This window comes from Mirounga angustirostris, unplaced genomic scaffold (assembly GCF_029215605.1).
Source record: "Mirounga angustirostris isolate CCGP_5_RB_7025 unplaced genomic scaffold, mMirAng1.0.hap1 SCAF_1, whole genome shotgun sequence".
In the NCBI taxonomy this organism is placed as follows: domain Eukaryota; kingdom Metazoa; phylum Chordata; class Mammalia; order Carnivora; family Phocidae; genus Mirounga; species Mirounga angustirostris.
This window is the reverse complement of record NW_026991709.1, coordinates 160,492,246-160,634,772: the sequence shown is the minus strand read 5'-3', so window position 1 is coordinate 160,634,772 and position 142,527 is coordinate 160,492,246. Positions and strand designations below refer to the sequence as shown.

The following is a 142,527-nucleotide window of genomic DNA, read 5'->3' as shown; positions in this document are numbered from 1 at the left end:
AGGAGAGGGCCGGCATGCAGGCCCCATGGGCTGTGTTCAGGTTTCTGGCCGCCCAGTGAGCCATGGCTCCATCCCAGAGTTTTCTGCAGGAGAGTAACATGACTTTGACAGATCAGCCAGTTGGGAGGGGGCCAAGATAGGTGTGTGTGTTAGTCAAGAGAAGTTAATCCTGTAACAAAGAGCCCCGGAGTCACAGCAGATTCAATAACTGAACTTTATTTCTCATTCATGCCACCTCCAATGCACGGTGTTGAGGGTTCAACACCCCCGGAAGTCATCTGTGCACATCTCCACTTCCAACACATGGCCACCAGCATCACCTTGGCAGCACCCATGAAAACAGAGGACATGTGGAAGATAATGCAGGGTTTGGGGAGCCAAGCATCAGGGGTGTGCATGTTTCTGCCCACATTCTTTTGGCCATAATTCGGTTACTTGGCCAGCTGACTGCAAGGGAACATGGCCTGTGGAGTGCCCTGGAAGACAGGAAGGGACACAGATGACTTTGTACACTTAGTAGTCGCTGCCATAGCCTGCCCCTTTGGCCAACACATATCCATGAATGTCCCTCCTACACGTAGAAAAAACTCACCCTCCCCTCAAGGAGACAGCCCAAGGTCCCATCCGATCACATGGTCTATGGCCCATGAACTAGAGAGAAAACATATTTGTTGCACACACACACACACACACACACACCCAGAGTGTGTGTGATGATGGAGCAGGGGTGAGATAACCCCAGTGAAAACTCCCATTCAGAAGAGAGAAGAATGGAAGACACCAGAAGCAAATGGTCCACTGACCAGTGTAAGGCAGGGATTGCCACAGATGTCCCCTGACTTGACACTGGCTATGCTTTCTTAGAGAACTCCTTGTCCATCTTTCTCTGTGTCCCCTGGATCCACCCTGTAGGGGGTAAGGTAGAGCACCCTGTTGCCCACTGTAGAGTTTCCAGAGCCCTGCTTCCTGTTCGTGGAGAGCTGGGGGCCCAAAGGATATATTAAACTTCAAAGACTCTTTTTCGCCCCGGATCATTGTTTCTTTGGCAATGTAATTCCCTCCAATCCTAAATTTCTAATCTACTGCTTCTAGTCTATTCTAAGAGCCAACAATCATGCCCAGAGCCACATTTATTTTTCTCCCTCTTCTTGCCTCTTCCTCCCCACTTAATCATGACAACCTTGAGGCTATTGTAATTGAGTGGCAATGTCACGTCCTTCACCTGGGCTTCACAGCGGCCTGAGGTTTTTCTCAGTCTTAATCTCCTACTGTTGCAGATCCAGATGCAGTTGGCTTTTCCAGCCCTGAAAATAAATCCTTCTTTATTTCTATTGTTTCTGCCTCAAACCAGCTGCTCCTCTCCTGAGCTCATCTCTTTCCTGTAATACCTTGCAAATGCAGCCTGTAGAGGCCAAGATGCTTCTTTGCAACCACCACCCCTAGAGCTATAGGCTCAGCAGCCACGTGCTCTGCCTCCCAAGCCAGCCTAGCCAGCAGTCCTCCCAAGGATTTTGCCACTTTATAACATGGACCAGCAGATTTCAAAGACTCTTATTATCAGTTTCCACCCAGTCACTCAATAGCAAAGCCAATGCCATGTATTTAGGTTCTTATGCTAACACTGCACTTCAAATGACCAATTTCTGTATCAGTAAGGGAAGACAGAGAGCTGTAACAAACAGCCCAAAGTCTCCATGGCTCATCGCCATAAAGGTCTATCTCTCACTCTTGTCATGGTTCAAGGAGGTTTAGCCATGGAGCTAGGCTCCACACAGTCACTCGGGGCCCCAGGTTCCTTCTGTCTTGTGTACCACCAGCATCTTTGTGGCCTGGAGTCTGCCCTGGCATCATCCAGCCAGTGAGCTGAGGCAAACCATGAGAAGGAGGAGGACAGACCTGCAAGTGGCATGCATCACTTGTGCCCCCCACCCAGGGGCTGGAACACAGTTGCTAACTGCAAGCTGGCCTAAGAGATGGGTCTGTCAGTGTGCCCAAGAAGAATGGGAGCATGCTGGATTTCAGATTTGGAGGGTGGAGGGTAGCCACAGTCACCCCCATCTGCGCTCCCTCAGCCTGGATGCCTGTATTCTCCCTGGAACACAGTTATACCTCCTCTAAGGTTCTGATCCATGCCCCCTTTGTGACACTTCCCTCCCCCAGGATGTGACAAGTCCCTGTGCTGTGTCCACTGTGTAGTCTGTATAGGCCTCTTCCTGACATTGCTCACTAAGGATGCCGATTGTTCCCAGAATTGTCTCCCAGAATTGTTTCCACACACCTCCATGTGCCCAGGAAGGTAAAGCACAGAGCCTGGCATGGGAGATGCACTGGTCACTTCGGTCAAAAAAATGAATGTCAGCAGGGATTCTGGCTCCCTGAAGCAGGTGGTTCCATTGGTTATAACTGGTTGCCAGCTTGGAAGGTGTATAGTCCACCCATTGTCACCCACCTGCAGAATCGGGCTCCAGTTGTCTACAGCAGTGATTAGTTCAGGAACAGCAACTTAGACTGGCTCTCCTCCTTCTCTGCCTCACTCACCCCAGTCTTCCATTCCTAGTCCCTGGGATCACACCCCAAAATAAATCACCAGGTCCCAAACCCTTGCCTCAGGCTCTGCTTTTGGGGAGAACCCAGGCTAAGAGTCAAGTGACTTTCCCTATGCTAGAAGACCCATCAGGCCCTAGAAAACTGGCCAGCATGAGGAGGACCCCACACTTGAGTCATGTGTCACTAATGAAAGGGAGGGTCATTCCCCAGACACCCCCGGCCCAGTCCAATCCAGCTGGCACCAGCCTGGTTGGCTCCAAATGGCTTTTGCATGCTAGTCTCCCTGCTTCGGGGATTGAGGCATGTGTCCATCACATGGTAGCAGACCAGACCCTCAGCTTGGCATTCAGAGCTCCCAGAATCAGGCTTTCCCCCACATCCCCTCTTACTTCCTCATCCACTCCTCATCGTCCCCACTGATATCCACATGACAATCTCCACTGTTCGGGGTGAGTTGTGTTCCTCCAAAATCCACACATTGATGTCCTAAATCCCAGTTCCTCAGAATGTGACTATCTTTGGAGATAGTTTTGAAAGAGGTTAAAGTTAAAATGAGGTCACGTAGGCAGGTCCTAATCCAACCTGATGGTGTCCTTCTCAGGAGAGGAGATTAGGACCTAGACACAGACAGAGGGGAGACCAGGTGAAGACACTGGGAAAAGATGGTTGCCTACACACCCAGGAGAGAGCCCTCAGATAAAACCAACCCTGCCATCACCTTGATCTCTGCCTTCCGGCCTCTGGCACCATGAGACAATAAATCTCTGTCGTTGAGTGGCCCAGCCTGTGGCACTTTGCTGTGCAACCCTAGCTCACACACCCACCTCCGCAGCTCTGTCCCCATGCTGGCATGCTCTCTGCGGGCCTCCTGAGCTCCCAGGATTCTACCCTTCTCCTGGCATCCACACGCCGCCACCTCTCGGTGGACCTCTTACCTGGTGAGGAGCAAGTGACTTTCTCCGGACCTGCAGAGTTGCAGAACCATACTGGGGAGCATAGGTAACGTATATAAAGTACCTAGTAACTCTAATACAGGCAGTGTTTTCCACTACAAAGACTGTCTCAACAGCTCTGCTCAGAGAACCTTCTGGTTGGCTCTGAGTATGACTCTTCCTTCCCTGGGCTCCCCACTCCGCCCTCTCCATTCAACCCAGCCCTGTGTCTGAGCCTCACACCCACCTGCTGCCCCTGCCTTGGGAAAGCCTGACCAGGACACACACTCCGCCACGGGGCCCCGGCTGCCTTAGCCCCTCCGTCAACATACAGCACGATTTTGACGCCCTTTGATTCTGTCAAGTCGGGTTCTGGAGACAACACATGCACTGTGTTGGTCCCTGTTTGGGGAGAACCTAGAAAAATGACTGTATATGCAAATGGCATGCAAATGACCTGCTTCAAAGCAGAAAGCGGTCCCTTTGGCATCCTTTCAGGACCTGCTTTAGTGAGTGGAGGAAAATGCCCGCAAGGGGCACAGCAACGGTTGGCATGGAAACAGGGCTTCTAGGGTGCTCGAGGAGACGTCAGACCAGCCCTGGAGTCAGCTATGCCAAACATCCCCTCCCTGCAGTCTTGTTCACACTCGAAGTTGGCACTTCAGCTGGAGAGAGCATTATCTTGGCCACTGGAGATAAGCTTCGGATTGTGAGCTCCCAGTAGGGATTCAAGAGATTTGCCCCTGAATAGATTGCTGCGCCCCCAAAATGAACTTTCAAGTTACACAGCTCTGAGTTTGAATCTTGGCTCCCAAATGCCCACCTGTGAGACTTTGGACAGGCTCCCAAATGCCCCGGAGACTTCTTTTCCTCATCTGTGAAATGGCTGCATGCAGGGGGCGCTGCCCGGAGGGTTCAGAGCCAGAGGGGGGGTAGCCCCCCTCCCGGTGCTGGACGGAAGCTGCCGAGGCCAGGGACCCGGCGGGGGGTGTCAGCTCTGTGGGCCCAGAGCCAGGCCTGGCACACAGTAAACGCTCAGCCAACATTCTGCCCTCCTTCCTTCCTTCCTCCACCATCTGTACATCTCGTGGGCTATTTTTATTCGTGTTCCGGGTGAAATAAAACAAGTTAAAGCAGAGCATGAAATTCAAGGAGGATTCCACCTTAAGGGGAAAAAAATCCACCTTTGCAATAACAAATAGTTGGAGCTGGTGCATCACTTGGGTGAAATTGCTACCCCTCAAGACAAGTCCAAACTTTTCAGCATTATGAAAACTTGGAGGATTGCTTTGCTACCGAAAATTTATGGCCCCCAAATCATTCCTAAAAGACAGCGCACATTCCCAAGCGAGCATTTCCCTCTGGTACGATGGGCTCCGCTCTCCACGCTGCTGCATGCAGAGAGCCCTTCTGCCTCGAGTGTCTGCTCTGGGGGGCCCGGGGGAGGCCCAGTGCATACTACACACTCAGCCCACATCCCGTCTGTGCATTTCTGCCTTGTGGCAGCATCCCCAGACAGCTCGGGAGGGTCCCCTTCTCCCGCTCCTCCCAACCAACCCCACAAAGAGAATCACAGTTCAAGGCACACACTCACCCAGTAGGGGTGAGGCAAGCAGCCCCGCACCCCTCCTTTACAAAATGCTTTCGCCCTTGAAGATGAGAAACTAGAATAGGCCTGCACTGAAACGAAACTTCAAAACTTCTAGATACTGGGTCCCCCGTGAAGTTTATGGATGAGGAAACCAAGGCTCAAAGAAGTAAGTGGGTGGAAAATTCTGCCAGGGCCACACAAGGGTGGAGCTGAGATCTGACTCCCAGTCACTTTCACCCCAAAGGCCTGGCTCCTTTCTCCCCAGCAGATCGTAGGAAGCACTTGACATCCAGGGTGGAGCAGGTTGGCAAGTGGGGATTTGAGTTCAAAAGACCCAGACCCAATTTACAATGCACAGCCCTGTCCATGGACCCCCAAGAGTATCTTTGAGAAGAATATTGCCATCACCCCTCCCCCCAAAACTTGGGGCATTACGGAAAGTGCATACTCTTGCGTCACAATTGACTTCAAAGAAAGACAGGTGTCCCCTTGCTCAAGAACATCCATGGCTCCCCATTGCCATGGTTTGGTCTGCATGCTTCAGGCCACGTCCTTGGCCCCTTACCAGCCCCTCCCCCTTCACAGCCAAAGGCGCTCCCTGATGAGCTGTGGTCCAACCAGGCACCTCTTTCTCCTTCACATATCACCCCCCATTCTGCTCATCTTTAGAAACTCCTATCCAGACACTCCTCAACTTCCTGACCTCCCAGGAGGCCCTCTTAGGGCCTGGCCCTCCCTCTTTCGGGCCCATAACTTCCCTGATACTCACCCAGCACCAGCTGTGTGCCAGGGGCTTTCCCACATGGACCCCCTCACATCCTCACTGCCACCCTGTTTTTAGGCTTTGAGAGATGAGTAGCCCACAGAGGGGCTGACCTGAGAGGTTAAGTAGCATTCCCAAGCTCACACAGCTGGAAAGTGCCAGGACAAGGGCTCAATCCCAGGTCCCTCTGGCTTCACACCTCACAGCTCAAGCTGTCCCCAAGGACCCACTGCCTCCCTCTGACATTGTTTCCTGTGTTTAAGCTCATCTCCTGCGTGTACTTTGAGGGTGGGGCCCTGAGCTCTCCAACCGTCCCCACCAATCCCAGCTGCCATCAGCTGTGATGTCCCCTAAGCACAGACGAAATGCTGAGAAGGTCTGTGCTGAGCTTTAGCCCACTCTGAGCCTCAGAGAGGTAGTGACTTGCCCAAGGTCACACAGCAGGTTCGAAATGGGGCAGGATTTCCAAAGCAAATCAAGTCAGGCAAGTTAAGGTTCTCAAACTCAGGTGCTTCTGGGGCCCAGGCAGAGCACACCAATAAGGGCACTGGTGGGAAGGGGGTGTGGGGGCTGCAGAGCGTGTCCTCCACCTCATGGGGAACCCTCCCAGCTCCGGCTGGTGGTGGTGGTTAGCAGCTAGGAACGCTGGTATGAGAAAAGTTTCTGGTTCTCTATGAGAAGGTGGAAATCAAGATTTTTATGGTAGACGTAGTTTTGAACATTGACTGACACCCGCCCTGAATGTTTTACGTAACTCAGGGCGCAACAAAGAAAGTGCCTCCCAGGTCTGCCCCAAGCACGAAGGCCGCTCACTGCTTGAGATTCTTTCCACATCAGATGCCAGAGCACTAGCATGCAGCTCTTTTTACAGATGGGGAAACTGAGGCCCAGAGACACAGGTTGCCATGGCAGAGCCCGGGCCAGCCAGTCCCTCAGCAAAAGAAATGAAAAACTCAACAAACAAACTTCCGACTCAACTGCAACCGCAGGGGCACAAGCCATGGGGCAGGCCTGGGGAGAGACCAGGGACTGGGGCCGAGGCATCTCTGTGTGCTTAGGAGGCAGACCTAATGTCTCTGGGCCTTAATTTATCCACCAGCAAAATGGGGGTAACATAAGAATAAAAGGAGTGATGGGTTAAAAAATACAAGAGGTGACAGGTTCCCTCTCTGTCCTGAACAGAGCTTACGGGGCTGAGAGGCTGAAACAGAGCCTGGGGATCACAGCCCCAAGCCTTTAAAACAAGTGCAGGACTCCATCTTCCGACCTCCTCTCAGGGGCCCAGTGGCAGGGACCACAGTTTTCAGACCAGGAGGCTGTGGCTTGGTAAGCTTTGGTGAGTGGCTGGCAGACCCAGGACCGGGAGCCTCTGGGACAGATCCCAGGGCTCAGGCGGCTCTCACTACTGGCCCGGCTTCGCTCACTGCTCCCTTTGAAGTTCAAAGAATGGGCCTCGCCCCTTCGAAGCAGGCAGTAAATCAGGCAAGAGAAAGGGAACTGTCCACCTGGGCTGAATTATGGTGGCCACGGCGAGACAGCCCTCACCCTCTGGGACCGTGGGCCCCAGCCTTACCTGCCTCTCTGGCGCCCCTCCTGCCCCTTACCTGCCCAACCAGCCCCTTCATCACCCCCAAGCCCATCACCCAACCCAGCTCCGTCATTCCTGAGCCCCCAAAAATCAGAGTCGAGAGATTGAGGTCCTCTACACTTTCTCCATTAAGGAGTGGCTTAGCCCATGCTTGCACACTCCCTGTGATGGAGAGCTCACTTCCACGCCCAGCCAGCTATGACCTAGGCAAAGCTCTCCCTCCCATAGGATTTAGGGTTGGCTTCCCAGTGGCTTTCCTACCTTCACTCCCACCTTCACTCTGGGTCGCAAGCCTCCTCCTCCCCCACAAGACAGCCCTGCAGAGATGGTGGGAGGCAACACAGCCTCCTCAGGTGGCTCTCATTTTCTCAGAGCTACCTGGGGTGGTCACAGGGGACCTCTGGGTTTGCAGGTGTGAACTCAGGGACGAGGGTGCATGGGGGTGATTTGTACTCGGGGCTGTGGACTTGTGTGAGATGAGTGGGTCAGGGACAGGGGAGAGTGTGGTGTGTGAGACCCCAGGGCAGCCATTTGCACGTGAGAACATGGATGTGAGAGAGTGTCTGTCCAGCAGTGTGTGTGCGTGCACGGGAATGAGGATCAGAGGGTGGGTGCCTGGGAGTGTGTGACTGGGTACGGGTGCACTGGGGGTAGGTTAAGTAATGGGTGTATCAAGGGGATGAAGCACAGGTGTGGGAGGTTGTGGGCCTCCAGGGTATGTGTGAGAGAATGTGCACATGTCAGCGTGAGAGTGAGTGTGTGAGAATGTGTGTGAGAGGGAGTGTGTCTGTGGAGGTGTGGGGTCACGAGTATGTGGGAACGTGTGTGTGTGTCGTAGAGAGAGGTTGGGGGTGTCTGAGGGGGCGGGTGGGCTCTATCCCACAGCCCTGGGGGACAGCCCTGGGCAGGGTGACATCACTGGGCAGGAATAGCACTTGAGCTCATCTCCTGGATGTGGATCCGAGAAGGTCGCTCAGGAGAAGCCAAGTCTGGGCTTCGGGGAGGACACAGTCTCTTCAGAGAGTGCCTCTGCCCACAGACACCAGGGCCCGGGGGGCAGAGGGAAGGGGCCTGACTCCTGACACCCCAGGGCCGCAGGGGTCTTGGATTGGGGGGGAGGGGGCGCAGCACAGAGGGTGGCAGTCATGGCTCAGACTCAGAGCCACGGCCCCTGTGCCCACCTCTAAAGTGGGGGCCTCACACCCTCCTCCAAGGCTGCGTGCGGGCTCCAGTCTGGCTCAGCAAGCACTCTGTCCCCGCGGGGGCTGAACAAGGCCAGCCAGTCCAGGGGACAGTGGGTGTGACGCCTTCTCTCTCTGGGACCCTCGCGGGCTTCGCGGCAAGTCAGCCAGGGACCCGGCTGACACCTGGAAGCCACACTGACCTGCCCACCCTCTCTGGCCCCATATGCAACTGCCAGCAAGCCCTCTGGGGTCTCTCCCCTCCATCTCTGCAATCCATCCCTGGTTCTCAGTCGCCATGGCAACCACTTGGGTTCAAGCCACCATTATCTCCTGACTGGACCACCACAGCAGCCTCCTTCCTGGTCTCCTGCCCCTGTCTTGCCTCACTGACACACTCCAATAGGCCACTGCATGTGCAAGCCCTCCGGGTCTTCTACCAGTCACACTTACACACATCCCTTCCCAAGCCAGCTCCCCTCTGGCCTTGTTCAGGCCAGGTTCCTGCGTCCACCCCCAACCAGCCCCAAGCCAGGATGGGAAATGGAAGACTATGTTATTTGGCCCCAGCCGGCCCGGGCCCAGCCCCTGGAGTCAGGGAGGAGTCAGCATCCCAGAAGCCCAAGAGCCAACAGAAGGGACAGTGCTTGCTGAAGGCCCACACGGCCCCTGTCCTCCCTCCCTGCCGTGTGGGTTCAGCCTGGATGTGCTGGGTCTGAGGCACTGATGACACTTCACAGCGAGGGTGAAAGAAGACTGAGGACAGGGGTGTCTCCAGAAAACACAGTGGCCCAGCTCTGCACAGCACTAGGGCAGAAATCCAGGGAGCTCTCCACCTGCCCTCACAGCCCAGGTCCCAGGGAGCACAGGTGCAGCCAGGTTGGTGAGGGTGGTGATGCTGTTGGCACCAAGCTCAAACCGCCCTCCCGGCCCCAATGGGTGGGGGCACCCATTCCTCCAGCTACTGTGAGGGTACCTACTAATAGCTCACAGCCATGTCTTTACCGAAGAAGTGCCCTTAGCATCTGGAAATAAATGTCAGGCAGGTTTATGCTCCATCCCAAACAAACGCCCAAGAGTAGTCATTGACCAGTGATTGACCATTACAAGGTCCAGTCCCCTTATCCTGAGGAGGGTAGCTCTGTAGTGTCCTTTACTCTCCAGTGCTCCCCGTGGGATTCAGGCTGAGACCAGACTTCTCCTAAAACCACACCTTTGCTTGGTTTCTCCCCCTGTCTGATCCTGCTTCCTTCCCTCTGTTCCAGATTTCCCCTGGAAGTTCCCTCTGTAAATCACAGGCACCGAATCCCTGCTTCAGGCTCTGCCTCTAAGAAGCAGCCTAAGCAGTGAGGGCGGCAGCAGGAAGGCTGGGTGGAGACAAGGCAAAGGGACCCAGAGAACGACAGAGGTCTGAGCCCATCTGAAAGCAAGAGGAAGGAGACTGGGGTGTGCAGAGAGGGGAGCTGCTGCGGAGAGGGCTCTGCAATGGATTCATGCCCTTCACTCCCCATAGTAAGTGTCAGAAGGCACCAAGTGACATTCAATGTCAACCTGGAGAAAAATCGGGGGCAGTCATCATCACCATCACCCCCTAAGAAAGTGCAGAGCCAGTCAGTCAACAAAACTAACCACGGGCCCGCTGCATGCCAGGCCCTCCTCTGGGTGTGGAGTGCTGCAAGGAACACAGACTGGTGAAGGCCCAGGTCCTTCAGCCCCACCTGCCTGCCTTGTTTCCCTTCCTTCCCTCCCTCCTTCCTTCTGTCTGTCTTTTCTTTCCATATCACCTCTCAGCCTCTACATCCTTCCAGATCCTGTGTACAGTAGATTTAACAGAACAACTAGACATTCTTGGAACTCTAAGAGAGGAATAGAAGGCAAAGAGCTCTGGAAAAGCCCAGAAGAGGGAGGTATTGAGTCAGACAGCAAGTCTGAGAAGGTTTCGGGGAGGGCACCTCAAAGTTGTGTCCTGAGGGAGGAGGGCCACAGGTGGAAGGGCATCTGGGTGTGGGTGAGGGGAAGGCTGTCATTTTTGGCTGGCAGCATCTGGAATCTCTCCTAACGCCCCCAGATATTTTTCAGAACCTCTCCTTTCCCAATCCTGAGGCCCTCTTGGCAGAAGGAGGTGCCCAGCTCCAACCACAGAAGTCTAAGACACCAGCTTCCCCTCTCTCTGCCCTAGGGGAACCCCAGACGGGCATAGATCTGAGCTGGGCTAGTCAGATGCTCTAGCCTAGGATCTGGGGTCTTGAGAGGCACCCACGGGCTGAGGAAGGGTACAGGAAGGAGTAGCTGGGAGGCACATGGCCAGGCAGGTGAGCACATGGTCTCTGATGAGTCTCCAGAGAATCCTCCAGATCACCTCTCCCCCTTTTTAATAAACACAATGCAAGATTTGGTGCTTGTCAAGCCCACTCATATTTTCTGTCCTATAATCTACAGACATATATCTGTGGACTATGAACAGAATTGTTTTGACTGTTTTTGCCTTTTATACATGTGTATCAGCCATAAGTATCCTTTTTGTACCTTGCTCCCTGGTTCCACATTATATTTTTTGAGATTTATCCATGTTGACATTTGTAGTTCAATTTCATTCATTTCCACAGCTGTATGATTATTCCAGTGTGAAGACTTCACAACTGCCCAGTTGAACCACAGATTCAAGAGCAATGACACAAGCTTATGCTTTAAGTGATGGAGTTTGGGGTGGTTTTGTTACACAGCAATAGCTAGCTGACACAGGTGCAGGTGTCTTCAGGATTTTGCTACTACAGATGGTATGGCAGAAACCCATCTTGTGTGTCTCTTGGTGCCCATGAGTATAAGCAATTATGAGAATTTCCCTCAGAGGTGGTATCACTGTGGAGTAGAGTTTATGCATCATCAGCTTGCCTGGATGTTCTGGCCCACTTTCCAGACTAGGTCCCCCCGACTCCAATGATTCTGTGAATTCCCATGGTCTCTTCAATAAATTCCCTTTTTCTCAAGTCACTCAGAACTGAGCCTGGCCTAGATGAGAACCATCTGCTGACCACAGACTTGTAAGTGATAATAAATGGGTATTGTTTCGAGTTGCTTTGGGGGTGGTTTGTTACATGGCAATCACTGACACAGACAGGTGTCTCAATGTAGCCGCCAGCCGAAAGCATCCATCCAGCTCTTTAGATACTAGCTGTTTCCAATGACAGAGGGAATATGGAATAACAAAAGGACCACACCAGGACACGTTAGTTAGAGCATTCTCATGCCAAAAAAAAAAAAGTGGCTCTCAGAGCCCCTCCAATAACATCACTAAACTGGCTCAGAATAACTGGCACATGCTCCCCACCCCCTACTGGATTATCATGAGGCATAGGGCATTTCCATTTCTGAGTTTCACTATTCCTGTCCATAAGATAGGGTACCAACCCCTAATTCACAGGCATATGGTGAGGAGTAAGTGAAATAATGGGATTTGGCAACAGTTGGATTTCAGCTCCTCTGCCCCTGCTGGGTTGAGTGACTCAGAACAAGCCCCTGGCCCTTTCTGGATCTCTTCACCTGTATTTTGGGAGTCATCATCACTACTTCAGATGTTAGAGTAAATGACAGAATGGACGTCAGATCTCTGCATCAGAAAGGATGCTTTAGGTGGCAAGTAAGAGAAAAGTGGATTTTAAGTCTAAACTAAAAGGGGTATTGATTAGATGTATTAATTCACATAACAGAAAATTCCAAGGGTAGATGACTTTAGGCATGTTCGATCAAGGCTCCAGCTTTGTTTCTCTGTGACTCTTCTCTACAGTCCTTTGGATGTTGGTTTTGCCCTCAAGGTAATCTGTCCCCATGCACTGGTTGGCTTAGGCACTCATGGACCCACCACTATAAAAGGGATGGGATTGTGCCAACTGGCTTGGACCAAACCACATCTATGCTAGAGCTAGAGTGGAGACCTCCAAAATCTCATGACCACTGCTCAGCAGGGAGGGGGGAGGAATGAATGTTGGGGTTGCCATAACGAGGGCCTGGCAAGTACCTAGTCCTATGAAAGAAAGACACAGTGCATAAGATGCCACCTCAATAATCACTAGTCCCTGTCTGGGCCTTAGTTTCCCGTGTAGTAATACAAGGAGCTACCTGGATGGTATCTATAGACCTCCACTGCGCGCCCCCCTGCCCCCCAGCAACTCACAGAGCCCAGGCTTTGATGGACCAGTCTGAGTCTTAGGCGGGAGGCTAGAGCCCACCACCTGCCATTCACGGGGTAGAGTGAGTGGACTCCACGGGCAAATGCTTCTGAGCAGGACAAATTGCTAGACCATTGTTTCTCTGTCACTGGGTGAATGATTTCCAGGAGCTTATTGGGGCAGGTGAATGATTTCCTTGGCCTGCCAAGCCCTCTCCAAGACTATAATTGCATTTCTGGGGACAAATTCTTGACTGGAGCCCCCAAGCAAGGGCCAGGTTGTGGCAAATTCCAGTTCACACATTTCTGAAGTCATCTATCTGCTGCCCGGTCACTTCCTGTCTGCATCCGAAGAGCCAGACATGCCAATCCTGCATCCAGCACTCTATCATCTCCTACCATGCAGTTGCTAGCCACATGTAGCTACTTCAATTAAAATCAGTCCTCAGTCACACGAGCCACATTTCAAGCACTCAGTGACCATATGGCTCGGAGGTACCATCATACAGTGCAGACATATAAGCTTTCCATCACCATAGAAAGTTCTACTGGCCAGCCTACCTCCAGTAGAATTTCAGTGGGAGACCTCAAGCCAGTCCCTCTCAGTGTCTACCCATCCTTTCCAGCTCTGAGCCTCAGTTTCCTCCTCTGTCAAGTGGGGGTGATGAGACAAGCCTTAGAGGGATAAATTCATGAGATAAGAGCTGGGGAATGCTGAGCCAAGATCCAGTAGCTGCTGGAACATGTTCTGGGGCTCGGGCTCTTGCAGAGTAAATGTGACAGGGGAGGGGAGATTTGAGCACATGTGACACAGCAGATTTCGTTGAGTCTTTACACAGTAATCATCCATTCTTTGTTTATTTATAAGATCCTCATTTTTCACTGGGGCTAAAATGCATAGTCTGGGAGAATGAAGGATGATTGATCCCGCTAATCTTGCCACCCTCATGATCATTTGCCCGGAATGGTCAAGGGGTGACCATGTGACATCAGGGAAGTCTGCTGGAGGCTTCTGGGAAAATGTCTCCTGTCTGATAAGAGACATGCACAAGAGAAGAAAGTCCCATTATACCTGGCTCTCACTTCCTGCTGTGACTCCACGGTCCTGGTGCTTTGGCAGCCATTTTGGAACCATGAAGCACAACCCTGAAGAAAAGTGAACACATTGAGGGGGTCACATGGGAGAACGGGGTCCCTGATGTGTTTGTTGAGCCCCTGAACCCACACTGCCCCCCTCACCTCCAGACTTCGAGTAAGGCAAAAATAAATGTCCTTGATGGATAGACTTTTGTAGCCAAAGGCATCTTGAGTGAATCTCATGCAGGGATGAGTCAGGTTGGCAAGAGGTACAGGTTTGTTCCCAGCAGAGAGAACAGTATGTGCGAGGGTGCTGAGGTGCGGGAGGGGTGCCACATCCCCGGGAGTGGGAGAACCGCCTGTGGGCGAGGGCTGTAGCTGCCTCCGCAGCTGGAGGAACCCATGTGGTTGCAGGTTGGTGGGGCAGGGGGACAGTGGCGCATTCTAAGGACCAGCTCCTGAGTTACAGGCTGAGTTATGGGGAGGGGCGGGAGGGATGGGGGAGCCTTGGGGAGGAGGCCAGGGAGGAGGGGGGGTGGGAAGATAGGGAGGAAGTGAAAGGGAGGATGGGAGGAGGTAAGAGGTTTGAGGGGGGCAGTGAGCAGGTGTTGGTGGCTGAAAGACTGAGCTGAGGTGCAAAGGAGGAGCTGAGGATGCCTCAGGAGGGAGAGAACTGAGGACAGGGCCCTGGGGACAAGGACACCTAAGAGACGGAGGAAACAGGGAGCTCTGAGAAAAGACCAGAGATAAATGCAGAAAGCAGGAGGGGAGGGCACATGCAGCCTCCCTCGTTCCACAGCAGGAGGGAACCTGACAAAGCCTAAGCTGGACCGCATTCCTCCTCTGCTCCATACCCTCCCATGGCTCCCATCTCCCCAAGGGAAGAAAGGGTCAACATCCTCGCAGCCTCCTTTGATGCCCTACAACCCCCGCTCCCCACCCCACCTCTCCAACCTCGTCTTCCACCACTGTCTCCTCACTGTTTCAGCCACGCTGGCCTCCTTGCTGTTCACGGAACAAGCCAAGACTTACCCTGAGGTATCACTCTCCAGATCCCATATGTGTGGCACGCTTTGTGTGCATACACAGTTGACCCTTGAACCACACGGCGATTATGGGTGCCGACCCCCCATGCAGTCAAAATCCGTGTCTAACTTTTGACTGCCCCAGACACTTAACTCCTAAGAGTCAACTGCTGACCAAAAGCCTTATTGATAACATAAGCAGCCCATTAACACATTTTCTGTATGTTCTATGTATTATACGCTGTATTCTTACAATAAAGTAAGCTAGAGAAGAGAAAATGTTACTAAGAAAATCACAAAGAAAACACATTTATAGTACAGTCCTGTATTTATAGACAAAAATCCACATATAAGGGGACCTTCACAGTTCAAACCCATGGTGTTGTTCAGGAGGTTGACTCTACTATGGATACTTTCATATTTATTAGCTCGAATCAGCTCCATGGGGACAGGGCTTTGTAAAGTCTGTTCTGTTGGTGGCTGTACCCCCCAGGGCTCAGAAGAAGGCCTGGCCTAGAGGAGCAGTGGAGGATAATTAGTAGAGCCAATGAATGCACGAGGATCCAGGACAATCAAGACTACAGAACAGTCTTTCTGAGTCTGGCAATGACTCCAGAAAGTGGAAGGTGAGGAAGTCAAGGCAGCAGGTAGGGACGAATCAGCGGTGAAGGGAGAAAAGAAACAGGACAAGGGCAGCGTGGGGAAGGAAGCGAGAGAGGCCTTCTTTTCCAGGTACAGGTAGGTGACGCAGGTTTAAATGCTGATGGCAGGAGCCAGGAGATAAGGGGGAACTCAAGACACAGAGGAGGCTGGCCAGGGGAGGTGGGATGGAGAGGGCCCCAGAGCCTTGGGCGGCTGTGCCGGCAGGAAGAGGAACTAGGGTGGGGTGTAGGAGGTCTGTTTTGTTCCGTCCCCCTGAAAGTGGTCCCCGTAATGGGAATAAGCAGGAGAGTTCATAATAACATGTGGCATTTATCAGGTACCTACTTGTGGCCAGGCCCTGGGGAAACTCTGCCCTACAACTAAATACCAGGAGAAACTGAGTCTCTCTTTGCAAAACTCCCTCTTTAGGGATAATGAGAATCTTGTCAGTGTTGGTGTTTCCTCCTTTACTTGGCTACTAGGAAGCTCAAAGCCAAACTTGAAGGGCAGCTTTTAAAACTAGGTAGAGAATTCTGTGGCCCACATAGTTGCCTTCTGACTTCCTTCCTCGCTTGATGGCTAGTTAGATTTTTATCTTGTCTTGCCTGAAAGTTTTTGCTTGTCATTGCATGTTTGTGGGGGCTGCAGTTCACAGGAAATCTAACAGTGGATTAAAACATGATAGTTATTTGTCTTTCTCTCTCATAACTGGAAGCCAGGAAGTATACAGATCATGCCCAGGCCCATACTCCACACTACCCTCAGGGGCCTGGGCTCCACCTCACTCTACTCCACATTCTTTCAGGTGTGCTCCTCGTCCTCATGCTTACAAGGTGGCTGCAGAGTTCCAGCATCAAATCCAAATCCCAGACAGAAAAGAAAAGAACTGCCAGAAGATAAACAGTAAAATGAGTTGCCTAAAAGCTCCTCCTAGCAAGTTCTGCTTAGAATTCATAGGCTAGGACCGGTTCCCATGCCCACTTGTACCTCAAGGGAAGCAGAGAAAGGTAGTTCTTTACCCTGACATAGTGCAGCTCTGAACAAAACCGGAGTTCCATTACTGAGAAAAAGGGGAGATGGATACTGGTTAGGTAGATGGCAGTATCTACCATGGTTACCTATAGTTTTCTCTTTCATCCCTTATAGAAGAAAGAAACATAGGAATGTTGCAGTGGAGCATAAAAGGCCTACTGTTTTTGCAGGTAGCCATAAACCCTCTGTCTCATCCGTGGTCGTGTCTTCAGTTCCTTGAAAAAGAACCAAGTGACCAAGACATCTCTCCCATGGAGATGTCCTTACTCCCATTTTATAAGAGAGGAAATAGCTCTTCAGACCTCAATGAACATCAAACCACACAGTCATTGGGCTTGAGGTTATTATTCTGCAGAGGAGGAGATGTGGTCCCTCTGGGGGGATGACTTGCCCAAGATCCTACAGCAAAGTCACAGCAAAGCCTGCAGGCCAGGTCTTTGGAGATATAGTTCAGATGGAACCTGGTCTGGACAGAATTCAGCCCTGAAGGTTGTCTAAGACAAGATTTCTGCATTCCCCCAAGATACTGAAATTGCATTACCTATGGTTGGGTTAGACATGGGTCCCGGTGAACTGGGACCCTATGAGTCATGCAGCTGCTGTAGGGTCAGGGGAATGAAGAAAATAATTAATAATAACTTTCAACCCAATTCAGGGTGAAACCGGTAAACAATGAACTTGAGTGATGGAAAAAAAATTGTTTTCAACTAAAAATCCATTTCCTTGGGTCAAAAGCATTTTCAGCAGGATGGTTTTGCAGTAGACCATGAAGACCTGAACATACCCAAAATATGCAATCCCTTAATAAGTGCAGGAGAAACCCTATGTTGGCGCCCTGACAAGCTGCCACCCGAATCACAATACAGTTTCAGCCCCCAGAGAGGAATCAAAGTCCCCATTATTAAAATGTGTTATTTATGGCTTACAGAAAGTCTTCCAGACCCCTGACAGCTCAGGAATGAGCTCAGACATTAACTCTTTGATATTATCAGGGTCAATCCATCTCTCTGGATTCTTTACCCCATGTTCTTCTTCTTCCCCCCCCCCCCCCGTTCTTTTTCCTGAAAGGCACGTACTGAAGAAGAATTTCATTCAAGGCACAAAGGAATGACGAAGCTGGTTGGGGAACTGCCTGAGTCCCTTCGCTGATCAAACCTCTGATTCATCTGTCCTTTCTGTACAGACAGAAATGACTTCTCACTTAATTGAAGGTGGCCTTGAGGACGGGAGAGCAAGGAGGTGGCTGGGGATGCACAGTATGAAGCTGGAGAGCTCCTGGTAAACCCCCTTGTCCCACGGAGGCTCAGATGGGACATAAGACCTGGCTGTTGTCACACAAGACTGCACACCAATGCTGCGGGAGGTGGCAGGAAATCAGAGCCCCAGGGGCCAGTGCTGCCCTCCTGAAGGTCCTTGGCACAGTCCCGACTCTACTTGGACCCTCAGTTTTCTTATCTGTAAAATGGCTGTGGACATGAGCCCAGTGTATTTCAAATTTTTTTTGTGTTTGAACCCCTATTTATTTTTCAAGCAAAACCATTCAAGGAATCCCCAAAACATATTTTTAAAAAATGAAAAATGCAGTTGTTTTCCTCCTGGAAAACCTAGATGCCAAAGGACCCCAGGAAGTCTGTGATGCCAGGAAAGACTGTTTGAACTTCAGGCATGAGCTGAGCATTGAGACACTTCCAACGTGGAATTCTGGGTTCTGCAGTTGAGGGAAGCTATTCTTCCACCCTTGAACTGAATTCTGACCATGTTGGCCCTCAGCAACATCAGGGCCCCCTTCCCCTCCCTCCAGCTCCATCCAGTGCACACAGGGCTTCCCAGTAAAGAGATGGGCCCTTGCTGGCTGAAGGGAGGTGGCAGAAAAGGGCCTGCCTTGCCTGATGCTGGGGGCTTCGAGCCGCCTCCCAGCTTACCCTTCCCCAGGGGCCATCCTAACCAGGGTAAAGCATAGGAAGCTTTGAGAAGCAGAATGCTGGCTGGCGGCCAGGGGGCTTTAGGTTAGGTACTATGTCTGTTACCAGCTCGCTGGGTGACCATGGGCAAGTCATTTCCCTCTCTGGGTCTCAGTTTTCCCTACAGGCGGGACGCCAGAGAATATATTGGTCAGGATTATTTTAGGTGCAAAGGTTGGCCAATTCAAACTTGCTTCCAAAACGAGAAAAGTGGGAACCCGTGTGCACTGTTGGTGGGAGTGAATGCATGGATGGATGGATGAGTGGGTAGATGGGTGGGTGGATGGTGGGTGGATGGGTGGACGACTGGGTGGATGTGTGGGTGGTTGGATGGATGGGTGAGTGTGTCAGTGGTTGGATGGATGGGTTGGTGCAGTCACTATGGAAAACAGTATGGAGGTTCCTGAAAAAATTAAAAATAGAGCTACCATAGGATCCAGCCATCCCACTTCTAAGGACATATCCCTAGGAAATGAAAACAAGATATTGAAGAGATACCTGTGCTCCCATGTTCATTGCAGTATTGTTCGCAAGAGCCAAGACGGGGTAACAGCCTAAGTGTCCATCAAAGGATGACTGGATAAAGAGGTGGTGTATATACACAATGGAATACTATTCAGCTATGAAAAAGAAGGAAAACCTGCTGTTTGCAACAACATGGATGGACCTTGAGGGCGTGATCCTAATAAACCTGACAGAGAAAGACAAATACTTCATGGTATCGCTTATATGTGGAATCTAAAAAAAAAAAAAAAGAATTCAAACTCATAGAAACAGAGTAGAAAACTGGTTGCCTGGGGCTGGGGGTGGAGGAAATAGGGAGAGGTTGGTAAGAGGGTATAAGGTGAGTAAGGTCTGAGGATCTAGTGTACAACATAGTGACATAGTTGATAACACTGTATCGTATAAGTGAAATCCACTAAGAGAGTAGAATTTAAATGTTCTCACCACACACACAAAAGAAATATGTGAAGAGATGAATATGTTAATTAACTAGACGGGAGGAGCCCTTGGAACAATGTATAGGCATATCGAATCGTCACATTGCATGCTTTAAGTACATTGCAATTGTGTCAATTATACCACAATAAAGCCGGAAAAAATGGATAATTTTAAATGCTTAAAAATTAAATTAAAAATGCCTGGAGCTCCCAGATTGCAGTCATGTGGCTCCACGCCTCTAGAGTGCAAGAAGGCGCTCCTCTGATGGTGGCAAGCAGAATCTCAGGACTGAGGTTAGTTGGCCTGTCGTAGGTTATGAGACCCCACCATCACTGTGGGGAGGGCATACTTTTGTCTGATTGGCCATGCCTGGGTTATATGCTCCTGTCTGAAACCTAGAGTGATAATCCACTCCCCTTCCAACCCATATTATTCCCCAAAAGATAATAATAAATCCCCCCTAAGAAAGCCAACTGAGTGTAGGAAGGCCAAATCCACAGAGGACCACTAGAGAGAACAAGGGTCTCCAGCTCAAACTATATCTATTGCAGCACCCAAGACCTAATGCAGAAGAAAGTGCACATTGTTTTGTTGAAGGAATTGGGTCATCCAGAACCCCATTCACACCCTGCCTTTCCTTTCTCTGTGGATCCCAGCTGGGATGTTGGAGGACCCATCCAGCTTCCTAGAAGAAAGGTTCTGATGGCCTCTGGAGGCTAGAAATCATGGTCTATGCTGCCAACAACAGCCTGAGATCAGGGACACTGTGCCAAACTGCCCCTTCCTGTTGACAGACCCTGAGGTCATCTTGCCTAACCTCCCATCTGACACCTAAATCCCTCTTCAAAAAGCAGTCTCTCCACCCTCCTTCACGCCACCCTGGTCAGAACCCTCACTCACCTGGCAATTACCACACTAGGTGTTATTGTCTGTTTAGCCTTTACTCCAGCCTATAAGCTTTGCAAGGGCAGAAGCGGTGCCTGTTTTCAATGTTGTGGCCCCAGCCTAGTGCAGGAAGGCTTGGTAAATATTGAATGGATAGGTAGGTGGGTCAATGAATAGATGGATAGATGGATGGGTGAATGGATGGATGGATGGATGGATGGATGGATGGATGGATGGATGGATGAGTGGGTGGGTGAATGAGTGGGTGGATGGGTGAGTGGTGAATGAGTGGGTGGATGGGTAGGTGGGTGCATGTGCGGGTGGTTGGATGGATGGGTGTATATGTGGATGGATTGATAGATGGGTAGGCGGATGAATGCATGGATGGATGGATGGAAGGATGAGTGGGTAGATGGGTGGGTGGATGGTGGGTGGATGGGTGGACGACTTGGTGGATGTGTGGGTGGTTGGATGGATGGGTGAGTGTGTCAGTGGTTGGATGGATGGGTGGATATGTGGATGGATGGATAGATGGGTAGGCAGATGGATGCATGGATGGATGGATGGATGACTGGGTGGGTGACTGGGTGGATGGTGGGTGGATGGGTGGATGGGTGGGTGTGTGGGAGTTGGATGGATAGATGGGTAGGTGGATGGATACATGGACAGATGGATGGATGGATGGAATACATATATCCTGAGATAACCATCTCTTTCGGAGAAACTAGGACTAGGCAAAGCAGTTATTCCAACAGAGCTACCAGCTTCTCACAGTGTCATATATATATAGAGAGAAGGTCCTGTCCCCTGCCTTCTGATCCACAGACTTGCCTGAACCGTCCCACACCCTTCATCATTTCAGGATAGCCCTGAAGACACTGGGGGAGGTAGTGACTGGGACTCCTGGGGCTGCCTCTCTAAGTTGAGTGGCCCAGCTTCTCTAATGGCTCCCCATGAAGTGAAGTCTCTAGTGCCTGGCTGCCCCCTCAAGACACACCTCAGCCTATACCTGTCCTTTTCTTAAGGATCTCCGCTATAGCACTTAGGGAATTCTGAAGGATGGAGGCAGCAATCACCTTCCTCCTAGGCTCTATGCCTTTAGTAATATGGTCTGGGCACATTTGCTTGTCTGTACCACAAGGACTGAGCTCCTGGCTACCATGGACAGTGCTAAGCCATCCCTTGTGGTCCTAGCCATGCGTAGCTTGCTTTTTGGACCCAAGTCCTGGGATTCACATTAATTTCTAGTCAGATTCATTTTGCTTAAGTCCTGACAGTGGGACAAGGCCATTCTGATTCCTGAGTCAGTTTGTGGCCTGTCCACAGCTTTGGGCCATCTCCACCTTGGCCCAGGCTCCGGTCTTTGAGCAGCCATGGGCAGGACACGGTGGCATTCCCCCCTGGAGAAGCTGTGGCAGAGGAGGAGGGAGGTTAGAGGGAGGAGAGTAGTGCAGTGTCCTTGCAGTGAGTGCCTGAGTCAGACTCTGACCCTCGACCCTGCTCTAAGCATTTTCTTTCCCATCCTTTGCTTTCCCCCTTATCCTGTGCTCGGTATTGCCATCCCCCTCCTGCCAGAAGCTTCCCAAAGACTCAATCCGACTTTCCCCCAAAGAATCACTGACAAATACATGAAACACAAGTGTGCTTTTTACTTTACAGATGCGGAAACTGAGGCCTGTAGAGAAGATGCGCCTTGCCCAAGGTCTCCCAGGGCATCAGGAGCCATATTGGACTCCACCTCTGTTGACTTACTGCCACCACTTAACATGCAGGACTGTGCAGTGGTAGGCAAGGAGGCCAAGTTTCCAGGATGGAATCCCAGCTCCAGCCTCCATGAGCCAGGCAGCCTTGGGCAATGACCTCTCTGGGCTCAGTTTGCCCGGTTGTAAAGTGGGGATAACACAGGACTTACTCCACACTACACAGGTGTTATGTGGAGTAAATGAGATAGTCTATGTCAAGTGCATGAACAGTGCCCCAGGCACAGAAATGGCAAGAACTCTGCATGTTTTCTCCATGATGAGCCAGATGCAGTGCTGGGCACTTTCCATACATCATCGCCTTTTTCCTCACAACACACATGCTGGTTAGAAGAGACTATTCCCATTTTACAGCTGGGGAAACTGAGACTTGGAGAATGAAGACAAGTCTGCTTCTCTGCTCACCCCTCAAACTGCCCAGTGTGTATTCTGTTGAACAAGAGGCCAAGAGCATCTACTCTTGGGTCACTGCACACTTGCTTCCAAGTTCATGGTTACTCTAATTCTGATTTCCAGGCACGAGCCTGGGCTTGAAGGACACTGCAGAGAATGGCAAAGGGGAGGCTCCTTTTACCCCCATTGAGAGAGACCGGGGCTGACCTTCAGCCTGTATCATCGCTACTTCCGCTCGGTACCCCACCGTCCCCCCAAAGAGCTGGGCCTCAAGCAAGTAAACCAAGATACAGAGCAGATGAATTGCAAACGTGACAGTTCTATGGTAAAGAAAAACAGGCTAATAAAGAGAGGGGGGTGGGCAGGTACATATGAACTAGGATGGCCAGGGGAGACCTCTCGGGAAATAGAATATGGGTTCTTGAGAAAAAGATGGATCGTGGCTATCTAAAGGAAGAGATTCCAGAGGGTGGAAACGGCAGGCGCAAAGGCCCTGAGGCAGAGATATTTGCCATGTCTGGGGAACAGTGAGGTGGCCAGCGTGGCTAGGAAGCACACAAAGAGGCACAGAGTGGGAGGAGATGAGGCTGATATTAAGGATACCCAAGAAAGCAGTCTGCCTCTCTGGGTGGTATCAGCTCTTCCAAAGCATGCTTGAAAAAGGAAACAAACATAGCACAGATCATTTTCAAGCCCAGAACATTTTGCACGCAAACAAACACACAGCTGCTGGGAATATGAACTGATATCAAGAATCAAACATTAAAAATGCACATCCTTTGACCAGGCAGTTTCAGCTGCAAGAGTGATGGGGCATATTAATTACAGCCAGGAAAATCTAGACAACACCCAAATGTCAGTGGAGGGTTGGGCTGTGTGTGTTGTTATATCACGTCAAGGCCTCAAGCTATGACGCGGCCGTGTGAAATGGTGTTGTAGAGAAACATTCACCAACACGGGAAGATGAGCGCTCTGTACCATTAAAGTGGAAAATGGCATGGTCCCTTCTCTCTAAATATAAATCAGCATGCATAGCCACAGTGCAAGAGGCTAGAAATGCAAAGGACCATCTCTGTGGATCATCTAAATGCTCAATGGCCAGCTCTGTAGGTGGAAATTGCAGGCAAGTTTTCTTGTCTTCCTTTTGTTTATCTGCGGTTCTTCCCCCTAAGGTTACTTCAAGTTCCCTGAGTTAAAAGGGAAACTTTAAAAAGATTCATGGCTCTGTGGTCCTGTAGCCAAGATGGCATCCCGGGCTGGTGGGTGCTGGGCTGTGGCTCTGGGAGAAGTGGAAGATAAGGTGGTCACCACCACCATCTGCAGCCCTCTGGTGACACGCTGACCCACAGCTGAGTGCTCTAACAGGGCACTCTCCAGGGCCTGGGGGAGCCCGTGCTGCCCTGGGCTGAGCCAAGGGGAGGGGAGGGGAGGTGCTGGGCAGGGAAAGGCCAACCAGGCAGCCAGGACATCAACGGCCAGCATGCACAGGGCCGGACCATCAGGGGCTTGCCCCACACAGACTTCTTTCATGTCTCCAGCAACCCACTCTGGGAAATACTGCTGTCCCTGCTTTACAGATGGAGAAACTGAGGCTCAGTGAAGGGGGCCAACCCACCCAAGTTCTCATAGCTGAGCAGCACTAAAGCCAGGACCCAAACTCAGGCCAGGAAGACTCCAGGGGACCTGTTATGGCCAGGAGTCCACCCGCACACTCAGCATCTCTCAGCTCTTACCATACACCAGGCCCTACACAGGGCAGCTCGGTGCATGCCCTCGCCACAGCCTCATGATGGGCAACTAGGCACAGAGAGAGTAAGCAGCTTACTAGAGGCCACATAGCCTGGAGGTGGCAGAGCCTGGGGCTCCAACTCCCCACTTCGCACTCTAGCTTCCACAAGGGGTAATTCCAGAGAGAGCTAAGAAGAAAGCCACCTCCTGTCCCTAAGGACTAGGTGGGGAAACTGAGGCAGTTGTGGGTGGTTGCTGGGAGCTGTTGATGACCCCCTTCCCAGGTACCCATGCCTTCCTGCCTGACCCTCCAGAAACTGAAGATTTCAGGTGGGGACTGATCAAAGTATTCACTGGAGGTGCCCCCAAAGCCATGGAGTCCCACAAGGACACCGACAGGGGTCGTGACTTGCCCAAGGTCACACAGCACAACAGTGAGGCAGGGCCCATACACTTCCCCTCTCCTGGTACTCTGGGCTGGAGTATGGGGGGTTGTCAAGGAGAAGGAAGGAGAGAGCCTGCATCTTCCAGGCAGAGAGAGATTCCTCACGTCTGGCGATCACGTCATCGGCCGGGACGCCGCGGCCCCCGGAGTCACTGTCCCCGTCCTTCATGACCTCATCTCTTGGCTGGGCCCCAGCGCAGTGCTTGGTGCCTGGAATCAATACCTCTTGGCAGGGCCCAAGGCCCCCTTGTCTTCCTGCCTGCCCCTCCCAGGCGGCCCAGCCCAGCAGCACATCGACCCACTGCCTGCCTCCCACTCCCAGACAAAGTCCAGTCGGAGCTGCCTGCCTCCACTCACCACAGGCTGGAAGTGAGCCCCGGAATCTTCAAGGAGCTCAGACAGATTCTCCTCCTGGCTCACCTGGGCTGTGCCACTGCAGGTGGGAAAAGCAGCCTGCATTCAAATCCAAACGCCTCCCCGCACTTCCCACCCCATCAGGACAGCTCCCAGGGCCTCCTTGAGCCTCAGTTTCTTATTGTGATGAGAGGGTGATGAATCCAGCTTACAGAGTGGTCTTCGGGATCCACCGTCAAACACAGTGCCTGGCAAACAGTAGGTGCTTAATAAATGCTAAGTCCTGGGGCTCCTAGGTGGCTCAGTTGGTTGAGCATCCGACTTTTAGTTCCAGCTCAGGTCATGATCTCAGGGTTGTGATCTCAGGGTCCTGAGATGGAGCCCTGCATCCATCTCAGTGCTCAATGGGGAGCGTGCTTGAGATCTGCTCTCCTCCTCCCTCTGCCCCTCCCCCCACTTGCACGCGCGCGCGCTCTCTCTCTCTAATAGATAAATGAATCTTTAAAAAAATATAATAAATGTTAAGTCCCTCCTCCCTTTCATCTGGATGCTTACAAACGCATGTTCAGGGCCATTACCATGCATAAGAGCAACGGCATTCAGGAGGCTGGGTAGGACAAAGGAGCTGGGGAGGGACCTTCCCATCTGTAAAGTGGACATCCAGGGAGGGTCATGCGGAAACAGGTTTAGAACCCAGCACTGTATGACGTCAAAATGCAGCTCAAGGCTGCAGCTCAGGGCCTGGGCTGGAAGGCCCCTCAGAGAACGCGTCACCCAGCCCGCTTTCCGCTCACAGGTAGGAAAACCCACCACAGCCCGAAAGGTGAGGGCACTGCTGAAGTTCACAGAGCAAGTCAAAGGCAGAGGCAGACAGGGGCTCGGTGGCCACCCTTCCAGCCCAGTGGGGATGGGCCGTCTTCAGGGCCCAGGCCTGGAGGGTACCATGACAGGATGGGGCCCTCCACCACGGTCACATGTGACCTTCAGCCAGTGCCCCATGTTCACTGGGCCTGTGGGGAACCCATCTCCCTGGGTCATGCTTTGCCAGGAAACGGTGGCTTCTCCGGGGCAGGTCCCTGCTGCCCAGGCCCCACCAGCTTCGGGGCATCGGGACAGGGTGGGAGGGGCAGGGAGTAGTGAGGACCTGACAAGGCGTGGATGTAAAATCAAGGCCCAGGCCCCACAGCAACAGCAGAGATGAGAGAAGCGGTTCTGGCTGGGCAGACTGCAGGGAGTGGTGGGGATTGAGGTGAGCGGGACAGGAGGTGCTCCATCCAAAGGGAGGGGGGCTCAGTGCCAAGTGGAAATGTGGGCCGTGGAGGCTTCTGGGTTGTTGTTAGAGTGTTGTCACGAAAAGCAATAAATACAGATTTTAATTTAAGATCTCCTCATTGAATCACTGAAAACATGGTCTCAGATCGAACGCGTGTGCTGGCTGAAGGAAGGCCCTGCGGAGTGGGCGGGGGTGAGGGCACACAGGACTAAGCATGATGCGCACAAAGGCACCTGGGGAGCGGCCAAGTGGAAGGCTCAGTCGGGGGAGGTCACAGGGAACCCGGAGACCTGTTTAGGTCTCCCCGTGGGGCCCCAGGGCCAGCTTCCCTGGGTGATGGTGCGCACGCCTTCTGGGCTCTCCAGAGCTCCACACAGCCCGTTTCGCTGTCGCCTTCCTCCAGCTGCGGGAGGGGAGGAGTCCCTCCGCGAGTGGCCCAGCCTGCTCTCTGCAGGATGGGGTTTAGGTCTGGAGGCAGCACTGTGGGACAGGGACCCTCCCCGGCACCCTGAGATTCATGAGCCCCCTGTGAGCCACACTGGATGTGTGGTGATGGCTGTGGGTTGGGGATAATTCCTGGTGTCTTTGCTCTCCCAACCCAGAAAGCAGAGATGGGCTGCTGAGGGGTGAGAACCGGGATAGCCTGGAATGTGCTCTGCCCTGGGGGGTGGTGAAAGCAAACCCCCCCCCACCACCTTTAATTCAGGCATAGCCCACTCCGTGCAGCTCACTCGCCTGACTCCAGACTCCCCCAGAGGACCACAGTGAGCAGGGGCTGCCATGTTGGCCACGTTGTAGGCAAATAATGTGCCCCCCAGTGTCTACATCCGAATCCCTGGAGCCTCTGAATGTGTTACCTCGCCCAACAGAAGAGACTTTGCAGATATGGTAACAAAGGATGTTAGGTGGGAGATTGTTCTGCTTCTCCAGGTGGGCCCAACATCATCCTAAGGGTCCCTAAAAGGTGGAAGAGGGGAGGCAGAAGGTCAGAAAAACCCGAGGCTGCTGGCTCTGAAGATGAAGGATGAGGCCACAAGCCAAGGAAGGCAGGTGGCCAACCGAAGCCAGAAAAGACAAAGAAATGCTTCTCCCCTGGTTAGTCCAGAAGGAATACAACCCTGCTGACACTTGGATTTATCCCCATAAAACCCATTTTGGATATCTGACCTGCAGAACTGTTAGAAGAGTGAGTATGTTAAGCCACAGGGTTTGTGGTAATCTGGCAACAATAGCAAATCATACAGAGGCCAAGCCGGCTAGAAGCAGGGGGAGTGGGACAGTGCTTACAGCCCCAGCCCCGGGCATGCATCCCCCGGGACAGCATTCTAGCCCCCAGAAAGGCCACATGCCTCTCCTGGGTGCAGTCGTGGAGAGAGGGGTGGCCTTGCCTCACCCAAGCTAAGCTGGTCTGTGGCACCCCACCCACCTCGCATTAACCGCTGATTCAGATAACCCAGGGCAAGGCCAATGGGAGCATGGCATCCTCCTCCCTCAGGGGCTGACACAGAAATGGCCCAATCCCGGCAAAGGCCAGAACCTCCCCTGGCTCTGCTAGAAATGCTGCGAGTGAGGTGTGGAACCACAGCAGCCCCTTTGCCATCTTGAAGGAGTTAAAGCCCAGAGGAGACAAGAAGCAAGAGAATGACCAGTGAGAGCTGAGGCCTGAGCCCCAACAATGGCTGTGGAGAAGGCAGAGGGCCAGACCGGGGAAGCCGGAAGCTCCGTGTCGCTGAGGAAGGGAGGACATCCTGTGCGGACACTGAGCCACCAGCATCTTACCTACATTCTCCCCGCGGCAGCCAGAGGCATCCCATGAAAACCTGGATCAGATGACGAGCCTCCTCTGCTCAGACTTCCTGGGGCTCCCACCCCACCCCCAACAGGGCCAAGTCCTTCCTATGGCTACAAGGCTCTGTCCCATCTGGCCCCGTGACCTCCCTGACCTCACTCCCTGCCTCCTTCCCCTTCACCCTGGCCCTACTCTGGAACTCAGCCACACCAGCCCATGCCTGCCTCAGGGCCTTTGCCCAGACTGTGCCCTCTGCCTGGCTCGCCCTCTCTCAGATGCTCACTGGGCTCACTCCTCCCTCTCTTTCAAGCCTCGGCCCAAGTGTCACCCACCCCCGCAAGTCCTTCCTTGACCACCAGGCATCTAGAACTGCAGCCCCTGCCTCACTTGCCACCCCAGCTCCTGCTTGCTTGGCTCCCTAGATCATTTATTCACTGATACCTTTTGTTAATTGACCGTGGCTCCCCCAGGGCAGGGACTTTCTCTGCCGCACGCCCAGTGCCTAGATCCCTGTCTTACACAGTGTGGCCGTAAAGCACACACCTGAATCCCAACCTGGAGGCCGCCCGCGGGGAGCGCCTGCGCTCAGACCCCGCCCCCCCATCCCCACCCGGCGCCCCGGAGCCTGCTCTCGGGCGCCCCCCACTGCCCGAGCCGGCCCTTGGCGCCAGACCTCTGCCGACGGCACAGACGACTCCGACTTAAAAAGAGCAGGCATTCCTGGGCGCCCCCCTCCCGCCGCCCTTGGCCCCGGGCCTCCCGCGCACGCAGGCACCTGTGCCGACAGGCCGCGTGAGTAGATTCCAGGAGCCGAGGGAGCAGCCCGCCGGGCCCAGAGAGGTTGTCCACCGTGGGGCACCACCTGCCCCTGCCCCGGGAGAGCCCCAGATCTGCTACCTGAGCGGGGGCCCTGCTTCTTGGCACCCAGGCGCGCACACACAGGCACGCACACTATATTTAGAAATTCTACAATCTCACAATCTTAGGATTTTGAAAGCTTGTTTATTCCAATTTAGCCTGCATTCTATTCTTTAAAGTCTGGGACATAGCAAATGGTACATTTCCAGACCCTCAGACCCTTCAGAAGTCAAAGCAGAAAGGCCCAACAAAATCATTCTGAGGCAGAGTCAGCTGGTAGACCCTAGTACCATCCTCCCCTTCTTTCTGATCTTCAGCTGGGCTCCTAGAATAAAGACCTTATTCCCAGCATCTCTCCCATTTAGAAGTGACCATGTGACTAAGTTCTAATCATTGGGATGTGTGAAATAGTACCCAGCATCAATTTCTAGGAGCCTGTCTTAAGAGATACCTAATACCTACACTTTGTCCCTTTTTCTTCTTCCATCCTTTCTCTTTCTGCTTAGAACTCAGACGTGATGGCTGGAACTCCAGCAGCCATCTTGGACCATGAGAACCAGATCTCCTTGGTTGGTTGGTAGGCTGGTCTCCATGTCAGCACTGTACCAACTACCTGTAGGCTTAAATATAAAAGAGATAGAAATTTCTCCCTCATTTAACCCATCACTCTTTGGGGTTTTCATTTACAGTCCAACCCTCTTGTTGTAAAGATGAGACAAGTGAGGCCCAAGTCAGGCACAGACAGACCTATGCAACACCAATGAGTCAGAGCAGGACCAACACAGAACTGGAGGCACCTGCCTTGTCTTCTTGTGATCCCCTGGGGGGGTTCCTCATTTCTGCTTGAATGGGTCACAGAATCCTCTTCCCTCAAGGTCATGCAGGGCATCCCCCTGCCTCATTGCCACTCATGCAGGTCCCCAGGCCCCCAGAGGCAGCCCTGGGTGGAGGCAAACTGAAGCCTGGGCTCTATCAGAGGCACCTGTGTGAGCCTGGGCAAGGCCCTCCCCCCTCTCTAGGCCTCATGTGTGCTTCATCAGCCCCAGCCAACTTTCTTCCATGTCTTCCTTCCCTAACTTCCCCCAGGACCCAGGATTCTTGGGTTCTGATTTATCCTTAAATCTCAAGACCACACAGAGGTCTTCAGGGGTCCCCCAGCCCAACCCCTGTCCCTTCCCTGGCATCCCTGGTAGATGGTCACCCAGGTGCTGCTTGGACCCCTCAGGTGCCAGAGAGAGCACTTTCTCCCTGACTATCTACCCCCACCCTGCTGAGCTCTGACTGGAACACCGGGGCCCCCAGCCCTCAGTCCTGGCCCTCCTCCAAAAGCTGACCTGGGGCCAGGGGCCAGGACCTGAGGCAGCTCCTCTCCACGCTTATGGGCATTTGCCACCCTGCTGCCCTCTGCATCCTGCATCCCCAGAAGTTCAGACAGGACAGTGGAGAGAAGGGAATGCAAACTCACCGGGGTTCTCCTTGAGCACCTGCCGGGTCTTATTTCCACAGATACGGGGCTGCAGAAGCCGCCCCAGGCCCTGAATGCTGAGCCTGGGCTGTTCACCCTGCAGAACACTGAGTGCTTCCCGTACCTGATCTGTTTTGGTTTTCATAACAATTCTCTAAGGTGTACCCAATCATGAACCCCATTTCACAGATGAGGAAACTGAGGTGCAGAACGGGTTGTCCACGGTTGCGCCCCTAACAAGTCCAGATTCAGCCTAGGTGTGCCCGCCTCCAAGACCTGGGCTCCCTCTGGGACCCCGCCCACCTCTTACCCCCGGAGCAGACCCCAGCCCCGGGGTCTGAGCACTGGCCCACCACCTCTGGCGCCCCTCCCAGGGCCCTCCCTCGGCCCACGTCAAGACAAGACTCCAACTTGCAGGAGAAATTATAAATAAGGCGAAAGAAAGTTGTCCTGGCCTCTGTGCATGCCTTAAGTATTTAAATTCTTTTTCATAATTATCTCAAATAGTAATTATTGCAGGAGCAGATGCTCTTATCGCAGACAAGAAACCACCTGCCTTCCCATTTTTGTCAAAAGTGGAAACACTGACATTATTTTTGCGATTTGCTTCAATAGCTGTTTTCACTGTAAATACCACCTTAACCACAAGAAAAATACCCTGGGAGACGCTGGAGGTATTCGAGGTTTTGGAGGAATTATTCCAAGAAGGTTGTGGGTGTTTCACAAGGACATGGAGAGAGAGGGGCACAGAAGCGTGGCCTCCCCTCCACACCAAGCGAACAAGGACACCACTGACAGGAGGTTCTTACCCTGGCGGGAGGGGGTTCACACAATATTCCCCAACACTCCTTCCTCCTCCCCGTACCCTGCTAGCTCCCACCCCTACCGCCACCTCCAGCTGCCTGCCCATGCTGCCCACCCTCCAGAAACACCTCCCGCACCCTAAGGACATCAAAATCAAGGGGCTCCCGGGGCGCCTGGGTGGCTCAGATGGTTAAGCGTCTGCCTTTGGCTCAGGTCATGATCCCAGGATCCTGGTATCGAGCCCCACATCGGGCTCCTGGCTCAGCGGGGAGCCTGCTTCTCCCTCTCCCTCTGCCTCTCTCCCTGCTCATGCTTTCTCTCTCTCCCTCTGTATCTCTGTGTCTCAGATGAATAAATAAAATCTTTTTAAAAAAATCAAGGGGCTCCCTTCCAAGCTCTGTCAGAAATGAGGGGGCCCCCATCTGATGGAAAATCTAGGAATTCAAAGACTAAAGGACCAGGTTTCCGAGCATTTAGCATTCTAACATTTGCAGCTCTCTCCCCTCGTGCACTTGGGCACAGGGAGAGCTGGGGAAGAGAAGGGACATGGGGGACACAGCCTGGGATGCTCCCACCCTAGCAAGCTCCTTCCTCCCTCTGACACAGCTGGCTCGTCAGGGAGGGACGGTCACCTCCTGGGCAGGGGGTGCTGTGCAGGCAGGGCCTACATGGTCCTGGAACATCCAGTGCTGGGGGAGAGGCTGGGGACAGGGGCCTTGAAGGGGCATGTGCTACAGTGGGGCAGGGTAAGCTGCGGCCAGGAGGCTGCCATCTCAGATTCTAGTCCTGTGTCTGCCGTAGAGGGGCCTGGGCCAGGCTGACAACCCTTTTGGGGTCCCCCATCTGGCAACAGGACAGGGAATCTTGGGGGGTCTCCTGGCCTTGTTCCTGGTGGGTATAAGTTAGGAAAATCCCTCCCCTTCAATGTTCCCATCTGAAGAGCCCATCTCTCTCTCTCTCTCTCTCTCTCTCTCAGCTCTACACCCCCAAGTCATTAATCGTTGTCATTACAAACGATCATCATTGAGCAGTTACTGGTGCCAGGCACAGTGCTGAGGACCTGGCATGCCCCATGTGTTCTATCAATTTCATTGCACAGGACTCCCACGCCATAGCCCTACCATCATCCCCATCTTACACATGGGGAAACTGAGGCTCAGAGTGTAAGCGAGATGCCCAAAGCAAGTTAATCAGCTGAGGCACAGATGATGGCAAACAACGTTTCAGAGACCTACGCCATGCCCCAGAGAGATGGAACTGCGAGTGTCCCCAGGCCACAGATGCAAGCGTCAGGATTTTAGCAGGCACTGTTCTGACTGCCGAGCAGAGAGCTGCAAGGACGGGTACAGAGGAGCAGAGTGAGAGGGTCCGGTCCGCAGCCGCAGCTGTCAGAGAGCCCCCCCAGTGCTCGGGGTCAGCCCTTAACCTCCCCACTCCTTCCCAGGTGTGTTCTCTGCTGCCCCCGTGTGGCCAATAGAGCTGCTGCAGCCTTTCCCTGCTGGGCGGCTGGGGGATCCTGAGAGCGGGCTGGAGGGAAGAAGGGGTGGCGGGACTGGGAAAAAGGCAGGGGAGGCCTAGGGCGTGGAGCACAGTCCTCTTGAGTCTCTCCTGCCCCACTTCAGCCACTCCAGCACATTCTTGCTGCCCGGCCTTCGCCCGACAGGCCACTCTGCCTTTCACGGGGCAGCCACCTCCTCATCATTCAGGTTTCTGGCGCTGTGAGGCCGCCTCTATCTAACCCAGGCTCCCGCTGTTGCTCTGCCCCGACTCTGCTCTCCTGTCCATCTTCCCACTTGTCACCCCCTGCCCTCACATTCTAAATTTGTTTATCTGTTGATTGTCCTTTTCTCCAGCAAAATAATGTCAGCTCCAGCGTCTGGCACACCGTAGGTGCTCAGTAATGACTTCAACTAATGACTGCCTGAACATTCCCATCCAATGGCCATTCCAACTTGCTCACCCCCAGTATAGGGCAGCTGTGACTAAAATGGGGGCCCTTACTCACAAGCTTAGGTCCTGTCTTCCTAAGGGTCCCAGCCCTGCCCATAGACCTACTGGCCCCTCCTGTCCCTCCTGCCCTAGGACAATCATGCAGAAAATTAGGGACAGTAGCTGGAACCCCTGAGGCTGCACTTGTCCTGTCTGAGCCACTCCTCACAGGAAGGAGTCTCCAGGGGTCACTGTACATCTCAGAGTCCACTGAAGGGTCTGGACCTAAGCATAGGAACCAGGGAGCTCAGAGAAGAGCAAAGTTGAGCAGAACATCCCCTCCCTCACTGCACGCATAGATCTTTGGTAATGTGGCCTGATAGACACAGTCATTCACTCCACAAACACATCTTCATGCTGTTCCATGCTGGTACGGAGAGGTCTTTAGATATGAATCCGGCCTGGATATTGATCATGGAAGAGACATCTAGGCTCAACCACCTGCATCCCACCCACCTCTGTCTCGCCATGTGACCTGCGGCAAGCCCCTTAGGCTCTATGACTTCAGTTTCTCTTAGGTACGGTGAGGGGCCAGTGAGAATGGCCACGGAGTTCCTTGGCACCCTGGGAGCCCCCATGTCATTCTGCCCAGTCTGTCGCCCCTCTGCACCTGAAGCACCGCCTCTAGTAGGTGCCCATCCTACTGCCCATCCTCGCCCTGCTGCTCAGGGGATGGCAGACTCAGCAGGGAAGAGGGATATATGGCTGGGAGAGGGGCTGTGCCCAGGCCCAGAGGGTCAGCCAGGGGCATTGAGAGCTACTGTCCACCCATCCAACACCCTTCCAAGATGGCCTGATGATGGCTGTCATTGTCCCCTCCTGAGTGGTGGGGCTGCGCTGTCTCCGGCCTCCCCATCCAAGCCTCTCTCAGGTGATGAAGCTAGGGGAGGCATCCCATTTTACAGGTGGGGAGACTGGGGCCCAGAGCGTTCAGCCGCTGCCCATACCACCCACGGTCACGGTCATGGCCAGGCACAGACTCCACCTTCTGCAGTTCAACCTGCTGGGGCCTCTCATTTTCCTTTTCTTCCAGAAAGGAAAGCCTGAGCCTGATGTCTCCTGGACGCTCCCGCTACATTTCTGCACTTCCTGATGCTCTGCTCCGCCGCCTGTGAGTGGCGGGGTTTCTGAACCCGTGAGGCAATACTGAGCGACCATAATGACCACTGCAGAGACGCAGAACGGGCACTGCCTCCTTCAGTCCTCAGCAACCCCGCGAGGCCGGGCCTGTCAGTAACCCCGCCCCACAGGCCGGGAAACAGAAGCACAGAGAAGTTAAGGGAACGGCCCGCAAAAAGCTGGTAACTGGCAGCGTCGGGATTGGAACCCAGGATCCAGTGCCAGGGTCTGCGCTCCTCGCCCCTCTACACCGCACTAAGACTGAGAGCGCATCCAGGCCAGAATTCGGAGGCTGAAATTTGAAAAGTGCCGTATCAGACGCAAGAGTGTAAGCTCCTTAATCCACGGTCCCCGTGATCTCTGCCTTTGCTCTCTGGGAAAACGGGGGCGCCCAGAAATCTCCGGGTGCCCATGCCCTGCAGAGAAGTGGCCCAAGATGCCCCAAAGTCTCTACGTCTGGGCAGCTGCTTCCGTGAGAGGGGGGACCCAGGGCTGGCTTGGGGCCTCGGCCCTGGCTCCCTCCAGCCCGGCTCACATCGGCGTTACTGGGGGGAAGTGGGAGCCGACCCCATCCGCCCCCTCCACCCCCGAGCCAGGGGCAGTGGTGAGTGGCCAGGCCGAGGGGAGGGTGGGGCCCCACGTGACCCAGGCGTTTGGGAACTGCTGCGAGACCCTCAGGGCCAGGCCCGCCGCGCACAGGGCCCGGGCTCGGGGCACGCGCGTCCCACGGCGCCGCAGCGCCCCCTGGCGGCGTCCGGCTCCCGCGGCGCCCGGCTCTGGCCTTGGACGCCTGCGGCCCTTCCTGCGGAGCGGCGAGCGGGGAGCCGGGATGCCCTGGGCGGTGGCGGGGCAGGGGCACGCCCCGGGAAGGGAAGAGGCGCCCAAGGCCCGGCTGGGAGCCGCTCAGGGCCGGGGCAGCTGGCAGGCGGGAGCAGCTCCCTGGAGGGCTGGGCCTCACCACCTGCTGGAGGGGGACTGACCCTTCAAGAGAGGCCTGGGCTTCCTGTCCTCTCCCCCTTCCCCGCCCCCCCCCCCCCAGGCCTGGGCAGCAGCCAGGCGGACCGGAAGAGAGCGACCACACCCCTGAGCCGGAGGTCACGGACCTTCCGGCTGCAGCTCTGTCCTGGGGAGGCACGGGCAGGGGTTCAACCTCCCCACCACCCAGTTGTGCCCAACAGGCGGGCCCTCCCTTCCTGCAGCACCCGAGGGGACAACTGGAGCCCCGGGGATGTCCTCGGTTGCAACCACGCTGACAGCTGTCACTGCGGCCAGTGGCCCACCCCAGCGGAGCCCACATTATGCCCCAGTGGGCACGGGAGCAGGGAGGTGGGCTCTGCATTGGTTTTCTTAAAGCAGAATTGTGTGCAGATGGAAAGGCCGGTGCTACGGGCACGGAGAAGGGCGGGGCCATGGAACAGCTAAACAGAGTGGGGCGCTGACCTGCGGGGGATCCAGACGCCCCGGGTCTGTGCGCGCCTGATCCTCCACCACTCTGCAGTGAACTCTGTCCTTTAACCCGGCCCTTTCAGCATCTGCCTCACCCACGAGACAACACACAGGCTCAAGGGTAAGAAGGATGGACAGACTGGAGATCCCCAGTCTTGGCCACTGGCCCTTCAACAAGCTCAGAGCGCAGGCTGTGTTCTTTCCCAAAGCCCGGCAGCAGGTGCGGTGGCCCCCAGAAGGCAGTCCTCCCCAGATCTAACAAAGGGAGGTTAATGCTCCCTCTGCTGGAGCCTAGCGCCTGTGTTTCCATGGCAACCTCTCTTCCAGGACAAAGCGAGGACTCAGAATTACCCACATCTCGTTAGCAGGCTGCTGAGGAGGGAGAGCCCAGGCCTCTGGGGGACACTGAGGCAGGAACTTGTTCTGAGTCCCCCGCAGACTGCTGTGTCTTCCCCCTCCCAGGACTCATCACACCACCAGGTCTGTCTACCAGTGAGCCCCAGATAATAATCGTACAAATATATAAAATAACATCAGTGCCCATGCTTTGAAGAAATTATAAAAGGGTAAGGAGATGAGGAATGATAGGTGGTGGGGGGGCATACTGTAGATATGAGGTCAGGGAGGACCTCCATGAGGAGGTGACAGTTGAGAAAAGACCTGATAAAAGGAGGGAAGGAGTCTTATGAAGACCCGGGAAACAATGTTCCAGACAGAGGGAACAGTAAGTGCAAAGGCCCTGAGGTGGGAACATTCTAGGTAAGTTCAAGAACAGTGAGGAACACCACTGTGGATGTGGAAAGAGGGAAGGAGAGGAGGTCAGAGAGGTGAGCCGGGGCCAAAACTCAGAGGTCTTACAGACCACAGTAAGGAATTTAAATTTATCCTGGGTGTGGTGGGAAACCATGGAGGGTGGGAGGAATTGAGAACAGGCAAGTTATTTACAATAAATGTTCAGGCAGCTTTGAAGAGAAAGGTGAGGACAGGAGGGGTGTGGATAAGGGAGGAGGCAATCACAATGTTTCAGGTGAGACATGGTGGCTGGAGCCAGGCTGGTGGCAGCAGAGGCAGGGGACATGGTTGGGTTCTGAAGTGTTCTGAGGGCTGATTATGAAGGGATTGCCTATGGTTGGATGTGGGGGGGTTAGTGAGAAGTAGAAGCTAGAGAAGAGGTTGGGTTCTAGAATGTTCTGAGGGGCCAGGAAGCCAGACTCACTGATGGTTGGGATATGGGGGGGTGAGAGAGAGGAGTCCAGCTACTCCAGGCTTCTAAATGAGCAACTAGGTGACCCATGGTGCCACCTCCCCCACATCCCAGATCCAACTCAGGTCTGCCTGTCCCTCCCCCACCCCTGTCCTTCCCACTATAACTTCTGGAACTCAGTTTGAGACCAGCAAAACCCCTAAAACCGCCTCTCCCCTTACTTCTTGCCCATCTGAGCTGCCACTCACTCCTGAGGAGGCCTGCTGAGGAGGCTCCGTCTTCGACTCCCAGTGCCTGGAGGGACAGGTAGGAAGGTGTGCGGGGAGACAGTCCGGCTAAGAACATGGGGATGGGGGAGGGGAGCTCCCCCAAAGTAAACAGAGTGTGGAGGTGGCTGGCAGGACAAGAAGGGAAGGGCCCGCTAGGCAGACACAAACAAGTGATGCCCCCTGCAGATGGCACAACATAACACTGCCCGAGGGGCCCCGCAGGCAGCTGCTCCATTACGCCATTCACACTTGAGGAAACTGAGGCCCATGGAGGCAGGATGTCCTAGCCAATGTCCCTCCGCTGGACGAAGGCTGGGCTGGCCTCAGGCCCCACCTGTGGGGTACTTCCCCTTCACCACGGCTGGTGGGTGGGTATGCCCGGCTAGGTCTCATCCCACAGGTGACGGGGTGACTTGTGTTCACTTGGGGACCAATCTGCAGGGGGCTGTTGTCTCAGGACACCTCTGTGCCTCTGCCCCCCTCCTGGCCGGCTCTCGGTCCTCGGGCCCTGCCAGGTCCCCTGCAGGGATGGCTCAGCTCTGGCCCAAAGGCGTCGGCCTGGTGACCAGCTCCTGGGGTGGGAACATCAAGGCATAAATCCTGACATGGCTGACAGCGCCCCGGGGCAGGCTCAGAGACCCGCTGTCCCCTTCCTGTCCCCACCCTTCCTGGCATGTTTTACAGGGTCAGAGTGGCTGGGGTGGGGAGGACAAGCTCATAAAGCTTGGCCCTGGTCAGGCCGGACCAGCCTTGAGCTTCCGACCCGATACACGAACAGAGGAGAGGATGAGGCCTAGCCCAGCACTGACCTTTGAGGGCAGAGGGAGAGAGCCACGGAGGGCTTAGCCCCACTGGGGATCCTCAGGGGCCTAAGGGGAAGCAACAGCAAAGCAGTCCCTTCCCAAGGTGCTTGCAGAGAGGAACCTAGGGCAGATGCTTCAGGTACTGGGGGGCAGTGCAGCTCACAGACAAGCCCCAGCCTAGGACCCTGCACCCTGACTGTTGCCGTCACCACCTGCTCCTCCCTTCAGCCTGGACAGTTGGACAAACTCGGATTTCCACCTGAATAGCTGGAAAGGGCCCAGCCTTTTTCTCAAGCAGCTCATGCGGGGGTGGGGGCAGGGGGCAATGCACAAACAAGTTCGTTTATTCACTCAACAAACATTTATTAGTGCCTACTTTATGCTGCCCCTGGTGCTAAGTGCTGGAGATGCAGAGTGATGTTTATCTGTGTAAATCCTGAGATTTATAGGCTCCCTTACAAGGGTGTGTGAAGGCAGTGGGGGCCACAGCAAGGAGGTGCCAGCTCTGTGTGGGCGATCAGAATGGGGCACCACAGGATGAGTAGGAGTTTGCCAGGCACTCCCAGTATAGGAAACAGAATAGCAGAGGCATGGGGGTGTGAAGGTGCTTGGAGGGGCTTGGGAAGGGCTAGCAGCTGGGATAGCTGGAGCACTGAGAACCGATGAGGCCAGAGAGGCCAGGGTCCACAATGCAGGACTGGGGAACTGGGACCTGTGCTTTGGGGAATGGGGAGTCATGGTGGGAGTTACACAGGAGAGACCGAAGTTGAGGGTCTCTTCTGCTAGGTCAGCCTCAGACATCTTCCTGTCACCTCCTGACATGGCAGGTGAAACTACTGAGGCTCAGAAAGATCCAGGCATCCTACCCCTCCATCATCCATGGCTGGACAGCCTACGTGGCCCTGGGCAAAATATTCTACCTCTTTGGGCCTCAGTTTCCACATCTGTAAAATGGGAGTGATCACAGAAAGGAGGATGAGTTTGGTGAGGCAAGAAGGCTACACTTGTAGCCCGCCCTATCTCTCTCAGAGGAGGCAGGGCAGGCCCGCCCTCCCGACCACTGGCTACCCCTGGGAACACCCGGGCAAGGTCTCCTCTGGGGGCCAGGATGACCAGGCTGAACCAGGGGCAGTAGGCCAGGCTGTAGGTCTGGCAGGCACCAGAGATCAGAATCCCCCATTCACACACTCCCACCCCCGCCATCTGCACAGCGGTGCCCCCCCCCCATGAGATGCACACTCATGTTCACCAGCCCACAGAAACAAGCCCAGACACAACCACGGATGCCCTGTAGGCCCCAGACGTAGGGTAGCCCTTGAGCTTGGTGTGCTTGCGAGAGTCTGTGGACACCTGCCGTCCCAGCCTATTAGTGGTGCCTCTTTGTCACTCAGGTGGACAGATCTAGATGATAAATTATATGGACAGCCACTTCACGCTGGGCACTCCTCACTACAGTCACCTTTCTTCTTCAGAGGGTTTCTCCACCAAGTGTGTGTGTACACGTGCATATTTGCATGCCCATGTGTTTGTGTTCACACGCACGTTTGTGGGTGCATGTGTACACATGTTTGTGTGTACCTGTAGGCACGTTTAGGTATGTGCATGCACACATATTTGTGTGTGCGCGTGGCAGAAACCTCTTTGGCAGTCTGGGTGAGTTTTTAAATGCCAATGACACTGAAATTATAGTTATCCAAATACTAAAAAGAAATTGGTACGATGGCACTGTGTGGGCTTCTGTCTTAACACAATGAATAACACGGTCTGGTGGCAGGTCGAACGCCCACGATCATTTGAAAGTACTAACGAGCAGAAATGATATTGTGAGATATCCGAAATGTAGTGTGAACACAGCTAAAGCTGCCGTGGTTTGTTGTCTGTGTGAGGAATGAAAGGAAACACTACAGTTCCACGAGAGGTTAGTGACAGGCAAAAGATGTCGTTTTTGTGCATCCCTAGTCACAGACCCCCCTGATTTCTGCCCTGGGATGCGGAGCCCCACCCGGCCCTGGCCAGCACAGACGCTCCCTGGTCGGCGCCGGCGCGGCCGCCTGCAGTGCCCCTCACCACCGCCAGGCGTCGCCGCATACACCCTTAGCCGGCAGCAGCCTCCGCGAGCCCACACCTCGCTTCAACCTCGCTTCAACCTGGGCCGATCCGGGAGGCTTTAAGGAGCGGCGCCCAGGGTCCACGGGCCCGCCTCTTGCGACTTAACTCCGCTCGGGCGCATCCCCACTCTGCACCTGAGAACTTCCGCCGCTCCCCCCAATACCTTGCACTTCGGTGCAAGCTGGTTCCCTCCCTGGAATGCCCACCCTGCTTCTCTACCTGGGTAATTTGCTGGAAGGGCAAAACCCATTGGAGGCAACACGTCCTTCAGGAAGCCTTCTCTGATGCCAGCGTAATAGCCCTTCTAAGAGTCCACAGCCCCCTGTGGCTTCCTCCTCATTGCAGTGACTGTCCAGATGGTTGTACCTGTTTCCATGTCCAGCTCCCCACCAGACTGTGAGCTTCTGGAGCCTGGGTAGGGCAATGCAATGAAGTTTTTTTATTTGTTTATTTTTAATAGACTGTTTTTCAGAGTGGTTTTTGGGGGGGGGGTGAGGGGCAGAGGGAGAGGGTACTGGGCATGGAGCCTGACACAGGGCTCCATCTCACAAACCTTACATCATAACCTGAGCCAGTATCAGGAGTCCGATGCTTAACCAACTAAGCCACCCAGGCGCCCCTCAGACCAGTTTTGGACTCACAGCAGTATTGGGTGGAAAGTGCAGAGTTCCCACATAACCCCTAACCCTACACACGCAGTCTCCCCTACTATCAACACCCATTCATGAACTACATGGACACATCATCATCTCCCAAAGTCCACACTTCACCTGATGGTCCACCCTAGGTGGTGTACATGCTATGGGTTTTGAAAAAATATATAATGACATGTGTCACCATTATAAGTAGTTTCACTACCCTAAAAATCCTCTGGGTCCCACCTCCTCATCCCTCCCTCCTTCCAATGCCTGGCAACCACTGATTTTTTATGTCTCCATAGTTTTGCCTTTTCCAGAATGTCATATAGCTGGAATCATACACTATGTGGCCTTTTCAGACTGGTTCCTTTCGCTTAATAATACGCATTTTAGGTTCCTCCATGTCTTTTATGGCGTGGTTGCTCACTTCCTAGCACTAAACAATTCCATCGTCTGGATGGACTAGTTTATGTACCCATTCACCTACTGAAGGACATCTTGGTTGCTTCCAATTTTGGGCAGTTATGAATAAAGCTGATAGAAACATTCCTGTGCAGTTTTCTGTGTGGATATATATTTCCAGGTCCTTGGGGTAAATACCAAGGAGTGTGACTGCTGGATTATATGGTAAGAGCGTGTTTAGTATTGTAAGAAATTGCCAACCTGTCTTCCAAAGTTGCTATATACGATTTTGCATTCCCTCCAGCAATGAGTGGGAGTTCCCATTATTCTGCATCCCCAGCAGCATTTGGCATTGTCAGTGTTCTAGATTTTGGTCATCATACTAGGTGTGAAGTGGTGTCTCATTTTAATGTACAATTCCCTAATAATGTATGGTGTTGAACATCTCTTCACATACTTGTCATCCATACATCTTCTTTGATAAGGTGTCTGTTGAGGTCTTTGCCCATTTTTAAATCGGATCATCCATTTTCTCATTATGTTTTAAGAGTTCTTTGTATTTTCTGGATAACAGTCCGTCATCAGTGATGTCTTTAGCAAATATTTTCTCCCAGCCTGTCACTTGTTTCATTCTCCCGACCACTGAGCTTTTGCAGGCAGGTACACCTGGGTGTGAATCTCTATGTGAGCTTAGGAGTCACAGGCTCTAAGCCTCAGTTTCCACTTCTGTAAAATAGGAACAGAAGCCCACCCTTCTGGTTGGAGAGGGGTGGAGTGAAATTTTAGCAATGAGGGGCCCCCAAGCACAGAGGCTGAAACCTGGCAGGTGCTGCCAGGTAGACGCTGGTGGAACCAAGACATGTCGGTTCTCTGGGTGGTGAGCTTGGCCCGCAGTTCCACCACCATTAAAGCACCTGGCCACCAATGGTGGTCACGTGGCAGCACAGGTCAGGCCAGGTCAATAAGTCCCTTTGCCAGGAAGATCCTTATGGGTGAGAATTCGTGGTCCCACAGGTGGGGCAACAGAGCAGACCCCAGGGAGACCACAGCCTTGCAAGGGACACACCTGCTGTTCAAGGGAGGGTTGGCCACTCTGCCAAAGTCAGGGCACCACCCAGGCCACATCCCCTTGAGGACCATCCCCCACTCAGCATGCAATGCTCTTCGCACCCAACTTCTCCCAGATTTCAAGCCTCTGCTCCTAGTACCCCCTTCCCTCCAGCCACAACGGCTCATGAGCAGGGCCTCTGTGTGCCCCATGAGGCGCCATGGTCCTCCTTACCATCAAAAATACCTTTCACTCAAATACAGATCAAACACAATGATACCACCTCACACCTGTCGGAATGGCTAAAATTAACACCAGATGTTGTTGCTAATGGATGTTAACAAGGAGAAAGGGGAACCTCTTACACCGTTGGTGGGAATGCAAATTAGTGCAGCCACTGTGGAAAACAGTATGGAAATTCCTCAAAAAGTTAAAAATAGAACAACCCTATGACCCAGCAATTGCACTACTAGTATTTACCCAAAGGACACGAAAAACTGATTCAAAGGGGCACATACACCCCGATGTTTATAGCAGCATTATTGACAATAGCCAAACTATGGAAAGAGTCCAGATGTCCACTGACTGATGAATATATAAAGAAGATGTGGGGTGTATATATTATATATATAATACTACTCATCCTTCAAAAAGAATGAAATCTTGCCATATACAATGACATGGATGGAGCTAGAGTGTATTATGCTAAGCGAAAGAAGTCAGAGAAAGACAAATGACTTCACTCCTATGTGGAATTTAAGAAACAAAACAGATGAACATAGAGGAGGGAAAAAGAGAGAAAGAAGCAGACCGTAAGAGACTCTTAACCATAGAGAACCCTTTGAAGGCAGATGGAGGGGAGATGGGTAGGGGATGGGCTAGATGGGTGATGGGGTTTAAGGAGGGCACTTGTGATGAGCACTAGGTGTTACATGTTATAAGTGATGAATCACTAAATTCTACTCCTGCAACTAATATTACAGTATATGTTAACCAACTAGAATTTAAATAAGAACTTGAAATTAAAACAACACCTTGCCCTCATACCCACCTGTCCAAATCCATCCCTCGCCATTGGTGGGGGATTAGCTTAGGCTGGGGCTGCAGCCACAAGGGGGCACCACTGCCCCACAGATCCGCCCGAACTCAGCCAAAAAATAAGGAGCCGCCTCGGTAGCCCTGGCTGCAGAGCAGCGGAAGGGGGGAACGTGTGCCTAACAAAACCATGGAATCTTGACAAGACAGACCTTCAAGGGCTCCATCCCATGTCCTGGTCTTCCTGGCCCACCTTGCATACCTCCTGTGATGGGGCACTTAGTACCTCCAGCCAGGCTGCCTGGCCCATTGTAGGATGGCTCTTCCCCTGAGAAAAGTGCTCTGCAGGGTCTGTTTTTCAGATGCCATGAGATTTTGAGGGGCCACAGGGGCTACCAAATCAAAATATTTTAAAAGAACCACTTTTCCTTGGGAAACCATAAGTTGATGTGAAGCGTTGGCTCAAAACTTTTCCAAATATTGTGCCAGCCAAGCGATGGAGCACAGGGGACCTCGGCTCGCTGGGTGGGGCCCTGGTTTGTGGTGTAGCTCAGTGACTCGGATAAAGCAAGCCTTGGGTGCCCAGTGGGGTGCTCAGACCCCCTCCCGCACAGGGGCAATGGCACTGCTCGTCCCCCAGTGTGGCTTGTGTCATCTATGGGGACAGAGGTTACAGGAGGCTGACATGCTGCCTTTCTGGAGGGCAGCCTAACAAAATGTCACAGAATAGGGATACAGGGGTGCCTGGGTGGCTCAGTTGGTTAAGCGACTGCCTTCGGCTCAGGTCGTGATCCTGGAGTCCCGGGATCGAGTTCCGCATCGGGCTCCCTGCTCGGCAGGGAGTCTGCTTCTCCTTCTGACCCTCCTCCCTCTCATGCTCTCTGTCTCTCATTCTCTCTCTCTCAAATAAATAAAGATCTTTAAAAAAAAGAAGAAGAAGAAGAAGAATAGGGATACAGACACCCCATGACCTGCAGTTTGCTCCTGGTTTCATGTCCAGAGAAGTCCTGAAACAGGCCCCAAACGCACGAGGACATGGACGCTCCCCATGGCAGGGTCTGGGGGGTTGGTACCCGGGGGCAGCCTGGGCATCATCACGGGCACCCCCAGAGGACTCTGCAGCCACAGACCAGACCCACATAGCAACAATGGTAACAGTTTAAAACAGTGCCAAGTGCAAAGCAATGAAGAAACTGAATGACCACTGTAACATGGGACCGTTAAAGAATTAAAAGTAGGAGCACAAAGGAAGCAGGAGGGGAAGAAGGAAAAAGAGTAAGGTTACAATCAGAGAAACCTCACCGAGAGAAACCTCAGCTAGGTGGTCAAGGTCAACACCCACAATGATTTGTCACACTGACAGCTTGCAACCTTGATACGGTGTGACATCTCTGGGGTCTTCCTCCCCCCAGACCACGATCCCAGTCTAATCATGAGGAAAACACCAGACGAGTTCCAGGAGGGAGCAGCTTACAAGGCACCTGACCAACACTCCTCAAACAGTCAACGTTGTCACAAAGAAAGTCTGACAAGCTATCAAGGCCAAGAGGAGCCATGACTAATGGTAACAGGGTGTCCTGGGTGGTGTCCACGGATGAAGAAGGACACGGATTCAAGGAAATCTGAATGAGTGGTGGACTTTAGTGAATAATAGTGTATCGGTATTGGTTTGGTCATTGTGATGAATGCAGAGAATAGTGTAAGGGGCTAACAATAGAGAAAACTGGGTGGGTGGGGGTGTGCAGGAATTCTCTGTACTATCTTGGCACTTTTTCTACATATCTAAAACTATTCTAAAGTAGAACGCTTATTTAAAAACTACATCCAGGGCGCCTGGGTGGCTCAGTCGCTTAAGCATCTGCCTTCGGCTCAGGTCCTGGGATCGAGCCCCGCATCAGGCTCCCTGCTCAGCGGAGAACCTGCTTCTCCCTCTCCCTCTGCTTGCTGCTCTGCCTACTTGTGGTCTCTGTCAAATAAATAAATAAAATATTTTTTTAAAAACTACATACACACCCAGTCATAGTACTCATTTTCTAAAGCTCCTCCTAACACAGAGATACACAACAAAGTGTCCGGATGGGGCCTGGGGGAGCAGGACGGGGACGCTGACCCAGACCCCAGGGACAGTTGTGGGGGTGACTGCCAGCCTTCTGCCCCAAGGTCTGAAAACCAATGCAACAGAAAGGCCAGCGGCCCCAGGCGCTCCCTGCACGACCCTCTGTGCATGGACACACTGGCCATCCCTTGTGGGTCCCAGGAGGGAGGCCTGAGCACTGGGATGGGGCACATTGGCACAGACAGCCCCCAACCCTGCCAGTGCAGGGGCCCTGCCTCCAGTCGACTCTGCCTAGAGAGGGCAGGCCCCCCAAGCTGGGCCCCAGAGGCACCAGGAAGCTCAGCAGGGACAGCAGCAGGCAGGCTGGGGCCTGCTGGAAGATGTGGAACTAAGTGCACACGCACGTGTGTGTGTGTGTGTGTGTGTGTGTGTGTGTGTATGGTGCTTGGGCTCCACCTGACACACGGCCATGAACTGCGGCCCATCCCCAGGGTCTGGAGAGCAGAGGGCACGCAGAAGGGCAGAACGCATAAACATTAGAGTGAATGTCACCAGTTTGGGTTAAGATAGTTCCAGCAGGTTCGTCCAGTCTGATGAGTGAGTCAGTCACTGGCTTGCCCCCGAGATAAGTAAGAGAGGGGCCTGGACAGGAGATAGGGCTGGAGTGATAAGACCAGGTCCAAGGGTCCTAACCCAATAAGGTGCTGATATCCCCCAAGGGGTCAACCCCTGTAGGGACCTGCCTTCACCCCCTGTAATCCATTCTCCAGACTGCAGCCAGAGGGACGTCTGTAAGACACAACAGTGCCCCTGTCCCCACCCCGCCACACTCCCCACTGCCGAAAGGTTAGATCAGAGTCCTATCTGAGGCCTCCCTGCCCGCTCCGGTCACACCCCAAACTCCTCACCAAGTCTCCTTCATCCCCATCCCGGGAGCTCTGCACGTGCCGTTCCCTTCCCCTGGCACACCCTTCCCCACTTTTTACTGCATCCTGTTGGGTTGTCCTGTTGCATTTGACAGAAAACTCAACCAAACTAGCTTACACAGAAAAGAAAGTAATGACAGAAAATTCAAAGGCCACTGTGACGGCAGGCCTGGCGGGGCTCGGGGCCCAAGCACTGCCATCAGGACATTTGTCACCTTTGACAGTGCTGGCTTCGGTCTCAGCTTTCCCCTGCAGCGACGTGGGGGCAGCGGCTCCAGGCCTGAGGGCCCTTCAATGGCCACTCCCCCTACAGTCCCACCTCAAGCCACTCCTCCTTCCACGCAAAGTGGATGAGGGGCTCACTGCCCACAGCACCACCCACTGGGAAGATGTCCCCTCTCCACTGTCTTTCAAGGTCACTTCTGGATGTGGCTGTCACGCAGGTGCCGTTCATTTCCAACCTGCACCTGTACGGAGCTGACCCTTCATTAACCAAGCTCTGGCATCGTCTTCCTCTTCCAGCTGGTTCTAGAGAAACCTCCACCTGGCAAAAGGGGATAGGCTTGGTACAACAGCCCTGGGCGACCCAGGAGTGTATACCACCTGCTCATGAAGCCCCCTCATGCCTCCGGTCCTGCTCAGGCTCGATCCTGGACCTGTTTCCATCTTACGATGGACCGTGATGGATGCGTCCAACTCTAGGACTTGGGGGGTCTGGCGGACGCAGCTTGGAGTGGGTGGCTGTAGATGCACAGCCACATGGCGCCCGTGGTCAAGTGTGTGGTCTCCACGAGGGCCCAGCAACACACCACAGGCCGTTTCTCAAGCGGTGGAGGGCATGGCCTTGCTCTAGCACCCCAGGGGCCCGCACTGCGAATCCCCCCTCCCCGGGGCTTGCCATGAGCTCCCCTTCAGGGCTGAGTGTGTCTAGCCCAAGTAGCAAGCCTGCCTGCATCGCGACCTACACCCGCTGTGGACCCCTTTCCCGCTCCAGCCCCACTCCAAGCTGGCAGCTTCTGGGACAACTTAGAATCAGCCATCATTTGTGTCCAGGCCACGAAGCGCCACTTTGTCAGTGAGTAGGCCCTATCCCCTGGGTTCCTTGCCAGGACACGGTGTTAAGCCCCGTGTCCCCAAAAAAGTGCCCCCGAGTCAGTGAAGTCATGTTTATCCAGACCCTCATTCCGGCTGTGCTGGTCCAGCACCGTCAAGATCCATCTCGGGGAGCTCCCCTGGCTCTCGTCATCACCTGCCAGATCATTTCTGCAATTCTTGGGTGTAGAGTCTCTTTCCTTCTTTATCAAGCCCAGCACACCTCTTGCCAGCTTATGCTGGGCTTTAGCCCTAGTTATGGGCCTGGCAGCCAGGAGAGGCGGCTCGAGCAGCACCCAAGGGGCACCTGGGGCCCTGCAGGGTAGTGGCAAGCCTCCTCTGCGTCTCCAGATGTTCCCCTCCATTTTCATGGTCTCAGGTGTCTCACCCTGGGGCCCTTACGTTCCCATGACTGACCCTGGCTGAGCAGCAAATGTCCCTGGAGCTCCGTGACTCCCACAGTCAAACAGGTCTTCGGCCTGCCCTCAGCCGTTTCTGCCCTTCCCCTGCAGGAGACAGGTGCCTCTGTAAGCTGCCACTGAAGGGCTCTGCCCCGCCCTCAGCCACTACCTGCTAACAACCCCAGAGCTCTCACTGTCTCTCTGCAAGTCAGCGCAACTTAGCGGTAACCACGCACTTCTGTGTCTTTGTAAGCATTGGTCCCTCGTATTTTTCAACTGCGTGCCTCACCACCTCTGCTGTAGCATCCCCTCCGCTGGGACAACCCGCTCCGGGTGAATCCGGGTGAAATCGTTAGCGACTGTGCTGCCACCTGGGGCCAGGCACCGTGTGCGCCCCAACCACCAACCAGCTCCACTACAGACTCTGGACTCCAAAGGCGCAGGCGAGCCTCCTGTTGGGTGATCCTTCCGGGGGGATTGTCACACATCGAGACTGGGAGGAGGCAATGCCATCCGGGACTCCACGGTGAGAGCGTAACTGGAAACCACATTTGGACCCTCCTGGATTCTGCCCTACGTGTCTCTTCCCTTGGCTGATTTTGATCTGTATCCTTTTCTGTAATAACTGTAAAAATACGTAAGACACCTTCTTCAGTTCTGTGAGTCTAGAGAACTACTGAATCTGAGGGTGGTCACGGGACCTCAGAGTTTGCAGCCAGTTGATCTGACGTGTGCCTGCGGTGTAGACGGGCACAGTGGCCGAAGCTAACGTCCCTTCCAGAGGTGGAAGAACTGGAGTACAGACCGAGAGAAAGGGAGTTGTAGCTGAGGGTAAAGAAATGGGTGGGTTATGCAATGAGACAAACCCGATATTCTATTTATCCGGCATTACATTAACATCTTGGGAGAGGCTTGGAGGAAGAGATGATATGGTCTCTTAGCTCGATGATACCAGATGGGGGGAAGCCAGGCCCTCCCGACGCTGCCTTTGGAACCTGACAAGGTTGAATGGAAGGTGCAAACCTGCGCGGGCCACCCCAGGAGACATTTAGTCATACAAGAGACAATGGGCTGGACGAGGTGCTAATGACAGCATGGGACCCAGTCTTATTCTCCAGGTGACCCCCACCTGCTGCGGCATTGTGGGTGGGTTTCCATGCTGACACCGATGGCCATGGCCTTGAGTAAGTTGCAGCACTGAGCTCCAGCCTCCTCAGGATGCACTACTGCTAGAAAAGCCGGCCTGAGAAAGAACTGGATTTGGCTGGATTTGGCTAACCACTAGCTCATTTCTATGCTAAACAGTCCTGCCCAAGTTTATCATAAGGTACACACAGCAGCACATCAGGAGGTGAAGCAAGTTAATGCTAAACACAGGTGCCCAGATATGATCACTCCACTATCAGAAAGCCTGGGCCAGGGGCCAGGGGGCTGGAATTCAGCTTTAGGACCTAAAGGCAGAGCTGGCCTTTGCCCTCAACTAAGGGAGGTGAGCTCTAGGCCCTTGGAAGGTCCTGACAGGACTGGCTTTGCCTGGGGACGTGGGGCAGTGGACAGTTTAATAATGTGACTGAGGAGGCGGGCTTTGGGACATGCCGTATCAACTCAGACCTGCAGGAGGGACTGGACACTATAGGTCAGTCAGGCTGCAGTATGAGCAAACTTGAATGAAAGTGCTGGATACTGAAAGCTTCCTGGTTGGTCACACTTTGCACAAACTGTCACCCATCACGCCAGGAAAGGGACACATCCTGGGGACATGCACCCCTCCTTTCTGCCCTATGCACCATTCCCCTTGGATGATTTCAGTTTGTATGCTTTTTATCCTAACAGAACTGTCATCCTAAGTTTGGCGCTTCCCTGAGTTGTTCAGTTAACGAACCTGAGGGTGGTCGTGGGGACCCCCAAGTTTGTGTCTGGCGTCCGGAGTGAGGGCAGTCTTGTAGGGCCTAGTCCCTCAAACTGTGGCTTGCCAAACTCCTTGTAGACACGGAACTCTAGAATCAGCGAACCTTAGAACCTCTGAAGTCAGAAGGAAAACTCGTTTTCCAAGAGCCTCCAGGCACCCAGCTGGATGCTGTAGGTATGTTGCTCGTTCTAGTGGCATCGCGGCCCCGTGAGGGAAAACTTGTGGACACCCCCCTCCACTGATGAGGCGAATGAAATCCAGGGAGGTGATGTCACTCACTCGAGGTCCCACAGGGAGTAACCCCTGAGCTGGAGGAAGAAGCCAAGCCTGTGTAGGCCAGGGCCAGCTGCCGCCAGCCAGGTGCAGCCCCGTCCCCTGCTGGTGTCCCTAACCTGCCTGTAGACTGGAGGCCCGGTCCCCACTGGTCCCCGCCTGGTGAGCACCAAGCCTGACATCGTTGCTGGCTCCGGTTTTCCCCACAACCAGGGAAATGGAAGAGAGATGGCCAAGGCCGCGAGAAGGAAATCCTGGCTCCTGCTACGTGGCCTTGGGGACGGAGCCAGGGAGGGGCAGGGAGGGGAGAAAAGGCCACGAGACAGAGAGGCCTCCAGGGGAGGCTTACAGCAGCAAGCTCCGGGGCTGGCTCGTTCCTGCTGCTACAAAGTTTTAAATAATCACCACATCTTAAATTGGAAGATTTTACATCAAAATGCAGTCTGGGAGCTTGTCTGGAAGAATGAGAGCATCCCGCCACGCGGGTGCGCGTTTCCAGAAGGCGGGATGGCTGGAGTTGTGTCCTGCCTCCTCCTCCCAGGGCATGCGCTCTCAGTTCACCACCGTCCCCCTCGGGCCCGCTGCACTCTGTGTCCCAGCACCACCCACCAGAGCTGGTGGCACACGCGCACGTTCTACCCACTGTGTCCTGACATGTGCCCCCCCCCCCCCCCCCAGGTGCGGAGCGTTGTGAGACTGTCCGTTCTAGCCGGGCGCTTCAATGGCGGCTGCTGCCCACCACATTCAGTTCAAGACCCCCAGGGTCACACACTGCCTGCACCGGAAATCCACTGGCTTAGAGAAAGAGTCAAGGGGACCGGCAGCGTGCATGTGGTGGGGGGGCTCAGACTGGGGCCCCGGCGCCGCACCTTCTCAGCCCTCCTGGTCTGTTGCAGCCTCAAAGCCCCAGAAACCTACACGGGGCAGCGAGGAAAGATGAATTCTCTCAGCCTTCGGGGGCCTGTCCGAGTCCTCTGTCTGACCTGATGTTTTCAGGGCCCAGTGACCAGGACCAGGACTGCAGTCTCCAGATGAAATCCAGAGTGACAAACCCGTGGGGGGCCACCTCTGGGGAAGGAGGAGGAGGCAAAGTTGTAGTAAAATATGAGGAAAGGATCCCAAAGCTAGCACTGTTTACACTGTGATCCCTTCACCCCCAAGAAAAGAACTCCCGGGTGGGGGCTAATGCCTTGAATAAGACATCAAGGACCATCATGATCGACAAACCGGCCTGAGACATGCAGATACCAACATCTAACACAAACACTTTACAAAATAAGGGTGTTTTTCTTTTTTTCATTTTTTTTTTACTTTATAACCCTTTGGTACTATTTGAATATATTTTTTGCAATGTGTGCATACTACTTTTATAATTAAAAAACACTCAAAATGATTTTTTTTTTTTTAAAGTAAAGAGCTAATCACAGTGGAATATGAAATGGAATATCAGCTTTGGGGACAGGCCACTCAGTTAAGTCCAAACACCCCAACGTGGTCGCTGGGTTTCCAGTCTTCGGCCCTCTAACTCCACCCACGGAGCACCTACTGTGACCTTGAACTGCCCTCAAAGTCTAGGCACACTTCCTGTTGCTAAGCGCCCTCCGGCGGGGCGGGACACAGGAGAAGCCCAGGAATCCAGGAGGAAATGGGTCAGCAAAATTAAGTTAATTTACAGAGTTATAGTAAAACCCACCACCATAACCCGGCCCTGCATATGCTGCGTTCAGCGACCGCAGAATGGCGAGCGCCTGCAGGTGGCCCAGAGGTTGGCGCGGGGACACTGCGGAGGGATCCCGGGGTTCCGCGGCTGCCGCAGGGCGCTCGGGCAGGCACGTGTGCCTCACAGCGCGAAGGTGGTAAAGAAGATGTGCATCTTGGCCAGGAAGGTGGTGACGGAGCCCTGTCGCCAGAGCTTCATCTCCACGTCCAGGGCGAAGTCCCGGGGCTCGCGCACCAGCCGCTGCAGGTACACCACGCCCGTGTAGGCATTGAGCGGCCGCGTGCCGAAGTAGCCCTCCTCGTTGCCCTTGGTGATGGTCAGGGAGATGGTGTCGCCCGCGAAGACGGGCACCGGGCTGATGCGGAAGATGTGCGCCGGCACCAGGAGGCCTGTCTGGAAGTTGAGCTGGTAGTAGGTGATACGCGCCGGCGAGTTCTGGCACTCCATGAAGTCGTGGCACGTGGTGCGCTCGCACTTCCTGTGGGGGGCACGGGGGACGTGGTCAGCGGGCCCGGGGCGGGGGGGTGGCGGGGGGGGCGCTCCCACCCCTGACGGCCACCAGGCCCGGACATGGCGCAGGCCTCAGCGGCAGGCTCAGGGCCAAGTGGCCCGGCTCCGTCGCCAGCTCTATTCTGCTAAGTCGCCTTAACTCTCTGGGTCTCAGTTTCCTCATCTGTGAGGTGGGATAATAGCCTGTGGTCTCGCCCGTTGGTTGGGGTGAGTTAATGGGCATGCAGGGCTTCACACGGCGCCTGGGACGCTGTGTTAGCAGCCCTTAGCCACACGTTCCTCCCTGTCTTCTTCCTTCCTCCCTTCATTCTGACCCGCCTTCCTCCGTTTTGTTTTCACCTGCACACTTCCCATTTGCACAGATTCCCTGGGCATGGTGTTTTGATTGTTTCACCATTTTCCAAATTCCTTTTCTTCCATGACTGACTCTCCTTTGGAGCTGTCTCCATTTCTGACTCAGGGTAGCCTGCCCTTTCCCAGGGGAAGCCTCTCTGAGTACCAGGGCCGCTGGCCCACCTGGAGCTCCAAGTCACCCCCTCCCTAGGAAGCCTCGAGACTCGGCCATGCTACAGGACAATGACAATGAGGAGGGAACCTCCACCAAATCCCACAGGGGGTCTAAGAGCTTGATTTCTGAGCACAGCATCAATCTGTCCCTTCTTGGCTCTCAGAGCCACTGTCACCCCTACCTCATTAAGTCACTCTCCACAAGTTCACTGATTCCAAAATGGACGCTGCTTAGGCGTCAGGGCTCAGCAGCTCTAGAGGATCCTCTGAGCAGAGTCCCCACCTGGTGTACCACGGCAGCACAGGGCCACACGGGTGCCACGACGACAACCATGCCACCAGCAACGAGTGGAAGTGACACGGTGCTTACGTCACGCCATGCACCGTGCCAAGCCCATGCATCCCTTTACTCATCTCGTGCGCACACCCACCCCAGGCTGGTGCTGCTCTCACCCCCATGTTCCAGACGGGGCAGCTAAGACCCAGAGAAGGGAGGACCTGTCCAGGTCACCTAGACACACTCCCCTAAATGTCCCGACATGCATGCACATGGACGTCAGAGGGTATGTGACAGTGAAACAGGGCAATGTGCCACAGGGCAGCCATGAGGTAGAAGCAGCAAGCCGGGCCCAGCTGAGCACATGTGTGACCGCAGAGTCACCAGCACCTCGTGCCAGCGTAAAAGGGAAGGTGAGCGCCCTCCGAGGCCGTCACATCCAGCTGGGGGCAGGGGCAAGAGCTTTTGCTTGACCCACTTTTGTTATGGAAATATTTTTATAAGCACGTGTCCCATTTGCAATTATAAAAACATGAGTATGGAAAATACCTTACAAAGTAAAATAAAGTGGAAGACAACTGAATTATAGGAAACACGAAAGTGCTTTATGAAAAAGTATGTTTAGTAAAGGACAGGAAATACGGCAAAATGCCAAGAAGTGATCAGTAAGAAGTGTGGTCACCGGTCTGTAGGATGGTCCTGGGTGTCCCACCTCCTGGTGGCCACACCTTGTGTGGTCAGGGTATCCTCAGGGTACCCCCCACCTCTCGCAGTGCTGGACTGTGTGCCCGTGACACAGTGTGTCACTTCTAACGTTAGGTTAGGTTACAAAGGACTGTCACCTGCTCTCCTGATGACCCATGCCAGGGAAGCCACATCACCAGCAGCCTCACGGAGAGGCCCCCATGGCAAGGAGCCTGCTGCCCAGAGCCACGTGGCTGAGTGACAGGGTCCTGCAGCCCCACTCGAGCCTTCAGATGACATGTCTCCAGGAGACTTGAAGCCAGAACCACCCAGCTAAGCTGCTCCCAGCTTCCTGACCCTCCAAACCACAGGGGGATAATAACTGGTTGTCATGGAAAGGTGCTACGTGTTGGGATAACGTGTTACACAACAATCGCTAGCTAGTATATTGTGTGTGTGTGCGCGTGGAAGGAGGGAAGGGGATGGAGATTTTCTGTGAGTTGTCTTCCCTTTGTTCCCTTTGCTCTAAGCTTTCTGCAAGGTGCTTTTATTTGTACCCTGTGTGATCAGACCACAGACCCAGCCGTGTGGACCTGTGAAGAGCAGGAGGGGTGAAGACTGGCAGCCCAAGAGGGGTGCAGGGGTCCCTGGCCCAAGGCCGGGCAGGGGTACTCACGTTTCGGAGACCCGGACGTAGTTTGGAGGGCACTCGAAGCGCAGGCAGCGGAAGCTGCCCCGGATGTTATGGCAGGTCTCGGCCTCAGAGCAGTTGTGGGTGCCCAGTGCACACTCGTCCAGGTCTGGGGGGGTAGAAGAGGAGGGTGATGATGGGGACCCCTCAGCTGGGGGCATTCGTCCAAACCACCACAGCCCACGCTGGAGGCCTGGGTCTCAGGGCAGCTGGTCCTGGCTGCAAGCACACAGCTCCCCACCACCCTCCACCACACACACCCACCTTGTCCACTCCACACCCAGCAGCTGAGGACCTCGCTTTAAAATAAATCATCTGTGTCCCCTGAAGGCTTCCCACGCTCCCAGAATAAAAGCCGAGTCCCTTCATGCACACCCCTCTGGCCCTTCTCTGAGCTCCTCTCCTTCCACTTGGGCTGCAGCCTGTTGGATGTCTCTGCGCTGCTCCAACACCCCGATGCCCATCCCACCCCAGGGGCTTTGCACATGCTGTTTCTGCTACTGAAACACTTTCCCCACATCTTCCCATGGCTGGCTTCTTCTCATCTTTTAGGTCTCAGCTCAGGGTCACCCCCTGCAGGACGCCCTCCCTGACCACCCTACAGTGGTCCCCCTCCCATTTTATTCTCCTTCTACTGCCTGTCCTGCTTGGAAACACACGCTACTTCGTATGTCTGTTCTGTGTCCAACCTCCCCTTCCTCAGTGTGAGCTCCAGAAGGGCAGGATGTGTGTCTTTCTTGGTCCCGTGGTGTCCCCAGCAACTAGCGGAGTGCCTGGCACAGAGCAGGTGCCCCACACATACTGCTGGATGGAAGTGTCAGACCCATCACTTGTAAGTACGGACTCTGAGATGCGCAGCTACGAATGCCCCCCAAAGCTGCGCAGACCTGCTCCCACCTCCTGTGCACGCTCACACAGACAGGCATGAGGTTAAGCACGCCCCTATGCTCAAGCATACGCACCCAGGTACACAGAATCACAGACATAAACGGATGCTGACACACACCCACACACACACACAGAGACATATAGGTAAGAATCTGACAGAAGCTCAGAGAAGCAAACTTGGGGCGTGTTCGTGCACAGGCAACCTGCAAGACAAGTAAGATCAAATAAATGGGTTCCACAGACCCTTTCCGTGAAGACTAGCGGCTCAGCTGAGGGAGGCGCCAGGGGCCGTTGCTGGGGTGAGGTGGGGCAGAGCCTATCAGGAGCTTCCCTGGGAGGCTTCTGGTTTCTTGCTCCAATCCTCCACACTGATCCAGTTTAGGGGTTTCTCCTCACTCAATCCTCATGCCAGGCCTGTAGGGTGAGGGCCACAGGCCTCCCCGGACACAGGAGGGAACTGAGGCCCAGAGAGGGGCACAGGCTCGCTCAAGGTCACACAGCGGTCAGCAGGCAGCTAGGGCTGGAAGCCAGGGACCCAGTCCCGATGCCACACGGACTCCTTAGAAGAGCAGCGTGACAGGAACGCCAGGAAAGTTGTAACAACAGAAGCCAACTGCATCCCAAGTCTACGCCTGATGTCCATCCGATGCTCGGGGCCCTCTCCGCTCATTAACTCATTTGTCCTCACAACCCCACGAGGCAGGAACGGTGTCACTTCCCATCCTCACATGCTGACTCCAGGCAGTTGGCCACCACCCTCTGTGGCGACAGACCAGCTGACATTCATTCACCTCTCCAAGCCCCCCTCCCTTTCCTCCTCTGCAAACTGGGTCATGATCCCGATTTCCCAGGGTGGCACAGAGGCGAGTGGGAGAAAACAGGGCAGGAGCCAGTGGGGCCAGGATGGGCGCGGTTATTGTCCTGATGGTTCATTAACTGAATCCACATGAAGGGAGGGCCCCTGCTCTTCCCCCTCTGGCCCCAGTGATACTAAGGCTGCCCACACTGGTGAGCAGGAAGTCCTGCCCCTGATCCTGGGCAGGGGTGTGGCGGGAATGGGGAGGGAGCTGCTTCTTGCTGTCTGCCGGCCCAGTGCTGTAGTAGGAGGGAGGAGAGCCAAGGGTCAGCACCCCTGTAGCCTGGCCTCACCATGCTGTCACAGGACTTCCCTATGACCCCAGAGTCCTCGCCCCTTGTGTCTGTGGCATCCTCATCCCTGGAGCCTCTCTTGGAGAGGTCAGGCCAAAGGGAGAGCTGGACAAGGCCATATCCTCAGGGGTGTCACTGCAGCCCCAGCTGAGACAGCCAAGTGCCACCCACAACCCAGATGGGGGAGGAATAGGGGACAAAGTCAGTGCTCAGATTAATAGCGTTGCTAAGAGCTAGCCCATTGTGAGTGGACTGCTGATAAGGGCTTTACATATATTCAAAACAAAACAAAGGCAGAATTCAAGGTTATTTTCCGCATGACCTTAACTCCTATTATATCGTATATATACATACTGTATGTATGTTGGCATAACAAGGTACTGGGAAAAGATGCATCCAAGTATCAGCAGAACTTGCCGCTCGGTTCAGTCGAGGGGTTGAGCGTTCAAGAAGCACCTGCTACGCGCTGGACGCTGCCCTGTGTGCTGATGAATGAGGGTCATGGCCCTGCCTGCACGGAGTATGTATTCTAGGAGACACTGCCAAGTCTCAATTCCTTCACGTTTTTCTGTCCCCACTTTTTTTTTTTTAACCACTGAAGAGGGGCAGGATTTACTGTGACATGTTAACCAGAACCCTCTGTTCTCCCACGGCTGTCCTCCCATCCTCCCGTTGGAGCCACGAGACCTCCGTGGTTGGCCTGAGTCAGAACAGGACCACGGAGCACAGAGAGGGCCACCACTTAGCTCTGAAGGTCAGCGGCTGCAGACGTGGGCACCACAGGTGACTCAGGAAGTGGACACGACCAGGCAGAACCACCCTGCCCGCGCTCTGTCCTTGACCACCCTGTGACAGCGCAGAGACTTTTCCAGCAAGACAGTGTGGAGGGGCAGCAAAGGCATCACATGTACCTCGCTCTCGCCTGACCTCCTGATGGGGGCTGCAGCAGGAACTGGAGAGAGGGGACCTGGGCCTCGCGGGGGGGGCACCCCTGGGAGGAGGATGCAGTGACCAGGGATGGGGGCAAGCACAAGCAGCTGCAGGGGCCACAGCCAGAGATGGGTGCTGAGGGTCAGATGCACCAGGGCCAGTGAGAGCAGCCGTGCACCCGGGCCCAGGGAGCCCTCTCTGGTGGCAACAGAGACGCTGTCAGCTGGCCAGGCAGCCCACAGACCCCAGCGGACATGGGCTGGGGAGAGACCATCCCGGACTCGAACAGGTTTTCAAGAGCAAAGTCACTGCAGGGTCTGACTGGACTTCTGAGAAGGGACCCCACCTGTGTTCTGCCATCAAGTGGAACAGAGCCTTGTTCTCTAAAATGAAATCCTATTCTAGGAACATAAAGCCATGTGTCCCATACAACTCAGCTGATGGAGGGCAAAATCCTTACCTTTGATGGAGCCCATACTTACTCTTTTTTAAACTAAAAAGCAGAGGGCTTTGCAGCCAGGGAGGTCAGCTTCTGTGAGCCTACCAGGCCTCCACGACCATGATTTACCTACCCTCACTTGGGGTTTTTTATTTTTTCTTTACATCAACCTATGGTAAAGAATCCTTTTGCATTAGACTAAGTATACATATATGGACTGGAACAGTCTGCACAGGTATGGTGCTCCCTGATCTACTCTGTCCACTGCACCCTAGCTGATCCTATATTTTGTTCTTCACTAATTAAAAAAAAAAACAAAACCCCAAAACCAGCCAGCTGAGATCTACCAAAATGATCTCAGGACCCATTTACAGGTAGCAACCACCAGGCTGAACGACACTGGTCTAACTCTGTACCCTGCCCAGGACCGATTCTGACCCCTGGGCCTGTAGGAATACGAGTGCCTGCCTTGGTGGACCAAAGCTGCAACCCAGGGGACTCTGTATTCTTAGCCCCACCACCCAGGGAAGAGTCAGTCACGCAGGCCAAGAGGAGGGCAGGCGGGCTGCGCTGTGAAGCCCTGAGTGGTCACTTCTTGTGTGGGGGGGAGGGGAGGGCGCGGATATTCCTGTGTCCTGCCCAAGTGAATTCTAGACCCCTCCACCTTCCCCGGGTGGCTTGCCAGGCCTAGAATTTGGTGGCCTCAGTAAGTCCCAATGGAACTGAACTTAGTATCGTGACTCCCCAGCATAGAAGGAAGATTAGACGTCACAGAACCCGGTCTCCATCCAGGAAAGTAGTTGCAAACTGCAAAAATAGGTGACTGCCTAGCCAGTTTGTATGCCCTTAGTGATGGGAAGCCCCGTGCAGCCCTACCCAGCTCTACACAGCTCTGGCTGGGACAATGTCTTTCTGCATGCAAGGTTAGCAGATGCAGTGCTTGGGGACAGACCCTGGGACCCCGGAGACCTCCTCAGGTTCTCCACTGGACAGGTCTCCTTTTAGGATCCACCCCTCAGGATCCCTGTCCCTCTCCTAGGAGAGGGCTCACAGCTGAGCCCAGGCTGAGTCAAACAGCAGAAAGACTGTCTCCTTCTTCAACCCAGGCACAGACCTTGGTTAATATACCCACTAGGGGCATCGGCCATTCCATGTTTGTGTCGTAGGTGTCAGAGTTCCAATCACACAGCGAGCTGCTCAGAGCCTGCCCGAGACTCTGGTGGGGCAGGGTCCTCCTTGCTTACCCTTGCAGGACCTCCCATTGGCCGTCATGGTGTAGCCCCGCTCTGGGCACGCACACTGGTAGCTCCCTGGCACGTTGACACAGCGGAAGGTACAGAGGATGCCGGCACCTTGAGCACACTCGTCAATGTCTGTCAGAAAGAGGTTCGGCCCCTGGTGAACCCCTTGTCCCCACAGGGCCCAGCCGCGGACAGTCATGCCAGCCCTGCCGCAGCCCTGGAGCCTAGGGGCCCATTTCAACGATGAGGACGACAGGGCTCAGAGAGGGGAACAGAGTTGCCAATGGCCACACAGCAAAAGAGAACTCCCATTCCAGTGCTCACTCCATGATTCCTACTAGCAGTGCAGGGCCCATAAGGTATCAGACACAGGCCTGGACAAGGTATGTAACCTCACCCTTCATCCCGCTGAGGCCAGGACCATCACCTCCACCTTACAGAGGAGGAGCCTAAGGTCACACAGCCAAGGACATCGCAGGGCTGGGAATCCAGTTCTAACATGAGGCTGAAGCCTCTGTGTGTCCTGTGTCCGTGGCCCAGCAGGGAGTCTCTGGGAAGCGGGCACACGGGCAAGGGGTGCCTCTCGGGCAGGGGGCCCCTGGGCAGAGGACTTGCCTGTGCAGGTGTGCCCGTCCTCGGCCAGCTGGTAGCCTTGGCGACAGTAGCACTGGTAGGAGCCATAGATGTTGGTGCACTCCTGGCTGCAGCGCCGGGCCTCACATTCGTTCACATCTGTGGGGACACTGGCCTGTGGTCAGGGCAGAGGCCTCCCAGCCCAGCGGCGAGGGCTGAGGTCCCAGCTTACTTAGAGCCGTATCTTGGGAAGCCATTCGTTCCAGCCTCTCTTAAGGGCCAGTGGGGAATTAGAGGCCCAGAAAAGGGCAAGGAGCCCACCTGGGCCATGCAGCTGGGGCAGGGCCAGGGCTGGAGCTTGCTGGTGGGGTCTCGGCCTGCTGCCTGGAGGAGGCAGCCCCAGATCGGGCTCAGATCTCCCCAGTGGGGAGCTAGATGCTGCCCCGTTGAGAGGCCATAACAGCTGGTAGAGATGGCTCTGGGAGGCATCATCTAGGTGCTAATAAGGACCCCCTCAAGCTCTGGGGCCTCACCAGCCTGCCCTGATCCTCACGCCTGGCTCTGCATGGGGCTGGGGGCGGGAGGAACCAGAGCTGCACGTGTGGGCACATGAGCCAAACGGTGTGCGAGTACGTGAGGGGAAGGTCAACTCATGGCTCAGATGGAACATCCACTGGGCTCTGAGCTCGGCGAGGGCTGGCACTTGGCTTTCCCTCATCCAACCAAGAAATGCTGAGCTGTTACAATGTGCCGGGCCTGTGCTGAATTTGGGGACTTAGCCACGAACAAGACAAAATCTCCACCTCGTGGAGCTGCCGTTGCCATGTGTGTTGGGAAAGGAGGGGGAGGGCTAATTGAATGAGTCAAATAACTAGTACGTCCAAGGAGCAAGCACTGTGGGGAAAGAGTAGAGAGGGGACAGAGAGAGTGTCTGGGAGGCTGCAGCTCTGTAGTCATGTGGGCAACTGGGGGAAGCGTTCCAGGCAGAAAGCACAGCAAGAGCAAAGGCCCTATGGTGAGAGTGTGCCTCGTGACCTCGAGGACAGCAAGGAGGCCAGTGTGGTCAGAGCAGAGGGGGCCAGGGGAGAGGAGCAGGGGAAGTGGGTCACACAGGGCTTGGTGGGCCGCCGTCTGACTCACGTCCAGATCCCCCTCAGAATTTCCCAACACACGTGGCGTTCACATAAAATGAGCCATCATCTTCTCTACTGGGCTCTGAGCTTCTGGCGCCAGGGGCCACACTGGCTTCATCTCTGGGTCTCTGACCTCCAGCCACAGAGGGTGCAGAGAAGCTGCCTGAAGCAGGGATGATGGCAGCAAAGGCAGAAGGGCCAAGAAGCGAGTGAATGAGCCACACCATTCGAGACCCATGCCCGCAGCTCGCTGCACCCAGCCTGGCCTGGAGGAGGGGCTCACAGGTGATCAGAACACAGACGAAGGAATGAATGTGGCGAGGTCTATTCTGGGGGGCCCTCCATATGCCCTCTGAGGCAGCCGGTCCTGGTCATACTGCCCTGCCCCTGGGCTGGTGCTGTCCCATGGGAGGGCCAGCTCAGGGGTCTCCGCAGGCTCCCCTCCCCAGGAGGGAAGTAAAGAAAGCACCTCCAGGCTAGGTGGGGCTAGAGACCCACATCCTCTTCCCTCACCTACCCCCTGACCCGTGGGCAGGGCCCAGCCCATTCATATGCTTGGTGTAACTCACGGTGTGTTTTTTAGAAGTTTAAATCTATCGTAACATGTAAAAACCAGCAGCTTTTACTTAGAGAGCTACATTTCTAGCAACTGAAAAACCAAGATCGGCTCAGCCTGGACTGTCACTGCTGGGCAGGACCATCTCCAGGTGCTGTGTGGCTGCCACTCCCTCTTGATGACCACTGGGCTCTCCAGCTGGCCTGAGCCTGATGTCATGTTTCACTCGCTTCTGTTCCTTGCCTGGACCCCCGGGCTGTGCAATCATGACCAGGATCAGAACCGACTAAGGGGCCGAGGCTGGGCTGTCATCCCTGCCTGAAAGGAGCTCCTGTGTGGGGGTGCAGACGATGGAGAAACCCAGCCCCTCTGGTGTGAGATGGCCGGACCCTGGGCCCTCTGGGAGGGCTTCGGCAGAGGTAGAGAAGCGGTGTGAGGTAGGGATGGGGCCGGGGAAGGTATGAAGCTGGGGGCTGGCAGGGCTTTGGGCTTTTTACATGGTGGGGGCCTCTGTGCGGGGTCAGAGGTCGGGTCAGCAGTACCTTCACAGCGCTTGCCATCTGCAGCCAGCAGGAAGCCGATGGCACAGGAACAGCGGTAGGAACCCAGCGTGTTCTCACACGTGTGCTGGCACAGGCGGCCCGGCGAGGTCCAGCACTCGTTCACGTCTGCGGGCGGGCGGGCGGCAGGCAGGGGGTGGGCGGCCCGCAGGGAGGGCAGAAGGGGCCTGGGAGCCAGCTCCCTCCACCCCCAGGTAGAAGCGGGGTTGGGTGAGGACGGGGACACAGAGACCCACAGGGAGAGACAGGGAGGAACCTGGACAGGGAACAGGAGAGGCAACAAGACCAGGGGCCGGGGAGAAACGCAGCAGGAGTGTTGGAAGGAGGCTGGAGGCAGAGACAGAGGGACGGACAGACACGGCGAGAGGCAAGAAAGGAGGGTGACGGCCATGCTGAGAGGAGCAGAGGAGACCAGAGCCAAGAGGAGCAGCAGAGCAAGGCGGAGGACAGGGCCGCAGGAAGGAGGAGGAGGCTTGAGGGCTGGCCCGGCGCAGGGCCGGGGCAGGTGGGCGCCACAGAGGGGTTCCCGGCCACCAGGGCCCACCTACCGACACAGGCCCGACCGAAGGCGTCCCGCTGGAAGCCGGGTTTGCAGTCACAGTGGTAGGAGCCAGGGAGGTTGAGGCACACCTGGCCCTCGCCGCACTGGTGCACCCCCGTCTCACACTCATTCACGTCTGCCAGGGAAGGCGAGCAGGGCACCCTGAGGCCCAGGCTCCCCCTCGGCCAGGGCCGCCCACGGGCCGAGGAGCCCAGGAAGCCCCAGGCTGGGTGGAAGGCAGGCAGGGAGGTGCTGGGCCTCACCCACACACTTGGTCCCATCCTGGTTGGCGTGGTAGCCACGCCCACAGAGCAGCGGGTTCCTCTGGCACGTGTAGGAGCCCACGGTGTTGATGCAGCTAAAACCTGGCCGACACGGCTCAGCCAGCGACGTGCACTCGTTGATGTCTGCAGAAGGGATGGAGGTGACAGGGAGCCTGGCACGGCCCCTCCCCGCATCCTGGCTTCTGAGTCCAGGGCCACACCCAGAGGTGGCCATTTTGGGGATCCAGATCAGCCTTGGACAGGGCTGTGGGATGAGAGTGTCCCCCTCCTGTGTCCTATGACCCCAGGGCCTTCTCCTCCAAGAACCTAAGCACCTGCCGAGCTCTTCCTACATTAGTCTCACAGCTGCCCTGATGAGGCGGTTAAAGGCAGTGGCCCCCCTAGAACTTGAAGCTGAGTTCTAGGGTAACTACAGTAAGTCACGCCCCTGCTCTGGCTCTTCCTGCCAACCTGTCAAGCTCATCCTCCATCTCTCCCTCACACTTTGCCCCAGCCTCACTGGCCTCATCATCTCAAGATGCCCCCAGCCCACCACAGGGCCTTGGCGTATGCTGTCCCCCCTTCTCAGGCACACACTGCCCTCTGATATTTGCATGGCTGGCTCCCTCTCTTGCTCAGGTCCCTGCCCCAATGTCACCTCCTCAGGGAGGCCCCCAACCATTCTAGGTAGATGAGCCCCCCTTTAAGATTCCATCCCCTACTTGTTTTATTATTTATCAAAGCACCTTTGAATAACTGCCACTTCTATAAATGTGTTTGCTTAGTCCCTCCTCCTCCAAGATGTCTCAGTGAAGTGCTATAACTCCCTGACATCTAGAACCAGGCACATAGTAAGTGCTCTGAAAACACTGTCAATGAATGAATCACTGAAGAACTGCTGGCATTTGGGCAGACCCCCACCCCCACATTTCCCTGACCCTGGCTGAGGATCGCAGGGACCCTCTCGTGCCCACAGCCCTCGTGCCACTGCCAGAGTCACATGGTGAGGAGCTGTTAAGGGGTATCCCAGAAACAGCTCCAGCTCCCAGAATGGCTAGAGGGACCCCCCCAGAGTCTTGAGAAAGGCTTCAGATAAAGCCAACACTCCTCTTGTCCCTAAGTGTCTCCCCTGTAAGATGGAGACACCTGTCCCACCAGCTGCCCGCGTGAGGGAAGGGTGTGCGATGGAAGCTGTTTCTAACACACCCCAGTTTCTGTCCACAGCCAGCGGCTGGCCTTGCACACCTGCCTGTCTTTCCACCTCTCCTGCATCTTTCACCTGCCTCCCCCCCCACCACACACAGGGTTGAGCGCCGCCTTGACCATGCCTGCTGCAGATGCCGTCAGTCCCGCAGGGGCTCTGGCGCCCCGCCTCTGGACCCGACATCATCAGCAGCTCCGGGAAGGTGAGGCTGCAGGCCAGCAGTGTTGTGGAAGGAGGTAAAGAGAGGTGGGGAGAGTGTGAGATCTCAGACCCACGCGAGGACAACTAGGCCACCATGTGCCAAACTGCAGGTCTTGACCCATGAGTGTGGAATGAGCTCGACCCCATATGTCTCACTAACATTATCTGCAAATAGAAATTTTAGCTAGGATCCCATGTAGTAGGGTAACGTTTTGTGGAATCTCTGTTCCAGCTGTGTGTGTGTGTGTGTGTGTGTACCAGGTCAAGATATAAAGATATTTTGCGGAATCTCTGTTCCAGCTGTGTGTGTGTGTGTATGTGTGTGTACCAGGTCAAGATATAAAGATATTCCTTACTGCTAGCTTGGTTAAAAACCTCTGATAGACATTCATACCATCCAATCCCAGAGAAGGGTAAACTGAGGCCACAAGTGTAGGAACTCAGCCAAGGTCAGACAGGTCAGGATTTCAAGAGTTCTGTTTCGCAAGTGCATCCCGGGGCCAGGTCCCAGCGAGCCCTCCCAGAGCCCCCCCGGCCAGCGGCCACAGCCCCCGCAGCCCCTGCTCACCCACACAGTTGCCCTCGGGGTCCTGCAGGAAGCCCTCCATGCAGCGCTGGCGCGCCTGGCAGTAGAAGGAACCCTTGGTGTTCTGGCACGTGAAGCCTGCCTGGCAGTTGTGTGTGCCCAGCTCACACTCGTCCACATCTGCCACACAGAGACGGGGTGTCAGGGGCCGGTGGGCTGGCAGGCCCCTGCCCCCACACCCCACCGTGACCTTGACAGTTGCAAAGGTCTCCTCCATCATGGGAGGGCAGCAGAGCAAGTTCGCTGCTGGGACCCAGGCCAGTAGTAATGATGCTGTCACCACAGTGCCTGAGCATCTCTGCGGTACCAGGCACCTTGCCCGGCACGCTGACGGGGCTTTCTTTACCTGGTACTCCCAACAACCCAGCAAGTAGGGGCTACGACAAACGCCTTCTTAAACAGGGGGGATGGAGGCACGAACATGGCTGACGGCTCGGGGATCCTGGGCTGGGGCCTGCTCCAGGGTCTGTGCTCCCGGGGCAGGCAGAAATGAGGACGAGGGCCCAAGTCCCCCAGGGCCTGTGTCCAGCCTTCTCGGGAGGTGGCACTGAGGGGGAAGCTGCCAGATCTGGAAGGCACCGCTGTTCCCACCTGCTCTGTGGCATGGAGTAAGTCCCTGAGGGCCCCTGACCTCCATGCAGCACCCCACAGTTTACAAAGTGCTGGCTGAGCCCTCCCTCAGCCCTCCTGCAGCAGGTACAGCTGGCCTTTCTGACAGACGAGGAAACCGAGACAGGATGCAGAAAGGTGACGTATAGGGAGTCCACGGCAGGGCAGACACTCACTCAGTGTCGCTGACTGCCAGACCAAGGCCTGTGTGTCTGTCTGTCTGCAGTCCTTCCACCTGTCCTTCCCTCCATCCCTCCCCTGTCTGGTTTCCACGGCTTCCACCACTGTTCCACAGCAGCCTGGTCTCTGCGAGGCCCTGTGCTGGGTTTCGGGCACCCAAACGTGGACCGGGTGTGGCCCCTGTCCCAGGACCATGCCTGAGGAGGCAGCCCCTCCGCAGCCGCTCTGGTCTAAGGAGGTGGCAGCCAGCACCCGAGATGACAGAGGGGCAGGGGGTGTGGGACACGTCCAGGGAGGTGGCGCCCCTCCCCAGGTGTCAGAGTCTGCAGAGGGGGGCTGGCCCCGGATCTGTGTGTGCCCATGTGTGTGCCGAGGGCTCATCTCTCCTCCCAGCTCACTCCACCCAGGCTCAGGGCCCAACGTGGGGCTTGCTAATCCACCTCCGTGAGCTCATGCCCAACCTCAGGTCACTTTTCATCCAGTTTCCAGGGTTTGCAACACTTGAGTGCTTCTGTGGGTCTTACCTCTTTGGTGACATTCTTCTGGACATTTTTAGTTAAAAATGTTAAGACTCCAAACCTCCTCCCTGATGGGACCTACCAACCCTGTCCCACTTCTTGCACACTCCCAGCCTGCCTTTACCCCTGAGACTTTCTGTTCTTTGGCCACACCAAGATCTCTCCCTTCTCCAAAGCCCTCATACTTGCTGTTCCCTCTGCCTGCCTAGAGCCTCCTCCCCCAGAGCTTCTCATTCTGCAGGTCTGGATTCCTGGGACCTCACCTCCAGGGGGGCCTCCTTGGAGCTCCACCTAAAGTAACACCCAGCCCACAGCCACTCCTGCCCTCCCCGTTTGCTTGGGTGGCCCGTCTCCCTCATCAGGAGGTGGGGGCAAGGACACCGTACCCCAGCCCATATCCTGCCATTTAGAACACTGCCAGGCACATAAAAGCAGCGCAAGAAGTTATCTGTTGAAATGGTTCCACGATAATTCCCCCTCTTCTTAGTAGGCTAGAATTTTCCAGTGAAAGGCACACAAGTGGCACACGAGAGCTCTGTGGAGCTCTACCCCCCAGTGTACAAACAGGGGGACTGAGGCATGCTGAGGCAATCACTTGACACCCCCCAGAAGCACATTATGGCCTCCCCCCACCAGCCTCAGATGCCCCACTCTGCCCCAAACACCATCATCTTTGAGGTCTTCCCACAGGCAAGAAACCCCAGTGCTTGGAGCTTGCTGGAGGGAGAAGGCTCTGGTCAGGCCATGGGCTGGTCAAGGGGCAGGGTGGGAGCGGGACAGGATAGGTCAGGGTGGGACAGGAGGTGGGGTGAGGGCGGGGCAGGGGGTGGGGCAAGAGGCAGAGCACATCAGGGGCGGGGCCTCCAGCCCGCCCTCCTCACCTGCGCACTCGTCATCCTTGAGGGCGTAGCCAGGCTCACAGGTGAGAGCCTTGTAGCAGTGGAAGGAACCCACAGTGTTCACGCAGTGCTCGCCCCGGCTGCACGAGTGCAGGTCCGTCACACACTCGTTGATGTCTGCAGGGAGAGCGGGGCCGTCAGAGGCTGCAGGGTGGTGCCAGGACCTCGGGCCCGGCACAGCCAGCCCTGCCCTCAAGACCTCAAGGTGCCCACCACCCAGAGAGCCCCACGAGGTTGATGTGCACCTGTCTATGCAGCTGTTCATTCAACAAAGATTTATCAAGCGTCTGCTGTGCCAACAAGCATTGCTCTTGGCACCGGAGTACATCCAATGGTGAACAAGACAGACAAATCCCTGCCGGGGCCGACACAAATAAATAAGCATCAAGTAGGGAGGGTGGTGGTCATGAGTGTCATGGAAAAGCCAGAGCAGGGTGAAGGGAATGAGGAATAGAGAGGGCAGCAGGGAAGTCCGGGGGATCCTCAGACAGGAGGCCATTTGAGCAAGCATGTGAAGGGCTGACAGAATGAGTCAAGCAGATATTCCAGGCAGAGGGGACAATGGATGCCAGGGTCCTGAGGGAGCCCCCAGGCAGACTCAGAACTGGCCAGCAGGGGGTTTGGCTGCAGGGGAGAGAAGAGAAGAGAGTGTTTGTAGATGCAGAGGGAGGTGGGAGCCATAGAGGCTGTTAGAATGGGAGATGGATGACGGGGCTTGGACCACCACCCATGGAGGCGAGGAGAAGCAAGTCAGGTCTGGAAATGCTGTGAAGGTAGAGCCGAGAGGATCTCCTGATGGATGAGCCAGAGGTGAGCGAGAAAGAGGAGCCGAGAGGTGTACAGAGCTTTCTGGCTGAGCGGCTGGACAGGCGAGGGTGCCAGCCTGGGATGGGGACGGCTGCGAGGATCAGGCCAGCAGGGAAGGCTGGGAACCCCACCGACACACTGAGTTTGAGTGTCAAGAGGCAGCCAGCCACGCATGTGAGTTCATGGAAGGGATCTGAGTAGAGACACTAACTGGGGAGTCGTCAGGGGCTGAGGTCCCCTAGGGGACAGGACATAGAGAAGAGGCCAAGAGCAGACTTGGGATGAGCAACTGGGAAGGGGAGAAGCCCACAAAGGTGAGAGAAGGGAGGGTGGGAGAACCTGCCCCAGGTTCTGGTGCTAAGGATGAGCATGAGCGGATGACCGGCCACGTGCTGGCCACCCCCACACTCCACCTGGCAGGGAGGCGCAACAATCCTTCACTGATGCATTCATCCCTTGGACACACATTAGCCAGCCCCTATTCTGTGCCAGGCCTAGCCGGCCAAGCGGGAAGGTCGCCACAGCGCCCGCCCTCAAGGAACTGCCTGCCTGGCGTGGGGACGGGACAGGGAAGGTAGAGATGCTGGGGAGAAAAGCTGCTGTCTCGGAGCCTCGGACTGTCAGAGCCGCTTCTCAGGGCCGGTGACCTGGGACCTACATCTACGAGGATGATGGAGACCAGGTGGAGAGGTGGGGTGCAGGGCTGTGGGGAAAGACCCCCTTCCAAACTCACAGGTGACCAAAGGGCATGCAGGCCAGGCTGACCCTGACTCTGGGAGCAGAGGGGATGGGGAGGTGGGAAAGGGAGAGTTTCAGGCCAGCAGTTTCCGGGGAAGGCTTGGCTGCACAAGATAAAGACTTCTGATTCCCAGGATGGAGTGACAGGGAGAGATGCTCCCACGACCCCAGAAAGGCCACAGCTCCACAGCCCCAACAGCCTGGGAGGAACCACAGTAATAAGTAACAGCAGCCGACACTAACTGAGGTTCGCTAGAGGTCTGGCCATTTACAGATGCCATTTCACAAACGAAGTGACTTGACTGGACCGAAGTCACACAGCCTGCACATGGCAGCAGCAAGAAGGGAACCCAGAGCACCCAGCCCAGAGCCGTACTCTTTCAACGCTGCTGCGGGATGGGCCCCAGAACCTGGGACTGCTTCCTTCCCATCATCTAGCAGAACAGCTCACCTGCAACACTTTTCCCAGGGGCCAAAATGGCCCTCAAAGGGCAGGGCACAAAAGACAAACTGCAGAAGTCATACATCCATTAGAAGTCTTCTGGACTTGGCTCCACCCTATCCCACTTCGGCTTACATACCTTCGGTGATGGGGAGCTCATTACCTATGCAGGCTGCTTCAGTGTAACCCATTTGTTGAATCATAACAATGACATCAAATATTCTTTATGTGGACTAACTCAATCTCCACGGTGATGAAAGCAGGTGTGATTACTATGTTATTTCACAGATGGGGAAACTGAGGCTGAGAGGCTAATGGACTCGTCTAAGGTCTTGCAACTAGAAAACGGCAGAGCCAGGCTTTGAACCCAGGCAGTCTGGCTGCAGAGGGCACTCTTCACCCAGGTGCAAGTCTCTCATCGCACCAGCCAGGGTTCACAGCCGAGCCTGGAGCTAGCAGATGAACCACAGGAGACATCGGTACTTGTCTGTGCATGAAGAAGTGATGGGGAGAACAAGTGCTAACAGATGATAAAATGAGCATGTCAGTGGAGCAGAAGGAAGGGGGGGCACTGGGGCGTCAGTGCAGAATGAACAAGGAGAGAGACATGAGAGAACGAGAATGTGAGCTCATAAATTTTGCTGAATGAAATATACCTTTGCTCTTTTAATCCCAGAACCTGTTTTCTGGCTGCCCAGGGACCCCTTCTAGTACAAGGTCTTCTGTCCAGGGCACTGGGGGAGCCGCACCCCCAGGCATGGCCAGGGCATCCTGGGAGGGGTCCTCGCAGGCCCGGGCAGGATCCGCCTTCCCAGACATCCACACACAGACACGACCCAGACAGGAAGAACTGCCCAGCCACGGAGAAGCGGGTTCGAGAGGGTGCATGTTGTGCCGACAGCTGGAGGCCAGGGCAAACATGTCTGCAGCCGCCCCTCAGCCCAGCACTGTGGGCCCATCTGCCCAGCGGCGGAGGGTGAGGAAGAGAACATGTCCGGGCTGGACATGGTCCCCAAGCATAGAGAAGACAGACGGGGCTCTGATCACGTGCCCTGGATGCACTTTGCACTGTTCCTACCTCCACGCTTTTGTTCGAGCTCTTCCTTCCACCCTGCATGCCCTTCCTGATTTCCAAGTCCCATCCATCCTCAGAGACCAGCACAAATGCCATCTTCTATGGGGAGTGCGTCCAGATGCCACCAGTGGAGATGACCTCTCCCTTTGCTTGTGTCTCTACTGGAGCATTTCCAACCTTCTGCCCCAAGTCCCTGCTACTTTGAGTCTATCTCTCTGTTGAGGACCATCATGTTTCCTCCATGAAAACATCTGGCCCCTGAGCCATGGGAGAGCATCAAGTCTGCTCTCCTCACTGCCCCCAGGGCACACCCCCAAGTCCCAGCCCCTGGCCCCCATGTGCACCGAGAGGTAGGAGAGAAGGGCCATTATTGAGCACCAGCCCCATCCACACTCAGGCCAGGAGCTAGGTACCGCTGGGTAGCAGCCCCTGCCCAGTCCTCTGGCCCCGAGGTTAGAGGCAAGGAAACAGGAACAGAGAGGGAGCTCCACTACTCAGAATCACACAGCAAATGAACACTGAGTCGAGGTGCAATGCTGGGTCTGCCCAACCCCAACTCCATCCATTCACCTCTGAAGGGGATTCTATTAGCACCTAAGGGTAATCTCAGCAATCTCATCCTCACTGTGCCCCAGGCTCTGCGCTACACCATACACACATCATTTCTAAAGGAGAATCAATGCCTCCTTTTTACAGGTAATGAAACTGAGACTTGGAGAAGGGAAGACATTTGTCCAAGTCCACAGAGCTCCTAGGGGGTCCCGCTTCAAATGCAGGCCTCCCTGCCTCCAGACCCCATGGACTCTATCCTGCTGCCGGCACAGGGGGCCTTCTCGTTTCAAAGACCTACCCACATCACACATCAATTCGTTTTCTGACTCTCGGGCACACAGGTCCCTGGGGAAAGCAGCCTCCCTGTGGCGTCGATGAAGCAGCGGGACAGGACACCAGGACACGTAGGGCATGACACGGAGCGGGGGGGTGCCGGCGGTGCTGAGAGCTCATATGCAAAGGGCAGGCCCTTTAGCATGTGGCCACGGCGTGGCGGCGTGGCATGGAGCAGAGCAGAGAGCCGTGACGGCGGCGGCAGGCGGGGGCTCTCGCTTACCCACGCACTTCCTGTGCATGTTGAGAATAAAGCCCTCGGCACAGAGCACTGTGTGGCTGACACAGTAGAAGGATCCCAAGGTGTTCACACAGAACTGTCGCAGGCTACAATCATGAGTGCCCATCAGGCACTCGTCTTGGTCTAGTGACGGCCGCAGGAGGAAAAACAGAAGGGCCGTTAGAGGGGCGTGGCCTGTCATGAAGCACTCTGTGACAGAGAGGGAAACTGAGACCCAGAGAGGGGCAGGGACCCGCCCAGGGCCTCCTAGCGCATCAGTCGTACCTCTGGGCTTCGGGCCCAAGTCTGAGTTTGTACGGTCAAAAAGCTGTCAGAGCCAGAACCCCAGTGAGGACAGGTTGCAAGGTGAGGCTCAGAGAGGACAGGCGGCCCGCCCATGGGCACACAGCAGGGTGAGATCAGAGGCCATCTCCCACCCAGCTCTGGACATTCCACCTCCAGAGGCAGTCAACGAGCCACACAACGGCAGGGGTCTGGAACTTAAGTGCCTAGCAGACCAAGCTGGCAACATATATAGGAAAAGGGGTTGGGGAACAAGGGGCTCATTGGGGCACTCTGGGCCCTGTGCTCTGTCTATGGGGAGACCAGGACTGTGAAACCCTTGTGGGCAGAAGTTTGAAGACAAACCTTAAATCTGATCATTTAAAAAAAAATTCTTGAGTTTTCATGGTTGGTAACTCTCATCTGATTATTTTAAACAGGGTGAAGCCTAGCAGAATCTCCCTGCAGGGCAGACTGCCCCCTCAGAATGCCATCCGCAACCTCTGGCCTAGACCTCACAGTCTTTACTGCCAGGGGTCCCGCAGAAGCCCAGAGAGACACGGACACTGGCCTGAGGCCTGACAGGGACCGAAGGAGTCCCGACCCAGGAGAGAGGCAGTCCTCACGTTTTCAGGACCCTGAGGAATGGGGACGGAAACCCAGAGGCCACCTGAGATCTGCTCCCACCACCTGGGAGAAAGGTCTGCCAGTTACTGCCATGCTGTGTGCCCTGGACCAGCCTCCTGCCCTCTCTGGGCATGTGGATGGCTTTCATCCACATCAGAAGAGTCTCAGCCAAAGGGCTAGATGTGGGGTTTCAGCTTTGGATAGGGATATGGGTACCTGTGGACACCCACCGAAGTCGCATCTCCTGAACCTGAACCTGAACTAAAGCATTTCCTGGACTATCTCCACGCTCCATGCTTGTCCTGCCTCCAGACATGAGGAGATGTCATCTCGAGGTCTCTCAGGTTGCTCTTGAGGTGTTATTCACTGTGGGAAGCACCCCAGCAGGTGCTGGATCCAGTGTCCCCATTTCACAGTGGGAGGTCCTGGTCCACTAAAGTCCCACCAAGACAAGACCTGGTCCTAGCGGGACAAGCTTTTGGTCTCTTTTTGGCCCTTTTGGCCCTTTTGGAATGGCAGAGTTACCAACATCCACTGCCCCTTCTTTGGTTTCAGTAACAGAACTGAGTACATGCCATCCAACTGGGGCTCCTGCTGTCCAGCCCTGCTCCCCCTCAGAGACAAGTGGGGAGCGATGAGCATCACTTCTGGGTCCTGCATTACAACAACAGGGCACATACTCCCCTCTTTCTCTTTTTCCACATGTGGCTAGAACAAGGACAAGGTGGTCACAAACCAACCTCAGCCAAGGAGACAGGGCTAGTCAGAGTGTGCTCTGGGGACCTTATCAGAAACCCAAATTCTCGGGCCCCACCCCAGCCCTACTGGGTCAAGATCTCGGGATTCTTTGGAATTCTCAGGGTCCGTGCTGTCACCAGGCCTCCATGTGACTCGGTGGCATGCTGAAGTTTGAGAAGCGCTGTTCCAGAGAATGGCAGAACAACAAGATGGAAGTGGCCTGAAGTCCTGGCCCGCCCGTGGGCACACCTGGATGGCATGCACACGCCTGTCCATACTGCTAGATGGCATGCACACACCCGTGCATGGTATCAGGAGAGGGAAGAGCTGTTTCAGCTCCTCTATCTGGGGCTCCAGTCAGAGCAGCCAGACCCATTCCTTTACTAACACAGTGAGTTTCATGTCCAGAACACCTCCACCTCATTCTGTTTGCCCCGTCCCCACTCTGGGGCCCCCGCCACGAGCCAGCTGAGGTTTGCACAGGTAGGAGAGCGGCCCCGGGGTACTCACCTTCACAGGACACACCATCCGCCATGATGGCATAGCCAGGAAAGCAGGAGCACATGGCTGTGTCCCCAATGATGCTGCACACCTGCTTACAGGGCCCGTTGTCTGAGGAAAACCACATGGAGATCAGAGACCACGGGATTTGTCACCTCCGGCTCCAGCAGAGGGTCCTGGGAGCCAAGGAACCCCAGCCCCAGTCCTTTCCACAAGATCCCCTGGTAAATCGGCTCATACGCCAGCTGGTGTCGGGGACGATGTTCAGGACCTCCCACGGCCACCGCCGCTCAGATACCAAACCCCTCCCTGGAGTCACAGTGCTGGCAGAGAGGAGGGGACAGAGAGACAGGGAAGGAGGGAGAGAAAGGATACGGAGACAGGGGGAACAAGACAGAGGGGAAGAGAGGAAGAACAAAGAGAACTTTCCACACAGGACTGCAAGCAGTCTCCAAGACAGTTTCTTAAGCAAGGATTCTATTCTTTCCATATTATAGGACCTGAGATGAAAAGTCGCTAACTGACTTGCTTGGGGTCACACCCTGGCCCTAGGCTCCCCCTCCCCCACATACAACCTCATCTCCTCAGCTACACTCTCAACTCCTGACCTCCAGACAGGCCAGACCAACCAAATTCCCGAAGCAGAAGCACCCCTTTGGCAGGAGACCATCTCGCACATGCCCAGCACTGGGGAGCTCACGCCCCACAGGCGGCCCAGACCCACTCCATGGCCCAGGTTACCTTTGCAGGTGTTGGGCTGCGGCACTGGTAGCATGATGGTGTTGGAGGCCACTTGGGAGGGATCTGGCTTCAGTGCAGACTCCTCTGCAGCCTCTGGCTGTGGGGGGTCCCCATCTGTCATGGGCAGGGCAGACAGGAGGGGGACAGCTCATGCCTTCAGCCTGGCCTCAGGCTCTTCTCACACCCTGGGCACCACACCAGGCATTTGACAGAGACTGCCTTGTTTAATCCTCTCCTACCCATTTCATAGGAGAGAAAACTGAGGCTCAGAAAGCAACGTACCCCAGGCAAAATCGATCTCACAGCTATTTGGGGTGGAGGAGGAGAGGAAGGAGGGGAGTGAGTTTCTAGACTAAAAACGTATCTAACCCTGGACAGCTGATGGGCAGAAAGCCCCCCAGACCAGGGACTGAGGCAGCCTCCTAGGTTGCCTGTTGAAGCCTGACCACCTCAGGCCGAGTGCTGGGGACACAGTTTGAGTTGAGTTGGTGGGAGCTTCTGTAGCCTGGGTCCTGGCCCTGCACTGGGATCGAGGGTGGGGCACTGGGGCTGCCCACGCAAATGGAGCTTCAGATGGAGCAGATGGTTTCAACCTGTCCACCTGGCCTTACAAACCCCACTGCTAGGGGCCTCCAGTTCCCACGGGTTCCAATGTGTAGGGTGACAGGAGGGGAAGGAGCCCATTGTGCCCATCACAGGAACACCATGCTCCACTGGCAAGATCAGCCCTGCCCCAGCCGTCTGGGCCCTTACCTGGACGGCAGGTGCGGCCATCGTCCTGCAGTGAGAAGCCAGGAAAGCAGGCACAGTGGTAGGAACCCACGGTGTTGATGCAGAGATGCTGGCACAGCTCCCCTGGGAGGAGCAGGCACTCATCCTGGTCATCACCGGGCAGGCTGTTGGGCAGCTCAGTCTCCGTGCCCAGGGACAGGGCCTCCCGGCTCGCCAACTCTGCCTCTGCAACTAGAGCGGGGGTCAGTGCTCATGATGGGACACGGGCTGGCCCCAGCAGATGGCTGACACTGTAAGCCCCTGGGAAATCAGTGTAGGTCCTCCTCAGAATCTTCTGTGTGCCCAGCTAAGATAGAGCAGATGGACAAAGCATGGATGCATGGATGGGTGGATGGATGGATGGATGGATGAATGGATGAAGAGACGAACAAACAGACCTCCAACAATAAGAATGAACCCATCAGAGCCAGGCCCAAGTCTTTATGCCCTGCAATATGACAGGGCCAGGCCCATAACAGTCCCCAGAAAGCTTTGGCTAAAGTGTTGAACTAGATCCAGACCCCTGATCTCAGTGACATCTAGGAAGACCACCCCTAGCAACAGAAAGGACCCCAACATGTGTTCTGTTAGATGGGGATCTGAACTCTCACTTGGGCCTTCCGCAGCCATGTCCCCTTGGGCAGGACTGGGTCTCTCCAGCCTCCCAGGGCTGCCATGGGGAGCAGGTGGGAGAGGCAGAGAAGGCTCCTGGGGCTGAGCTGCCTTGGAGGCTCTTCATATACCAGTAATGGAATGCGGAAGGGGACCCGCAGCCCTCCATATTTACAGTCAGCTTGGGACTTCAGCCTTGCTCACTGGCCCCAGGCAGCAGAGCCGCCCAAGAGACCAACTGCATGAGGTCACATCTGAAAAACATGTTTCATATTGAGGGTGTTTTCACTGTGCTCCAGCCCAGTCAGCCCTGGCCTGGTGCATGCAGGTGGGGCCGTGGCAGCTGGTGGTCTGGCCCGGAGACCTAGCGCTGCAGGTGGGCAGACGGGCCTGGGCCCAGGGCTCTGCCGAGAGTGCTGAGGGCTGGACAGCATTTCTAGGGTTCGTGCTCACCCTCACCAGCATGCTCTTCATACCATATTCCTGGCAGGGGGAAACTGAGGCTCAGAGGAGCAAAGTGATTTGCCCAAGGTCACCTAAGCAGGACCGGGAACCCAGGCCAGTCTGACCCTACCATCTATGTCTCCTGAGGCCCAGGTTACCCACCAGTTCCCCACTGGAGGAGAGGAACCTGCACCTCTGGCCCTGTCCCCACCTTCTGACTCCTAAGGCCAAACTTTCCCCCAAATTTTACCTTGAACCAAACCCTTCTGGGTACTTACCAGACCTTCAGAGCACTGCTCCACCAGGCCCCTACAGCCAACCCCAGCAAGTGGTATTTCCTTGGACTGGACACAGATCTGTGTCCACACTAGCCTGGTAAGGCCAGCCAGTCCCTCTTAGCAGAATCCCTGTGGGCTCACTGGGACACCCTCATCAGGCTCCTGCTGGCCCACAGGCACAAAGAAGGCTAATGGTCATGAGACCAGGAGACATCCCTGGCTAGGATGACAGCAACTGGGCATGGCAGCTGGAACAGGGACCACAGCACATGGCAGTCAGAGGAAGGAGGAGAACCCAGGGACACAGAAGGCTGGAAGTTCTAAGACTGCTCAGGCTCCAGGCTCTGCACTGGTACCAGAGCTCCCACACACATAGCCAACGGCTGCTCGGAGGCAGGATCTGGGCAGGGGCACAGAGGAAGAGGGCACAGGCCTCATCAGCCCTCAAAGGGCTCATGGTGGTGAGAGGGAGGCCACCAAACAAACCCAGCATTCATTCAGTTATTTGCTAGTGACTCTTCGGGGCCAAGCACTGGGAATTCAGGGAGAAAGACAGTGCTGTCCTAAAGGAGCTGATCAGCGGGTGGGACACCATTTCTGAATGCATTCTCTATACTAGTTCTATCCTGTACCCTGAAGACACGGAATGACATAGCTGACAGGGATGGAGGGCAGATGGATGGAGGAAGGTGAATGAATGAATGAGTGAGAGGTGTGCTGCTGGGTGGGTTGGTGAATACATGAGCAGACGGACAGAAAAAGGATGGATGGACGGATGGATGGATGGACGGATGGATGGATGGATGGACGGATGGATGGATGGATGGACGGACGGATGGATGGATGGACGGATAGATGGATGGACGGATGGATGGACAGATAGATGGATAGGCAGAAGGGTAAGTGGCTGGGTAAGTGGACGGGTGGGTGCTCATGTGGCTGGGTAGATACATGAATGGAAGGACGGATGTGTGAGTGGCCCGATGAGGGGACACGGGAATGGACGGTGTAGTAGGATGAATGGGTGGAGAAATGGACCAGGGTCAGGAGGATGTGCCGGGGATGATGAAATGGATAGATGGATGGATGGACAGAAGAGTGGATGGGGAGGTGCAGGCAGACATGGGAGGGTGGAGAGTGAAAGAGTAGCAGGGAGTTGGTGGTTCGGTGCGGGGTGTGGATGGTACATACATAGCTGGATGGGATCACCATCTCAGGAATAAAGGGCAGAGGCCACCATCAGAGGCCACAGAAGAACTGTACCCAGAACAGAGCTTGCCACAGGTGACAGTGGACCCCGGGTTCCCACAGAAGGCGAGAGGACACCCAGCCTTGGCTGCAAGCCCCAACAGCTGTCTCTGCCCCTCACTCACCTCTCCGTGGTACAGCTTCAGGCTCCGGAGGACGGCGGACCTCAGGCACAATGAGGGGGTCTTCACCCTCACAGCAGGAGAGCATGACGTGGTTGCAGGGGTAGCCCAGGTTGGGGTTGGACTCACACGAGTGGCCCTCAGCCCGCACACGGAGCCCCAGGCCACAGCAGTCACAGCATTGCTGGAGAGAGACGCACCATCACTGCCCACAGCCCGGCCCCTCGGAGCTCATCGGCCTTCCCCATGGGCTGTGAGCCCAGAGGACTCACTCAGGGCCCCCAGGATGCAGCCTAGGGCCACACATGACCTCCCCAGAAGAAAGACTGCATTCCCCAGCTCCCTGGAAGCTCAGTGTGGCCACCGGACTAAGTTCTAGCCAACACAGTGGAAGTGAAACACTGTCCTCAAGAGAGGCTCTTCTTAGCCCCACGTTCACAACAGTATTCACATTAGGCAAGAGGCAGAAGCAACCCAAGTGCCATCAGCGCAACGTGTCATAGCCACACGATGGACGGTTATTTAACCTTGAAAAGGAGAGAGCGTCTAACTCACACTACAATGTGGGTGACCTTGAGGATGTGAAGTGAAGTGAAATAAGTCAGATACAAAAAGAAAAAACAGGGGCGCCTGGGTGGCTCAGTCGTTAAGCGTCTGCCTTCGGCTCAGGTCATGATCCCATTCGGCTCAGGTCATGATCCCAGGGTCCTGGGATCAAGCCCCGCATCGGGCTCCCTGCTCGGCGGAAAGCCTGCCTCTCCCTCTCCCACTCCCCTTGTTTGTGTTCCCTCTCTCACTGTCTCTCTCTGTCAAATAAATAAATAAATAAAAATCTTTAAAATAAAAAAAAAAAAAAGAAAGAAAAAACAGAAACAGAAAGCCCTGTGAGAGCAGGCCTTTTCATGTGCTGTTCATTTCTGCATCCTTAATGCCTAATGTGGCCCAGTACAGGCTGGTGTTCAACCAATAGTTCCTGAATGAACTGGCCACTCTAATAGCTGATGATGGTTTCTATGCAGATGAAGAGCCCCCCAGACCTCCTACGGAGGAGTCCCGCAGGGAGCCTAACCCCCGAGCCTGCGAGGACCTTGGGCCCAGGCTATGGATGCCACAGGTCGGGCTTGCCTTGTACAAGGAGACGCCACAGGTGTCGTTGTCCTCAGCCCCACAGGCCTCGCCCTCCTTGGCCCCCATGACGCCACCCATGCAGCTCTTCTCCTTCAAGTAGGACACACAGCAGTGCTTCTGGGCTGTCCTGCAACAGAGGTGTGCCTCAGCCCTGCCTGAGCGCCGGCCCCCATCTTCCCAGTGACCCCACCAGGAGGGATGACTGGTCCCATTTCCCAGAAGAGGAAACGGAGGGTCAGAGAGGGAAGGCCCTGCCGTAGGTCCACTGCAAGCAAGGCCCATGCTGGTGCAGGGGCCTCGGCAAAGCCAGCACACCCCCCATCAAAGAACGTGGGTTCTGTGTCTGAGCTTCACCAAAAACACTGGACTCCACACTGTCTATCCCTGACCAGTGTGGGAGGGGGTCAGCATTCTGAGGTCTCCACAGGGCTAAGGAGAGGGAAACTCAACCCCAGGAAGCACAGGGCAGCTCAGCCTGGAAGAGAGCAGCCTCCAGGCCCCTCGGCTGTGTGCCCCATATCTGTAGGGCTGCCCTGGGCAGCCAGCACACAAAGAGGGGGGGCCGCCAGGAGGTGAGGTTTAGCCTCACTTCAGAAAGGGCACGTTCCAGTGGGAGTTTTCAGTGACGGAACTGCCTGTCTATGAAGTAGTGAGTTTCCCATCACAAGAGGGATACAAGGACACTTCAGGGCCACTAAGCTCAAAACTCCTGAATGATGCATGTTCCTCATCTTAAGCAGCCCTCAAACTGGCAGGATGACAAAAGGGAAGGGAAAGGGACAAGGTTAGAATTTAAATGTCTCTAAAGTAGGCAGGGAGGGCTAGACATTAGGAAACAGGGGCTCTAATTCTGGCCATGCTCCCAAGGAGCCGTGTGGCTTTGGGTGAATCATATCACCTCTCTGAACCTTGTCCTCCTTATCTAGAAAAATAAGTAGGTTGGGAAAGAAGGCAACCCTGGGAAAAAGGAGAGGTGAATGGCTGACCAAGACATCTTCCCGGCGTAGCACAGAAGGGGCAAAGGTACAAATGATTCCTTTGCAGAGAACACTAGAGTCAGAGAAAACAATCAACACAGACAACAGAGGACAGTTGAGGGGCCAGCCTTCTGGAGACCCCAGGGTAGCAGAGAGGGGAAAGAAAGGAGGGCTGAAGGCTCCCGGTTCCAAGCTGAGGAGGAAAATCTCACGTGGGCTGAGCACGAGGGAGTGAGGCGCCTCACTGTTCCCAGGTGATACAGCCCTTTAACACTGGCTCCAAACTGTACGCTCTCCTAACCGTGCTCATCAGTCCAGCTACAGATGTACGTGGTTCGTTTATTCCTGCAGCCAGCCTTGGGCTCTCCACCCTGGAGAAAGCCCGGCCGGCGGGCTCCCGGCAGCCACAGCGTGCACGCGGGGACAGGTGGAGCAGATGCCCCCCTTTGCAGTGCCGGGGCCCACGCAGAGCAAGCAGGGATCTGGAAAAGGTGAACGGGCCGCTCTGCCTGCTCCGGGGTGCCCACCCTACCTGCAGGCGTCACCCTCAGCACCACTCTCGGGGATTTCCAGGCACTCGTCATTGTCAATGGCCCACTGCTGTCCGGCCGCACAGCACGTCTCGATCAGATCCTTCGTGGACACTGTGGGTGGCAACACAGGCAGAGTCACCACCCTAGAGGAGGCACCTGGTTCCAAGGTGTCCAGAGTCAGCAGGTGTAGGAGATGCTGCTGGGGCTGTCTGGACCCCCATGCCCGGGCAGGTGACTCACTCACCCCCACCCCCCTGCAGCCGTGCAGGGTGGCTGCTAGCCGTTCCCAGGTACGACCTGCTTCGGAGAGCTGCCTGCGAGCTGAAGTCCACCCCACAGGGGAGGAGGCTGGCAGAACTATGGCCAATCAGTGACTAGTGGGGGTACAAAAACCCAGCCCTGCCTCAAGGGGGACAGTGTGTGGGGCCACTCGCACTCCAGAGCTCCCAGTGGGATCAGGGGCATTGGCTAGCTCTTTCCCTGCCCCCTCCCCAGGCCGATTCTCCAAATGAACCACCACATGCACAAAACCCTCAAGTCAGGCTCTGCTTCTTTTTTTTTTTTTTTAAGATTTTATTTATTTACTTTTGGGGTGGGGGAGAGAGAGAGTGAGCATGAGCAGGGGGAGAGGGGCAGAGGGAGAGGGAGAAGCAGACTCCCCGCTGAGCAGGGAGCCCAACACAGGGCTGAATCCCAGGACCCCAGGATCATGACCTTTAGCTGAAGGCAGCCGCCTGACTGAGCCACCCAGCTGCCCCTCAAGATCTGCTTCTAAGGAACCTGACCTAAGCACCAAGACAGGACAAGGCATAAGAATCAATAGCAACAGCGAGGGAAGTTTAAAACTCATCTAGGAGGGGTGACTGGTTGGCTCAGTGGGCTGAGCATCCAACTCTTGATTTTGGCTCAGGTCATGATCTCAGGGTCATGAGGTCCAGCTGTGCAGGGAGCCTGCTCGAGATTCTCTCTCTTCCTTCTTTTGCCCCTCCCCCCACACTTGCTCGCTCGCTCTCACTCTCTAAAAAAAAAAAATTCTCATCTAGGAAAGTTAGTGGAGAAAATATTTGTGTGGCTGGGAGAGCAGGAGGAGGAAGGGGTAGGGGAATGTCTTAAAACTGAAAGGCACAGACCACAGCTTAAAAAACAGATGAATTTGCCCACCTCAAAATTAAAATTCTCTGTATAACAAAGAACCCCACGGACAAATAGAAGACTGCTGACAGGTTAGGAGACATTTTTGGAATGCCTAGAACTGGCAAAGAATTGCCATTGAGAAAATAGAAAAATCTCCTGAAAATTAACATAAAATACACCCCAAAGTAAAATACCTATTAAACTGGAAAAATCAGAAAGAGTGATACATGCCAGGCACAGATGGGAGCCCTCATGCTCTGGGAGTGGAAGTGGTCACTGGCACAGCCAATCGGGAAGGACATAAGGCATCACAGACACAATTAAGTAGACACATCGCCCTGGACTCAGTGTTTTTGCTCCTGGCTGTGCATTCCAGGGAAGTCCTCACCCAGGCCCATAAAGCAACCACTACAAGGATGCCATACTTTGGTGTCATTTGTGGAAGCGGGTGTTCATCAGTGGAGAAGTGGCTGAATAGAATTTGGGGATGTCCTCCATGGAGGACTCCACAGCTGTCAGAAATAACAGACTAGATGTACACACACAACAACATGAAGCTGGACACACATACACACAGCAAGAGGGAGTGGCACAAAAAAGCACTGGGGGGAAGAGGAAGAAATCAGGTGAGATCTGTTACACAAATTAAAAATACTGCGTTCAAATTCACAACACACATTTTGCACATAAATTAAAAACACACACACATATGCAAATTAAACAGAAGAGAGCAGTTGCCTCTGGTGGGGCAGAGGTTGGTGATGGGGAAAAGGGATAAAAGGGAGTAAATACATAAATAAAACAGGAGAGAGTCTTACAGAGACAATGATGTGTAAGGTGCCAGAAAATGAGTATAATTAACCCAACCATTTGCTTCTGAGGCCTAAAAATAAATGACATGAAAAGATAAAGCACATCTAGGCCAACAGACACATAAAAAGGGGTTCAACATCACTAATTATCAGACAAATGCAAATCAAATCCACAATGAGATATCACCTCACACCTGTCAGAATGGCTACTATAAAAAACACAAGGAACAACAAGTGTTGGGGAGGATGTGGAGAAAAGGGAACCCTTGTGCATGCTGGTGGGAATGCAAACTGGTGCAGCCACTGTGGAAAATAGTATGGAGGTTCCTCTAAAAATTAAAAACAGAAATACCTCATGATCCGGTAATTCCACTACTGGGTATTTACCCAAAGAAAACAAAACACTGATTTGGAAAAGATAACTGCACCCCTCTGTTGATTGCAGCATTATTTATAACAGCCAAGATATGGAAGCAACCAAAATGTACATCTATAGATGAATGGATAAAGAATGTGGCACATGTATACAATGGAATATTATTCGGCCCTAAAAAAGAATGAGATCTTGCCATCTGCAACAACATGGATGGAGCTAGAGGGTATTATGCTAAATGGAGTAAGTCAGACGAGAAAAACAAATACCATATGATTTCATTTATGTGTGGAATGTAAAAAACAAAACAAAAAAGCAAATTAAAAAAACCCAAAGAAAAGAGCCTCTTAAATACAGAGAACAAGCTGGTGGTTGCCAGAGGGGAGGTGATGGGGGGATGGGCGAAATAATAAAAAGGATTACGAGATACAAACTTCCAGTTATGAAATAAACAGAGATGAAAAGTACAGCTTAGGGAATATAGTCAATAATATTGTAATGACATTATATGATGGCTACATTTATTGTGGTGAGCACTGAACAATGTATAGTATTGTTGAATTGATATCTTCTACCCCTGAAACTGATATAACATTGTATGCTATGATCCTTCAATAAAAAATTTTAAACCAAAAAAAGGTAAAGCTCATCTAGAATACCTATATCCATGCTGGAGGGACAGCAAGGTGTAATGGAATAACTCTGAGCCTAGGTCCACATCTTTGTGCTACCATGTATAGCCATTTCTTCTCTCTAAAGATTTAGTGTCCTTCTCTACTATGAGGACCTTTAGCTGCACAACTGCTGAAGCCTACAAAGACCTCTAAATATCCTTGAGCAGTTCACATAATCTAGCAGAGCTGAGGAACAAATGTGCCAATGGATGTCAGCAGCCTGCAAGGTTCCAGGAAAAGAGTGACAGCTCACTGAGAATCATCAGCTTCATCTGCTGAGTGGGCATTTCAAGTTATTGAACTTTTCTAAGTTTCAAGTCCCCTTCTGTAAAAGAGGGAAAATAAGTTTTCCTAATAACCTGAGGTCTGTACCAGGAGGAATGAAAAGAATTATCTACCAGAAACAAATAGCAAATATCACACTCAGTGGTGAAACATCAGACACTGTCCCACTGAAGTCAGAAATGTGACAAAAATGCCTACTGACACTCTGTTTAGTGTTGTCCTAGAGATACGAGCAGATGCAATAAGGTAAGAAAAAAAAAGAGGCAGTAGAAATATTAGAAACAAAGAGATGAGGGTCATTCTTTGCAGATGTTATATGGTTTCATCTTTCTAGAAAATCCAAAGGAACCAAAACTAACACAGTATTAAAATGAATGCTAAGGAATAATAATAATAATAAATTATACAGTAGCCAAAAACAAAATCAAGATACTCAATTTAGTGCTTTCCTATACAAGAGTAAAAATAGAAAAGGTAATAGAAAAAAATCTCATTCAAAACAGAAACAGACTAGAAATAAATCTATCATAAACATGCTAAATCCACATGAAGAAAAAAAATTGTCTAATAGATATAACAGTATATTTTATTAGAAATATATCCCATGTGTCTGGATGGGAAGATTCAGTACCTTGAAGACATTAATTCTCCTCCATTTAATCTACAACTTCAATGCAATACAAAGTTCCAACATAATTTGTCATGAAATTTGTCAAGCTGATTCTAAAATTCATCCAAAATTGGAAATGTCTAAGAACACCGAAGGAAAATTCTGAAAAGAAAAAGAGCATACTTTAAAGTTCTAATAACTAAAGAGACAAGGAGATCAATGAAATGATAGAATTTAGAAAGAGAACTATGTGCATATGGGAACATCGTATATGATAAAGGCGACATTCAAACTCAATGTAGAAAGGATTGAATATATGATGTTGGGACCGACCTCACACTGCACACAAAAACAAATTCCAAATCTAAAGGCAGTATTAGAGGAAAACCTAAGAAAATAATTTTAGGATAAAGAGAGCTGTTTTCAAAAGTAAAATCCACAAAAAAATGAAACTGGACCCTCACACCTCACACGATATACAAAAATCAACTCAAAATGGATTAAAAACTTAGATGTAAGGCCTGAAACTGTAAACTCCTAGAAGAAAACACAGGGGAAAATATCCTTAACATCAGTCTTGGCAGTGAGTTTTTGGAAGACACCAAAACACAAGCAACAAAAGCAAAAATCAACAAATGGGACTCCATCAAACTAAAAAGCTTCTGTACAGCAAAAGAAACTATCAACAAAATGAAAAGGCAACCTGCAGAATGGGAGAAAATATCTGCAAACCACATGTCTGATAAGGGGTTAATATCCAAAATATATAAGGAACTCATACAATTCAATAGCAAAAAAAAAAATTAATTTTATTTAAAAATGGGCAAAGGACCAAAATAGACATTTTTCCAAGGACACATAAATGGCCAATAGGTATGTGAAAAGATGCTCAACATCACTCATCACCAGAGAAATGCAAAGCAAAACTTCAATGAGATGTCACCTCACACCTGTTAGGGACGCTAATATTTGACAAGAGATAACAAATATTGGTGGGATGTGGAGAAAAGGGAACCCTGTACACTGTTGGTGGAGGTGTAAATTGATGCAGCCACTCTGGAAAACAGTATGGAAGATCCTCCAAAATTTAAAAATAGAACTAACCATATGGTCCAGCAATTCCACCTCTGGGTATATATCTGAAGGAAATTAAAGCATAGTCTCAAAAAGATACCTGTACCCCCATGTTTACTGCAGCATTATTTGCAGTAGCCAAGACATGGAAGCAACCTAAGTGTCCACGGATGGATGAATGGGTAAAGAAAATGTGGTATATACACACATATATACATATGTATGTATATAAATGTATATGTACATAATGATATGTATGCATATGTACATATAGGTGTGTATATGTATGTATGTGTGTATATATATGTATACATACATACCTACATATATAATGAAATATTATTCAGCCATAGAAAAGGAGATCTTGCCATTTTCAGGAACATGGATGGACCCAGCGGGTATTATGCTAAGTGAACTAAGTCAGCCAGAGAAAGACAAATACTGTAGGATCTGACTTATATGTGGAATCAAAAAAAAAGCCAAACTCAAAGAAAGAGAGTCATTTGGGGGCTGCCAGGGAATAGGGGGGCCCCTCTGGGGAGATGGGGAGATGTTGGGCCAAGGGTACAAGCTTCCATCCAGTTATAAGATGAATAAGTTCTGGTGATCTAATGCACGGGATGGTGACTAGTTACCAATACTGTGTTGTGTGTTTGAAAGTTGCTATGAGAATAGATCTAGACATGTTCTCACCACAAACAACAACAAAAAATGGCAACTCCGTGCCGTGATGGATGTATTACCTAACGTTACTGTAGTAATCAGCTCAGAATACATATGTAGATCAAATCATCACACTGTGTACTTAAATTTACACAGTATTATATGTTGATTATATGTCAATAAAACTGGGGGAAAAAAGAAATAAAATCCACAAGTAAAAAGGAAAACCTTAATACAATAAAAGCATAAAATCCCTGTATGGCAAGTGACAGCTTATCCAACCAGCCCCAGTTACTCTCATCGCATCACTCATTTTTAAGGATCCTCATAGCACTTATCACTATGTGAAACCTTGTTTATTTACGAGTTTCCTTCTTGTCTGTTTCTTTCTCTACAAAGGCACTTGAATCTCTGTGGCCACTGGAAGTGATGCCACCATTCCATGCTTAATCCTTTCTCATTACACTCTGGGCACGTGGGAGTCATGTCTCACTTGAATACTTCTGGTGCTGGGGAGCTCACTCCACCTAGGCAGCTTATCCCTTCTCTGCATAGCTCAAGTTCACATCGTTCTTTTACTGGACTGAACTCTTACTCCCTAAGCCTTCTCCAAGATTGCCTTACTGAGATCAGGATATTGCAGTTGATCCCTGGGTCTTAGCCAGGTGACTTGAGATGGGTGCCCTATTGAAATAACTGTAACAGCTGAAAGGAAGTGTGGGTTAGTGCCAGGCTCGGGTCCAAGCACTTTCATTCTTACAGTTATGATGAGTGAGTACTCTTGTCTCCCCACTTTACAGATCAGGTGGTGAGTTAGAAGTCCCAAGCCTCAGTTTCCCCTCTTCTCTTCCCCTCTCCAGGCCTCAGCTTCCCCACATTCGTGGCATGGGTGACTTGATATAGCTGATCCTGAAGGCCCTGTCTGAAAATCTGACCAGCACCATCCTGAGAGGGGGTTCTGCTTCCCTGTGGATTGAATGGTGTTCTCCTCCTGCCCCCTCCTTGATCAGAAGCCAGGTTTCAGCCTGTGTTTGGCAGACTTCCCACCATTCTCCCCTGGCCTTTCCCACCCTGACTTCCCTCTGTTTCAGACAAAGGAACTCAGAGGCCGTGAACCCATACGCTGGGAGGGTCACCCACTTGGAACAGGAGGGGGCCAAGCCTGGCACTGCTTGGCACTGTCCAAGACGCGGGAGGCAGAGCCAGGCAAAGCCCCACAAGATGTATACCTCCATCTCCTCATCCAAAAGACACCCCCTCCACTCCCCACCCCCATGCTTCAAGGCTCAGCCCAGAGGCCCTCTCCTCCAGGTCTCCTTCCTTGACCACCCCCTCTGAGGTCCCCAGCCTGTCTTTCTCTCTGGTTCTTTTTAAGTTCCCAGGCACCACCATTTAGATTTCCAGGCCTAGGATTCTTCCTTTCTCTGTCTCCACCCCGGCCCTGGCTGATCTCATCCAGCTCTGAGCTTCAAGTGCCTGCTCCACCTCGACCCCTCCCACACATGTGTCTCCAGCCATAGTTTCGTGCGCGCGCGTGCACACACACACACACACACACAGCTGGCTAAGGAACCACCACCAGTGCTCCCTGGTGCTCCCACCACCAGAATCTGTTCAGCAACCGATTTCCCTCAAACCACCTCTCCCCAAGGTCTCCCCTGCATCCGTGAAGGGCCCCAGCAACCTCAGGACCCTCCTGCACCAATTCCTCATTCCTCACCTCCCTCCATCACTCAGCGGGCCATCTCCAAAGTGCATTCCAGTCTACCCACCTGGCCTCTCACTCCACCCACACCTCTTGATCCGACAGGGTCCCTGTTCCCACAGGTGTCCTCCTCCAGGCCATCTTCCCGAGGGTGTCAGAATGAGTCACAAATATAAATCAGATTGTGTCTGTCCTTGGCCTACGGGCCCAACAGTCCCCCTTTCTTTACAAAGACTTGTTGACTGCCTCACCCTCATCTCCTTTCTGTGACCCTCTTTCTCACTCATTCTCTCCACTCCTTGAACTCCCTAGGCTCATTCCTGCCCAGGTCCTTTGCATGTACTCTGCTTTCTGCCTGGAATCCTCTGCTCTTTTCCTGTGCCCTGCCCCACCCCCACTGTCTACACAGCTGTCTCTTCTTCTTCAGGGCTCTCACCTCCTCAGAGAGGAGCTCCCTGACTTCCGTAACTAAACTAACCTCTATGCCAACCCTCATCACACCACCCTACTTCCCTGGCCTTCCCCGGTCGCAATCAGCTCAGGGAACCTGTGGTCCACAGACCCCTCCTGGAAGGCCACTGCCCTCCAGGATGAAGCACCCCTCCCTGGTGGGGCAATCACAGCCCAGAGTCACGTCCAGCTCTCACCCTCTACCCTAGCCCCACATGCTTCTCCTTGCCACTCTATCTTTGTACATGCTGGTCCAGGTTGGGAACATCTTTCTCTGTGTTGTCCAACTAACCATCCCTAACCAGCCAATCCACATGTGACTCCCTGCCTCTCCATCTGCTGAGCTCCCACTGGCACCCACCTCCAACCCAGGGGAGGGGGGGGGGTGGGCAACAGCCCCCTCCTCTGGCTTCATTCACATCAGCACTTGGTAGATACTTGCACTGTGATGTCACTGTCAGGGGACATGTTTGTCTCTACCACCAGACTGAGAGGGTCTCGGAAGCCAAGAATGGGTCTGAGTCCTCTCAAGGCTCCCAGGGCCCGGGGCTGAATTGAGCATCCCAGGCCCTCAGTGTATACCATCTCATGGAAAACTTACATCAACAACATGAGGTTGGATGATTATCTTGATTTTCCAGATGTGTAAATAGAGTTTAAGATACACAGCCCAGTGCACAGGCTTAGGAAAATGCGGGAGAAGAACGCAAGTGTGGCCTGTCCACCTGGCCCAGACCACCTTTCTGCTGCGGTCTCCAGCGGGGGGCAGAGGGGTGCCTGGACGCATCTCTACCATCGTGAGCACGGGCTAGGGGACATGGGCAAGTCACTCATCCTCTGAGCCTCAATTTCCTTGCCTGTAAAATGGGCAAATAACCTCTCTCCGCAACACTTCACAGAGTGGGGAGGTGAGAAAATTCAATGCCTGGCAAACAACAGGTAACCAATACCTCTCCGGCCCTGGCACACAGGTGTTTGGTGACTACTCACCAAATAATTAATTAAAGAACAAGGGGACAGACCAATAAATGGGTGGATTGAACAATAACTCCAGCAGAGGAAGCTGTCGGGGTTTTCAGCAATCCCTCCCCATCTTCTCTGTTCTCCTCCGGGCTTTCGCAGACTCCCCCACTTCTGGCCACTTTGCCACCTTGCCTGAGCTCTGGCCCAGAGGGCGTGTGGTGTCCCTCGCCTGCTAGTTATCTGCAAGCACTGTGGATGGAACGGGAGGACATCTCCTGATATGACAGCTGCAGCCATGGCCCTCTCTCTGGTCTCCAGTGACATGGGCCAGCACCACATCATCCTGGCTTCCGAACGCTCTGCCAACCGCCTGCCTCACAGGCCCTGGCAGGAAGCCCGCCTCCCACATCCCTGAGTAGCAGAGGGAGAACAGACCCACGCTGGGAAACAATTAACTTCGTCTAGTAAAGCCAATGATGCAGTGATCTCATTTTCAAGTACACACCCAGGAGAAACAGGTGCCCGTGGTCTCCACCCAGAGACCCACAAACAGAAGCCCCAAACTGCAAACAACCCAAGCACCCCTCGATGAGAAAGGGTGAATAAGCCATGGCAGGACCACACGTTGTGCACAAATTCATTACAACCACACACAACAACATGGATGAATCACAGTAATGATCTTGGGGGAAGAAGCAAGTTACAGAAGAATACTGCAGATCGCCTTTTATATGAAGTTCAAAAACGGGAAAAAGCAAAACGACTGTACAGCTCTAAAGAAAAGGAAGGAACACATGCGCACAGAAGTCAGGATGGTGGGAACTGTGGAGTGGGAGGGGGTCAGGGCAGGTGGGCCACAGCCTCTGTCCCCACAGCTGGTACCTCCAATGGGTGCCCACTTTAAGTGCTCCTTTAATTGTCATGTAAGTCCCATACGTGCTTCTATTCACAAACACTTCACAACGATAACATCACTGCAAAAGGTACTACGATTAGAAAATTCTAAGACTCAGACTAAAGACTAAGAGTATTTCCAATTGTGACCCACAGAGTGACTTTATGCCAGGCACAAAAGGACACAGATATGATTCTCCTTATATAGGGTACCTAGAATAGGCCAATTTAGAGAGACAGAAAGTAGCATAGAGGTTACCAGAGGCTGGGGGAAGGAGGATGGGGAGTCAGCACTGGATGGGCACAGGATTTCAGTTTAGGAAGATAAAAAATTTCTGGAGATGGGGCGCCTGGTTGGCTCAGTTGGTTAAGCATGTGCCTTCAGCTCAGGTTATGATCTCAGTGTCCTGGGATAGAGCCCCACGTCAGACTTCCTGCTCAGTGGGGAGTCTGCTTCTCCCTCTGCTGCCCACCACCCTCCCCCGCCCCCGCTTGGGCTCTTTGACTCTTGCTCTCTCTCAAATAAATAAAACCTTAAAAAAAAAGTTCTGGAGATGGATGAAGTATACTTGTACAATGTGAATGTACTACATCTTATTGACTTAAAATTCGTTAAACTGGCCAATGTTATGTTACGTGTATCTTACTGCAATAAAAAGAAAATGATGCATTGCAGTGTAAAAAAAAAAATGTGACCCAGCACTTACCCCATCCAGAAATCTAACCTGCTGACAGACTCCCCTCCCCCATGAGCATAAACATGTATGACAGGGATGCTTGCTACCCCTGAATTTGTGAGAGCAAAGGTCAGAAACAACTAAAATCTCATCAGTAGGGTGGTGATTAAGTAATTGATGTTATATCTGTCCACTCTTACGCAGATGTTAAAGAGTTAGGCAGATCTTCCTGCACTTATACGGTATGATTTCTGACTGTACTATGAAGAATTAAGAACAGGGGTGTCTGAGTGGCTCAGTCGGTTAAGTGTCTGCCTTCGGCTCAGATCATGATCCTGGAGTCCCAGGATCAAGTCCCACATCGGGCTCCCTGCTCAGCGGGGAGCCTGCTTGTCCCTCTGCCTGCCATTCCCCAGCTTGTGCTCTCTCTTTCTCTGTTTCTCTGACAAAATAAATAAAATCTAAAAAAAAAATAAGTTATGCCTTATCATTTTAAAGGGATACACAGACATACATGGACTATTTCTGGAAGAACAGCCAAGACAGTGGTAACAGTGGTTGGCTCAGGGCAGGACCTGACCGTGGGAGGGAGGAAGCACACTGACATTTCACTGTTTGCCCCTTTTGTATTTTTTGTGTGTTTCTTTTCGTGTGCAGGTATTGCCCATTCAAGAGGCATTCTGTTATAAAAAGATTCTGAGATTCTGGAGATTGTAACTGCCTTTGATCACAGAACAATGGGTGCCCTGAACAATCTGGCTCAGAGGTCACAACCCCTCTGGACAGTGCCCTCTCCCAGACATTAAAGTCCTAAAGAATGGTGGCTTTGGAAATACTGCAGAAAAACGCGTGCACCTGGCAGGAGGGTGATGAGCAGGCCATCTCTGCCAGCGCCCTGTTTGGACAGGATGTTTGAGGGGCCTGAGCAAACAGCCCAGCATTGCAGCTCTCTGCTCAGGGCAGGCTGGTATGCTTGGGGGCGGGGAACGGGTACCTGCAGGCCCTGGGAGCGCCTGGGATCCTCTTACACAGACTGTAAAGTGGACAAACAAGAAGGGTTCCTGAGCTCTGTCTTCCTGCACCAGGATCACACACACAATGGCGACAAACAACCTGGGCTGAGCCCACCCACCAGGGCCCACCCAACTCAGGCTCTTAGAGTTGCCCTCCCCTCCCCCCTTCCCTGCCCCAGAAGGGCAGTCCCCAGCCTCCATTGCTCTTTCCAGCACCTCCCATCACCTGGCTTCCTTGTGTGGCGGGGTTTACTTCCTGCCCACCCTTGCCCAAGTCCGAGGCTGCAGGCTAGAGGCTGGGTCTCTGCCCTGGCCGAGCCACCTGTGGGGCGCCATCTTGCACCCACTGCATCTCCCCTCCAGCTCCAGAAAGAGGCCCCTGTGCACATCCCCAATTTACAGATGAGCAGGCGGCAGCCCAGAGAGGCACCGCTTGCCCTGGACCACATGCCCAGCCAGGGGCAGCCGCAGGGGCCCACAGCAGCTGTGCACTCCAGAGTGCAGGCTCCTGAGCAGAGCACCCAAGCAAGCAAAGGAGAGGGTGAGGGAGGAGGGAGGCAGGGGGAGTTCAAGTTCCTCTGTAGCAGCTACTCCAAGGGAAGCAGGCCCCCCACTCCTCAGGCTCCTTTCCCATTCTCACCATGGGCAGAAAAGCCCCTTGATTCCTGACAAAGCCAACAAGGCAGTGGGGGGAAGATGGCCTTTGCAACACCTGGTACAGGGTGAGCTGAATATGTATTTGAAAAAAAGAATGAATTTTGATTCCTACTCGCACCACCTAAAGAAACAAATCTAAATATGATCAAATGTGAAAGGTGAAACACATTAAAATGTCGAGAACATAAGAAAATATCTTCATGACTCTGGGGTAGACAAAGATTTCTGTAAAAGGACACAAAATCTACTAACGTGAAAGTAAAGATCAATAAACTGCATTTCATTAAAATTAGGGATTTGTGTTCCTCAGAAGACAGCATTTGCAACGTACTCATCACATACCATCATGAAGAAAGTGGAAAGATGTCTTTATTTTTTAGAGTTGCACCAAACATATAAGCGTGAAGACTGAAATATTTCCATCACACGTACACACGTGTGCGTGCGCACACACATACCACATCTCAAACAAGAAAGAAGAGCAAGACCTGAACAATTATGGGACTGAGACTTCTTCCCTGAGCCCCCTCCCCTTACAGCAGGCCCACCGAGGGTCCATCCTGGCTGCCTGGTATGGGCTGGGTTCCAAGTGGAATCCTGGGATGTCAGCGTGTTGTGGCTGGTGGAGCCACAGATATGGGGACTCTATGGTGGGCTTTGTCGATGTGAAGGGGTGCGAGGCCCCAGGCACGTGGAAGCAGCATGGTCATTGGGAAGCTTTGGGGGTGGAAGGTGAGCAGTAGGAAGACCCATGCAATAGGAGGGCCCTACCCTCTACGGCTTTCCAGGGAGCCAGTGGTGGGATGGGGTGTGTGCCTGTCATCTGCATTTTAACTGGCCATTTCTGCTTAGAATTTTCCAGTTGATGAGAAGTTGACTTCATGCAAAAAGAGAAAAGTAGTCGGCACAAAATGGGCTCCCCTGATCAAGAACAGTGCAAAAACTCTTGACAAGCTCAGCTCTGTTCAGAGGGAATGTGTGGAACTGGCATCATTTTTAGAAGAAGCCACCCTAGAAAGAGCCACCAGACGTACAGAACCTGGAGGCAAACTCTGAAAAGCTGAACGGGACCAGCCCCAGGTTCTGAGAAAATAACCTTCCCTGAACGAGGACAGGACAAAGATCCAAACGCTGGGACGCAAGAGTGGGCGGCTCACATTCTAAGAATGAACCAGTCCCTGGAAGATCGCTCCAGAACTAGAACATGGCCAACAGCTTTCTAAAACAGTGCACGTGACCAAGGGCGTATGCCCATTAGGATCCCTCACCAATGGGTGTCCTCCATACAAAAAGAGTGAAACCTTAGACAAGTCCCTTGGCCCGTCTGGTCCCACATCCAGGCTTCAGGGGTCATGTGGTGACAGATAGGGAATCATGAGCCTTTCTTTGGGAGGAGACCTCTCCCAGCCCCCACCCCCACTGCAGCCTTCCGGTATCACTCCAGAACTTCACCCAAGACACCTTGGGACATGCTCTGTTCCTCCTCAAAAAGAACTGTGAATTGTAGCTCCTTCAGGACGAGTTGAAGAAATTTGCTGCTACCTATGAGACTGTACTTCTGCTCAGAGGAGTGTCATGGAATTCCAGTTCTCAGGATAATATTTTGTTTTATACATGAATCTTCTCAACGACTTAATTCTACTTCCCTGGTCTTTCTGGATAGTTCAATTTAATTACCAGTCCATCATACATACATACAGTTTAGTAAGAGAAGATGTTTAACTATAAGGCAGTTTTGGTTTCCCCAGGCCAGTTTTTTTCTATAAGAGAAATGTAAACATTTATTTTTACCTTAATAAATAGGGATTGGTTAAAGAACTACAGAAATTAAAATACCACATAAAAAACTGGGCAAGGTTTTTTTCTCTTCTTTGAGGCAAACAGGAAGCAGGGCACCAGCAAGATTTCCGGCAAAGCCTCAGGTGGCGGTGCTGACACAGAGGTCCAGCCGGGGAAAGAGGCAGAGGCAGTCCCCTTGCCCGGGGATGGGTCGCCAGATGAGGCGGAGGGGCCGCAAGTCTGTGACCTCAGGCTCCCAGCATTCTCAAGGGGGATACCACAGGGCCAGGCTGGGGCCCTTCCAAAGCCAAATTCCCAGTGACTTTACCCAGCAACTTTGTATTTCTCTTAAGTGACATGGGACTGCAGCCCCACCAGGCCCGACCCCAACTAGACCTTTACCAGATCTCTCTCCCAACCCCCAAGTACCTCCATCCTTTGTCACTGCGGCCTGCAGAGTGACTCAATATTCAGGGGAGCAATGAGCACCATCCCGGTGGCCCAGGAGAGGTGGGCTGACACCGACACTCCACACTAGCCAGAGAACCCAACCCAGAACCCTGCTCTCCTTCCACTGCCCGAGAAACCTCAGACAAGTCCCTTGGCCCGTCTGGTCCCACATCCAGGCTTCGGGGGTCATGTGGTGACAGATAGGGAATCATGAGCCTTTCTTTGGGCACTTACCCACCTGCTGCCCACCTGCCAAGTGGGGCAAACTCGATGGGGAAGAAAGAGAAACCCAGCCATCCTCTGATCAGGTTTCTACCTCTGGCCCAGACCTCTGCCCAGCACTCCAGATTCGCATGCCCACTGTCAAGGCTGTGTCTCTACCTGAGTGTCAGCAACTGGCACCAACCCTCCAGAAAGAGACTGTGAGTAGCCCTCGCCCACATACTTGGGGTCACCCATCTCAGGAAGAGCATCCCCCAAACCAAGCCTGGGAGGTGTGGCATCCTGGAGAGATCCTGATCCTTCCCCAGCCACATCTACATGGTCATCATCCACCAATCCTGCTCCTGTCCCCATCTGTCCCAGATCTGCGTCCCACCCTTCTCTTCACTGACAGAGGCTGACCTGGAGGGGCTGCAGCACAGATCCCCAAGAAGGCATGGCCCCCTTGACCGAAGACCATAGCACTTTCAGAACCTCAGCTCTTGCCAGGTTCCCCTTCAGGCCCAGAAGTGACACCTTCCACGGCTGCCAGCCCAGGTGCCACACCATGCCCTGCAGGTCCCCAACCCTGTGCTCACCTGTGCACGTGGCCTCTTCACGACACTTTCTTCAGTCGCCCTTGGAATGTGCCACCTGTTCCCTGTGCTTTGACTCCACTGGGCAGGGAGGTCTGGGAGGAAAGCGCACTGGGCTGGGAGTCAGGACTTTGGGGCCCATCCTCTGAGCTCACGGAGTCTTTGGCCAGCCTCTCATCCACCTTTGGGCCTCTGTGTTCTACTTGTGTAATTAGGGGTGGGAAGGGGTAGGGAGACTAAATTGTGGCAGCAAACTGGTACTCACTGCATACTTTACTGGTGCTTTAATATATTTGAATTAGTTGCCAACACTTACAAATCGGGAGCTTTCATAGAAAATTCCAGATCCCTGGCTTCTTTTAGAAAACCCAAAGTTATAGGCCACGCTGGGCCTCCCCTGCCCCAGGGAAACAATCAAAGCTGGGGAGCAGCTGCCCCAGCATTCCAGGCGCCTTCCTGGTCCCACGGTCCCCATGGCCCCTGTGGGTCCCCATCGGCCAGTGGCTCTTATCCTCCAGCCGCCCCACCTCCAGCGTCTGGCTTTGCTTCCCCATCCTGTGCATTCCAAAGGTCTGCTCATTACAGCAGGTAATCACCACAGGCTGGGGGTGTGGGGGAGTGCTCTCCTTTCTGGTTTCCGCTGGCTCCCTGGTTCAGAGTATGTGGCCCATAAGCATGTCGGGAGTGAGTGGTGCAGATGAGAGGGTGGGGGCTGCAAACGAAACAAGACGGCTTCTCTCACTCTCCCCCACCACCAATGCCAACACCCTCTCAGGTGCTGGGAGCTCTCTGTGCCCAGGCAGGTGGCTCCCTGCAGCCAGATTCTTCAGCCTTCTCCACCCTCCCCCTGTGGATCCCAGAGAAACCCAGAATCCCAAACTCTGTGCCTGGGAGGGAGCCTGGGGCTGAGGGCACATGCAGAGCTTGGGGCCTGCTGACCCCACCCTGGGCCCTATGTGCCCCTTGTGGGTCTGTGACATGGGGCAGTGCTGGAGCCCTTGACAGCTGGCAGTGGGATCTACATACTCGTGCCAGGCAACTGGGCAAAGCCAGGGAGGTGGTCAGGGCAAAGGGCCGAGAGTCAGTGGTCAGCACATGGCTGCTTGCTTCATCACCCTCAGTGACCTTGGACAATTCACTTAACTTCCCTCTACCTCAGTAACCTCAACCTCTAGTGACGGGGGTGTCACAAGGCATAACACACCAATACACGTCCAGTGACCAGCTCAGCACCTGCCCTGTAACGACTGCTCCCCCACGCAGGCCAGCCCTGTGAGGGTGAAGGAGAAGACCACGTGCAGACCCAAGGAGGGCATCCCCCTCCCCATTTCTGGGATGTCAGCCTCCCCGTCAGGCTGTGCCACTGAAGGGAAGACCTCAGGACCGGGTGTCTGCTGACTCAGTTGGCAGGTGCTGGAACAGAAGTGGAGAGCGGGAATGGAAGAGCCAGGGAGGACCATTGCACTGTAGATCGGGAGGCCGCGGAGAGTGACAGCGCCATGGTGGGGCGCAGGAAGTGAATACCCCCCACCCAACCCCACTAGGCCTGGCCCCTCTGCTTTTTCACCAGCGGGGACAACTCCTGGCCACGAGAAAAGACACACATCTGTTCACTGAAGCACAAACGCAAGCCCATAGCCCCAGACCCCAGAGCGCACTGGCCCTCTGACGCGGGAAGGACAGGAACTCAGTCCCCCGCAGCTGCTCTGTGCTGGCTGACTTTCCTCCTGCTACTCCTCTCCATAACCCTGCGGTGGTAAGATCACTCTCCCATCTTACAGATGCAGACACTGAGGCTCAGTGAGTCAACTGCCTGAAGTCACACAGCCATGGCGGCAGGGGCAGGATTCACACCCAAGGATTCACCCTCTGAGGACCAAGCTGGCTCATCCCCAGCACCACTGGCTCCAAGCTCATTTTCCCAGTATGGAGATCCTGGAGTGGATAAGGAGGGCCACGTAGAACCCCAGCCCACACAGTGCTGACCTCGGTCTACAGACGCCTCCCCTGCAAGGCCCCAGATGCTGCAGGACAAAGGACGCAGAGGCCACACAAACTCCTGGCCGGGCTTAGAGGAGGTGGTGGCAGGCAGATGATGCTGACACTGCTCTCAGGAGAGCCCTGAGCACAGACCTCTCAGCTCCAGTTCACAGGGGCACCCAGGATCCTGGAAGGCTCAGGGTACAGGAGGCCAAAGGGCTTGGTTCAGCCTCCGGACAGCCACATCTGCTGTCTCAGGCTCAGTGTATAAACAGGAAGCAGCCCAGAGTGCAAAGGCCATTGCCTTCCCGACAGAGACCCGAGGCCTGGAATCAGTCCCCAGGACTCCAGCTGTGAGTAGAGCCCTGCTAGGAGACAGACCCCAGCACCTGGTGCCCAACACCAGCCTTCTTCCAACTGAGAACACAGCTATAGAAGGGAGCCCTCAGAAAGCCCATTCTACAACAAGAAAACTGAGGCCCAGGCAATAAGGCAATTTGCCTAAGATTACATAGCTAGCGAGGGGCAGAGCCAGCTCAAACCTGGGGAGCTCTGTACCGGGCCTACCAAAGGAGGCAAGCAGAAAATCCAGACATGCCTTAAGCATCCACGGACCCAGGTTCACACCTGGGCTCACCACTTACTTGCTGCCGGGCCATGGGCCAGGCAAGCATTTCCCCCCTGGTGGGAAGGGACTCACTGTAAAGTCATTTGGGGCCTACGTGAAATGAGGTCCATGGAGCACCCGGCCCAGGGCCTGGGGCAGACTCAGCCCCAATTCTCCTCCCTTCCTCTCTGTTTACCCTTCACAGCAACTCCCAGCAAGAGGAGCCTCTGAACCTGGGCTGGCCTCCTGACTGGCTGGCCACAAAATGGGGCAATAGAAAGGGTTCTACTAGTTCTGAACCTAGGCCCAAGAACCCTGCGTGCTTCTCATCTTCCCCCTGGAGCCCCATTTCCAGGTCGAGACCAAGCCAAGGCTACCCAGCTCGAGGGGGTCAGAGAGACAAGCCATCCTGGCAGAGGCCGCCCCACACACACCCGCCAGCCCCAGCGGAGCCGCCAGCCAACCGCAGACACTCACAGGCATGAGCCCAGCTGCCATCAGCCACTCCTGGGCAGCAGAGCCTGGCTGCCCCGTGCACTTGGCAGCGACAATGCAAGTTTACTGTGTGGTGGCTTGCTGCTCCTGTTACCATGGCCATAGGTCATTCATGCCATGACCAAGGTGTGTTCCCAGCACAAGGACTGGCATGGGTTTGGCAAGAGTGCCAGAAAGACCAGGTGGCAGCCCCACGCAGCGTTGGTGGGAGCGTGGCCAGACTTGCTGAGGACCCCTTGGCCAAAGCGGAGGATGGGGAGAGCAAAACACACGTGTTAACTAGAACCACTCCGAGACACCATCTTCCACCTCCCAGGCTGGCCACACTGAGAACATTTTCTAGAACCCTGCTTCATTCTCTCCCTAGCGTCTAGCACCATCGCACACAGACTTTACATATTCATGGGATTGACTGTGGGCTTCCCAAGCCCGCCAGGGTGGAAGCTCCATGAGGGATAGGAATTCCATCCGTTTTGATTACGATGCTGTGTCCCCAGCACCTAGAGCAATGCAATAAATGCTTGTCAGATATACAAATGGGGCAAATCCATTCTCATATATTACTGGCGTGAGCAAAAATCTGGCCCAGCTTTCAAAGGAGGACAAGCTGCCATCTGCCGAGGTGATAAACATGCATATCCTGCGTCTCCTAACACCGAGCCCACAGGAGCCGGCATCTCCCGAAAGAAACGTGTGCCCGTGATCATCAAAAGATTGGTTCGAGCAGGTGCACAGAAATATGCTTCCTAATGGTCCCAGACTTGAGACAACCCCAGCACCCCTTGACAGGAGAATGAACAACCAAACTGGGGTTCATCCATACAATGGAGCACCTCTCAGCGATCCAAAGGACCAACTACAGCGCATGTAACATGGCCAATGTCAGAAACGCTGTGCTGAGCAATAGAAGCCAGAGACAAAAGACAGCAGACTCTCTGGTTCCATTTAGAAAAGTCTGAGCAGAAAACGAACATCTGCCACTAGAAGTCAGGGCAGTGGTGGTTCTCCAGGACAGGCACCGAGGGGGTGACCTGGCTTGTCTCATGATGTTTCATGATCTGAGCACATATCACATGGGTGTGTTCCATCTGTGAAAATATATTATTGAGTTGTGTGCTTCTGATAGCTTCTATTGATTATGCTTCAATAATAAGTTCACAAAAAATATAAAGAAATGCACATGCATACTGGCCCAGCCTCCGCACCAGGGCACAGCATAAAGATATTCACTAGAACACTGCTTTTTAATGGCAAAAGGCTGGAAACAACCTGAACATCTGTCAGTAGGGACCAGAAAGTAAAGCTGGAACACGTGGACAGTGACATACTGACTGGTAAGGGAACTCTTCACGTAAAGACAAGGAAGAATCCCAAGATATGTTGTCAGAGAAAAAAAGCACAGGGCAGAATGGTGTGCATAATATGCTAGTATTTGTGGACTGACCAATGGTTCTCAAGTGTGGTCCTAGGCCCTGGAGTGTCCCTGCAGCCTTTCCAGGCTTCCATGAGATCAGCATTATTTTCATAACAACACGACAACATCAGTTGCCTTCTTCACGCCTTTTCTCCCTCGAGTATATGGCGGAGTCTTCCAGAGACAACATGACATTGTGATGATGTCATCACTTGAATGGCTAATGGAATGTGTGCTTGTGTGTTCTGTGTATTCTAGAATTTTCTAAAGTAAGCTCATGAAAAGATGATCAACACCACGAGTCATCAGAAAAATGCACATCAAAACCACAGTCAGATACCACTTCACAGCCACTAGGACAGCTATACTCAAAAAGACACGACAGTAAGGGGCACCTGGGTGGCTCAGTCTGTTAAGCATCCGACTTGATTTGGGCTCAGGTCATGATCTCAGGGTCATGAGATCAAGCCCGGCATCGGGCTCTGTGCTGGAGCTCTAAGCATGGAGGCTGCTTATGATTCTCTCCCTCCCTCTCCCTCTGCCCCTCCCCACCCCCTAGAAAAGAAAAGAAAAATGCAGACAGTGTTGGCGAGGATGTGGAAAAGTTGGAACCCTCGTGCACTGTTGGTGGGAATGAAAAATGATGCAGCTGCTGTGGAAAACATTCTGGCAGCTCCTCTGATGATTAAATATACAGTCACCATATGACCCAGCCATTCTACCCCTGGGTATATTACCAAGAGAAATAGAAACATCTGTCCACACAAAAGTACATACACAAATATCAATAGCAGCAGTACTCATAATGGCTAAAAGATGGAAACACAATGTCCGTCGATGGATGAATGGATACAAAACATAGTACATCCACACCATGGAATGTTACTCGGTCATAAAAAGGAACAAAGTAGTGACGCATGCTGCAATTTGGATGAACCTTGAATGCATTATGCTAAGTGACAGAAGACAGTCCCCGAAGACCACATATTGCATTACTCCACGTCCAGGAATGTCCAGAATATGCAAATACATGGAGACAGCAAGGAGCTTGGTGGTTGCTGGGGGCTGGGAGGAGGAGGAAAGGGGAAGTGGCTGCTACTGGGTGTGGGGTTTCTTTTGGGAGTGATGAAAATGTTCTAAAATTGGAGCCTAATGATGTCTGCACAACTCTGATAAAAGCTACTGAATTATACACTTAAAAGGGGGGGCTTTATGGTGCATGACCGCATCTCAATAAAGCTGGAAAGAAAGAAAAGAAAAGAAAAGAAAAGAAAAGAAAGAAAGAAAGAAAGAAAGAAAGAAAGAAAGAAAGAAAGAAAGAAAGAAGAAGAAAGAAAGAAAGAAAGAAAGAAAGAAAGAAAGAAAGAAAGAAAGAAAGAAAGAAAGAGGAAGAAAGAAAAAGGAAGGAAGGAAGGAAGGAAGGAAGGAAGGAAGGAAGGAAGGAAGATACAGTTTTAAAAATTAAAAGATACCCACCACACAGGCCTCACCCTGGCCCCTGCCCCATTTCCTCCAAGTGCTATATGGTCTGGGGCAGGCAAACCACAGGGAGGGCCCAGCTAAGGCCACTCAGACCCACTCATGCCTCCAGGTCCCCAGTGGGAGCCATGAGCCTACCCCTCCCCTGGGAGTCTGCAGCCCCCTGCCCAGCTCTCCTGTAACCTCCAGAAAAGCCCCCTCCCCTCTCAGGATGCCAGTTTTTCTTCCATAAAATAGAATGACCACATAAACCACAGGACAAAACTCTATGCTTTGACACGTACCCCCAGCTGCCAACCAGGGCCAGGCTGCTGATGAAACTGAGGACAGCTAGCCCAGCAGAGTGCAGAGCACCCACGCAGTCTGAAGGGCGGGGAGCCTCCTGTCAGTAACCCCAAAGGCCAGCCTTGTGGCACACGGGCCTGGTGTGCCCACAACTGCCCATTTTCCAGAAAAGCCTGAGAGCTGAAATTTATGTGAAATCTTCTAATTTCGAAATATTCACAACAAAATTCTACTGCTTACAAAGATGCTTTGCAGAAAGAAGCTAACGGGTGGACCTAGGAGAGGAGCGTGCGCCGTATTAACAGTTCAGCAGGCCCAGGTGCGGGCAACACTGGCCTGTGTCCTCACTCCATGCAGGCCTCACTCCTGACATGTTCGTCTTCACTACAGCCTTGGGCACTTGCAACAGTGCCATTTCATCAACAAGGAAACGGGGGCTCAGAGGGGTGACGTCCTGGGCCCCAGATCACACGAGTGAGTGGTAGGCTTCAGACCTGGGTCTTACTGTGGATGTGGGGAGCCCAGGCCCCCAGCTTGCCTGTCCTATTGCTCTCAGCAAGCCCCACAGAGCCCTAAGCAGAGTCACAGACCCCATTTCAAGGCCCCGTGGTTTGGGGTGAGGAGAGGAAGGGCTGGCAGGATCCTCCTGTAAGCTCTCCTGCTGCAGCCTCCACAGGCCAGTTCCATCCCCTGCCTATTCCAGGAGCCTGGAGCTCTAGCAGGAGGTGATTCTGTTGCATGGGACATGAGCTCTGGGGTCCAGAGTCCCAGCCTGGTTCCCTTAGGCCCCACACAAGTTTAACTCTCCCACAGGCCAAGACTAGAAAAGAAAAGGCAGGGTCTCTAAGGATCCTCTGGGGAAAGGGGAGAGTCTGGACAAGTCCCTCTCTCCTGTGTCCCGGGAGCCACAGCCTGGTGATTCTGGGTGGGGGTGGGGGGACTGGGGAGGGGTGCTGGAAACCCACAGACATTGGAAAGGCCCACTGCTAGTCCTGTGTTCTCCTCCCAACACCCAGGGGGAGTGCTGCACTGCCCAAGTAAGATCATACCACCCCCTGCCTTATACCTTCAATGGCTCCCCACTGCTTTTGGGACAAAGACCCAAATCTTCATCTTGAGGATCAACACCATCGTGGTCCCTACCCCCTCCCCAGCCTCATACCAACCACACAGCTTCCTTTAAATCTAATTCGCTCCTTTCACCTACAGGGCCTTTGCACATGCTGTGTCCTCTGCCTGGAGCACTGTCCCCTCTCTGCTTGCCACCTACCACCCAGTCAACAAGCCCTCATGCTCAAACATCACTTCCCCCAGGAAGCCTTCCCTGATCCCCAGGAGAAGTCAGATCCCTGAGATAGGCTTAGAGAGCACATCCACCTCCTTCCTCAGCCCGGGTCATGACTCAGAACATCACACCCATGTGACTACCGGACTATCTCCCCCACTAAACCGTGAGCTCCCAAAGGGCAGGGACTGTGCTGGGCTTTGTTCTACACTGTAGGTTCAGCATCTGTCACAGCCCATGCACACACTGGGCACTCAGAAATGACAGGGATGAAGACACGAAGAAATACAAGGGAAATCTGGATCCACCACTCCCTGCGCATGTGTCCTCAGATGAGGGGCCTGATTCCTCTGCTGTAAACTAAGGGGGTGGCAATGAGGATTAAAGAGGTTAATTATCACAGAGTGCTTATAATGGTGCCAGCACAAGACGCAAGCATGACAATGTCTGCAATTAATAGAGTTATTTGAGTTTTAAAGCTTCTCTGTTAACCAGGATGTCAAGCATCCAAAGACCCTTGCCCTGCAGAATCTGGTTACACGAGGGTCCAAGGAAGGGGGCCCTTTCCTGCCACGTGGTCTGGGGCCCACAGAGGTCTTGCTGGAGCCTTTCCCAGGAGGGAGAAACTCCGACTTCCCGAGGGCCACCCTGCCCCCGGGCGCCCTCCCTTGGGGCCCAGAAGTCCCCTGTCTCCCTCCATCATGCCAGCCCAGCGGTAGAAGGGGAAGGCATGCTCACAAAGCCCCCTGAGTGACAACAGACATTGGACCCCTTCTCCCCAGCCCAGGGAGCCGGGCATGTGGCTTCCATTAGGCCACATCTGGACATGCTCAGAGGCAGCCAGGATCCCTGGCACAGCTCCGGCTCAGACAGGACCCCCACCCAAGCCGGGCCTGGGGCAATGGCTGGAAACATCCTTCTCCAGGCCCCAGGGCTGCCATGGCAACATGGCTAGGGGTCATTTCCGGCTCCATGGCCCGCCTCTCAGCCGGCCCCACTGGCGAGCAGGGCACAGCAACCTCCCCAGCTCCTCGGCACTGAGGGCTCCTCCGTCACTTGGGATGCCCCAGCCCTCCCCCCACAAGGTCCCCACTTCCCAAAGGATGCTCCATCGGGCCCCTGACCCCCACCCATCAGGCTTCCCACCGCCCACCCTTCCTGAGCTGCGTGTACTCCATTATGGCCACGAGTAAACGTGTGTGTGCACTTATCCTTGAACACCCCCCTCCCCCAGGAGACCTTAGGAGCGGAGAGGCTGTGCTGGTCTTGTTCAAAGGCACAGTCCCCGGCACAGGGAGGCTGGGCCACAAACATCTGTTGAGGAAATAAACAGGTAGAATGAAGAGCAGAGGGTGACAACCAGCGGCTAACATTTTTAATTACTCAGTGAGTGCTCAGCTCCGTGCCCAGCACTGGACATGAATCAGCTCCTTTCATCTTCAAGACAGCCCCACGAAGCAGGGACCTCCCTGCTGCTTACGGATGGAGGAAAGGAGGCACAAAACGGTAAGCCACTTGCCTGAGTCGTGCAGGTCGTGGAGCAGAACTCGTGAGCTGGTGGGGGGTGGCTGGACGCGGGGTGAGGAGAGGAGGAAAGATGGATGAGGGTGGTCAGTGGCAGGCCAGCCTTGTTTATCTGGCTAGGGCAAGCTCCCCCCCAACCTCCCACACCTTCCTTTCCTTGCATACCAAAACAGCTGCCGGGTCCGTGCCCTGCTAATTATCTCTGGGCTTTGTGGGTCCTGGGCCCTCTGCCAGGACAGCCCTCAGATGGGATAGGGGACACCCCATCAGGGGCCCCTGCCCCAAGCAGCCCTCATCAAAGGCCACACCCCAAAATCCATTTAAGAAAACACAGGACAGAGGAAAAAAAAAACTAGGGCTCCTGAGAACAAAGTAAGTCTCCAAGATTCCAAAGGCCCAGAACCACAGAGAGGTCTCTGGAGCGAGAGGCGGGGGTGGGGGGTGGGGGCTGGGTCTATTTTGGAACCTTTGGAGGCTGCAACCCAAACACGCTGCATGCACCATGCTCCAGTCAGGCCTGCGAGCTCTCCCAGGCACACGTGTACTTCATTACAGCCCCCAACCCACCCCACGCATGCTCCCCACATCCTGCAAGCTCAGAGCTGGGTAAGGAGGAGCCCCCTGAAGCCCACTGCCCTGGTTCCAGCCCACCGACTCCCACCATGTGACCTGGAACCATGAGCCACGCCTCTCCGACCTTGATGTGCTCAGTTTTAAAGAAGGAGCCCACCTCCCCAGCTTGGGGGAAGGATCAGGTCAAAGAAATGGGGCCTGGCACCTCGGAGGTGATCACTCAGCAAGGGTGAGTTCTGTGCCCCACTCACCATAATGGGGCTAGAAGGAGAGCCATCTGGGGTGTGGGGGGGTGATCTTCCCACCAGGTCAGGAGGAGCCTGCAATTTCACCCCCTCACTACATGTGCACAGGCTTTGCACACAGCCTATGCCCAACAAAGGCATAGTACTTAACAGATGGGAAAACGGGGCCCAGGCCAGTTAAGAGACCTGCCCAAGGCCACACAGCTGTGGGCAGCAGGGTGGCTATATGGGAATGCTGCAGAAATCCCGGAGCCCTCTCATGCCCCCTCCTCCAAGAAACCTCCCCACACACCACCCAGACATCCCTCCCTCACAGCCTCCAGTCTGTGGACATGGGCCATAGTGGTCCATTTCTGCCTCCCCAGGGCCCACCAGGGCCTATTCACAGTTAATGCCTAATGAAGGTTTATAGAGAAGGTTTACATATGAGATTGAACAAGACACAGACTCTCAGCTATAGGGAGGGATCTCTAGACAACCAGACAACTGCCTAGGGTACCCTCAGAGGTGAGGCGGTGGAGAGGTGGTGGTGAGGGGATCAGACAAGACATAAAGATTCAGGGAAGGCTTCCTAGAGGAGGTGCTACCTGAGCTGGCTGGGAACAAATGTGTGGAAATGGGTGGAAGAGAGGGGATATGTCGGTGTAAGGTGTTCCTAGGATGGCTGGGAAGCTATGATGAGGAAGGATGGTAGAGGACGTGGCCAGAAAGCCCCCACTGATTCACTCATTTATTTACCCGATATTTACTGAGCACCGACTGTGTTGCCAGGCCCTACTGGAGGCCCTTAGGCATAGCAGAGAAGATGACAGATGTGGTCCCTCCACTCATGGCACTAACATTCTACAGGGGTGACAACATTAAACAAGTTAACTACATGCTACAATGTCAGGTATTGCTAGGACAAATTAAAGCAGGGTAAGAGGAAGGTGGAGTGCTCTTTTAACTGGGTGGTCAGAGAAGGCCTCTCTGGGGAGGTGACCTGGAAAAGAGAGCCACATGGACACCTGGGAGAGCATGTCAAGAGGGGGTGGCAAGTGCAAAGGTCCTGGGGCTGGAAGGTACCTGAAAGGGGCTAGGAAGCCAGTACTAAGCAGAGTAGTTGAGGGAGAAGGTCAATAGGGACTGAGTGTTTATGTCCCACTCCCAACTTCATATGTTAAAACCCTAATGGGGGGAGGGGTCAGTTAAGCATCTACCTTCAGCTCAGGTCATGATCCCGGGGTCCTGGGATCAAGCCCCACATCGGGCTCTCTGCTCAGTGGGAAATCTGCTTCTTCCTCTTCCTCTGCCCCTCCCACTGCCCCACTTGTGCTCGCTCGCTCTCTCAAATAAATAAATAAAATCTTAAAAAAAAAAAAACCCTAATAGGAATGGTTTGTGGAGACAAACCTTTGGGGATGTAATTAGGCCATGGGGTGGATCCCTCATGATGGGATTAGTGCCCTTCTAAGAAGAGATGTAAGAAAACTTGCTCCTTCTCTGTGTATTTCAGATGAGATGCACCCTCATCTGTCATGCAAGGATGCAATGAGCAGATGGCCATCTGCAAACCAGGAGGCGGGCTCTCACCAGACACCACGTCTGCCAGCACCTTGATCTTGGCCTTCCCAGCCTCCAGAACTGTGAGAAATAAATGCTTGGGGTGTAAGCCCCCGGTCTATGACATTTTTGTAACAGCAGCCAAAACAGACTAAGACAAGGGTGATGGAGAGGTGGTGCAGGAGGTCACAGGGCTGACTGGGGCAGAGCCTGTGGCCCTGGAGAGAGCTTTGGCTTCTACTCTGAGTAGGTGGGAGCCCGGCAGGTGTTGCACAGAGCAGGGACGAGAATGATGTGTGTGTTAACACCACCCCTGGCTGGCAGGGGTGGCAGCCCTAGTCCTGGGCTCTCGCAAGGAGCCCCCATGAGAGACCACATCTCTTCTGCTGTCACCTCAGAGACCAAGAACACAGCCACGCCCAGAGGCTACTGTCAAGGGGGGATGGAAGCAAGCAGCTGGACCAGGTCTGCGAAACTCCCCACTTCCTGCCAGGGCACCTGTGGACCCCACCCCTAGGCCCAACCTGCACCTGAGCTGGAACCCTCCTCGGGGAACTCCAGCCCTGAGAAGGTATGCCTAAGAGGCCCTCAACCACAGCCCCACCAGGTAGCCCAGCACCTACTGCAAGAGGGACTTCAGCCCTACCAACCCACTCCATCCCTAGGAGGGCAGCCAGGGAGAAAGTACCACCTCAGAGCCACCTGCCCTGCAGTGGTATGGGCTGGGCTGACTGTCCCTAGCCTGGTCCCACAGACCCAGCTTCTCCAGCCCCAGGCAACTGTGCAGAGAGCTGGGGGCCCTGACGGGGCCCTGAGACTGCCCTTCCCTGGGCTGAGTGCCCTTGGAGGAACTAGAATAGGGTCTTACCTTCAGGGTTACCTCTGGGGACAGAATGAACAGAGTTGGGGTCTGTGTCCTCCTCTGGCCGAGAACGGGGCAGAACCGGAGGCTGCTTGGGCACTTCCTGGGTAGGTGGGACCCAGGCTGCCTCTTGGGGAGATAGGGTCAGGATGGTGTGGGTGCTGGGCTTCATCGTGCCCCCAGGAGAGCTCGGTGTGGCCTGTGATGGGGGGACACTGGCCGTGCTTGACCCCAGAACGGGCCTGGCTCCCCCCTGCCCAGCACTGTGGGAGGTGGCCTGAGCTTCTGGAATTAAGTTCTCTTCAGGCCCTGCCCTTGCCTCTGCCTTGTCATCTTGGGCAGTGAGACCAGGCCCAGTTGGTCCTGGAGTGGGTGGTCCATCCAGCCCCGTGGGGCCGCCTGCTGCTGGCTGCTCCCTGGTGGCCAATTCCTCTGTCTCCTCCTGCCCTTCACCCTGGCTGTCTTCTGTCACTCTCCTGGCTTTGGCTTGCACAGGGGCCGGGGGACCCAGGGCAGCAGCCGCCGTGGGCCTAGGGAGGGCGGCCGGCCAGCGGGTGGCCTGGATGGCGGAGGACAGCTGACTGCCGCCTCCCAGAGCAGCTGGGCCCCCAGCGCCTGCCTGGAGCTCGCCCGCTAGGGCCGCTGCAGCTTCCGCCTCAGCCACCTCCTGGTCATAGCTGTAGGGGTCTTCGTAGTGTCGCTCGGGGTCACCCTCCTCCGCGTCCGAGAAGTTCCCGGCGGCAGCCGCGGGCACGGCTTCGGCGTCTCCACGGCAACCAGGGAGCTGGTAGCAGATGAGCTCGCCCCCAGCGTCCGGACAGTGGCAGGCCCGGCAGGGCGACAGGTGGACAGTGTGGCCGGCGGCGTACTTGCGCCCGGTGTGGACGCAGCCCACCTGGCCGCACTGCGGGCAGCTGTCGGCCGCCACCACGGCCTCGATGCAGTTGGGGGGCAGCTCCGGGCACAGCATGAACTGGCAGCTGATCTTGCCGCCGCCCGGCGGGCAGGAGCACTCGGTGCTGCCGAAGTCCACGAAGTAGGACTGGCCGGCGGGCACGCGGCCGCGCACAAAGCCGCCCTGCAGGCAGTCGTAGTACTGGTAACCCTCGCACGCACAGCCCTGCTGCACGCACGTGGCGCAGCAGGCACCCGGCTCCAGCGCCTCCTCGATGCAGTTCTCCAGTGGTGCGCACTCGACGCCAGTGCAGTCCTGCCTCGGGGCGGCCGTGCCGGTGCGCGGACCCAGGGCCAGGGCCAGGGCCAGGGCCAGCCAGGCTCCCGCAGGCTCCCGGAGCCGCGCCATGGTCCCACGGCCGGCCCAGCTGCTGCCTCGAGATGAACCGTGTCCTCTGCTGCGAGGCCCTGGGGGAACGGGAAGGAACAGCCGTCAGCGCCCCGCGGGGGCCCACCCACGTGGACACACGCCAGCGCACACACACGCACGGCTGGACAGCGCCCCAGCCGGCTTCCCTCCCACGCGCGCACCCCTGGAGTACAGCACACGCACGTGCGCCCAGGCACGTCTGCTCAGATGCACAGACGGGGGCCTCGGCCGTCGCTCACGAGCCACAGGTGTCAGCGTGCGGGGCCGCTGACCCCCCACCCTCGCCTGCCTTCTGACACATGCCCTCTGAGTGGGAGCCTCCTGCCCACCGCCCCTCCCCCCCACACCCCCCTGCATTCTCACTCACACTCATTCAGGGCACACGTCTGGCGTCTCACACCCTTGGTGACAGGCACACAGTTACACACGCACTGTCTCACCCACAGCCTCATCCATGTGCCAGGACACCACAGGTGGTCTCTCTCTCTCTCTCACACACACACACACACACACACACACACGACCACCCAAATGATTTCTCTCCCCACCGAAGTCCAACTCGATTCCCAGCCATCCACCAAGAGGCCTGGCTGCCAGCCAGACAATATGGTCAGGTAGATGCTGGGCACGAACAAGCCCCCTCCCAGGCTGTGGCACAGCCAGCCAAGCCCCCCACCGTAGCCCTCACACCGCAGGGCTCAGGAACACCACCGTCCCCCCCTCCCCCACCGCAGAAGACTCCCTCGGACTACAAGTTTAGCCACAGGAGAGGTTCCTGCCAATGTCCTTGGCTGCCTCTGTAAATATTACCACCATTCCCAGAATTATTCTAGATACCTGCTGTCCTTAACACCCCCACCCCCCAAGTCCTGCTCACTCTCCCCCAGGAACAGCTCTCCACTCTGCCCCTTCCATCTGTTTCCTTGGCCCCACCCCAGCCCCAGCCTCACCTCCCATCTGCCCTGGGATATGCCCTCCTGCCCTCCCCAACCCTACTCAGCCCTTCCTCTGCAAAGCCCATATGACCTGAGAGCAGCTGACCCCAACACACCGTGGCCCCAAGCCCCATGGAGGCTTCCCTGCTCCAGCAAGGAAAGGTCCGTGGTCCCAGTGGGAACCGCCCTGACCCTGCCCTCACTCCCAGACATGGGCTCCTTCTCCACCCACCGCAGTGAGGCTGAGCTATTGTTTGCAGTCACTTTGCTAAAACTGTCTGGCTTTCCAAAAAAAGGAGGGAGAAAAACAATAAAGTGGCATCCCAAGTATTTTAAGTGCTTATTATTTCAAACCTATAAATATAATAATTTCAAACATTTCAACATTCAAACAAACAATATAATAGTAACTTCTCTAAAAGTTTCTGACAAGAGGAGACAGGGAGCAGAGAGCATTGCCACCACTGTTTCTAGAGGAAGCAGCCTTATGCTGCCGCACCCGCCCCCCCCCCCCAGCCCCCCACCCCAAGCGATCCCCAGGGCAGGGCGAGCAGGCAGGACTGGAGTGGAGTACAAGGATCTGAGTCGAGGAGGGCAGTGACAGCGACTCAGCACCCAGCACAGCGGGACAAGGAGGTCGGCCTCTGCCAGCCAACCAGAACTGACTGAGCAGGTCCTATGTGCAGGGCACCTTAGAACTGGGGGGTTCTCAGCAAATAAGACAGATCCACGGCCATGCTGCCAGCTCAGTCTCTGATGTGGGGAGGCAGGTAATAAACCCACAGCAAAGCAGTAGATTACTGAATGCCTGGCAGTAGTAAGTACAATGGATAAATAAATGACAGAAAGCAAGAAAGTGGGCAGGAAGTGACTGGGGCTGTGGGAAAGCCCATTTTAGCCAGGGTGGTCAAGCGAGGCTTCTCTAAGGAAGTGCCATTTCATCTGAGACCTGAGGGAATCAAAGGAGACAGTCATGTGAATATCTGGAGGTAAAGGCATATCTGTATGTCAGCCAACCGAACAGCAAATGCAAAGGGCCTGAGCAGCAGGAGGGAGATGAGGAACAGCAGAGGGCCACCATAGTCTGGGAGAGCTGAGGTTTTGGACCAAGGACCTGGAAGGATGGAGCTCTGGCTTCCTGAGGCAGGGAAGGCTGCCAAAGGAGGGCCTGCAGAGAGATGTGCAGCCCAGTTTGGGCCATGCCAAATTTGAGAAGCCCAAGGAAAGTCCAAATGAATTTGGTAAAGACACAAACGGACATCCACCCCTGCCCCCCAACCAAGAAGCCATCTCAGGTGAGTGGGTGGGGGAGGGGGCTCTATAAAGTGGCGCTAGGAATCGGCTGTAGGGAGAACTGGGGCCTGTGGTCCCCCCTGACCAGGTCAATGACCCTCTACCTGGAGATTGTGGGGCACGAAAGCCCGAAAGTGGCCTGAGTCCACTCTCAATAGCGTCATTTAAGAAAGGAAACCTTTGCAAACCAAGACCCAAACCCTCCTCCCACCTCCATCTTGCTCACATGAACAATGCATCCCCAAGAGGCAAATATTCCCGCCACAGGCTGGCAGGCTTCTTCCAGAGCTTCTCCCAGAGGAACTTTGTTCCCAGCCAGCCCTGCCACACTCCACCCCATCTCACATTTTCCCACAAGTTGGTCCCCTAGTTCCTCTCGGCCCCTGGGTGCCCTGGCCCCCCCAAGTGTCACATTCTACCCACACCTAGGTGATTCTAGGTCTTGGGTTCGCCCATCATCCCCACCCCAGGCCCAGGAGAAGCGTAAAGAACATCAGGCCTTGGCTTTGTGTACTCCTCATTTGCTGTGCAACCCTGAGCCAGGCCCTTGCCCTCTCTGAGCCTGCATTTGTATACAGTGAAGAGGCTCCACCACACCTCAGGTCACAACAGGGGGCCCACGGGTTCTGGGGTTCTAGTCAGCCAACTCGTGTGTTTTGTTTATCCCACACAGTGGGTTTTAGCTTTAAGTTAGTTAATCAGCATTTACAAACTGGAAATATTCACATGAAAATTCAGGTTTCTAAAAAAGAAAAAAAAAAGAGAAAGAAAATTTCTGACTCCTCTTGAAAACCACCGAGCCCTAGCCACCCTGAGATGTCACATGGGGTATGGGCTCCTGCTCCCCACAAAGCCTATGTGACTTACATGTGGTTGGCTGTGCTTGAATTCAGGGTCCCCCCCAGGCTCACTCCTAAACTGGGAACCTCATGCTCATTCCTATGGTCTCCAGCTGGAAGAATGGAAGTCTGGGGCTCATGACATGCTGCTCAGAGCCTCCTAGTGCTGTCTGACGGTTGTGTGCCCACCTGTGAGAGGGGTGGGACCAACGGAAATGTGTTCAGAGGAGGTAGCCCAATGGGGAGGGTCCCGAGCCCCTTAGGGTGGCTCACCTGGAGAAGAGCAGCCTCAGAAAGCCCTGGTATATCTCCACAGCTGTTCTGGGTAGGTCAGGACCCACAGGTGTGTATGAAGGGTGGAGGGGGTAGATCTCAGCTCCACAAGGGAATAGTTTTCGCCAGCTCAAGCATTAGACCAGGCTGCTAGGGGAAAGGGGTAAGCTCCCTGTCCGTGGAGATAAGCAAGCGGGGCTGGAAACACACAGGTGAGAAGTAGGAGAGCACAATCTCTACACTGCTGTTCTCAGATTGAAACGTGTCCCTCCTGGAGACTCCAGCTGCTGTTTTCCCACGGCCCCCACAGCAAGTGGCCCCCTTCATGTCTGGCTTCTGCAGACATGCCCCCCCTTCCAATCTAAAAAGAGGAGCCACAAGGGGAGGGGCTGAGAAAAGGAGGCTGACCTCCCTGCAGGGGGGAGCCCCAGCAGCCAGACTGTGGTCACAAACAAAGAGCCTCCAGCCAGGCTGCCCAGTGCCAGCAGGCTGGGTCACACACTCCCAAGGTGGGAACTTATCAGGGACCAGGGAAAGGCAGAGTCAAACCCACACAGCTTCTTCTCTGTACCCATCCCACTGGCAAAGCTGGCTAACGTATGCACATTCATAATAACAAAACTGTGATTATGACAAGGCCAGCTGGCCCAAGTGACCATGGGAGCAGACACCCCTGGAGAGGGCCGTCTATGCAGTTAGGTCCCCAAGCATGTGCAGTGCACACAGGCCGCGTCCTCCTGTCCAGTGAGCTATCCAGAGAAATCTGCAGAGGTCCACATGTCCACAGTGGTCACCAGGTATTCGTCTGGTGGTAGGTGGGGACCCAGCAGACGCAGGCCACAATGCTGTTCCTTGTCCCTAGATCCACTCCCTGCCCTCCTCCACCCTGCTCTGCACCTGGGAGGCTGACCTCTCCTGCATCCCTCAATGGCAGCCACTGACAAGAGATCAGAGGATAGAGTATCTATTCCCCATCTCCCACCCCCCTTCCCTCCAGGGCAGGGGTTGGTAGTGGCTGACCCCTCCCCCAAAGGCCACAACTCCAGTTGGGTGACCCTGCTGGGTTCGGAGAGCTGCCTCTCCCCAGCCCCTGCAGGCCCAGGGTGCTAAGGACTCCCCACCCACCACCGCGACTCCAAGCACAGCCCAAACCCCTAGAGTTCCCCCGACCCTGCCCACACCTAGGTTCTATGACTCTTCATTAACCACTCCTCTGGTAAACCCTGGGAGCCCCCCATCCCATTCCCTGCTGGGACCCTGCCAGACACATCCTTGTGAGGACCCCACAGAATGCTAGGTCGATGATTTGGTGTGCACAGAGCAACAAGGATGGACCTTAAAAATAGAACACGAAGGGGCACCTGGGTGGCTCAGTTGTTAAGTGTCTGCCTTCGGCTCAGGTCATGATCCTAGAGTCCTGGGATCGAGCCCCACATCAGGCTCCCTGCTCAGAGGGAAGCCTACTTCTCCCTCTCCCACTCCCCCTGCTTGTGTTCCCTCTCTCACTGTGTCTCTCTCTGTCAAATAAATAAAATCTTAAAAAAAAAAAAAATAGAACACGAAGTGGAACAGGTTAAGAAACAGAACAAGCTAGCCCAACACTGTTCATGGGGAGTAAAAATACACATGCGCAAAGTAAAATATACCATTTGCAAAACACAGGCAAACAGATATGCACTGAGCAGAGCTGGAAGTCTGCCATAGTGGGAAAACGGAATGGCATGGGGAGCAAAGATAATGGGAATAAACCAACCAATAAAATAAAAGCAGGACCCTGCAGAGACCAAGATAATAGTGTGTTATTAGCTGAGGAGTATAATTAACTCAACTCTTAGTGCCTGAGGTTTAGCTGAAAAAACAAAAAGAATCCCACGTCCTAACTGGGCCCCTCTATAAGCAGGAACCCCACCAGCCTGAGGGAGGGTTCAGGTCGGGGGTCCTTCCTGCACCCCGCTCCACAGTGGCATGGCCACATGACCACACCCAGCCAATCCACAAAGTTCATCCCCCCTTTGCTGGGATTGGCTGAGGGATGGGCCTGGGGACCCGTGTAACCTGTGAGACTCAGAACTCCAACTGCTCCCACAGGGGAGTGGCAGTAGGGATGCTGAGCTGCCTGTATGAGGCCTGGTGGCTTCCACTTGGTTCTCTGAGGCCACCGAGGCACCAGGGAAGATGTGTGACCACCCTACCGATGAGACCACATGAGCCACGGCCCTGGGCATGTGAGTCCATTCTGGAGGCCCCCACCCGCCCGGAGGCCAGGTGAACACCACTGATGTCCCCAACTGATGCTGAAAGGAGCCAAGGCCTGCCTAAATTCCTGAGCAAATTACATGAGTGTTGTTGATCTCAGCTGCCAGGGGTCGGGGTAGTTGGTCATGCAGCAATAGATAACCAGAACCACTGGGATCTAAGCAGTGAAACACAGATGGTCGGGAGGTGAGACATTCCACAGGACAAATGTTCCCCGCCGCTTTGGCACATAGGAAAAGCAGGCAGAGGGGAGGCTGCTCCAGATCCACAGAGGCCTGAGATAGAACATCCCTATTCATGTGGGGTTCCTGATCAGCCCTGGGTGTGAATAAACCCGATGAGAAAGTCATCTCAGCTCAATGAGGGGTTCCAAGGAGGGACTGAGGACCAGCCGATCATTCTGTGAGGTGTGACGGCTGGCAAATACCGGCATGTTTTAAAGATTAATGCTTTCTCATTTTTTAATTAATCCTTTATCTATGTATCACGCCTGTAAGATGCCCTAACATATTTCAGCATGGATAGCAGTCAAAAGCAAAATGTCCAAATGTTCACAACTGTGAAATCTAGGTGATGGGTGTCTGGTGTCCTTTCTGGTCTTCTGGGTTTCAGTCTGCCACTCCCTACAATGAACAGCCACCATCGGTGTGGAGGTGGGACCGAAGGTCAGGGAGCCACTGACACTCACAGCTGGGAGAGCGTCCAGCTCGGTGGGGTGAGTCTTTGACTCCCAGAACTAGAGATCCCGGAGGCGGCTCCAGGCAGGACCAGTGGGCCGGTTGAGGTCATGGTCCAGGCTGCTAATAGCTTTGGTCTTTGTTGATGGGACACCTGCTGTGGGTGGGGGCAGTGGGGATTCTGTGGTAGCCCAGGGTCAGGTTCTCATGGGTGGGGTGGGTGTGCACTCGGGAAGGGTCTCTTCCCAGGGAGCATCCCCTGAGACAGGTGGCTGAGCGCACTGTGTGGAGACATGTCTACTCTCCTCCTCACCCCCCACCCCAGGGGGTGGGGGGTGGGCAGCGTCAGGGAGGGAGATCTCTGAGCAGAGTCAGAGGTGCCTTGGGGTGCTGCTCGAACCTCAACGACCCTCCCTCGCTCTGGCTGCAAGCTCCTCTCTCTGCTGCCCTCAGGACTGCCGCCCCCAAACTGAAACATGCATCTCTGCAGCAAGTTGGCACCACTTCCCACAGCTCCCATCCACAGCAGGGCCAGATGAGAACTCTCTGGGCTGGCAAGGCCATGCTGTACCCCCCGCATGGCCCTGGGAGACACTGATTCATCGCTGGTGCTGTTATCAAAAGTGGGGTCTGGCTTCACGTAGCATCAAATCACAAGATAAGGAAATGCTTCCCTTCCCCGGTCTTCTGATCCTTCTGATCCTGACAAGAACAGGCTTGCCAAAGCTAGCAAATAAAAATACAGGACAAGCAGTTGTGGGGGAACTTCAGATAAGCAATGTGCAAATGTTTAGCATAAGCATGTCCTGCACAATACTGGAGACATACTTATTCGTTGTGTATCTGGAATTCCAATTTAACTGGGCATCCCACATTTTTACCGGGCAACCCCAGACAAGAAAAAAAGCTCAGGTTGGTGCTGGTATGGCTTCAGCACCTTCTAAATATTTGCAGGGGATCTCTCTTTTAAACAAGAGACAGCTATATCAAAACACTGGGACTTTCAAGCGGTGGGGGATGACAGAAGAGAAATAAACATACGAGGCCCTTGTAGACACACCAGTTACAAACAAGTGAGTCATCAGGGCCACCTGGTCCTGCTCCTCCCAGAAGCCCGCCCCGAACAGCTGCCCTCTGCCCCCAAGTTCAACCAGAGGGTGGTCACAAACCAGCCAACTGCTCACAGGACACATCTGGGGGCCCACGTGTGCTCTTGAAATTAGTTGCTGATATTCTAACATTTCAATGCCATTAATTTATCATTAATTTAGTGGTATAACATTTAAAATCTGAACACTTTGCACTGAAGCTAGACCCCCCAACTTCTCCCGGAAAACCAGAGGGTAGGGCCTGAGAACAGGGCTCTTCTGGTCCACAGCAAGTCCATACTCACTCCCCATTTGCATCAGTGGGTTCCCTGGGTCACTGTCCCCTTGGACCCCCTTAGGCCTTGGGCTTCTTATCCACGCCCAAAGTTGGGAGGCCCAGAGGAGGTGGGAGTTCCTGCCCCTTCCTGCCCAGGGTCTCCTCCTGAATGTCCTGGTCTCCTGGGTTAGGACCCATCTCTTCTCTAAGTGGCAGACAGTGGGAATTTTGCCCCCTTGCAAGGTGCCTGCTACCACCCAGGTGGCCTAGCAGGTCACAGTGTATCACTCCTATCAGATTCCAACCGCATCCCACAGTCATACAAGATACACAACGCGGTAGGGAATACAGGGGTTACACACTGTCTTAGATGGTGACCCCCAGAGGCAGAACCTGACATGGGTTCTCATACATATGACTTACTGGGGGACAAAACTGAGCGAAGATGGGGTATTGGCTAGAGTCCAGCACTAGCCTGATCCCTGGGGAGCCCTGAGGAGTGTGACTGGCACCCCAGGACTTGTCCCACTCAGGGACCTCAGTCAGTCACTGGCCAAGGGCCACAGTGGGGTGAAGAGGGAAGGATTACCTCCCAGGCATGTAGTGGGAGGCAATGCCTGTTGGCCAAGGGCAAGCCTCTGCAGAAGGACGCAGGTGGGAGCCATTAGCAGGAACACCTGGAGCATCTGGGGGATGAGAGGGACCAGACGGGGCACCAGCAGTGACCACAGTATCTCTCACCCACATGCACACACACACCCCCACACACACAGGGCAGAAGCAGATAAAACAGTAGAGTCCTAGGAAGTGTCCCCAAACCTACCCTTAATTTATAATTTAGTCTGAGATCACCCCAGGCACAGAAAGGTAAGAAAGTATTTACTAAAAATAGTGTTTGCCCACCCATGCTCATTGCAGCATTATTCACAATAGCCAAAAGGCAGAAGCAACCCAGGTGTCCATCAACAGGTGAGTAGATAAACAAAATATGGTCTATACCTACACTGGAATATTATTCAGCCTTAAAAAGGAAGGAAGTTCTGACATAGACTACAGCATGGACGACCACTGCAGACAATGTGAAATGAAGCAGGCACCACAAGACAAATCCTATAGATCCCACTTATCTGAGGTCCCTACAGTCATCAAGTCGATAGAGACAGAAAGGATGGTGGGTGCCAGGGGCTGGAGTTAGGGGAGGTGGGGAGCTGTTTCATGGGGACAGAGTGTCAGTCTGGGAAGATGAAAAAATCATGGAGATAGATGGTGGGGATGGTTGCACCACAGTATGAATGTGCTTAATGCCACCAAACTGTACACTTAAAAGTGGCCAAGATGGTCAATTTTCTACTATGTGTATTTTACTACAATAAAAAGTAAAAACACATGCACTGTGGAGCCAGAAGTGAATAATGGAAGAGCACAGAGAGGAGAGGAAAGAAGGAACCGCACTGCAGGCCCCATAGGAAACAAGGGCTGCCCCCGACACCTCCCCTTGATAGTAAGCTTCCTGGCAGCCAAAGCCAGAGGGAAATTAGAGGATGACCTCGTGCTCCTTGTCTGATCAGAGGAAGTCATCTAGTTCATTGGGAAAAATAAACTTGTTCTTGGCACAAAATGTTAGCAGGGATTTTAGCTGTTGGTTAGGTTCATACTCAACTATCACTTCCTCAGTGCCAACACAATGACAAACACCGGACCCAGGCTTTCCAAGAAGGTTTATTTTTTTTAAAAGATCTTATTTATTTATTTGAGAGAGAGAGAGAGAGGACAAAAGCAGGGGTGAGCAGCAGAGGGAGAGGGAGAAGCAGACTCCCCACCGAGCAGGGAGCCTAATGTGGGGCTCGATCCCAGGACCCTGAGATCATGACCTGAGCTGAAGGCAGACACTTAACCAACTGAGCCACCCAGACACCCCAAGGTTTATTTTATTAACCATGCTCTGCAGATAGGGAAACCCAGGCCCAGACAGAGTCAATGATCTGCCCAAGGTCATATCACCAGTAAAAGGTGGCATGGGGATTTGAACCCAGGTCTGTCTAGCTAAGGGAATACAGCCAGAATCCTTTAGCTTGTAGATACTCATCACACACCTGCTACCTGTCACCCTCTATTATAGGTACTGGGATGAGGCAGTGAACCAAACCAACAAAGGGGCAATGGGGCCAATATTGGCGGAGGGAAGAAACAGGGAACAAATGAATAAGAAGATAATACAGGCATTGTGAAGAACGGGGACTGGTGCACTTCTCTGGCAAGAGTGGTCAGAGCAGGGGCACCTTGGTGGTGCTGTCGGTTAAGCATCTGACTCTTGGTTTCAGCTCAGGACATAATCTCAGGGTCCTGGGATCAAGCCCGCATCGGGCTCCGTGCTCAGTACAAGTCTGTTTGAGATTCTCTCTCCCTCTCCCTCTGCCCCCTACCCGCTCGTGCTCATTCTCTCTCTCTAAAATAAATCAATAAATCTTAAAAAAAAAAAAAAAAGGTGAATGGTCAGAGCAACCACATGTAAGAGGTGACATTCCAGCTGAGACTTGCCTGGCAAAAATGTGGTGGCCATGCAAAGATCTGGGGAGTGGCATCCAGGCAGTGATAAGAGCACGTGCAAGGCCCTGAGGCAGGAACCAGCTTGACACATTGTGGCTGGTATGCAGGAAACAGAGAAGACAGCAGGATATGATGAGGTGAGCAACAAGAGGAGAAAAGATAGAAGTAGAGATGTGAAAATCAAGGAAAGAAAGAAGCTCCAAAGAGGAGGTCCATCACTCCCCCATGTGCAGTGCCCCAGAGAACTCGGCAAAGCATCCAGTACATATAACAGACACTGTTTCAACAGGGTGATGGGGGGCACCACTAGGTCCAGCACACTGGGAATTCAAGAAGGAACTACAGGGGGGCCTGGGTGGCTCAGTTGGTTGAGCATCCGATTCTTGATTTCGGCTCAGGTCACGATCTCAGGGTCATGGGATCGGGCCCCAGGTCACCTGTTTGAGATTCTCTCTCTTCCTCTCCCTCTGCCCCCCCATTCACGCTCTCTCCCCCACCCCCTCTCCAAAAAGAAAAAGAAAACAAAAAAGAAGGAACTACAGACATCCTTTTCAAGGAGTCCAAGGAAGATTCCAGTCTATAAAGTCTGAAACCAGGTAAAACCTAAACAACATCATATAGGGAACACAAAAATGGGAGACAGAACTAAAAAGCCAAATTAGAATGGCCACCATAGAAGTCTGGTGATGGGTACGTGGTGGGGGGAGGGGCACAGGGAAGGACCACAGGAGCTCCTGGGTATGGGCACTGTCCTCCTGAATCCCCCAGGTAGTGGTCACTCGAGGGTACGCTTTTATGTGCTTTCTTTTATGTGTGCTTTTTCACAATAAAAGAGATTTTTTAAAAGAAAAGAAAAGAAAAAAAGAGCCACTTATAGCAGTCCAGGAAAAGAAAACAAGAGCAAGAAAGGGTGTTGGCAGAAGAAATGGGAAGGAGGGGAGGGATGTGAAAAATAGTCACAAATTACCGAAAGAAAGTGATCACATTTGGCTTCCGTCTTTAAAGTCTTATTTCCCTTCATTTCCTTGTAGGCGAAAGTCTTTACAATCGCTGATATGGTTGGCAAGAAGACAAGGCTGGCCATGAGAAGAACGGTAAAGGGTAAATGAATAAAAAGGGCCAGGGGCGTGTTGGGGAGGTGGGGTCTTTGTCCCTGCACTGGGAAAACCAGAAGGCACAGGTGGGTGGCCTGAGACCCCCGAGGAGAGGGGAGGGGCTGGGTCCAGAGTGCTGGGGGACACTGGGTCTCTGAGCCAACTCTGGGTACAAAGTGCTGACAAGCATCGGGGGCCCCAGGTGGGACAGAGAGAGGGGCTGGGAGACTCACAGGCTCACTGGCCCCTGGGGACCGCCAAAGGGGTGAGCTCATGAAAACACTGTGAAAAATCATCCTTCAAGTAGAACAGCCAGGGTATTTTCCCCTCCCTGCCCTCTCCTCCCTAAAAAGAAAAAAAGAAAAAATGAAATGAATAAAAAGCTCCCTAAAGCCTGGGTGAGAGCTGACCCTGTGTATATAATCACTAATCTCATTACCAGCATAAGCAGGTGAAAAATTACAAAGATGAATGTGCATAACTTATAATCAACCTTTGAGAAAAAGAAAATGTTGCTTTTGGCACCAGGAGGGAGCTGCTATTTTCCTTCCCTACAAGTCACAACTCTGGAAAGAGGAAATGCTCCCAGGGAGGAGCAATGAGAAATGGGCCTGCCCACAGCCACGCTGAGCTCACTGCTCTCCCCACCTGGTGTCCAGCGCCCTCCACCCGGCCCCAGACAGATGGGCGGATGGGCAGATGGGGGGCGTCACACCCTTGACCTCTCCCTCTCTCTGTGAGAAAGCCAGGCATCTTCCATCCAGCCTGCCCTGGTCCCACCTGCAGGAGGCTTTTTGGCTGATCTCCTCTCACCCCTGCTCAAAATCCTGAATGGTTCCCTATCATTGAGAATCCAGAAAAAGTTATGGGTACTACACCCCCCTCTACCAGAAAAGCGAAAATTCGAGCAAAGCCTGGTAGTGGACATGGGGTGGTTTCTGACCATCCCATTACATATTTACTCGCCTTCCAGGAGCAGCCTGGGGGCTTCATTCTGGGGTCCACACCACCCCACCATTCCCCCACCATCAGTGTTCCCTATTCCTGTCATAACTGCCAAATTCAGACTTGGACACCAGGCTAACGTGAGCTCAAGAAACCCAGTTCAGGTGAGATTTGGGGCAAATGGCCTCTCTCTTTCCCACTGTATTAGACATGAAGTGATTTCATGTCAAGGATCCCTGAAGCCATCTTGTTCTCAGGTGGAGACCGTCTGAGGCTGGAGCCAACTCAAAAACAAGAAAAGCCCATGAGGTGGAAAAAACAGAAACACAGCGATAGCTGCTGAGCCCTTGGATCCAGCCACGCCGAATTGAAAAACTGAATTTTGCAATGACATGAACCCACAGTGTGTTAAGCTAACCTGGACCAGGTTTTCTATCACTTGCAATTGAGAGTCTTAACAGAGATATGGGCATACACCAAAAACTGTTGTGTATCATTTTAGGGGTCTCACAGACTCGCTGGAGCTCACTCACCTACCCTGATTGAAGACCCCTAGCTCAGGTACATAGTGAAAACTCCTAAGAGTGACATTCAAAGTCCATCACCACCTAGCCCCCACCTATCTTCCAGTTCCCTCTGCTGCCATCCATTCACCCAATTCCTGATAAACTGGAAGACTCCCAACCCCTCATCTTTGCTCATATCGCTCTCCCAAACCAGAGTGTCCTCCCTTCTGAATCTCTGAAGACCCAAATCCCAGCTCCTACTTTAAGGCTAAGCTCCAAGGGTAGGTGGATGGACAAGTGGATGGATGGATGGATGGATGGATGGATGGATGGATGGATGGATTTGGTGGTTGATGAGCAGGTAGCAGGTGGAAGATGGATGGATGAGAAGGTGGATTAGTGAATGAGTAAGTGAACTTGTATATAGATGGATAATTGATGAAGATATGGATGGGGTAATAGACAGATGGTGAACAAATCATAGATAAATGGGTGGGTGAATAGATGGCAGAGAGAGGATAGATGGATGGGAAAGTGGGTCAGTGGATAAATGAGTAACCAGCATGTGGATAAATGTCTGATGGATGGGCAGACCAGTGAACAGATGGATGAAGAGGTGGAGGATGGATGAATGGGAAGGTGGGTTAATGGGTGGGTATATCAGTATAGGAATGAATGGCTGACAGACAGCTCAATGACCAGACAGGCAATGGATCAGTGGATAAATGGATACATGCATGGCAGGTGGGTACACAGGTAGGTGGGTAGCAGATGGGCAGGTAGAGCTAGGAAAGTTCTCTTGATGCTCAATCAGGGCTCTTCCTAGACCCCCTGGAAAACCCCAGAATAAGGTTGAAGGCTCTCCTATAGGCCAGCATCTCAGATAATTCTTGGCCATGTTGAATAGCTTGGAAGCATGGCCCTAGAGTCACACTGGCCTACATTCAAAGCCCAGCTAAGCTGACACCCACTATTTGACCACAGACCAGAGACTGGCTCTCTGAGCCTCATTTTCCCCATCTGTTAAATGAGAAGCATCATGCTCTCCTCACAAGGTGCTGTGGGATGAGATAAAGAATTATCTGCAGAGGTTAGCCCAAGACATGGTACAGTCAGAGCTGACAATGATTTCCATCCTATTAAAAAAAAAAAAAAAATGGTTCCAGGGCCTAGAAAAAGAAAAGGGGCAGCCTCCTCTCATTTTGTAAGGTGAGGAAAATCCTGATACCAAAAGCAGACGGGGATACTATAAGCAGAGAGAAGGATAGGCCAGTTTCACTTATGAATCTAGCTGCCAAGTCCTAAATAAAATACCAGAAAATTGAATCCCGCCACCTATTATGGGGATAATAATATATTGTGCCCAAACAGCATTACCTCAGGAATGCAAGGGTAGTTCAATACTAAAAAAATCAATGCAATTCACCAAAAGAAAAATTTGCCGGGGTCATCTTACTAGATGCTGGAAAAAAGCATTCAATAAAATTTGATGTCTGTGATTAAAAGCTCAGAGAAAATTCAGCTCCTCCAGGTAAAGAGGACTCCCTGCCAGGTTCCTATGGAAATGGATTCGCCCATCTCCCCTCCCAGAAAATAAACTAGCCTTGGGGGAATGTAATGCCTGGGAGGTAGGATTTTCGGCTTCACAGCAGGCCAGTGGAAGATAAACTCTGGGGTCCACCCCTCCTCCAGAGCCTCCCAAACCTTGGTGAGGCCCTAATCACACCTTCTCCAGCCCTGGAGTTGAGTCCGGGGTTCCACCTGTGCTGAGAAACCCAGCAGAGACTGAGCTGCTCCAGGGAGGTGCCAGGAGTTCCCTGAGAGGGTTCTGGACCCTGCTCTCACCCAATCTCCAGGCTCAAGCAGGCATTCTCTTGCTTTTTTCCTTCTTTTGATAGAAGAGATGCTTTCAAGGGAAGCCTAAAGACCAAGAGCCCCTTCTATGAGAGATGCATAGACATGAGGGTGAGAAAGGGTTCATGGGAACGGGAGTTGGGGTGTACGTGTGCAACTGTGTGCCCACTCACTTGAGGGAGAGTGAACATATCCATGTGTATGTGAGTGGTTGTGGAGTGGGTGGGTGTGCAAATTTAAGTGTGTACGATTATGTGTGAGAAAGTGTGAACGTGCATGCATGCACACACACACATGCTGGGCCATCCTCCCCTGGTGGATCCCACCCCTCCTCCAGGCCCAGCCAGTGGGTCACTGCTCTCCAAGCCTCCTGACCATTCCCCTCTCTCTACCTGCATTCCTTCCCCTCTGCCCTGAACACGCTTTCTCCCCAATGCCCCCATGACTGGCCCCCTGCTTCCTGCCATGTCCCTGGCCCCACCTTGCTCAGAGCTCCAACAGAGCCCATCCAGTCCTGCACCACTTCCCCAGCCTGCGTAGACAGCCCTGGGACATCACCACAGTCAGTGCCCTGGCTCATTCTGCCATTACCCACATTTCCAAGATCCCATCCCCTGCCTAGTCAGATAGGATGCGCATCAGGGGCCGGGACTGGCACGGTCCTTCCCCACACTTAAGAGCTGACATCTTATGCTGACGTGTCCGCCTGCTTGTCTCCCCAGCTGCACTGTGATTCTGAGGCAGAGACCCTGCCCTCCTGCTCGGCCTTCACCTGGGGTCTGGGCCACAGCAGACATTCAAAATGCTTTGGGTGGGTGGTGCATGAATTAATTAGTGTGCATGGCCCCAGCAAGGCCTGACACAGGACATCGGATGAATATAAATGTAAGTGTCACCAACACTCATCCCAGAAGGGCTTTCGAGATTGGCAGAAGCTTGCCCGAGGTCACCTGGCGAGTCACCACCTAAGCTGGGGGCCCCATGCCCACAGGCGCACAGGAGCATTTTCTCATGTGTCACCTTTTAGCCTCACGGCTCCACAAGGGCCAAAGGTGGAGTGGAAAGGGACAGGCAGAAAGAGATGAGACAGAAAAGCCGGCAGAGAGAATCAGAGACCAAAAGCCAAGCAGACAAACAGACAAGACAGGGACAGACAGGAGGTGGAGGTGAGGAAGACGAGCGGTCAGCAGCAGGCCTGGGCTCCCTTAGCCACAGCAGCATCCGGAAGGAGGCGCCAGCCAGCGGAACTCTGCCACTCCCTCGGGCCTTTGCAGTGCCAGTGCCCCTATTCATTTGTAAGGCCCTGAAATTTAGGAATCTCCTGGGGGCTGCCAGGTGGGCGGCCAGTGTGCAGCAAGCGGCGGGGTCTGGCCTAGGCTGTGGCATCACCCTCGGGGGCCCTCCCAGGCCATAAGCCGCCCCTGCCGGAGCAGAGACAAACAGCAAGCAGGACCAAGCTCTGGACTCCCCGGGCTGCTGGGCCACTCCAGCATGTGACAGTCTGAGAAGGCATGTTCCATTTGCACATGGGCCCAATCAAAGCAGCCTCCCTGCAATACCCAGGGGGGACGCAAGGAGATGATGTAGAGACCCTAGCACTGTGTCTGGCAAACAATGAGCACTCAATACATGTTCAACATTTTTAAAAATTACTGTCCCCAGCTACTCTAACTCTTTCACAACTCCTCAACTCCGCCCATTCCTTGATTCCTTCTGCCAGGCCCATCCCTCTTCCCCTTAGCAAACTCCTATTCATCCCTAAAGGCCCAGCTCAATATCCCCTCCTCTGAGAAACTTTCCTCAGAGTTCATAGCTGCCTCTCTTGACCTCCCTGCACTCTGTACACAGAGTCCCTGAATCTGCACAGGGTTCGCAGGCAAGAAGGATGTAAAAACAAGAGGGTTAGAACAAACCCTCAGAGAGTAACAGACTCTGCCCACATCTTCGCCACTTGGGGTAAGTGTGGTTGGGTTGGAGGTCAAGACCCCACAGCCCCCACCCCTTCTCTCAACTCCCTAACTCTGGACTACGCCAGATCGTGAAGAGCCGCTGTTACTCATCCTGGAACATCCTCACGTTCCTTTTGGGATGGGTCCACCATGTGACGCAGGAACTGGGAAGAAACTGCAGGCCGGTTATATAGAGCAACCCAGTGATGCTGTGGGGATCTCCACCTCCTTCTCCTGGCAAGAGAACCCCAATCTTCCTCTGGGGAGCCACCCTCTCTCAGGCTACATGGACTGCAGGATGGCTATCCCCCATCCACAGTGACTGCCACACAGGCCCACGCTGAAGCTTCTGAGTTCAAGGAGTGCCCCAGAGCTGCCGGGCCACCTGAACACCGCCTGAGAATAACACAACACGGAAAATGAAGACACAGTCCAAGGGCATCTCTAGAGCCCCTGGATACAGCCAAGCCTGAAACTTCACCCTGTACTTTTTTGTTCCGTGACTTTTTTGCTCAAGTTACACCTTCTTTCACCTATGATCCAAATAATCCTGACACTTGTGATGAAAGTAAGAGCAGCAACCGTGTTGTGTCGGTTGCTGACTCAACTCCAAGAATGTTGGTCTCTGGAGTTTGTAAACTCGGTCCCGGCAGCAGGCACCTCCTGCAGCACTAGTCTGCTTCACGCAGGGCCCATTTTCAGGGACCGGCTGGAGACAGCCCACAGAGCCCTGTCACTATCACAACTCCGCCCCTGGCCACAGCCCATTGGCCCACGCTGGGACAGTCAGAGCTCTTCCCCAGGATTCTGAACTGGACCTAAAAGAACATACAGAGCATCTCTGGGGGAAGAGGCTGTGAGCCAGGAGGCCCCCAAGCTGAGGGCAGGCACATTTAAGTCATTTTGAGAAAATCGCAGCGCTCACAAAGAAAAGCAGAGACAAAATAAAGATGAGGTGTGAGGCAGACTTGGCGGCATCAGAGACCCTCGCTGTAGCTTTCTCTGGGACCAGCGGGGCCTAGTCTCCCCTGACGATGCAGTGGAGCCCCCTGCTTCTCCTGAGTGGTCTCAAGCGAAGCCCACATGAAGGAGAAACCACCCACCCCTCGGACAGGCCCCATCTGAAGCCCGGAGCAGGGGAAATCATCATGGGTGGGCCACCATGCCCTATGCTGAGGCCCTACTATCCCCGTGAGACCCCTGAGGTCTGGAGCCAAGGGGGGGGTCACTGCTCCCACCCCACACACAGGAAGCCACAGCCATTCCAAGGGGCGTACCTGGCCCAGGCATGTCCTGCCTTGGGGTCACAGCGGGGCATTTCAGGCTCAGGCAACTGACATCACCATATCCTTTCTGTGGCCAGTGCTCCATTACATGAGTCTCTCTCACTCGTCAGGGTGTAAGGTCAGCCATTCAGTTCAAGAAAACAAGTTACGAGGGGTGACAGAAGTAGGAGCACTAGGGCAAACTTTTCCTCATGCTGGGGCACGTGGCTAATTAAGGGCTCGACCGGCCATTATCATGACTGTGATTGGTATTACCCATGAGACGAATCATTAGCGATCTCGGCTCACCGTACTTCATAGCTTAAAAGGCACTTTCCCATCTAGACAGGCCTAGATTCCCCATGTCATCTGGTGACTGGGCCCAGCCTCACCTCGCCAGGTACCATCAACTTCTTTCCTCAGCGCTGGAGCCCTGGTCCTAAGCCCCCAGCCCACGACCCCCTGGCATGGACCCCAGGCCACTGGACGCCTCAGAGAATGCCCCAAACACCCGGCCTGAGAACCAGGGACTTGGCTTCAGAGCAGACATCCCTGCTGGAGGGGCTACAGCCTCCTGTTACAGCCCTGGCCAACAGGAAACATGCCAATGAGGGCCCAAAAATGTGGAAAGGGGGTTCCTAAGAAGATGGGAAGTGTGGGATGACCAGCCAGAGGGGTCTGCCCAAGTGGAGTTAGAGAGGACCATGCAGGGTGAGCTCAGATCTCAGGAACAAGGCAAAAGCAACAGAGGCCCGTGGGGAGTAATTATCCCCCTCCTAGTCTCTTTCCACCACTCAGGATCACAAAGAACTCTCTGTGGAACACTGGTGTGCCTTGCACATCTCTCTGCCACTTGCCAACCTTCGTAGCAAAGAGAGGGCAAGTCACATTGCTCAAGGCTGAGCCAGGTAACAGAAGTCACAAGGGTTCAAAGCCCCACTTGGTCGTTGTTAATCTTCATTTTCATGGGTATTGCTGATTTAGGGCAAGTCTGATTTTTGTCTACAGCTGTGACAGAAGGTCTCCTTTTAAATAAGTACAAGTAAAACAGGGAAGGGTTTTTTTTTAAATATACTATGTATAACTTAAAGGCCCGGGAGGTCGGGAGGTCTGGCGGAAAATGTGATGGTGTTACGCTAATCATTACTTTATCAGAAGAGGAAGCTGATACCCACTGGCTTTTTCCCCAAGAAAGGAGACAAGGCCCCCTATGGGGCCTGCCTTCATCAGCCCCATAATCAGGGACCAGCAGCCAGAGACCCTGAGGTGCCTATGGTCAGACAACATTTGAATTATTCTGCTCTGAGGACATGCCAGGGGACTAGATAAAGAACACTGAGATGCTCCACCAGCACCAAACCACCATGAGGACGGCTAATCTCTCAGCTCCCGAGGACCAGGGGGCTGACATGGAAACCAAAGGGAAGAGCTGTGGCCTTGAGTCTGTGTGTGTGTGTGTACTTGTGTGTGCACGCACATGCCTGTGAGTGTTGGGTGTCAAGGAGGGCACAGTGAGGTCGCCTTTGAGGGGCTGGTATGTGTCAAGACCACCTGAGCTGGCCCTGATCCACAGAGGTCCTGCCCACTCTGCCTGTCCCACTCATTCCCCAGCAGGCTGCACTCTCCTGCTCATAACTCTTCCCTGGCTCCCTCTGGCTCAGACAACAGGCCGCAGACTCACTGGGGGCTGCGGAGGTGTTCTCCGGGATCCTGAGAGTTCTCTACCAGAATGTTTTTAATGTTGTGCTTTCGTTGTGAGGAGTCATGGAGAAGAACCGAATTTTCTGGATCACCTAATGCTCACTTAGTGACCAAAGACACAGCTGGAAATTCAGGGCTAGGATGGGAGACCCAGGCTGAGGAAAGAAGAACTCTGGGAGACTTATCAAGAACTGGTGTGTCCTGGGGCGCCTGGATGACTCAGTTGGGCGACTGCCTTCAGCTCGGGTCATGATCCTGGGGTCCTGGGATCGAGTCCTGCATCAGGCTCCCTGCTCAGTGGGGAGCCTGCTTCTCCCTCTGCCTGCCGCTCCCCCTGCTTGTGCACTCTCTCTCTCTCTCTCTGCTCTCTCTCTCAAGTAAATAAATAAATAATCTAAAAAAAAAAAAAGAACTGGTGTGTCCTGACCACAAGGCCAAGATCTGGCCCCTACACAGACGATGGCATCTCAATGATGAGAGAGAGAACAGAGAAGGAGGACAGGAGAGCGGGGTCATGACGCTCAAAGAACCTAGCTAGCATGTGTTAGCGAAGCACTGTGTAGCTGCCAAAAGCTGTGCTTGGGGCTCCCCGGCAGTCTGCACACCAACCCTACCAGGCAGGCCACTACCACCAGGCCCACTTTACAAATGGAGAAGCTGAGGCTGGGACCCAAAGCCCTCATCATCCAGGCTCACAGGACTCAGGCCAGGCAGGCATGCCAGCACCCTCCAGGCTTCCCTGGCCTGGCTGGGTCCTCACCCTACTAGCACTCCGCAGGCCAGGCCCTCTTCTCACATTTCCGGCCATTCCTGGCCATCAAACAGTAGCAGAGCCAGGAGGGCTGTCCCCAGGTTGCAATGAGGAAATTGAAAGATTGAAGCCCTAGCAGGTCAAGGCCTGCCTGCAGCCAAAAAGGCCTCCAGTGGCCAGAGGTGGCCACCCCACTCCCCTGGAACATGGATGCTCGCTGCCCCCCGCGCTCTTGGCCAGGCCAAGTCTCCCAGCCCGGGGCAAGCAGGCGGCACCACTTCCTCACCAATACTGTGATTCGGGCGGGGTCACTCTGGCCTACAATGCAGCATCCCCCCCACCAGAAAAGCTAGCTTCCCCACCCTCGAGGAAGGAAATAACCTTTCCCCAAACCAGCACATTCTTTGTAACGATCTCCATATATGAGAAGACAGAGGCATTTTTGCAATGCTTCCAAGTTCCAATAAACGTGAGGACAATGGTGCAAAATGACGCAGGGCTTGACCTGAGAGGGGCCCCGGGAAGGGACCAGAGCAGCGGAGGGGAATTAGTGCGTGCGTGCGTGCCAGTGGGGCCCGTAATCAAGGGGCAGCCCATCCGGAGCAGGACCTGGGAGCGGACAGACCTGGCTACCGCTCTGGTTCTTCCTCCGAGCTTGTCGTGTGACCCCAGGCAGGCAAGCCCCTCTCGGAGCCTCAGTGTCCCTGCCCTGTCACTCTCACAAGCCTCCCACCTATCATCTCGCCCCCTCCAGCCCCACCCTCATGCCGGGACTGCCAGAGGGACCCTCTAACCCTCTGGCCATGTCCATCCTCTTTTAAGAAATGCCCCACGACTGCCCATCTCCGGTTCACGGACCAGGATTTGAGGTGCTCCATTGTCAGGGTTCAGTCCACCAGCATACGCTTACTTCCCACCTCTCCTCCAAACCACCTCTCCAAGAGAAACTGGGTTTTCTCCTGTTCTTGTGTCTCCCTCACCTTTTTACCTTCATATCACAGTGCCTGTATCACCTCCTCCAGGAAGCCCTCCCTGACCACCTCCAGACTCGGCTAGATTCTTCCCTGGCTGTCATGACCTCTGCTCTCCTTCAGGACAGCCTGACCGAAGCAGGTCAGAACTGCCTATGTGCATCCCTGGGGCCCTCAAGTTGGCATGGGAGAGACAACAGGCCATCCCACACCAGAGGCTACTGTGAACACCCCAAATCCTTGGGTACACATCCCTGGCATGGACGTCCAGGGAGCCACTGTCCGGGAACCCTGACTCCACAAGCCTCTCCCTGGCTGTTCCCAGCAATGCTCAGCCATGGTTCCTAACCCTCCCAGAGGAAGTTCACAACTCCACTACTCCCCTCTGCCTCATAATGCCCAGTTCCAGGCCCCAGCGGCTCTCCCCCAGCAGCTCAGGTGTGGGGGGACTTGCAAATCTCAATCATGGGCGCCTGGGTGGCTCAGCTGGTTAAGCGACTGCCTTCGGCTCAGGTCATGATCCTGGAGTCCCTGGATCAAGTCCCGCATCGGGCTCCCTGCTCGGCGGGGAGTCTGCTTCTCCCTCTGACCCTCCTCCCTCTCATGCTCTCTGTCTCTCATTCTCTCTCTCAAATAAATAAATAAAATCTTTAAAAAAAAAAAAAAAAAGAAAAGAAAATCTCAATCAGAGCTGGCCCCTCCCTGAACTGAATCTGTATGGCACCCAGAATAAAAATGAAAGCCCTCCTGTGGCCCCCAGATGTGGCCCTCCCCCTCCAATGGCCCTCCTTGTTCATGGGGGTCCTGATTTCTAGCTGCTCCAGGTCCTTTGCACCTGCCGTGACCCCTGCCTGAACAGCCCTACTCCACCCAGGTGTCTGTTCCACTGACACCTCCACTTAGGTGCTCACCCTAAAACATCCCCACCCAACTCCCAGTCGTGGACCAGCTTCACCTTCTCTTCACTGCACACACAGCCAGCATAGGACATCACAGTGAGCACCCACAGGTCTCCTGTCTGTGTCTCCCGCCAGAAAGCAGGCTCTGTGGGGGCAGAGGATGTTGTCTTGGTCACTGTCTTATGCCCAGCACTCAGAACAGTGTCCAGGACCCAGCAGATGCTCAATAAATAGCTGTTGAATGAAGGAACGAGTGATCTCATTTCCTCCTTCAGTTAACCCTAACAGAGATAGAACACCCATTTTACAGATAAAGAAACTGAGGCTCAGAGGGGTAAGTCACTGGCCTGATGGGAGCACAGCCTGCGAGTGGCAGAGCTGGGAATCAGAACCTTATCAGATGCCAAAGCAGGGATTTCCTGCTCCCGACTGGCCCCGGCTCCGGACCTGCAGCTAGTCTCCCAACCAGCTGGGAGGGCTGACTGGGGAAACAGTCTCAGGACAGAATTGTAAGTGCTGTGGTGCCCACGCCAGAAAGAGCCAGTAGTCAAATCACCAGAAGGAAATACACCCACAGGAAAAGGGGGAGAGAAATGGGGAGAGAGAGAAAGGGTGGGTTTTTTCTTTTGTCCATTTGCCAAACTTTGCAAAAAGTGACTTTGTTACCATCTAATTTAATCACAGTGGAAACTTTAGTGTACCATGCCAGGAAGAAGTCAGTCTGTTCAACAACAAGGTCAGTGAAGCAGGGAATTTAAAAACCATCCTTAAACACTTCCACTTAAAACTCACAAACGAACAGTCACCCACCAACTGCCCAACTGCTTTTTAATTTAATGTTTTGAACAGGCAATGCAGTCACATGGTTCAAAAAGCAGCAAATATAAAAAAGGCACAGAGTGGGACATGTCACCTCATCCTTGCACCCTTGTCCCCCACCTGCCCACCCCAGCCCACCCCCAGGTGACCACAGGTAAGCACTGAAACTTGTTCCCCCTGTTTCCTCCCAGGCCTTGTTTATGCTCACACAAGCCAACGGGAAGTTGGATTTCTTATTGGACACAAAAGGAGGCACGGTTTACAAGCCATTCGGCACCTTGTTTTCTTCTCTTCATAGAGCTTGAAAGACCTTTCCACAGAGAACGTCCTCTTTTTATAGCTACACAATATTCCACGATGAGGCCATGCCAACATCTGTCACCCTGGGTCTCAAACGTCTGCCCACAGTCCTGTCTCTGCCCTCTGCCCGTAGCTTCTCAAGGGTGAGAACAGCACCCCAGCATGGGGCCTGGCACAAGCCTCCTGATCTTACTCGAGAGGGTGTCTTAAAACAGAAATCCGATCTCCTTGCTCCTTCCATCAAAACTTTTCAGTAGCTTTCAAACTCTCTGCGCTGCCCCTCCTTCACTTCCTCGGGACCCTCTCTCCCCTCCCTGACTCACTCCAGCTTCCTCCTCTTCCATTCCTCACACACACCAAGCAGGGTCCCACCTCAGGCCCTTTGCACTAGCTGTGCCCCCTGCTTGGCATTCTCCCTCCCCACTCTGGTCTCAGCTCAGAAATCCCCTCCTCAAAGGACCCTCTCTGCCACCATGGATTTGGTTGTCTTGCTGACTTAAACTCCTTTACAGCATCTGAAATAAACGCAATTCATATCTTTGTCACCTGAATCACCCCACCTCTTCCCTCTAACCAGAATATAGACTGCATGGGAGCAAAGACAGTGTCTGCATTGCCCACCCTGAGTCCTTTCCTGGACGGTGCCTCACCTAGGATGTGATTCCCACACTCAGCCCAGGAGAGCCAAGCTCCTGCAGCAGCTCCCGCCTGACAGAATTATTCCTGCCAGCCCTCACAGAGCTCATGGGACTGTGGGAGCACAGCGCTCAGAATCCTGTTGCGAGCTGGAACTGCACCCCAGGCCAAGGCCTTCAGCTGGGGGAGACCCCTCAGAGCTCAGGAAGCGGGGGAATGGGGCTATACCCACTGCCTCCCAGACAGCAGCCCCCAGGATTCCATCCTCTCCTCCCCACTTCAGGACCATGAGCCCTGGAAAGCTCAAGAACACAGTATCCACTTTACAGAAGGGAAGACTAAGGCCCAGAGAAGGGATGGACAGGCCCTCTGCACCACCTTGCACAGCCCAGCACCTTCCTCCCCAGCAGGAAAGAAAACCCCCAGGAAGCACAAGGAAGAGGTCAGGGCTGCCCACCATCCCCCATCACTCTGGAAGGGCTGGGCCCTCATTCAGTCAGTCAACAAACTTCCAGGAGGCTGCACATCCCGGGGGGTACTTCACTTACATTAGCTACATAAGTGTGCTCAAGAGAGAGAGCAAAGAGTCACAGAAGCTGGGACTTAAAATAATGCAGCAACTGCCCCACCCCGTGCCACCCATGGAGAGGCCACCCAAAGGGAATGGGAGCTGGGAGACTGTTCTCCACCAGAGTCCCTCCTTGTAAGGCATCTTTGCCACCAAGGCTGACCAGGGGCTTATGGGGAAAATCCTCACACCCAGAGCCCCCAAATTCAAGGCCAACATGAAGCCTGATATCCAACAAGGCACACTGTGATGCTCCTGAGGCCAGATAGACTCGAGACTCAGCAGTCTTTACCCTGGTGGTCACGGGGTCACAGTGAATATGACTGTCAAGACCAGAGAAGGAAACTGTGCTGAGCTTTCAGGTTGATGAAAAGGAACCTAGGGGTACCTTTTAATGGCTGGCTCAGCTGGTGGAGCGTGCAACTCCTGATCTCAGGGTTTTGAGTTCGAGCCCCCATGTTGAGTGTAGAGATTACTTAAAAATAAATAAAATCCTAGGGGCACCTGGGTGGCTCAGTCGTTAAGCATCTCCCTTCGGCTCACATCATGATCCCAGGGTCCTGGGATCGAGCCCCGCATCGGGCTCCCTGCTCAGCGGGAAGCCTGCTTCTCCCTCTCCCACTCCCCCTGCTTGTGTTCCCTCTCTCGCTGTGTCTCTCTGTCAAATAAACCTGGGTGGTCATTTAGGCTGCACAAAATCTTCTTCACTTTAGGTCCTGAATTTAGCTCTACCCTGACCCCTGCAGAGAATGCAGCTTCACTTCCCTGGTCATTCCACAAGCATTTATTAAGTACCCACTGTATGTCAGGCGTGGACCTGGCTCAGGGAATTTGCCCAGGGCTGATGAGACCAAGTTCCTTCTCTCGTGGATTCATTGGGCGGGGGGGCAAGGAGCTTGGCTTTAGGGTCAGAAAAATCTGGGTTGAAATTTCAGCTCTACCATTTGCTTGCTAGAAAATTCTTTCTGAGCCTCAGTCTCCCCATCTGTCAAATAAGGTGAGAATGTGATCTTGCAGAATCATTGACGGGATCTGGGAAGAAATGTGATGGTCAAGGCCTAGCTCTGAGATCACTGCCTTCCTCCCATGGAGCTCCCAGGCCACTGTCCCCCACAGCCCAGCAGAAAGCACCTTCCATCATCACAAAGATGCCTTGTGGTCCAGGCCCCTGGCATGCCCCTCAAGTGCTCCGAAGAGGTACGAGGCTCACTCAAGTCTTTCCCAGTCATGGGTGAGGGGACTAGCCCAGGCCCCTTCGGGTTGGGCAATGCAGCAAAAACAGCAGACACAGCGAACACAGAGGCTTATGCAGGCCAGGCAGGAGCTGAGTCCCTGGTGGGGACTATGGCCAAATGGTGCTCCTGTCCCATCCCCCAGGGGCAGCAGGCAGGCAGCACTAGCCAGTGGGCACCACAGGGGGAATGTGGACCCTGAGCTGCCAGACTTTGTGATTTTGCAGGTAAAAGATGGAAATCTGGACTTTTATGTGAAACTTGCCGATTTGCAAATGCCGGCAGCTAATTAAATATTTAAAAATAACAACAACATGGTAAGAGCCAAGCAAAACACAGAGAGCCAGTCAAAGCCCAGGCTGGTAGGTTTGCACAGCCAGAGTCAGATTCTTTGATTTCACCCATCCCCTGCCCACTTCCCCCCCCTCACAGCTCTGGATACAGGCGGGGAGGGCGGAAGTTGAGGGAGCAACTGTTACATGTCCCTCCCTCCTCCTGGTGGGGATTTTCACCCTCATTTGCATGGGAGGAAGGTGAGGCTCAGAGCCCCAGCCATTCAGCTACAAACACTAGCCAGGCGAGCTCTTAGGGGCTTGCTCTGGGAGGGGCCTAAACCAGTCCCCTTATTCAAGGGGCTCTGCGGGATGACCAGCACCCAAATCTTTTTTTTTTTTTTTTCTTTTTCTGGCCTGTCATAGTGACACCTGCTGGCTCACACCAGCTTTGGACCAGTCCAAGTGCACTCACCTTGTAACACTGCTGGTCATCTGGCAGAGAAAGGACACCGCTGCTTGGGACAGTAGAGTGGGGGAAGGGGAGGGGATGCAGGAGTGAGGAGTGGGGATGTTGGCGGAGTCAGGCCCAGCCCTGAAGGCCCCTCCCTGTGCTCCCAGAGCCTCCCAGTCCTAAGGGTAAGAGAGCCTCGGCCCAGAGCTTTCCCCCCAGCCCTCCTCTGGCTCCCAGCAAGCTCAGGATAGCAGGGAGGGCTATGCCCATGGAGGTGGAGTGTCAGGGGTGCACGGGACTATGAGGTTGGTGTATGTGACTCTGCATGCAAGACTCAGTGTGTGGCGCACTGTTACTCCAGCTATGCGAGAGACACGTGTGTGACACATGTGAGACAGAGATGCATGTGTGATAGACATACGTGTGGCAGACATGCATGCGTGTCAGAGGCACACGCGTGCAACACAGACACAAGTGTTTGAGAGAGGCGTGCCTGTCTGGGACACGCCTGTAGGTGAGGCACGTGTGTGCAAAAGGGACGTGTGTGGGAGACGAGTGTGGGAAGCCCAAGCATGTGTGTGAGAGATGGGGGGGTGCCCTGAGCATGAGACTTTGCAACTGGGGGGATGGGGGAATGGGGGGACGGGATGGCGGGTGCGCCCAGGCAGACGGTGCAGGAACTTCTTTCGGCTACTGGTGCGAGTGTGTGTGTGGCAGTGTGACGGGAGGGGGGAACTGAGGATGTGAGCTTGACGGTGGGGGTGGTGCCCGACGGAGGGAGCTGAGGGGCAGCGCGAGAGGGGGAGGGGGGCGTAGAGAAGGAGTGGAGCAAGGCTGGGCGGGGCGGTGACCGGCTGGATGCAGCGGAGGGAGGGGGCGGCAGCACTGGGGGTGGGGGGCGCTCGACCTGGAGGGTTGGGGGAACCTGTCTGCGGACCCCGAGGTCCCCCGCTCCCCGTCGCCGGCCTCAGTGCCCGCATCCTTCCAATGGGACCTGGGCCGGGGGGGAGGCGAGCCCGCGGCGGGGCGGGGGTGTGGGCACCCCGCGGCTCCGGGCGCGCATCCGCGGGGCCGCCGAACCGTCGGGGCGTCCGAGGGCCCCCAAGCCGAGCTCGGCGACGGCGGCCCGGGGGGGGGCGCGGCGCGGGAGGGGAAATGGGGACCCCGCGCGGGAAGGGAGTCGGCGCGCACTCACCGCGGGGCGCTCCGCACGTCCGGCCGCCTGTCCGTCAGTCCGCCGGGCCGTCGCGCGTCGAGAGCCGCGAGCCGCCAGCCCCGAGCCCCGGCTGTGCGCGGCGCGGGGCGGGGCGGAGGCGCGGAGGGGCGGCCCCAGCCCACCCCGGGCCCCCTCCCCTGCCTCCGCCTCCGGGGCGGGGTCTCGCCGCGGGCCGGGGACGGCGCTCGCTGCAAGCAGAGCTGTGCGAACCGACGCCCAGCGCGTCCGCTGCGGAGCCCCGAGCACCCCACCCGTCCAGCGCCCCTCGTGCCCCGCCCAGTCTAAACTCAGTTCCAGGTCCCGCGCGGCTGCCTTCAGCCTCAGGGCCTGTGAGCCCGCCACCTCGGCCAGCCTGGGCCTCAGTGCCCCACCTGGAAAATGGGCTCAACAACCCTGGGCACGTTGGGAGGGCCTGAGGGGTCTGCGTAGCACACTGCCAAGGGACAGGCGGTGTGACAGGATCGGAGGGCAGGCCTCTCCATCCCCCTTGCTTCTTACCTGGGGGGCTCCCCCCTCCCACCTGACCTGCTGGCGCCCCCCAGGGCTACTACAGGTCCCTGGGCAGATGGTTCCTAGCCCCCGGCTTTGGGGCAATCTGAGTTTGTCCTTTTCCTCAGCTCATACAGCTAGCTGCCTGTGACCCCTATATGACCTCAGCCAAAACCCTTGAACTCTGTGAGTCCAGCTTCCTCATTTTTTAATGGGTTAACCCCAACCGGTGATGGGGAGCCAAGGAGAACCCGGTGTCATACCCACAGCACAGGCGCCAACAGGTGGTGAACACTCTGCCAAATGTAAACTGAACCATTAATTACTGCGACTGTCATCGCCACAGTTGAGGCAGAATGGGGCATCCCATGGTCTGACTAGGAGCCTAGGACTAGTAAGAGGCCCTTCTCAGAGCAGGCAGTTGGCAAGGGGCTACCTCCCAGGTCCTGGCCGAGGGCTCAAAAGCCCATCCCTGAAACACACAAGCACTCTCCGGCACTGCCAGCCCAGGGCAAACCTTTAGCCCCAGAGCAGCCCAGGGAAAGGGGGACTGGCCCTCAATCCAGGGGCCCTGCAGGCCTGGACCCTAGCACAGGGACCCCAAGCCCCCAGTCACCTCCCCACCACTATCTTAGCATCCCAAAGCCAGCCAGTCAGCCCCTGAGAAAGTCACAGTCCGGGAATTCTGTCCTTCCCTCTCTGTCTGTCTCTCTCTTTGCCATCTTCTGTCTCTCTGTTTCTCTTTTTATTGTGGTAAAAGTCACAATAGCATAAAGTTCACCATTTTAACCATTTTAAAGTGTCCACTTCGGTGGCCTTTAGACCATTCACAACTTTCTCTCTTGTCCTCTCTTGGCCATGCCATCTTTGTCTGTCTGTCTGTCTCTCTCTCTCTCTGTCTCTCTCTCAGTCTCTCTTAGTTGGAATCCACCTCTATCTGTATCTCTTGGTGTCTCATTCAGATGGTCTGGTCTCTCTTTCTCAGGGTATCTCTCACTCTTCCCCCACTTTGTCTCTCCCTTTCTGTGTCTCTCTTTGTATCTCTATCTCTGTTTTGTGGCCCATCTGTCTCTCTGTCTTATTCTGTCTTCCTCGGTCTCTGCATCTCCCTGTGACTCTATCCCTTGGGTTCTGTGTGTTTCTCAGTACCGGGGCCGCATCTCTAGGACCCGAAGCCTAGACCAGGACCTCCAGGACCATCTTCCACCCCTGCCCAGAGACATGGAGCTTAACACTTGCCACCTCACATCTGGGCAGCAGCCATGGGCCCAGGCCATCCCCCACCCCCACCCAGAGGCCTCGCCATAGCCTAGGACAAGGATAAGGCAGCCAAGAGCAAAGGCAGAGAGAAGGGAAGCCACTTGCTCAAGGTCACACAGCTGGGAGGAGGTAAAGCCAGGAAGTGCCCAGGAGCTAAGATAGGACTGACCACAGAAGAGCCAGGAGGGGATGGAGGGCCAAAGCCTAGACTGAGAACCTAGGTCCAGGCTACCCCAGCTTTCTGTCTAACCCTGGGCTCCCTGGGCCCTATTCCCCACTGGAGCTTGTTTTTCTTCTTGCACACCCCCCAATCTTCATGACTGGCTCATCCTTGCATTGAGATATAGCTGAAATGTGACCCCCCCAGAGAAGCCCTCCCTAAGACCCCAGCGCAGGTAGCAACTTTCCCTCTCTTACTGTCTACCCTCTCTATTCTCCGGAGTCCTTGTCACCAGCTGACCTTTTTTCTTCATTTATAAATGACTGTAGGTAGTAGAGCCTGTGGTTAAGAACTCCCACCACTCACCAGCTGTGTGACTTTGGGTAAGTTACTTCACCTCTCTGGGCTTTGAATTCCTCAACTGTAAAATGAGCATAATGACATCAGGGCCTATCTCATGGGGTTGTTGGGAAGATTAAGTGACTCAAAATATAAAAGTACTTTGAACAGGGCTTAGTGGGAGGGGAGTACTCGGTAAATGTCTGACGAGTGAGTGACAGGTTGAATCCTTCCTTCTGTCAGCAATGGAGAAGCCCTGGGGTGTCGTAGGCCCTGGGCCTTGCCTCCCTTGTGCCTAGGTAACCCACTGCCCCCCAGTGAGGCTCTTGCCCCCCCACCCCCCACAGGCCCCAAGCCAGGAGGAGAGATAGTGAGATTCGTCCTCACCTTGAAGCCTGGGGGGACCCCAAGGTCTGGCCAGCTTTCACAAAATTAAGTGGAGACACTTCGCCCGTCCCTGTTATCTGAGCTGCAGATGTGGCCAAGGCGGCTGACTCCTCGGAGTCCTGCCAGGGCTGTTATCACAGAAAGAGCGCACATCACCCACCAGGAATTTGGGGCCCAGGGCCTGGCCGAGACACAGTTGGAGGAAGTTCCAGGCCGATAAGGCACAGACAGTGCTCAGAGTGGGCAGCAGAGTTATTCCCATCAGTGACAATCTCACCAAACCCCGGGCACCAAGGCGCCAGGGCTGGCGGGCACGGAACACACCTGAACCGCCTGGCCAGCCGGGCTGGGCAGGAGGAGGCTCGCTGCGTTTCCCGAGTCTGCGTCCTCCCTCGGGGGCCTCCGGAAGGTCACCGCACCTCTCCCGGCACCTGAGAAGTGGGAATGACAATAATAATAACACTCCCATATAACAATAGCGTAGGGTCTAGGAGCAGTAGCTCTGGAGCCAAATGGCCTTGATTTATTTATTTTTTTAAAGATTTTCTTTATTTATTTGAGAGAGAGAGAGCAAGAGCAGTGGGAGGGAGAAACAGACTCCCTGTTGAGCAGAGAGCCCGACACGGGGCTCCATCCCAGGACGCCGAGATCATGACCTGAGCCAAAGGCAGACACTTAACCAACTGAGCCGCCCAGATGCCCCCAAATGGACTTGATTTAAAGCCACATTCTCCTGGGTGACATTCAGCAAGTGGCTTAACCCCCTGGCCTCAGTGGCCTCATCTATAAAACAATTCCTGCCTCACAGGATTGTTTTGAAGTTAAGATGCTTCGAGCAGAGTTCGGCATGAGATGAGCCCTCGATTAAATGTTTGTTGTTGTTGATTGCACACAGTCTAAACTAAGGTGAGCCCGCAGCAGTGCCCCAAATCTGCCCGCCCTCCCGGGTGCAAACAGCATGGGGCTGCCCTCTCCGTGACTGATGGGCCCGGGACTCCCCACCAGGACTTCTCCTGCTGCTGAGGTGACACGCCTTCCTCTGCACGGGGCCCACTTACTCATTGCACCTGCCTCCCCTTCGGCATCCTCTGCAGCCACTGTGACTGGCCACAAAGACAGCTAGGAAAGTGGGCGTCTGGGCCCCGCCAGACTGCCGAAAGGGAGAATTCCACAAATGCAGAAAAGAGATTCGAAGATGATGGGTAGTGCTTTTCAGACAGAGGCTCTCCTCACCCGGGGGAGGCCCCAGCTGCCATCCTGCTGTCCAATGAAGATCCAGGGCAGCAGGGCCCAGACTCGACCTTTAGAACATGGCAGTCCTCGGGGCGCCTGGCTGGCTCAGTCGGAGGAACGGGCGACTCTTGATCGTGGGGTCATTAGTTCAAGCCCCACGTTGGGTGTGGAGATTACTTAAGTTAAACACACAAAAATAAAAAAACAAGGTAGTCCTTTAGAATCACCTAGGGACTTTTTTTGAAATACTGATGTCTACATTCTACTCTGGAATGATTAAATCTGAGTCTCCAGAGGATGCAGGGGGGACATCAGTATATTTTTCATCCCCAGTCGACTGGAAGGTACTGCCAAGGACTTCCCTCTGTCTTTCGCCTTCCAGCTGTGCCCTTCTGAAGAAGACCAAGAAGAGACCAAGGAGATGTGCCCACCTGGAGCCCATCATGCTTCACGCCAGTCCTTGGAATTCCCCACTCGAGTGGCCCGGAGCCCCAGTGTTTGTGCTGGCTCCTTCCACTCATCCCTTCCCCCAGGAGTGGGCCACATCACCAGCAGACACACTCCAGGCCCAAGGGGTGGCCTAAAGCTGTAGCAGATGATGTGAATGGAGTGTGCAGTCAGTGGGCACGCAATCAGTCCTTGGAACCCAGGTCAGGCCCTGTCTGGTCTGCACCCCACCTGGTTCTCCATCCCTGTCTTTATTCTTCAACCAGCAAAAAGCTGATTATACACCATGAATTTCCCCACCTCTTTGCCTTTCCATCCACCATGAAAACTGCTCCATGTGGAGCCAAACTACTAGTCATGCCCCAATCTTCACGTAAGAAACATAACTATAGACTTTTTGTGTTTTTTTTTTAAGATTTTTCATTTTTATTTATTTAACAGAGAGAGAGGGAACACAAGCAGGGGGGAGTGGGAGAGGGAGAAGCAGGCTTCCTGCCAAGCAGAAAGCCCGATGTGGGGCTCGATCCCAGGACCCTGAGATCATGACCTGAGCCGAAGGCAGACGCTTAATGACTGAGCCACCCAGGCGCCCCAACCATAGACGTTTTACACAGACCCAGCCTCGCTGGCAGCCGGGTAGGAAGTGTGAGCCCATTGAATGGGAGCAGAAGTGGCGTGGCCTTCCCCCTTCCCTTTCCCCTTCCTGCTGGCTGAATGAGGACCGGGTGGTGGACACCGAGCTCGAGCAGCCCCCTTGCCCTCCAGGAAGGAGCCCCTGAGCAGCACGGAGGCGGCACCATACCTGGCCTGGATCATCCCATGAAAGAGAAATACACTCTCAAATGCCTAAGCCATAGTCTTTTAGGATCTCTCGTTTACAGCAGCCTAACCTACACCTAACTAATAACTAGCATCCCACTTCAATAGCTGGTTCGAATGCTCTGTAAGCAAGTCGTAGACACGTTGTGTGCACCAGTCTTCCACGGGAGCTCATGGTCCGGAGCCCTCCGTGAACTCCTGTGCCGTCTGCATCCGTATCTGCCATTTGTACCAGCTACCAGGTACCAGCCTCCTGAGCCTCCTGAGCACAAGCCTCTTCTCTCCATTCTGAGTCCATGTGTTTTGTTCTGATGGAGCTGATCCTCCCTTCCTGGGGGTGGGGGGGGCCAGGGGCGGTCACCTGGCCCAGGTGTGCCCCACTAAAGTGATCCATCCAGGGAAGGAACGGAAGGGAGGAACATCTTTCTTTAAGGCAGGCTGTCTGTATCGGAGTCTGGGGCAGAGGCCCTCTTCTGCTGCGTGCCTCAGCTGTGGGTATGAGCCTGTGGCATGGAAGCCCCTCTTAGGAAAAACCCGCTGAGAAGGAAACCAGCTCAGAGGAAAGCGGGCAGAGAGGAGAGAGAGACACACAGCCTTCTGATGACAACATTTAAGCACCTGATTATAGCTTGGCCTGGCAACCCACCTCTGGAGTTGTCAGTTACAAAGGCCAATACATTCCCTTTGGGGCTTCAGCCAATTTAAGTTGGGGTTCTATTACTTGCACCCAAGACTCTTGGCCAGTGGAATTTGTCTCATCAAGGCCATGTTACCTACGTAGTCTGGCGCCTGCACTTCCGAGGCTTGCTTCAGATACTGGAAGTCAGTTAGCCATTGGGGATCAGATTTTATGATGTCCAGACTCTCTCCAAAGGCGCTTTGTCTTAAATAAAGGGGACAATGATTGGAATGAAAAATAAAGTCATATCTGTTAACCATCCACCTTGCGCCAAGCGTTTGAATAGGCACCTTATATCGATTCATTCATTCATTTAATACTTGAAACAATCCTAGAGATGCTGGATATTATTACCCCCATTTTACAAAGAAACGGGCTCAGCGGCATAGCCAGGGCTCCTGCCCAGAGCAGTCTGGCTCCAGAGGCTGCCTGCTTCTCCCTGCCCCTTGCAGAGGAAGGAGTGGGGCACGTTGCAGTGAGGCCACTGTTCCCCTTCCTCGGGTATGTGAGCCGGCACTAGGTGAC

The 142,527-nt window shown here is 54.0% G+C and overlaps 1 protein-coding gene across 3 annotated transcripts; it reads right to left on the bottom strand.

Moving 5' to 3' along the window:
- Nucleotides 1-51,334: 51,334 nt before the first annotated feature.
- On the bottom strand, nt 51,335-136,346 carry FBLN2 (fibulin 2). Of its 3 annotated transcripts, XM_045904258.3 has the most exons (18): nt 136,169-136,341; nt 107,255-108,610; nt 79,947-80,058; nt 78,435-78,564; nt 77,313-77,493; nt 74,588-74,797; nt 73,835-73,948; nt 73,103-73,204; nt 70,949-71,089; nt 66,761-66,895; nt 64,555-64,692; nt 62,582-62,725; nt 62,326-62,454; nt 61,760-61,885; nt 59,571-59,687; nt 58,959-59,087; nt 54,294-54,417; nt 51,335-52,117 (listed from the first exon to the last, which is right to left on the bottom strand). In XM_045904258.3, exons 2-18 carry the CDS (start codon nt 108,549-108,551, stop codon nt 51,760-51,762), a joined length of 3,687 nt encoding a protein of 1,228 aa, XP_045760214.1. In that variant the 5' UTR covers nt 108,552-108,610; nt 136,169-136,341; the 3' UTR covers nt 51,335-51,759. The 3 variants fall into 3 exon arrangements, with proteins under 3 accessions (XP_045760214.1, XP_064447588.1, XP_045760215.1); XM_064591518.1 differs by lacking the exon at nt 61,760-61,885 and having other exon boundaries at nt 136,169-136,346; XM_045904259.3 differs by lacking the exon at nt 70,949-71,089.
- Nucleotides 136,347-142,527: the final 6,181 nt, after the last annotated feature.

Bases quoted from the DNA above. Each gene is read 5' to 3' on its own strand.
- FBLN2 (XM_045904258.3), bottom strand. From the start codon at position 108,551: ATGGCGCGGCTCCGGGAGCCTGCGGGAGCCTGGCTGGCCCTGGCCCTG. The intron at 74,798-77,312 runs GTGAGTGAGGGG...CCCCCGCTCTAG, and splicing joins TGAAGCTGTACCACGGAGAG to TTGCAGAGGCAGAGTTGGCG. The intron at 62,455-62,581 runs GTGAGGCCCAGC...CTTCCCTGGCAG, and splicing joins GGATGGGACCAAGTGTGTGG to ACGTGAATGAGTGTGAGACG.